Here is a 128,850-nt window from a genome sequence, read left to right as displayed (position 1 = left end):
ATGAGTTCGGCTTCCTTCAGTACGCCGACTCCACGTGAGTGTCCCCTGGGGACCCCTGCTGCCCTCCCCCCAGCCCAGGCCGGTGACCTGCGGGTGACATCCGGTGGTGGTGCAGGGTCACACAGCTGCTGGAGCGCCTCAACCGCGTGGTAGAGGAAGGCAACCTATTTGACCCGGCGAGGCCCAGCCTGGGCTCGGAGCTCGAGGCGCTGCGCCAGCACCTGGAGGCCCTCAGCGCGGGCGCGGACACCTGGGAGAGCCGCTTGAGCAGACCTTCAGGTGTGCCTCAGGCAGGTGGGGCAGTACCGGTGCTGGGGGGCTGTGCCCGAGCTCTAGCGTCAGCTGGGTTCGTGCCCTGACTTGGTCACTTCCTGCCATGGGCCTGTGTCTGTGCCTCAGGCCCCGCCCTCTGACCCATTGCCCTGAGTTCCCAGGGCACAAGTGCTCTGGGTGTGGCCCAACCAATGGCCCCAGGGGCTGAGCTGTGGTGTCCTGGGCACAGCTCTGAGTCTGTCTCGGGTGCTTCGGCCCCGGGCAGGGCTGGCCTTCAGCCCTGTCTTTCTGCCTGTCCAGTATCCTCCTTCTCTCTGGACTCGGTGGCCAGGGACCCGAGGGAGCTCTGGCATTTCCTGACGCAGAACCTGTCGCTGCCTAACAGCACAGCCCAGGCTTTCCTGGTTGCCCAGGTGGACCTGCCCGAGGTGAGACGGGGCGGGCATCAGCCACGAGTGTGTGTCTGCCCTTGCAGCAGCTCCCAGCCCTGGCCACGCTACTCTGCCCTCCCCTGGTTTCAGGAGTGGGGGTGGGGGCATGCAGGGCTCTAGAGCCATCAGCCTGACCATGGCCCCCTCACACTCCAGGTCTATCGTCTGGTTTTTGGCCCTTTACCTGCCCTGGCTGTGGGGTCAGGCCTCCCCAGGAATCAGAAGCCCTGGAGCCACAAGGGTAGCAACCCGCTATTCCAGATGGAGGTGAGGGGGACTTGCAGTGGGGTGGGAGACGTGCTGCCTGCTCCTGGGTGGGTGTTTCTGCCTGGGTGGGTGAAGAAAGGGATCCCCTTGGAGGTGAGGGAGGGTCCCTGGGAGTCTGTGGCTGGCATGGGGAGGGAGCAGGCAGGATGGTGATGTGTGTCCATTCTTACACCCTACCCGCCGATGCACAGCCTGGGTGGTTTCAGGCCTGGCACAGTGGCTGGGGAAGGGAAGGCCTGAGGTCACCTCAGGCCAGGCCCCTGGTTTTCTCTCCATCGGGGCTCCTTCTCAGCTGTCCCCTGCCCCTGCCCCCAGGAGCTGCTGTTGGCCCCCACCCTCCTGGAGAAGCTCACGTGCTCGCCTGGCTCCAGGGAGCTAGGCCGGATCCTCACTGTGCCCCAGGGTCAGCAGATAGCGCTGCAGGGCTACCGGGACACTGTCTGCAGTGGGCAGGCTGCAGCGCGTGCCCGGCGCTTTTCTGAGCTGGCTGCAGAGCTCCGGAACCAGCTGGATGTGCCCAAGATCGCCCAGCAGGTTAGGCCCTGCCTGCCAGCTGGCCCTCGGATCAGCTGCCTGGGCTGGAGGAGGTGCTGGGGCTCCTTGGCATCACAGGGGACTCCTGGGCCCAGGCTCTGCATGGGGGTGCCTTGTGCCCCTGCCCTGCTCCATGCCTTGGTCCCAGTCTGTGTCACCCAGCCCCCAGCTGGGGCTCCCCTCACCCGCAGGCTGTTCCCTTCCTCTCAGCCTGTGTCCCCTGCTGCTGTCCTCCCTGTTCTGCCCCCGACCTCAGCACCCAGCTGCAGATCAGCCCCAGATCCTGGTCCCTTCCCTGAGCCTGCGTTTCCCCACTGGCCCCATTTCTCCTCAGCTGGACCTGGATGCCCCCAACGGCTCCGCCTCCCAGCAGCAGCCACCACCCCCACGGCGGCTGCAGGCGCTGCTGGAGGACCTGCTGGATGCCCAGAAGGTTCTGCAGGACGTGGACGTCCTCTCGGCCCTGGCCCTGCTGCTGCCTCAGGGTGCCTGCACTGGCCGGACTCCAGGGCCCCCAGGCGGCGGCCCTGGCGGGGCGGCCAATGGCACCGGGGCTGGGGCGGGCGTGGGCCCCAACACCACCGCGGAGGAGGGTGCCCCATCCGCTGCAGCCCCGGCCTCCGGGGACACTCTGCAGGGCCAGTGCTCTGCCTTCGTGCAGCTCTGGGCGGGCCTGCAGCCCATCCTGTGTGGCAACAACCGGTAGGTGGTTGGCAGAGGGGTGGGTGAGGAAGACAGGTAGGGGCCGGGCCTGACCCCGAGGCTTGGCGCGGATGCCCCCTCCCTGGTGCTGCTGCACGGCCTGCTCCGCGTCAATCACCCGCGCGCACTCGGAAGCCCCGCCCCCACCCTGAGGTCTCGTCTGCCCACCCCAGCACCATCGAGCCTGAGGCGCTGCGGAGGGGCAACATGAGCTCCCTGGGCTTCACGAGCAAGGAGCAGCGCAACCTGGGCCTCCTTGTGCACCTGATGACCAGCAACCCCAAGATCCTATACGCGCCAGCTGGCTCCGAAGCAGATCGTGTCATCCTCAAGGTGCACCAGTCTACTGCTGCCTTGAGTGCTCGGGCTGCACTTGTCCCCTGGGGCAGGAGCTGGAGGAGCTGGGCAGAGGGTTCTGCAGGCCAGGGACCCCCGAGCAGAGGTGGTGCGGGTGTCGGTAGAATTGGCATGGGAGGAGTGCAGCCCTGGCCCTCCAGCTCCAACTTGGCTCTGGGTGGGGGGGACCTGTGGGGGGGCTCAAGGTACAGGGGCATTTGGGGGCTGCCCTGGGGATGCACTGGACGGCTGGTGCCGGGCAGGGTCCTGATCTGGCTGGGCATGGTCAGGGTTGGGCAGCGCTGGTGAGGATGGAGGGGGGGCCACACGCAGAAACCATCTAGAGCAGCAACCAGTGGGTGACATTTGGGCAGGGTAGCCAAGTGGTTTGGGGCCTGCTGAGGGCAAGATGTCTGTGGCCATCCCAGGGTAGAGGTCCTGTTGGAACAAGCAGAAACTAGGGCTGGAAGTGGCCCAGGAAGGGGAGGGGCCGTGGAGGGGATCCTAGAATGAGCACAGGGAAGATGAGGGACAGGTGTCAGGGCTGCTCAAGGGACGCTTGGAGGCATCCCACGAAGGAGCAGGGAAGGCACAGCTGGTGAGGTGGGGGGAACCAGAGGCCATGCTGCCCAGAGAGCCAGGGCACAGGGAATTCTGGGGGAGGCGCTGAAGAGAGGCCTGGAGGGGGAGGGCTTGGAGTTTCCCCGTGGCAGTCTGGCCAGAGCAAGACTGGTTGTTGTTGGGGCCTGGCTGGTAGCTGGATGCAGCCATGGGGGCAGGCAAGGAGTGAGAACCTCCTCGATGACTGGGGTCTTTCCTTGAGCCCCTTGCTCTGTCCTCACCCTCTGCAGGCCAATGAGACCTTTGCCCTTGTTGGCAATGTGACTCACTACGCCCAGCTCTGGCTCAACATCTCGGCAGAGATCCGCAGCTACCTGGAGCAGGGCAGGCTGCAGCAGCACCTGCGCTGGCTGCAGCAGGTGCCGAGGGGGCTGGGCTGGCGGGGGTGGCAGGGAGCCCTCTCTGTCCTGGGGGTGGCTGGCCCAGGCCACCCTCTGAGCTGGCCTCCCACCCCCAGTATGTGACAGAGCTGCGGCTGCACCCCGAAGCTCTGAGCCTGTCACCAGAGGAGCTGCCGCCTGCCCTGCGCCAGGACAACTTCTCTCTGCCCAACGGCTCGGTCCTCCTGCAGCAGCTGGACACCATCGACAATGCGGCCTGCGGCTGGATCCAGTTCATGTCCAAGGTGGGTGGGCGAGCCCGGAGGGGCTTCTCAGGTTCCCAGGGTCAGCTCTAATGACCCCCCCCCTCCCCCAGGTGAGTGTGGACATCTTCAAGGGTTTTCCCGACGAGGAAAGCATTGTCAACTACACCCTGAACCAGGCCTACCAGGACAACGTCACCGTGTTTGCCAGTGAGCCGGGGCCCCTGGGCAGCTCCCCAGCCCTGCTCCTTCGCCTCTCCCCTCCCCCAGTCCCTGCGTGACCGCACCCTTTTTCCGGCCACTCCTCGATCCCGCCCTCACCCCGCCCCTTCCCCGGCCCCGCCCCTCACCCCGCCCCTTCCCCGGCCCCGCCCCTCCTGTGCCAGGCGTGATCTTCCAGACCCGCAAGGACGGCTCCCTGCCGCCTCACGTGCACTACAAGATCCGCCAGAATTCCAGCTTCACCGAGAAAACCAACGAGATCCGCCGGGCCTACTGGCGGCCGGGGCCCAACACCGGCGGCCGCTTCTACTTCCTGTATGGCTTCGTCTGGATCCAGGGTGAGGGCCGGCCCTGGGGCCGCGGGGGGCGGGGCGTGGCCGCCGCTGACCGCTGCCCCCCATCGCAGATATGATGGAGCGCGCCATCATCGACACCTTCGTGGGCCACGACGTGGTGGAGCCGGGCAACTACGTGCAGATGTTCCCGTATCCCTGCTACACGCGGGACGAGTGAGTGGGGGCGGCCAAGGGCAGGGCGCCATAGGCAGGCAGCGAGCCCCATCCTCACGCCCCTCCCCTCCCTCTCCCCAGCTTTCTGTTCGTCATCGAGCACATGATGCCGCTCTGCATGGTGATTTCCTGGGTCTACTCTGTAGCCATGACCATCCAGCACATTGTGGCAGAGAAGGAGCACCGGCTGAAGGAGGTGGGGGGTTGGAGCAGAGGAGGGAGGGGGGATGGAGGGGGGAGATGGAGGAGGGGGAAAGGAGAGAGATGGGGAGATGGAAGGGGGAAGGGATGGAGGAAGGAGCGAGAGATGGAGGAGTAGAGGAGGGGGAAGGATGGAGGTGGGGGAAAGGGGGGATAGAGTTACAAATGTTAGAGGTGGGGGAGGAATGGAGGTGGGGGGCAACTTCCCTCCCTGGCCCTGGGCTGGTGGGGCTGGGCAGGGTGTTCCTTCCTGAGGACGCTGTCTCAAGGCCCCATGCCCACTGCCTGCCCACTGCCTGCCCACTGCCCACAGGTGATGAAGACCATGGGCCTGAACAACGCGGTGCACTGGGTGGCCTGGTTCATCACGGGCTTTGTGCAGCTCTCCATCTCGGTGACGGCGCTCACTGCCATCCTCAAGTACGGCCAGGTCCTCATGCACAGCCATGTGCTCATCATCTGGCTCTTCCTGGCCGTCTACGCTGTGGCCACCATCATGTTCTGGTGAGTGCTGTGTGGCTGGCAGCAGGCTGGAGGATGGGCTTCACGCATGGGGCCGAGATTCAGGTGTGGCTGATGGCCCGTGGCCCTGCCTGCCCCCAGCTTCCTGGTGTCTGTGCTGTACTCCAAGGCCAAGCTGGCCTCGGCCTGCGGTGGCATCATCTACTTCCTGAGCTATGTGCCCTACATGTACGTGGCAATCCGCGAGGAGGTGGCCCACGATAAGATCACCGCCTTCGAGAAGTGCATCGCGGTGAGGGTCATGGTGGTGGGGGTTGAGGTGGAGTCCAGCCTCCTCTCCCCCCTGACACTGCTGTCTCCTCAGTCCCTGATGTCCACGACGGCCTTTGGCCTGGGCTCCAAGTACTTCGCCCTGTACGAGGTAGCGGGCGTGGGCATTCAGTGGCACACGTTCAGCCAGTCACCCGTGGAAGGGGACGACTTCAACCTGCTCCTGGCTGTCACCATGCTGATGGTTGACGCAGCCGTCTATGGTGTGCTCACATGGTACATTGAGGCGGTGCACCCAGGTACCGAGTCCTTGGAGGGAGAGGGGGAGGAGGCTGTCTCTAGGGGGAGGGGCACATGGGCGCTGGGTCAGCCTCCCCTTCGACCCCACAGGCATGTACGGGCTGCCGCGGCCCTGGTACTTCCCGCTGCAGAAGTCCTACTGGCTGGGCAGCGGGCGGGCGGAGGCATGGGAGTGGAGCTGGCCGTGGGCTCGCGCCCCCCGCCTCAGCGTCATGGAAGAGGACCAGGCCTGCGCCATGGAGAGCCGGCGCTTGGGTGAGGCAGGCGCCAGGGTGGTGGCTGGGGCAGTTGCTGCGTCTCAGGGGCCTGGGGTGGCCCCGGCGCTGACCCTTGGCCCTGGTGCAGAGGAGACTCGGGGCATGGAAGAGGAGCCCACCCACCTGCCGTTGGTGGTCTGCGTGGACAAGCTCACCAAGGTCTACAAGAATGACAAGAAGCTGGCCTTGAACAAGCTGAGCCTGAACCTCTACGAGAACCAGGTGGTGTCCTTCCTGGGCCACAACGGGGCCGGCAAGACCACCACCATGTGAGTGTCAGGGTGGAGGGACCCACCCAGAGTTCCTGACTGCACGGGCGGTCGGGAGGACTCCCTGCAGGAGGTGGGGGCCCTGACCCTGCCGACCCGCCCAGGTCCATCCTCACTGGCCTGTTCCCGCCGACATCGGGCTCGGCCACCATCTACGGGCACGACATCCGCACGGAGATGGACGAGATCCGGAAGAACCTGGGCATGTGCCCTCAGCACAACGTGCTCTTCGACCGCCTCACTGTGGAGGAGCACCTCTGGTTCTACTCCAGGCTCAAGAGCATGGCCCAGGAGGAGATACGCAAGGAGATGGACAAGTGGGTGGGGCTCGGGCGGGACCAGAGGCTGCAGCCGAGGCCCCAGCTTCCCACAGGCCTGGTTCTAGGCCCTGCTGTACCCCCTCAGGATGATCGAAGACCTGGAGCTCTCCAACAAGAGGCACTCGCTGGTGCAGACACTGTCTGGTGGCATGAAGCGCAAGCTGTCCGTGGCCATCGCCTTCGTGGGCGGCTCCCGTGCCATCATCCTGGATGAGCCCACAGCCGGCGTGGACCCTTATGCGCGCCGCGCCATCTGGGACCTCATCCTGAAGTACAAGCCAGGTGAGCAGGCCGCAAGGTGGGTGTGTGCGGCCCCTGCCTGGCCCCGCCCAGCTGCCCCCTGACCCCAGCCTCGGCCTGCCGCAGGGCGCACCATCCTCCTGTCCACCCACCACATGGACGAGGCCGACTTGCTTGGGGACCGCATCGCCATCATCTCCCACGGGAAGCTCAAGTGCTGCGGCTCCCCACTCTTTCTCAAGGGTGCCTACGGGGACGGCTACCGCCTCACACTGGTCAAGCAGCCTGCCGAACCCGGGGACCCCCAAGGTCTGTGCTGAGGCGGCCTGCCCCCAGACCCCTTCCTCACACCCATGAGGGTGAGGGCCTGAGCTCTCACCGTGGCCCCAGGAGGCCCAGGATGCTGGCTGGGCCTGGCTCCCCCTCTCCCCCAGCCCCTGAGTGAAGCCCTCCCTGCTCCTCTTCCCTCCTAGAGCTGGGTCTGACAGCCAGCCCCCCAGGTCGGGCCCAGCTGAGCAGCTGCTCCGAGCCTCAGGTTTCCCAATTCATCCGCAAACACGTGGCCTCCTGCCTGCTGGTCTCCGACACAAGCACCGAGCTCTCCTACATCCTGCCCAGCGAGGCGGCCAAGAAGGGGGCGTTTGAGCGCCTCTTTCAGGTGTGAGGGTGGGGCTGAGCTGGTGGAGGAGGTGGGACCAGAGGAGGGGGTGGGGCTCCGGGGAGGGCCAGTGCAGGAGGTGGAGGCCGCAGGGGAGGCGGGGTTGGTTAGGGGGCGGGGTCAGTGGAGGGATGTGGGGTTTGAGGGGAGGTGGGGCTGGTGGAGGAGACAGGGCTGGGGTAGGCTTCAGGGGCGGGGCTCATGGCAGAGGCAGAGCTGCAGAGGAGGTGTGTTCAGCAGAAGAGGTGGGGTTGGAGGGAGGCGGGGCTGGGGCAGTGCTCAGGGGCGGGGCCGGGGAGGCGGGCCCGTGGGGTGGGGCGGGGCTGCATAGGAGGCAGGCACGACCTGCCCTGCGGCCCATGCTGGGGTGGGCCTCACCCGGCTCTCTCTAGCACCTAGAGCGTAGTCTGGATGAACTGCACCTGAGCAGTTTTGGGCTGATGGACTCGACACTGGAGGAGGTGTTCCTTAAGGTGTCAGAGGAGGACCAGTCTCTGGAGAATAGTGAGGCAGGTGAGGTCCGGGAGCTGCGGATCAGCCCTGCCCTTCTCAACCTTCCCCACTCCACCAGGCCTGAACTTGGGTCTGGGGCTGCTCACTCTTCCCCTGTCTCTGGGCACCAAGGGTCTTAGGTGGCAACAAGGAGCCAGGACCTCCCAGAGTCAGTCTGGGGCTAGGGTCCTGGGTGGGTGGGTGAGTGTGGGGGTGGGGTCCCAGGCAGGCCTGCCGGGGGCAGGCAGCCCTGAGCCCCTCTCCCGCCTTCCCTGGCCCCTTTGCCAGTGCAGATGTGAAAGAGTCCAGGAAAGATGTGCTGCCTGGGGCTGAGGACTCGATGCCCGGGGAGGCTCACGCCAGCAACCTGGCCCAGAGTGCAGAGCTGGCCCAGTCACAGGCATCGCTGCAGTCCGCGTCCTCGGTGGGCTCTACCCGCGGTGACGAGGGAGCCGGCTACACCGATGTGTACGGCAACTACCGTCCCCTCTTCGACAACTTGCAGGACCCTGACAATGTCAGCTTGCAAGGTGGGGGGCAGCTGGGTGGTGTCGGGAGTGTCCTGGAGGGTGGTGTGGGGTCACCTGCTCAGCCCCTACCTCCCTGTGCAGAGGCCGAAGCGGAGGCCCTCACACGGGTCGGCCAGGGCAGCCGCAAGCTGGAGGGCTGGTGGCTGAAGGTGCGCCAGTTCCACGGGCTCTTGGTGAAGCGCTTCCACTGCGCCCGACGCAACTCCAAGGCGCTGTCCTCTCAGATCCTGCTCCCCGCCTTCTTTGTCTGCGTGGCTATGACTGTGGCTCTCTCTGTCCCAGAGATCGGTACGGCTGCCTGGCCTGGCTTCGGGGCGTGACTCTGTCCTGCTCCTGAGCCACCTGGGGGGCCCACACTTGCTCCGGGCCTGGGCACTGCACCTGAGCCTGGCAGGCACACCCTGGGCTTCATGCCTTCCTTGGGTCCAGACCCCAAGCTTGGGCCCTCTGGGTACGGGAGAGAGGGAACCCAGGCCCGGGGGTTGCTGGCAGGCACAACCTGCTCAGGCTTGCCCGTGCACCCTGCCAGGTGACCTGCCCCCACTGGTGCTGTCACCCTCCCAGTACCACAACTATACCCAGCCCCGCGGCAACTTCATCCCCTATGCCAACGAGGAGCGCCAGGAGGACCGGTGAGGCCGCCAGACAGACAGCCATCGGGGATGGGGGCCAGTGTGAGAGCTGGGAGGGGTGGGCACCGTCCCCCAACCTGGACTCATTCTGGGGTTTCCCAGGTTGCGGCTGTCCCCTGATGCCAGCCCCCAGCAGCTGGTGAGCACGTTCCGGCTGCCGTCGGGTGTGGGCGCCACCTGTGTGCTGAAGTCTCCAGCCAACGGCTCCCTGGGGCCCACACTGAACCTGAGCAGTGGCGAGTCGCGCCTGCTGGCCGCACGGTTCTTCGACAGCATGTGCCTGGAGTCCTTCACGCAGGGGCTGCCACTGTCCAACTTCGTGCCGCCCCCACCCTCGCCCGCCCCTTCTGACTCCCCTGTGTCCTTGGATGAGGACTTGCTGCAGGCCTGGAACGCCTCCCTGCCACCCACCTCCGGGCCAGGTACTGGCTCGTGGGGCTGCGCGGGGCCTGGGGCAGTGTGGGCTGGGCTGACTGCCTGCTGTGCCCGCAGAGAACTGGACGTCCGCACCCTCCCTGCCACACCTGGTGCGGGAGCCTGTCCGCTGCACCTGCTCTGGGCAGGGCACTGGCTTCTCCTGCCCTGGTGGTGTGGGCGGGCGCCCACCCCAGATGCGAGTGGTCACGGGCGACATCCTCACAGACATCACCGGCCACAACGTCTCTGAGTACCTACTCTTTACTTCTGACCGCTTCCGGCTGCACCGGTGAGCCAGGTGGGAGGGGCGCACTGGCCATGGACAAGGAGCAGACACCCTGCACCCGCCTGACCTCACCACTCCTTGACTTGCTGCCCAGGTATGGGGCCATCACCTTTGGCAACGTCCAGAAGTCCATCCCAGCCTCGTTTGGCGCCCGGGCCCCAGCCATGGTGCGGAAGATTGCGGTGCGCCGAGCAGCCCAGGTGAGCACCACTCGGCCCCGGGCCCTGCAGTGTCCGGCCCTCGCCCGCGGTCTGCAGGGACCCACCGGGCTTTGGGGTCTCTCTGTGCCCCCGTCAGGTTTTCTACAACAACAAGGGTTACCACAGCATGCCCACCTACCTCAACAGCCTCAACAACGCCATTCTGCGTGCCAATCTACCCAAGAGCAAGGGCACCCCTGCGGCCTATGGTGAGCTGGGGCGGCTGGGGTGGGCCGGGCTGCGTGCAGAGCAGGCCCTTGAGGCTGCTCTCTGCTGTGCTGCAGGCATCACCGTCACCAACCACCCCATGAACAAGACGAGTGCCAGTCTCTCTCTGGATTACCTGTACGTGCAGGGGGTGGGTGGGGGTGGGGCACCGCTGCGGGACTGCGTGCGGGCAGGGCTGAGGGCCACCTTGCCCCCAGGCTGCAGGGCACAGATGTAGTCATCGCCATCTTCATCATCGTGGCCATGTCCTTCGTGCCGGCCAGCTTCGTGGTCTTTCTGGTGGCCGAGAAGTCCACCAAGGCCAAGCACCTGCAGTTCGTCAGCGGCTGCAATCCTGTCGTCTACTGGCTGGCCAACTACGTGTGGGACATGGTGTGCCCCCGGAGCCCTGGCCGTCCCATCCCCTGTCCCCTGCCGGGCCCCCCAGTGCTGCCCCCGGGCCCCTCACCCCTGCCTGCCCCCAAGCTTCTCCCCCAGCCCCCCAGCCTCTCACCTGCTGCCCCTGCTCCGGTAGCTCAACTACCTGGTTCCAGCCACCTGCTGCGTCATCATCCTGTTCGTGTTTGACTTGCCGGCCTACACGTCGCCCACCAACTTCCCTGCCGTGCTGTCCCTCTTCCTGCTCTACGGGTAAGGGGGAGCGGGTGAGGGGGGTGGGCGTGGGGCAGGCTGGGGCCACCAGTGACCACCGCCCGCCCGCTGCCCACAGCTGGTCCATCACCCCCATCATGTACCCGGCCTCCTTCTGGTTCGAGGTGCCCAGCTCGGCCTATGTGTTTCTCATTGTCATCAACCTCTTCATCGGCATCACGGCCACTGTGGCCACCTTCCTGCTGCAGCTCTTTGAGCATGACAAGGTGGGCCAGGTGGGGGGCGACCAGGTGGTGGGCAGCGGGACGGTGGGGCTGAGACTGTGCCGTGACCCCCCGGGGCCCTCCAGGACCTGAAGGTTGTCAACAGTTACCTGAAAAGCTGCTTCCTCATCTTCCCCAACTACAACCTGGGCCACGGGCTCATGGAGATGGCCTACAACGAGTACATCAACGAGTACTACGCCAAGATCGGTGAGGCCGGGTGGGTGGAGTGGGGAGAGCCAGCGCCCCTGAACAGGGGGGCCGAGGGAGACCAGGGAGCTCCGGGCATGGGCGTGGCCCTCAACCAGCTGCCCCACAGGCCAGTTCGACAAGATGAAGTCCCCGTTCGAGTGGGACATTGTCACCAGGGGGTTGGTGGCCATGACAGTTGAGGGCTTCGTGGGCTTCCTCCTCACCATCATGTGTCAGTATAACTTCCTGCGGCAGCCACAGTGAGTGGGGGCGTCCTGGACGGACGGTGCAGGGCGGGGGCCCGGCACTGCCCACCTGCCTACCGTGGCCGTGGTGAGTGGGGGAGCACGGGACAGTGCTGGGTGATCCAGCCGGGCACTGCCCACCCTGCCCCCCAGGCGCATGCCAGTGTCGACAAAGCCCGTGGAGGATGACGTGGACGTGGCCAGCGAGCGGCAGCGGGTGCTGCGGGGGGATGCTGACAACGACATGGTCAAAATCGAGAACCTGACCAAGGTGGGGCCCGGCCCTGGTGGGGCGGGGCCCAGGTGGACACGCCCCGCCGAGCCAGCTGCCCCCTTACCTCTGCCAGGTGTACAAGTCGCGGAAGATCGGCCGCATCCTGGCAGTGGACCGCCTGTGTCTGGGTGTGCGTCCTGGCGAGTGCTTCGGCCTCCTGGGCGTCAACGGCGCGGGCAAGACCAGCACCTTCAAGATGCTGACGGGCGACGAGAGCACAACAGGGGGCGAGGCCTTCGTCAATGGGCACAGGTGCCGGCGCAGGTGCAGGTGGGCGGGTGCTCGGGGCCGGCGGCCGCGGCAACGGGGCTGACGGCTCTGTGTCCCCAGCGTGCTCAAGGAGCTGCTCCAGGTGCAGCAGAGCCTCGGGTACTGCCCGCAGTTCGACGCCCTGTTTGACGAGCTCACGGCCCGGGAGCACCTGCAGCTGTACACGCGGCTCCGGGGTGTCCCCTGGAAGGACGAGGCCCGGGTGAGGGTTGCCCCCGGGGGAGGGGGCTGGTGTGGAGGGTGGGCCCCTGACATCCGCCCTCGCTCCCAGGTGGTGACGTGGGCCCTGGAGAAGCTGGAGCTGACCAAGTACGCTGACAAGCCGGCTGGCACGTACAGCGGAGGCAACAAGCGCAAACTGTCCACAGCCATCGCCCTCATCGGGTACCCCGCCTTCATCTTCCTGGTGAGCTGGGGTGGGATGGGGTCCGCTACCCCGCCTTCATCTTCCTGGTGAGCCTGGAAGAGAGGGTGGGGCCAGCTGGGGGGAAAGGGGCACAGCAGCTGAGCCTGGCACCACCCCCAGGATGAGCCCACCACAGGCATGGACCCCAAGGCCCGGCGCTTCCTCTGGAACCTCATTCTGGACCTCATCAAGACGGGGCGCTCGGTGGTGCTGACGTCTCACAGGTGCACACTCCCCCGGCCTTCTCCTCCCCAGCGCCCCCAGTGCCCCCCTCTGTCTGTGCCAGCCAGCGTGTCTCTGCCCGCAGCATGGAGGAATGCGAGGCTCTGTGCACGCGGCTGGCCATCATGGTGAACGGGCGCCTGCGCTGCCTGGGCAGCATCCAGCACCTGAAGAACCGGTGAGCAGCGGTGCTGCGTGGGGGTGGGCTGTGGGGGCTGCGGCGGGGGGAGGCCGGCCCCCCTGCGGCCGGTGCTTGGGCCATGGGCCTGTCCCGCAGGTTCGGGGACGGCTACATGATCACAGTGAGGACCAAGAGTGGCCAGAACGTGAAGGACGTGGTGCGGTTCTTCAACAGGAACTTCCCCGAGGCTGTGCTCAAGGTGGGGGGGCCCCTGGGGCTCTGGCGCAGTGGGGGGGCGCCACTGCCCGAGCGGCCTCTGACCCCTGTGCCCCACAGGAGCGGCACCACACGAAGGTGCAGTACCAGCTCAAGTCGGAGCACATCTCGCTGGCACAGGTGTTCAGCAAGATGGAGCAGGTGGCGGGCGTGCTGGGCATCCAGGACTACTCGGTCAGCCAGACCACCCTGGACAACGTGAGTGCCGGGCGCGGGTCTGCCGGTTCCGCTGGGCCGGCCCCACCCACCCACCTGCCCACGCCCACCAGGTGTTCGTGAACTTTGCCAAGAAGCAGAGCGACAACCTGGAGCAGCAGGAGACAGAGCCACCCTCGGCCTTGCAGTCCCCCCTGGGTCGCCTACTCAGCCTGCTCCGGCCCCGGCCCACCCCCACCGAGCTGCGGGCACTCGTGGCCGATGAGCCCGAGGACCTGGACACGGAGGACGAGGGCCTCATTAGCTTCGAGGAGGAGCGGGTGAGCGGAGTCTGGCGGGTCAGGCAGCCGGGCAGGCCTCAGGGCTCAGGCTCTGGATGTTGGAGGGGCTGGAGGGGAGTGGCCCCGGGGCCCCTGCTGTCCCGAGCTCCAGGGGACAGAGGGACCCACCTGATGCTCAGGAACAGAATGGACATGGGAGGCCTGGGCACAGACAGAGGGGACAGCCCCACCCCGGACCCCACAACACTGAGCAGAGGTGTAGGGAGCAGAGCCTGGGGACAGCAGCCACCAGACTAGCAGAGGGGCCATGTGGGGTGCCCACCACTGAGAAAGCTCAGGTCTGGGGAGGGGAGTGAGCCAGCGGCGGGCCCAGTTCTGGGGGGAGGGTGTCAGACGTCCCAAACCAGGCCTGTCTGCTGTCCACCAGGCCCAGCTCTCCTTCAACACAGACACGCTCTGCTGACCACAGGAGCTGGATGGATGACGGACCTTAGGAACGGAAGTCAGGCGGTGGCCGAGGTCCCACCCTATGCCCCCAGTGCCCACCTGCCAGGCCCTGGAGCAGGAGGTCCAGGACCAAGGGCCTCAGGCTCTGCCTGCTCTCGGCCACTGTGCCGCCCTCCCCGCATTGTGCCAAAGGCTGGCCCGGCCCTGGGCTGTGCTCGCCCTCACCCTGCTCTGCCTTAACGCCTGGGGGTCTGGCCGGCCCCTGGCCTCCACCCCTGCCCAGCTCTGTCCACCACCCCAGGGGCCACTGGGGTGACCCAGGCTGCCAGGTTCTGCCCAACCTGCCCCCAGCCGGCCTGGCCCCTGAACCGGCTCGTCTCTTACAGCCAAATTTGGGTGGCGGCAGCTGCTGGCCTGGGGCTGAGGGTGGGTGTGGGTGAGGTCCCACCCAAAGCACCTATTTATTTTATTAGGAAGAGGCTCTCTCACCCTGCTTTTCTGCAGGAAGGCCACCATCGAGGTCCGGGGAGGGGGCTGCCATCGGGTGGCGGCCTGGGTGGCAGGAATGGAGAAGCCAGCCCCACCGGCCAGGCCAGGGGTCGGACCCCCTTCCCTCCCCCTCCAGCTGCCATCGCTCTTCCGCCCAGCTTGGCCCCCTGCCCGCCCACCCAGGAGCTGGACCTGTGCGTAGTGCACAGGTGTTTGTTTTAAATAAATAAACATGAAAGCCCGTGCGAACCTGCATGTGTGGGGCTTGGTGTGGGACGAAGATGGGCATGCTCGATGCCACGGCTACAGCCCCTGCCGCACAGGCGCCAGGTCAGCCCAGAGAAGGGGTGGGCTCCCCCCACTCGACTCTCTTCAGAACAGAGTCAGGGAGATGCCGCTGGGGAGGACCTGCAGGCAGGGGTTTGGGACAGAAGAGTCCCACACAGGGACGAGGACGAGGCCAGCAGCCCCTGGGACCTTGGGCCACAGCTGCCCCGCAGGGACAGTGGAGGGAGGGGTCAGGCCACCCTCAGGCGCCTGCTTCAGGGCTGCTGTGTGGACGTGGTGGGGATGGCAGGGGGAGCTACAGACAGCCCGAGCAGTCGAGCAGCCCGGTAAAGGCTGGTGACCCTGAATTTGTTCTCATGTCTTCAGAAACATTTTAAAGATACGTTAGATATTTCAAACCATGCCGGTGGAAAGAGCACAGATAGCGTGTGTGTGTGTGTGTCAGAGGTCATCCTGCAGGCAGTCGCTCCCACCTGTGCTCAGACGCAAGCAGGAACTCGGAGTGACTGTTACTGACACAGTGTTGGCACCTTGCTGGCTTCTCCCTCCCGCTTCAGCCCGCTTCGGCTGACCTGCTAGGGCCCCTGTAACACAGCGCACGAACCAGGGGCTGAAACAGCAGATGTTCACTCTCGCAGTCCCGAGGCCAAGGTGTGGGCAGGCTGGTTCCTCCTGGTGGTTTTCTGGCTATCTTCATTTTTTTGTGGGGGGCAGGGCTAAGGGTTAGGTTTATTTATTTTTTTGTGGAGGTGCTGGTAATAGAACCCAGGACCTCGGACATGTTAAGCACGTGCTCTACCACTGAGCTGTACCCTCCCCTGGGCCATCTTGGGAGCCCTTGGCTTGAACGACTGCCACGCCCATCTCTGCCTCCACTCGGTGTGTCCGTGTCCAAATCTCCCTTTTATAAGAACATGGGTATATTGGCTTAGGGCCCCTCTTAATGTTCTCATCTTAACTTGATTACCTCTGTAAAGACCCCATCTCCAAATATGGTCACACTCTGAGGTGTTGGGGGCTGGGGGCTAGGACTTCAACATATGAATTGGGTTGGGAGAGGGGACACAGTTCAGCCCATAACACCACTGACCCTCAGGCTAACCAGACCCACCTCCTCCATCCTCTGCTGTGGACACGCCAGGACTGTCCCACACCCAGGGGGATGGTGAACCTGTTTATTGGTCCCTCATGTACTTATGGGGACGTCGAGGTGATGGCTGCTGATTACCTGGTGATGCTCACCCCCAGGAATGTGCTTCCCAGAATATGTCCAGAATATGGTTGCTGTATTTCTGGCTGTTGTGACCACAAACTGTCTTGTTCTGCTTTGTCCCTGAAGTAAGTGCAGTGAAACACTTGTGTATTCTGTGGGTGTGTTTTATTTCCTTTCTTCGGAACCACCTGCTCACGTGTCCATTTCGCCATTTTCCTTACGACTTGTAAGGGGGTTTTAGACACAGGACATCTGAAGAATGGGCGCAGGTAAGGAGGGGAGGCATCGTGTGTGCCAGGGCAGCAGGAAGCAGCTGGGGTGACCCCCCCCCCCCGGTTGTGGAGTAGCAGCCCCCTGGTGCTGGAACAGAGGCAGGTGGCAGGGAGGTCCAGGCCCCAGAGGCGAGCCGGGCGCTGAGCTCTGTAGTATGTCGAGCTCAGCCCCAGGCTGGAAGGGTAGCTTGAGCCAGGAGCCCTGACCAGTGCTGGGTTCCAGGAGAGGCGGCCAGAGGAGACCTGGGCTTGGAGAGGAAGGCTCCTGCAGGTTCCATGTGCTGCCGCCAGGCGGCGCTGGGCCTCTGCGGCCCAGGGCCTCGCTGTCCCTCCCTGAGGCCCCTCCCACCGAAGCTGAGCCCTGGTGTGGGAAGCTGGGAGTGTGGCCCCTGCAGGGACTGGCAGGGGCACACCTGTGGGGCACCAACTCCCCCAGCCACCCCTGCGCTTTTCCTTCTAGTCCAGGGCGACTGGGGGGTGGCTGGCAGTCTCTCTGGGTCAGAAGACTGTAGCTTCTAACCACCTCTCCCAACCCCCTTGGGGTTCTTCCTTCAAAGGTTGAGAGCAGAGAGAAGCCAGCCCCGAGCCCACGAGGGAGGGGCGGGGGGTGGGGCCGTCTGGGTAAAGATGCCTGAGCCGGCCCGTCCTCCGCGGGCAGCTTGGAACGTGGCCCCGTCCCGCGGGAGTGGCGCTCTGTCCGAGCTCAGGAGGTGGGAGGGGGAGTCCCTTCCAAGCGGCTTGTCACTTGTGATGCCCTGGAGGGCGATGGGGAAACAGGCTGCGGCCAGGCTGTTCACTTCTCCTGCCCACTCCTTGGCTTTCTGGGCTGGGCGCCCTAACAGACAGCAGGGTGTCCACTGCCAGGAGGGCTGCTAGGCTCGTGGCAGGGGTGGTCCTGATCCAAGGCTGCCCCCTGTCCCAGGCGGGCAGCCCGCTCTCCCTGACTAGCAGCCCACTGCTCTCATCCTCCACCCCTGCCCCCCTCATCCCCACAACACAGGGGCCCTCAGGTCCAGCTCCCAGCACTCAGCTCCCCTCATGGTCACACCCTTATGTTCCCGCCGCCTAGGTGTCTCCACAGGGCGGGGCCCTGGGCTGGGGAGGGTGGGGCTCTCAGGGAACCTTAAAGAGCTCCCCAGGTCCCCGCCCAGGCCTTGCTGCTGCAGTCCCCACCATGGCTGAGACGGCCAAGCTCCAGCTGTTTGTCAAGGTGCCGGGCTGGCTGGGCTGGGGGAGGGCTGGGGAAAGGGGTTCTCTGCGGGCAGGCTGAGGCGCGGGTGGGTCTCTGGGACAGCGTCTGCACTAATTCCACTGCGGTGGGCTCAGGGTGTCCCACCGAGGCTGCTTAATGTGGGGGCAGCAAAGGGGGGGGAAGGGTTGGGGGTGGCTCCAGCCCAATTTCCTCTTGACTCCTGGGCCCTGCCCAGCCCTCCTGGAGAAAAAAAAACCCTTAGTAGGGATATGCCAAGCAGGGAGCCAGTGGCCCAGGCCCAGGTGAGGCTGGGGTTGAGGCACAGAAGGGACCTGGGCCAGGCAGCCTCACTGAGGCCCAGATCTGTGGATCTCGGTGTGGCGGATGCCAGAGCCTGGCCTCCTCCCACCCTCAGGGCCCAGGGCAGCAGGGTGCCCAGTCTGGCAGAATGAATCACTCAAAAAACAACTCACTCGGCCCACCCCACCCTGCCACCAGCCTGCAGGGCCTGGTGCCCAGGGGCCCAGCCTCTGTAGATAAGGGTCAAGGGGCCAGGCCCCAGAACCAGAGTCCTGCTCCACACCCCTCACCCCTGTGCCCTCACCCAGTCTTTGGGCCCTCAGCATCTCTGCACCCTCCCTACCTCCCAGGGACCAAGTCAAGGGCCCTCAGTGGCCACTTGTTGAGGCTGTGCTGGATTGAGCTGGGGCCCTGGCACCGTGACAGCCTCTTGGCAGTTAGAGGCCAGGTCCCACCCAGCCTGGTGGCAGGATTCCAGGGTCTGCTCCCTCCCAGACGCCCCTCTACTCCACCCCTCCAGGCGAGCGAGGACGGCGAAAGCGTGGGACACTGCCCTTCTTGTCAGAGGCTTTTCATGATCCTGCTTCTCAAGGGCGTGCCCTTCACCCTCACCACCGTGGACACCCGCAGGTAAGCCTGCCCAGGACCCTCCCTGGCCTCTGCCCTTCCCGGGCCAGCCACTTCCCTCCCTGCCTTGTGCCCACAGGTCCCCAGATGTGCTAAAGGACTTCGCCCCTGGCTCGCAGCTGCCCATCCTGCTCTATGACGGTGACGCCAAAACGGACACGCTGCAGATCGAGGAGTTTCTGGAGGAGACGCTAGGCCCACCTGAGTGAGGACCCGGACCAGTGGGAGGGACAAAGATGGGGCCCTCAGGAAGGACACTTCCAGGACAGAGCCCAGGAAGGACACAGTGGGCCTGCAGCGGGCGGCCAAGGCCTGACCCGAATCCCTTCCACCTGCAGATTCCCCAGCCTGGCGCCCAGATACCGGGAGTCCATCGCGGCGGGCAACGACGTCTTTCACAAATTCTCCGCCTACATCAAGAACCCAGTGCCCGCCCAGGACGATGGTGAGGAGGGCCCGGAGGCGTGGCGAGGGTGAGGGGAGTGGCCCCCGGCCGGGTCCTCACCGTGCCGCCGCCCCCCCCGCCGCCCCCAGCCCTGTACCAGCAGCTGCTGCGCGCCCTCGCCAAGCTGGACAGCTACCTGCGCGCGCCCCTGGAGCACGAACTGGTGCGGGAGCCAAAGCTGCGCGAGTCGCGCCGCCGCTTCCTAGATGGCGATCAGCTCACGCTGGCCGACTGCGGCCTGCTGCCCAAGCTGCACGTCGTCAACGTGAGCACCGGGCCGGGAGGGGCGGGGTGGGCCAGGACAGACCCTGGAGGAGACCCTGACCGCGCCCTGCGCCCGTAGACGGTGTGCGCGCACTTCCGCCAGGCGCCCATCCCGGATGAGCTGCGCGGGCTCCGCCGCTACCTGGACAGCGCCCTGCAGGAGAAGGAGTTCAAGTACACGTGTCCGCACAGCGCAGAGATCTTGGCGGCTTACCGGCCCGCCGTGCGCCCTCGCTAGCGTCCCCGCCTCCCCCGCCACCCCGCCCACTCGTCTGCTGCCCCATAAAGGCATCTCTGCCTCAGTGAGTGTGTCCGCACATCCGAAGGACCGGGACCTCCCGATTTCTGCCACCTCTAAGCTCCCACTGTGAGTCTCAGCTCCAGAGGACAGCCCGGAAGGATTGGCGGAGAGCTGGGTGGGCGGGGCCATCCCCCTACTCGTCAGGGATGGTGGGACTGGACTGGGCTCCCAAACCAGTCAGGCCAGGGCAGGGTGGAAGGATGGCCGAGGAAGGTGGAGAGCAGAGCCTGATCTGGGCAACTCAGGGCTCCAGGCCAGAGGACAGGCAGGCCCACATTCCTCTGCTCAGCCCAGGTGGCATGCAGGCCACTCCCATCTCCTGCAAGATCTACTGTGTTCCTCCTGGGGGTCTGCATCACTGAGGCGTAGGCCCCTGTGCCCGGTGGGGTGGGAAGAGTTCCACCCTGGCAGAACCCTGGCCCCGCCTTGCACAGCCCTGTCAGCTCCTGGGCTGGCCAGGCAGGACAGCTGGGCAGGGCAGGAGAGCTCAGGCAACTCCACCTGGGAGCTCGAAGTCTGATGCATCTGTTTACCTTCTGCGGCCTAGTGCCCAGCTCACAGGCGGGGGGGGGGGGGGTCCTTGCGCCCTCTCCTGGAGCCAGCCCCCAGGAGCCAGAGCATGGCCATGACTTCTGCCAGAGGAAGAAGTTTATTTGGTGGAAAAGGGGCTCGAGGGCAGCAGGACGGGCAGGTGCAGGTGGCAGGGCCTTCGAGGCCGCCCCTCCCCTCACAGGCAGGGTCAAACTTCGTGCTGCATCTTCAGGGGTCAGCGAAGTCTACACCACCAGCTGGTTTCTTACTGAGAGAGAAGAGGGGATGACACTAGAGGGTTGTGGAGGGACGGGCAGGGTCTGGGGCTGGACTCGGCACAGGAGGGAGGGGGGAGTGGGTGGGCACCTCTTGAAGCCGGGGTTGATGAGAGACTCTCCTGGACACCGCCTCTTGACCCCAGGTCCAGGGCCACTTCTCTGAGGATCCGGGTCTGGGGGGAAACACGATGGGGGGGAGCACCTAAGCCCAGCAGAATCCCAGAGCCACAACCCCTTTTCCATATAGGCAGATCCTTCCTCTGGAGCTTGAGGCTTGTTCTGGGGAAACTGAGTCACAGAGGAATGAGCACAGTGCCACCCCAAGTCATAGGTGACAGGCCTCACCTGGTAAGAAGAGCTGAGGCCCCGCTGGCCGGGAGCTCTTCCTGGGGCTGGTGGCTGTCTCCCGCGCAGCAGCTGCGGGAAAAGCCGGAATGGAGGCACGGGCAGGTGGACCCCAGTGAGGGTGTGAGATGCCCACCCTCCATCCTACCTGCCAGCCGCCGCTCCAGGCTGCACACACGCTCTGCCAGGCCCAGTGTCAGTGCCTGCAACCTGGAGGCTGCCTCTGGGCCCGGCACCTTGGAGAGGTCAAAGCCCAGCACGGAGGGTCCCCCTGACAGGGTCAGGGATGCTCCGTCCTCCTGCAGGGTGAGAGCCACAGCTTGCTGCTCACAGGCCGCCCTGGGAAAGGAGGGTGGCTGAGTGCTGTGGCCACATTCACTCGCTCCCCACCCACCCCTCCTCCCTTCTGAGGGGCTCACCTGAACCGCGAGGTGATGTCTTCAGCTGCACTCAGGCCAAAACGGGCTTTCTACAGGACACAGGGACTGGTCACCAGATGCCTGAGACCCTAGAACCACTGGGAGCACCCCAAACCTGCCCCACCCAGATGTGCCCGGGACCAATCTTAGGACCACAGCTACAGAGCCGTGGGAAGGGTGCCCAGACCCTTCCAGGGAATCCCAGACCGCCGCCTTTGATCCCACAGGTGGTCCGCCCTGCAGGTGTCGGGTGCTGGGGGCTGCCTGCCGCCCAGGAGTCCCGTTACCCACCAGGGCCGCCAGGCTGTCCGGCGTGAAGCAGGTGCTCCAAAGCTCCGCGGCGTCTGTCACACTGGTGGAGGCGGGGGGAACTGTCAGGCGGGACCGCCTGCAGAGCTGCCCGCGCCGCTCACAGGCCTACGGTCCCCTCTACTCACTAGAAGTTGAAGGCCCCGTGGTCCCCGGCCCCGCTTCCTTCCCCCTCGCAGTAGCACACGTAGCGCGGGGGCCCAGGGCCGGGCGGCAGCGTGCAGAGCGGCGGCGACAGCGGCGGCGGCGACACCATGACACTTCGCCGGCCGGAGGGATCCGATGCACACGACTCCGGGCCTAGGGCGCCTGCGCAGGCGGATGCCTTCCGGAGCGGGGGCGGGGCCTGCGCCAGTGGGCGGACTTGGGAGGGAGGTGGGACAGAGCTGAGAGGCTCCCACGGGGCCTGCGCGGGGCGGGGCTAGCTGGGCCTCCTCATGGGGCGGGGCCTGCGCTAGTGGGGCGGGGCCTGGCGCGGGGCGGGGCTCCGGGGCTGGCCGGTCCCGAGCTGTGTCCCCGCGTGACAAGGGCTGCGCAGCGCAGTCCGGGCGTCTGAGCCCCACGCCCACTTGGTGGCCTCTTCGGGCCGTACCCTGCTGCATGCCCGCTGTCCCCGCTGAGTGCCCGGTTCCCCTAACCGCTCAGGTCTCAGCCTGCTTTGACCCCCGTGCGGTCCCAGCGGCTTCCCCCGGCCTCTGCAACCAGCTTCCTAACATCAACTGTAACAAGTCAAAGTACAAAAGGGAATGAATTACGGTAACCGGTTTAAAAGGCTTCTGCCACTCGTGCATTCATCCCACAATGTTCACCCAGCACGTCGTCTCTGCCTCGTGTTGTCCCAGGCCTTGAGCTCACCGTGATCAGCAGACAAGGTCTCTGATCTCCTGAGGCTTGTGAGAGCTTATGGGATGGACAAATGAACAAGCGAAACATGAAATTCTCGGGTAGTGCCAAGTGCCGTTTGAGCTGTGACCTGGAAGAAGAGAGGAACGGAGCACACCAGGAGAGGGTGTACGGGGTGGGGGGCAGTCACTACAGAAGCGCCACAGCGGACACAGAACAGTTATGCTCAGGGCTTTGCAGAAGGCCAGGGTGACCACACTGTGGCCATAAAGAGGCGGCAGGTGGGTTTGTAAGCTAAGCTAATGTATTTCAAGTATGCCTGCAGCCCAGCCTGCCTAATCTCCTACTTTCTCCTATTTCACAACCCTCAGTTCTCCTCTCAGCCCCAGGAGGCTCCTGCCCCCAGGACCTTTGCATATGCTGTTGTCTCTGCCTGGCACGCCCTTTCTCCAGACTCACTCACTTCCTTCAGACCTTTATTCAAAAATCACCTTCTCAAGGAAGTCTTTGCTATTGCCTTATATATGATTTCAACGCCCTGATCAGCATCTCAGGTCCCCTCTCCTCTTCTTTTTATTTGTTTTCCAACTTGTCACTGTATAAAGTACACTCTCATTTACATGTGACAGCAGCCTCTAAGATGGCCCCCAAACATGTCTGCCTCCTGTGTTTACACCTTTGTGTATCCCTCCCCCGAGCATGGGCCGGATTGAATAACTGGCTTCTAGGCAATAGAATATGGCAGAAGTGATGGGCTGTCACCTCGTTCTTTCTCTGGGATTGCTCGCCATGACATGCAGTGGCCCCGTGGAGACATCCATGTGATGCTGGACCGAGGCCTGGCCACCACATCCATGTGATGCGGGACTGAGGCCTGGCCACCAGATCCATGTGATATGGGACCAAGGCCTGGCCATCACCACTGAGGGAGCTAGAGCACTGCCTCCCTTGCAGCTGAGCCTTCTGATGAGAATGCAGCTCCAGGCAGTAGCTTGACTGCAGCCTCATGAGAGATCTTCTGCCAGAGGGCCCAGAGCACCCAGGACCAGACGCCTGGCCTTCACAAATTGGGAACAATACACGCTTCTCTTTTTAAGCCATTGACTTTCGGGGTAATTTGTTTTTCAGCAATAGGTGACTAATACATCTAAATAAACATTTATCCTGTTTATTGCCCATTTCTCCCATGAGGTTCTCAAAGACAGGGCTTTCTTTCTGTTTTATTTGCCATTGTATCCTAGTGTTTAAATAGTGCCTGGCACATAGAGATATGCAATAAATATCATGAAAGAATGAGTGCAGAGTGGGGAGCCGTTGGAGGGTTTAAGCAGCAGTAGGGTAGGGAGCGGCACTTCTGATTTATGTGCACAAAGCCCATGTTGAGTGCCGTGAGGAGAGGGGACCAAGGGCTCCAGGGGTGGAGGGGAGGGGGTCAGGGAGAATAGTAGGGGGGAGGGGGGAGGGGTCACAGATGACACCTGCATATAGGGAGAGTGGAAATGCCCTCCCTGAGATAACTGGGCTGAAGCAGGATTGGAGAGGACATGGGGGACTCTCCGTCATGTGAGCTCCTGATGTGGCTGTATGTCTGATGGCGCTGTTGTGTACACAGACTCTAATCTAGAGGAAGGGTCAAGTCCAGAGATGTCAGTGTGGAGTCACCAGCAGCCTTCAGCACGTGCTCAGGACCTGGGAGATTGTTTCTAGGTAAAATGCGGTAGGCTGCGTAATGACCCCTAAAGATGTCAGTCCCAATCCCTGGAACTTGTGAATGTTACCTTGTATGTGTTGACCTAAAACAGTAACATACCCAATTATTTTGCCAGCAAAATGTTCATTGGGGAACAGCAAAGAATTGCAATTCAGGACATGATCTATGGCGAACCACAGGAAATCTGGAAAACAAAGAAGAAACTCTTTTATAGAGGGGAAAGGGGAGTTGGGAAGGGCTGATCTAAACAAAGAGTCCGTTGGAGGAAACTGGGAGTTGGAGGTGTAGTGGCTTTTCACTGGCTGAGCTGTGATGGTCTCTCATTGGCTGGGCTGTTGCCGGGCAGGGAGAACACCTCCCTTCCTCCTGCTGGGTAGTAAGTAGGAACCTTCTTCCTGTTGAGTCTGAAACTGAGGCTGAGCAGTAGATGTGAGGGCTCCCCTTTCTGGCCTCCTGACTCCATTTTAAATGGGGTTTCCGTCTCTTAATTTTCACGTTCCCCCTGCTTTGCTCAAGATCTTACTCTGCAAGCATTGCTGATCAGCAGTCATGTCTTTCCTGGGTTCAGTGACTTTTTCTCTCTCTATGCCAGGAAAGACCTTTCCTGGGTGTCGTGTCCCACGTGGAAGGGAAAGTGCGTGGGCTGGAAACCTACTGAGGTCACGTTGGAGTAACAAGGAGTAGGAGGGAGATCTCGCAGGGATTTCCCGTCTGAAGTCTGTGTCTTAGAACAGCAAGAGCACACTTACAGCTGAAAGAATGAAAAAGCACTTTGGGAAGATACAGTTGATGAAAAAAATTTCACATACTGAATTACGGGGAAGTCATTCTGAATGATGTATGATTTGACTTGAGCTTTGTGCTAACTGGAACAGCCTGTCTATGTCAAACATAGATTGTGTATCTGCTTTAACCAAAAGAGGAGAAAGGAGAAGGAAGCATCACCAGGTTGTTTAGAATGTCTACTTCGAAGACAGGGATAAATATCCTTCCCCTGACCCAAGACGCCAATGTCCTTCGCAGGTGAGAATCCTTTCCCAGATACCAGGGTCCTGCTGCCTCGCTGTGCATGTGCTGATCTGTCTGTTCGGAGACTGTGGAGACATGTGCCCCTCTCACGTCTGATGTTTACTCGTTGTTCTGACAAGATATAAAACTGTGGTTCGGGTATCCAGGGTGCAGCCAGGCGATCACTGTGGAAGTGGTTTCGGACAGTTCCGACATCACTGAGAACTTGAATTTTCCGAACTATGTGAGAGTCAAGGACACCACCAGCCATTCTCAGAATGGTATCTGCCAGCATCTGTCACCAGTTACCATATGGTCTCAAGGTCTCTCCCTGAAACTATGCATTTTGGGCCCCAACCAATTCTTGCTTAATAAGCACCCTTACTTCTTGCCAGCTCTGATTTTAATTCTTGACAAACAACTTCTATAACTCCGCAGTTTTTACCTGTGTAAGCCTCCCTCACTTTGTAGCCCAGTGAACACAGTTCAAGTGCTTCTTGCATCTGTGTCTTCTGGGGTGCAGTCCTCAGTTTAGTGCATAGAGAACTCTTTTCTATTCCAGTTGTCAATGGAAATAATCAATAACCAATCAGAGCTGACTAAGAGGGAGGATTGGAAAAAAGAAAAGAGACAGTTTAGGGGGAAAAAAGAGACAGAGAGAGCTTGGGAGGAGCATTTACAGTTCCTTGGAGCCCCGTCCGTGGGGGTTAGGAGGACATCGGAAGGGCTGCTTAGAGGGCTGAAGGGACCTGGAGTGCTTAAGCTTGGGACAGTCTCTTTTCCAGCGTCCTGGTTCTTTGCAATAACAGTGGTGGGATCAGACGAGGGCCGATCGGAGGGACTTTGGCCTTTACTCTCAGTGAGATGGGGTCCACTGGGTCAGCTGTGAGCAGAGGAGGGCAGCAGCTGACCTTGCACACATATCCCTGGGCTGCAGGGTGGAGAACGGGCTGAGGGCTGCCCCCGTGTGGCCGGAGCAGGGAGTGCAGGACAAGATGATCCTGGGCTGATCTGCAGGTGCCAAGGGGTTGACCCTTCCTGGGTCCACAGGGGCTCTGGGGGTCCAACAGACCCTCCCTCGGAATGAAGGGTGTCCGTGAGGTCATGAAGTGTAAACTGCGTCTCCTCATTCTGGATCTTTCCCCGGGGACCTGGGAGGGAACTGTCAGTGGGGGATGTTGGGGGCTGGGAGCCTGCCGGAGAAACTGCCTGTGCAGGTCTCCCCTCTCTCTGCCTTGAATCTCCTCTGTTGCCACCGTGGCACTTTCCACCCCTTCTTCTCTCGGTCCACGTGGAAGCCAAATGACAACCAGTGAATCAGTGACTGATAGGTCTGTCCTCAGTAGATCAGCTGATTTATCACCAGCCTCTCTCTGCAGACGCTGGTCTAGGTGGAAGGATAGGAGGGGTGTCAGCCCAGACTGGTGTCAGGCTGCGGGCAGGGGCAGACCGGCCTGGTCCCCGCCCCGGTGGCGTCCACGGGAGGCCGGAGCTCGCAGGTGGGCTGGGCAGCAGAGGCAGCGGCGGGCCCCAGGCGTTGGGTGCAGGCGTGGAAGGGCTGTCCGGGGCTCCTGGGCTGTGGGGGCTCTTCACTCAGAAGGGCCCAGATCGTGTCTGGCAGGACAGGGCTGTATTTTAATGGAAAACGTCTAAGCAGCTGAAGAGCAGAAATGCTAGCGTCACAAGCCATCACCCAGAAGGAGCGGCGGTCGGCGGTCAGCGTTCCGACGCGCTTTCGCCTGGTGTTGCATCTTTCTGAACTAGTCACGTTACAGACGCCATTTTACCCTCCAGCGCTTCAGGGCTTTGGGAAAGGGCAGCGGTATTTCCCTCACAGACGTGCCGGCAGGACAGAGCTCCGCCTTGCAGGAGGGAGTCAGAAAGAAGGGGTTCTGGAAGGCCACCTGCAGACGCAAGTGGCCCAGACACCCATCAGGTTGGGGTTTGGGGGGACCCGCGAGGCAGAGAGGTCTGTCCCCCACTGGAGCCCAGCTGCGCACTTGGCGTCGGTCCGGCACCGCGCGCTCTCCCATGGCTGCGCAGAGGTCTGTGCCGCGGAGCAAGGACAGCAACTGGAGTCCCAGGGCCGGGGTCTGCAGGGGACCCAGGGAAGCCCCTGCCGGGCCCTTGTCCAGCAGCCCGAGAAGCCTGTCTCCCACAGAGCCGGGCCTAAGGCCTGCCTGGCCCCGGGACCCAGTCGTGGAAGCACTGCCCTTGGGGGTTGGGATTGGGGCCAGAGACCTGCACTGTCCCTCTTGGGGAGGGCTGGTCCCAGGCCCGGGGGGTGTAGGCCCTGGGGCACCTCTGCCCCAGTCCACTTGGCTCCTCTGCCCCCCCCCCCATTCCTGCCCTTACTCCCAAGCAACACACAGCTTTGGCTTTTAGAGGTATTGTTTATTGTGCTGGAAGGGTGGGGGTGGAGAGGAGTTTATTGTGAGGAGGGTCGGTACACGGAGCAGCTGACATCATGGCCTCCTCCCTGCTCACACTCCATGGCTGCAGCCCTCACTGGAAACTGAGTGGCACCTGTTGGGGTGGGCAGCATCCTCTCACTTCCTCCTGCCCTCCCCGGGCCCAGCCTCAGGGGCCCCACTCTGTCCCTCCCCACCGCTGCTCCTGTCCCAGCTTGATTCTATAGGACAATCCCCACCCCTGCCCCCAAGACCCCCATAGCGCAGCCCTCTGGGCAGGAGGGGCCTCCCTGGGTCAGCAGGGCGCCAGGCACCGTGGTCTTAGGAGGGGTGTCCAGGCAGCCCCCGGGAACTCACCTAGAAGGCGCCCGCACACTGGTCTGTGGAGAAGAGTGGGGCCTGAGGAACCACCTGGAGGAGGCCCCGGGCCCTCCCCTGAATAGCTACACCCTCTTCCTGTGACCCCCTGTGGGGGCACCGCCCACCCCCCACCCCAGGCCCAGACAGTCCAGGGCTGCCCCAGGACTCCTGTGCTGAGTCTGGGCTCAGTGCAGTGAGCCCTGGGCCTGGCCCTTCCAGGCTGGGTCTGGGGTCTTCCTCCGCCTGCAGCCCTGAGCCGCTTAGGGATCTCGCTCACCTGACTTGGGCAGCAGGGCACCCTGGCTCGGGTTCAGGCCCACTTGGGGTGCCAGCTGCTGCATCTTCTGGGCACCTTCAGGAAACAGCTCTGGGGCCCGGGCTGAGGGCAGGGAGGGCCAGTGAGCAGAGGGGACAGGGCGGGGGGAGGGGGAGGGAGGGAGGGGCGAGGAGGAGGGACTGGGTGGGAAAGGGTCCCAAGGAGGCACCGGAGATGGTGGTTCCACCTGCCAGAGTCAGAACTTGCTGGGAAGTACACATTGGTGACACTCCAGACCAGCCCTCACACGTGGCCCCTGGAGGAGAGGCCTGTGCCTGGTGGAGGTGTGGGGGGTGTCAGGGCTGCTCCCCCGGGGCCACCCACCGTAGAGTTGCAGCCAGACGTTCCTAGCGCCCCCCTTCTGCGTCTCCAAGTACAACACAGCAAAGTGCTCGTAGTCGGTGGACACCACCCGGACGTCAGCCTGCGCCATGGCTGAGGGGGGAGGGCCTGCTGAGCTGGCTGCCCAGGATGCTGGCCCAGCTGCCAGGAAGACCCCCAGGCCGCCTCCCCAGCGGCCAGCCCTGCCTGCTGTGCACCCCGGCCCCTGTGCTGCCCCGCCTCACCCGCGTTGCTGAACTGCCCGTCCACGGCACCCCTGGTCAAGGTCTCCTCCGTCTTCTGGCACCCGCCATCTGGCCTGGGAGGGAGGACCCCCAGCAGCCTGAGCAGGAGCCCCTGAGGATGCTGCCTGACCATGGTGCAGACGGCTGCCACTTAGGTGCTGCCAACCAGCTCGTGTGGGGGCTGGTGTCCCGCCTGCACCGGGGTCCCCTTGTCCCCCCATCCACACTTGGCACTCACAGGTGCTTTGTGGCTTTCCTCCCGGTGAGGGGCACGGCCAGAGGATGTGGCGTCTAAGAGGTCTCCCGGTCTCCCCTCCACACACACACACACACACACACACACACACACTCAGGCACAAGGACACCGTTCCTCCACGCCCAGGCCTCAGGCAGAGCGTCCACCTCAGACGGGCCCCCTTGGGGAGCAGGCCAGCTGCTGCGGCTGTTTCAACGGCCCCTGCCCCCTGGCGCCGGTTGGGGCCTGGCTTGAGGCCTTGATGTGTCCAGGACACCTCTGGTTCCTGCTGGCTCCCAGCTGGCCTCACACTGGCCGCGTCTAAGGCCCCGTGTGAAGTGAGGCTCGTGGGTCACTTACGTGGGGTACCCAAACTTGAGGTGCAGGTCGCCGTTGGCCAAGGGGGTCACCAAGGCCACAGGCATCTTCATGTTATCCTTGGAGTCAAGGAAGCCCTGGTCGTCGGACACCGCCCCAACCACGTACCAGGTGCCCTGGAACTGCAGGGGGGTTACGGGGGGAGCTGAGGGCAGCCCCTGTGCCACCTCAACCCTGACCCGGAAACGAGGAACAGCTACCACGCACCCGGTTTGCGGCCTGAGGAGTGGCAGGCACGACCCTGGGGCCTGCAGTCCTACCCAGCACACCCCCGCCTGAAGTTGGATGAGCAGATGGATGGGGGCTCTCTCCCTGTCCCCCAGACTTGAGTCAAGCTCGGATCAGAGAAGGTATGGGGAGGGCGAGGCCGCCAGGCCCTTCGGACCGGTGATGCTGGGCACACCTGGCTGGCATCGAAGCTGGCCTGGATGGGGACCTGGGCCCGGCTGGGGGACACCCCGTGCAGGGTGAGGGCCAAGCCCACCAACAGTGTCTGCAGCGCCATGGCTCTCCGAGACTGCGCGGGCGCCGGGCAGGGCAGGAGTTGGTGTTGTCTCTCCCACTGCACTTTTATGCCCCCAAGGTGCCCTGAGGCGCTGGCCTGCTGGCCTGGGACAGAGCCCACTGCGATAGGCTCCTGGCCAGATTACACCCGCAGCGCCTGGCCCGGCTCCCTCCACCCGGCTCCACCCATCCCGTGTTTCCTCCTAGGGAGGGGCCACCAGATGCCCCAAAGCAAGGGGAGGTAAGTTCTGGCCAGATTGGCCCCCAGCCCTCAGCTCAGGCAGGACCTCAGGCCCCTTCCTCCAGGAAGCCTTCCCAGAAACTCTCCGTCACCTTTGAGCCTCACAACCCCTGGTGCATCTGCAGGGCCTGGCTGAGGTCAGCCTGGCTGGGGGCCTGGTGGACGGGCTGCAGGGAGCACTGCACATTGTGAGCCAGGAGGGCCCAGGACAGGGGCCTGAGAACGGCCACTCCATCCGGGAGTCTGGGGGATTGTAGGAGGTCAAGGGCAGGGCTGGGGGGGGAGACCGCGCCCCGGGGCACTGGGTCAGCTTTGGTGCCAGAGGCCTGGCGAGAGGGCAGGGCTGCGTGCTCTTGAAGCCCAGGTCAGAGGCTTGGGGCTCTCAGAGAGCCTGAGGGGAGGTGAGGGTGGCCTGTCTCCAGCCTGTCCGAGTCTGGGGGTCACGGGCACTCCAGCTACCTCCCCCACGCCCTTACCCCTGCCAGTCTGAGTGCACTAGTCCCGCACCTTCAAACACTCCCCGAGGCCTCCCCCCTCTCCTGGCTGGGGGCAGGGGGCAGGCTGTGGGCCCTGCCTAGGGTTAGCTGCTGACCAGGCGCCAGCTCCAAGCCAGCCCAGCCGGAGCTGCAGCTTGAGGGGGCGGGGCTGGATGGCCCCGCTGAGATCAGAGCCCCAGGAGGGGTGGGGTGGGGATGGACACGACCTCAGCTGTCCTGGCTGCTGACCCAGCCCCACTCCTCCACCCCACCGGGAGCAAAGCTAGCGGGCCCCTGCCCGCCCCTCGTGGGTGTCAGCTAGAACCAGCCTCCCAGGTGAAGGGAGACCCAGGCCCAAAGCAAGAGGGGGTGCTCGGCTCCCCTGGGAGTTGGCCAGAGCCAGCTGGGAGTAAGGGCTGAAGGACAGACAGGCGGGAGCCAGGCCACTGAGTTGCTTCTAGAGTTTATTCTCAGAGCTGGGATGAAGCCCGAGGGGCAGAGGCAGCGGCGGAAGGAGCCGGGGTAGGGTCTCGGGGTGTTGGAGGGAAGAGCCATCAGGGCAGGGCGGCCAGGTGCCGAGGCTGAGGTCACCTGCCAAGAGAGCAGGACCTGTCGGTGGGACACCTCTCCCGGCCCCAGGGTCCCCAGACTCCTTCCGGTGTCAGGCCACAGGGGCTCCCCACCATGTCTCTGGGTGAAGGGCACCAGCCTCTGACCTCCCCTCCATCTTCCCCACCCCTTTCCTGTCCCAGCCACCAGCTCCTTCCACCCCCAGGGACCTCCCTGAACCCCAGTGGAGCCTCCTCCTCCTTGGACCAGCCCCCATCTGCCTGGGACCACCCTCTCCTGGCAGGTGGGTGGTTGTTGGTGGGTGAATGCTGAATGACTGAGTGAGTGAATAGGAGGCACCACTGGGTGAAGCCAGTCTGCACGATCACACTCACCTATGCATGCTCCCCCATGCACTTGTCTGCCAAGAAAGGAGCCGGGGGTTGGTGGTCAGTGCCCCAGGCCAGGGCCACTTTCTGCCAGGGCTGCCTGCCTCCCAGCCCCCGCAGCCCTGGTTGACTCCCACTCCGTCACGTTCCCACCCCGTCCTAGGCCTTGCTTCTCCAAAGAAGGAGTGGGTTCTGTCCCACCTGGGCCAGAGCAGGCTGCCTGCCCCAGGGAGGCTGTGGGCACTGAGGCCCAGTGTGGTTGGTGTCTCTGTGTGCCCTGGGCACCCCACTCCGCAGGCTCTGTTCCTTGTGCCTGCCCCCCACCAGGCTGGGGGCCTGCGTGTCCTGGAGGATGAGCCAGGGCTGGCACACAGTGGGAGCCTGGTAAACCCAGGGAGGGGGGGTTTCCTGGAGGAGTATCTTTCTGGGCCCGGCCCAGGGGCTGCAGGCAAAGGTCACGCGGTGAGGACAGAATGCCCCCACTCTGGAGGCCGTGTACCGGTCAGTGGGCGGTCTGGCCGGACGAACCTCACCCTTCAGCCTCCCTTGAATCAGGAGACCGTCTGTCTGTCTCCAATCTGACCTTAATCCCCTCCCTGTCAGATTAGGGCCCCCTTACCAGCCTTCGGAAGGAAGACAATGCTGTCCTCTGTGAAGCCCTGGGCCTTGGCGAAGGTGCTGAATTTCTCCTTTACCTGGGCACTCGGGGCCTGGGTGCGGCCTAGGGCGGGAGGAGAAGCCGCTGGCCTCCATCTGGGGAGATCTTGGCTCTGCCCCCGCCCTGCGGCTTGGGGAGCCCCCAGATGCCCCTCTCTGATGGGGTCTCAGTCCACACCGTGGGCCTGGCATGGGGGCACATACTGTAGAGGGTAGCCATGCGGAAGTCCTGGGCCAGGCCTTTAACACCCTCAGTGTAGAGCAGCGCATACACGTCATAATCGGTCTCCACCACCGACACCTCGTGGTTGCTGCCCCAGTCTGCGAACCCAAGAAACAACCCCGGTCAGCCAGGGACCCTGCCCCAAAGCTCCGCTGGCCTGCTGTGTGCTCCTCCTTCTGTCTGTCTAGCTGCCTTTCCGTCCACTCACCGGGGCAGGCGCCCACCCACTGCTTCCTGCCTGCACAGCTCTTCAGCTCTGTGGGGTCCAGTGACTCCAAACCAGAAGTCCTGGGGTGCCAACAAACATGCAGGCTCAGGAAATCAGGAGTTCATGGTACAGCCACAAGGCCCGCAGCCGAACGGGGAAGAGGAGAGGTTCTCTCCCAGTGAGTGAGGAGGGCCCGGCTGGGGTCCCGGGGCAGGGAACAGTGGGAGGTGTGAGGGGACCTGCGTGTACTTCGCCTGGCCAGCAGAGGTGGGGCCGCAGACCTCTGGGGACAGTCCATCATGGAGCAGAGAGGGGCCTGGCAGGAACAGCCTGGGGCAGATCCAGACCCGGCCAACCCCGGTGGGGCAGCCATCATCCTATCCCATGCACTTTTGGGTAGGGGGTTTGCCCAGAGTCCCCAGCCAGCAAGTGTCACTCCTGGCTGGACCCTGGGGTCCGGGAGGGGCCCTACTCACGGGGACTGACGTAGCTGTAGCAGCCTGGGGGGTCTGCAGGACGCAGCAGCAGAGTCCGGGTCTCACACTGGTCTTTTCTGTGGGCAGATCACCCTTGGGGTCATGGGTCAGTGTTCAGGGGGTGGGTGGGGAGCCCTTGGCCCCAGAAGCCCTACCGCCCACCTGAGGAAGGTAGACGTGAGGTTGAGGCCACCGTCTGCCGCCCGGACCACCACAGACTTGCACATGGACAGCATCGCCTTCTTTTCCAGGAACCAGCTCGCGTTGGAGGCGAGGCCCGCGGTGAACCATCGTCCCAGGAACTGCGGCGAACAACCCCATCCGGGTCTGCCAGGACCCTCTGGGACCCATGGGGGTGGGCGCCCCTTCCCTCCAACTCGGGTCTCCAGCCCGGCCCCGCCCCCGCCTCCCGGCCCCGCCCCCGCCCCCCCCCCCCCGCCAGTCCCGCCTCGCCTGCGGGTGGAGCTGGCGGCTGGGGCGCCGAGGCCGTCCGGAGGGGTCGGAGCTGGGTGCGGGGCTGAAGATTGGCTCGGAAGTGCTCCCGCGCAGCCCGCCCCCCCACCCCCTGAGCGTGAGTGCGCCGCCCGGCTGTGTGTGTGTGTGTGTACACACGCACGTGCACACGCTCTCGTGTTTCTGTGGCCACCCCGTGCTCCCGTCTGCGCGCTCGTGCACGGAGGTGACTCCTAGGACCCCAGTGGGCGTTGTGAGCTCAGTGGGCTAACCGCGTTGGGTCAGGGATGACCTGCACGCAGTGTCCCGCGTGTCTGCGTGTGCCAAGTGGACACAGGTGCTTCCCTGCCAGTTGGGGATACCGGGCTCTGATATCTTGGTTGGCGAATTGCCCCAGGGAGGTGCCTCTCGCCATCAGCCTCCTCCTGTCTGCCCAGCCCTCCTTCTGTTCAGCTCCCCTCTTCCCCTGGAGACAACTGGGCTCCAGAGAGCATCCCGTCCCACAGGGCACTGTCTCACCTTGGGGACCAGGCAAAGAGCCCCTCACCTTCTCCTCTTGGAAGTTGGGCTGCAGGGAGACCTGGGCATGGGTAGGGATCTGCAGGGCCCCCAGGACCCCCAGCAGGACCAGCCCCGTCCACAGAGTGCTCTGAGTGGCCATTCTCCCCGAGCTGAGCAGGAGTGCAGGCAGAGTGAGGGAGACGACCGGAGAAGCAGAAGCCACCGGGGAGACCCCTATTTATGGGCTGGGCTTGGCCTCCACCCAAGGCACAAGGACAGCCCACTGGAAGCTCGTGATGCTGGGGGAGGACAGGGCAGCTGAGCCCAGCCGCAGCCTCGCCCCCCACCGGGCTGCTTATGTAAGATGTACTGATCAGGCAGGCCTGGGCCCTGCCACGCAGGGCTGAGTGAGGGGCGGGCAGGCAGAGGCCCCTGTGTGGCTAGTCCCTTCTCCAGTCCCAGAAAGACCCACCCCAGGAGCCCCGATGGGGACAGGGGCAAGTGCCTGGGCGAGGCCTTGCCTCTGGGGCCTCTGGTCACTTCCCTCCAGGTCTGGAAGCCCCCTTCTCACAAGCCTGACCATTGTCCCGTCTCCAAGCCTGGTGACCCTGAGAGGGGACTCAGGGCCCCATTTGCACTGTATGAGTTTGGTTCTGAAAGGCCCAGCAGGCCCCGGGGGATGTCGGGAAACTTGGACCAAGGTAAAGAAGTCAAATCTGCTCCCAAGATGGAGCCCAAGGGCCAGGTTGCCACACAGCCAGCTGTCAGGGCTCTGGCTGGGGCCTCGAGCAAGGCCATTCCTCCCGCGGAGCATCCTCAGTGGCACCGGTCTGCCCTTGAGTCTGGCCTGGCAGCACCCTGAGGGACTCAGCCTGCCCTAGTGCCTGGGGCGCTGAGGCTGGTGCCTCCCCCAGCAGAGGGCTTGAGAAACCTGCCCACCTTGCAGGGCGCTCCGCCTCCCTCCGGAGGCCTCCCTGGGTTGGCAGGCTGTCTCTGAGGTCCTGGGCTTGGTTCAAGTCTGGCAAGTCACCCATCCCTCTGGTCCTGCCCAAGGCCTCCCCAGACCAGCCAGGGCCTCAGCACAGGACAGTGGGGTCATCAGCTCTGAGCAACAGTGGGTGGGGCTGGGGGAGATGAGGCCATGGTGCAGACACAAAGGGGATGCAGCTGTGGCCAGTGGGGAGGCGGGGGCTGGTCAGCCCCACACACAGGCCCAGCCCATCGCAGGGTGCAGGCTCCCATCCCAGTGCCTGGCACCTTCTGCCCGGAAGCTGGATCCTTGGCAGCTCTGGCCTCTGGCTTTGGAATGGCCCCAAGGCTGTCCGGAAAGGATCAAAGGGGAGGCGTGGGGTCAGGTCAGCTCCCTGAATGGGGCCAACGTGGGCACTGCCACCCACCTAGTGGGGGCAGGATGGTGGGCACCAGGCCCACAGGGGTGCTGGTGAAGTTGGGTTGCCCTCATCTCAGCCCCCATGGGCTTCCTGGCCCTGGCTGGACCCCTGCTGTGGGGCTGCGGCCTCCACCCCCGGCTGGGCTGTGAGGCCGGCAGATGCTGCCCTTTGTCCCCCACCACGGCCAAGGCACGGGGACGCACGGACTCGCACTGCTTTGGGAGGCTCCCCGGGGCTCCATCAGCACGGCGAGGGGAGCAGTGCCATGCAGAGCGCCGCCTGCTTTCTCACTGCTGCTGGGGCTGGTGGGGGTCCGTTGGAGTCCCAGGCAGAGGCCAGGATGAGCCGGATGGCCGAGAAAGCCAGGGCACCTGAGAGGGGCTGGGGTGGGGTGGGCATAAGGAATGCAGTGGTACCGGGGCGGGGACAGAGGTAGGCCTGAGACCCTCTCCGCTCTGCCCTGGCTGTCCCCCTCCCAGCCCTCCGTGGCACCTGGACGGCTGTGGACGCAGCCAGCCCAGGCCTTCTGTGGGCCCGTGAGCACGTGAGCCGCGGAGACGGTTGCTCAGCGGTCGGTCCAGGCCGAGGCCGCAGCCCACCTGGAGCCCTGGGCCAGGCCTGAGGGCGAGGACAGGCATCGGCTGGGAGGGCAGGGGCAGGAGGGCATCGTGGGCCCGGGGATGCAAGGAGTTGCCTGGTTCCTTGGAGGTCATGGGTGCCTCCCCTGCTTCTGGCCTGGCAGGTCGGAGGCTCGGGCTTGATCTCACCCTTGGCAGGCAGTGACAGGTCCCAGTCTCCATGCAGTGTCCCCCAGAGGTGGTTGGCCCTCCAGGGCCGAGGCTTTCCCAGCCCCTGGTGGCGTCTCGCTGACCCGTGGCTGACGGTGTGTCCGCTGGCCTCGAATGGGGGACTCACAGGGACCTCGTGGACCTCACTTACTTGCTGTTTGTCCATCAGCTCCTTGCACCCTGTGGGAAGCGGTTCTGAGTTGATGGCCAGGGGTAGCCGCACTGGACCCCACCCCACCCTACCCCCTCAGGCCCTGTCTCCCACCCTCCAGAAGGGCCGGAAAGCCCAGGGCTCACCCCATCCATGGAGACGCTGGGGAGATTGGCTGGTGGCTCGCCAACCAGCAGATTTGAAGTGGAAGGGTGGTGCCCTCGGTCACCTAGAAGCTGTTAAGACAGAATGGTCTGGAAAATCACCGAAGGCCTCATCCTCCTTCCCTGCCCCCCTCCCCAGGCTCCTGAATGGGTCCAACCTCCGGGGCTGGCCTGAGGCAGCCAGGTGGAGAGCAGAGAGCAGAGAGCGGGGTCCAAAGTGGGGGCCGGGGCCCCCTTCTCTGAAAACACCCCGAAGCCAAGACTGGTTCCTGTGGGCCCAGAGGAGTCTCCTGATTTGGGAAGCTTGCTCGCCCCTGTGAACTGACCGTGTCAGGCTGGCCCGAGAGTCTGCAGCATCTCCTGGTCCCCCTGGGCCCAGGGCCCTTGGTCCCTGGCCTAAGCTGCCTGTGGTGGGCACTCCTGCCTTTCACTTGGGCCCAGAGGTGACCCCGGGGGGTGGGGGCCACAGCTCTGAGCAGAGTGGGCGCCTAGCTGGTGAGGTACTGGATCCTGTGGGGCTGGGCAGGGGGCCCTTGGCCACAGGCTGTGTCCTGGCACCCCGGGGGTCCCAGCTGGGTCACCCGCTGCTCCCCGCTCCCCAGGCTGGTAGCCGGCCTCTGGGGCCCGTGTGTGAGGACGGGTCTGGCTCTGTTGGTCCTAGAGCCCAGGCCAGGCCAGGAGAGTGCCCAGGCCTCCCTTAGTGAGGACAAACGTCAGAGAGGACGCTGGGCTCCCCGCCTGGGCCTGGCACCCCGGTGCTCTGGAAGCCACCCCCAGTCTGCCCCACAGCCCCTGTCCACCCCATGTGGTGTCTGGCGGTCACGCTGGCTTCTCCTGGCACCAAGCGTTATTTCTGGTGGGGGAGGGTTGTGGGAACAGATGTGGCCTCGGGGGACAGGACACAAGGAAGGCCCTGACAGGCTGTGAGGATGGGGTCAGCCAGGGGCCAGGCTGGGCTCCGGAGGGGCGAGGCCACCATCTCAGGAGAGGGGCTGACCTGGGCCATCTGAGAGTCGGGGAGGCCAGGCAGACGGCGGGTGGGGGGAGCTGGAGTGCGAGAAGGAAGGGGAGACAGTCCCTAGAGGAGGGGGGAGAGCGAGAGGCTGTAGCAGGGCAAGGAAGGGGCCGGACCTCAGACTGCCTCCCGCCACCTTGGTGGGTCCCTGCATGGGCCCTGGGACGCCCTCAGCTCCCCAGCCTCACTCCGCCCCCCCAGGCCTCAGGGTCGCACTGTGAGGATGGAGTGCTGGGCAGCAGGGACAGGGCCTGTCTGCACCACCACTGCCCCAGCCCAGGCTCCTCGGGACGCACCCCCCACCTCCCGCCCCCGGCCCCCAGACTCACCGCAGGCCCGGGCGACTGGGCACCGTGGGTGTGCAGTGCGAGTGCTTGTGGCGTGTGTGCACCCGAGTGCACATGTGCGTGTGAGTGGGGGGGTGTGGCACACGCTTGTGTGTGGGCTCTGCACGTCTGTGTGTGTGAGCGTCTGTACGTGTTTTGTGCACATGCCTGCCAGCTGGTGTGCCTGTGGTTACGCACATGCAGAGGGCTGGAGGCAGGGAACGCAGGGCTAAGGGAGAAACGCCCCTGGAGTGAGGCGTGGGTGGCCCGGGGCAGGCGGACCCAGGTGGGAGAGGGTATGCCCAAGTGAGGGGCCCAGAGTTTCGGGCAGAGACGGAGAGGCCCCTGGGTCGGGGGCAGAGGGGGCTGTGGAGAGTCCCGGCTCTGGCCGGCAGCCCTGTTTCAGGTCCTTGGTGCCCAGAGTCAGGGCCTTCTCTCACCTGCTTGGGCTCCTCTGAGGCCCTGAACCTGATTTTGTGTTTGTAATTTTAATGTCTCACCTCACGAGTTGTCCCTCCCCAGCCCTCCAGCACAAGTCCCACGGGCCTGTCCCCTCCCTCAGTCACACAGATGGGCCCCTACGAGTTCTCTCTGTCCTCAAGGGTGACCCTCCCCTACCCCGGCCTCCCCCATCTGACAAGCTGTCCCCCCTCGGTCCCCTATTCCACGCCACTAGCCCAAGCCTGCCCTCAGGTCCCCCTGCCTAGCTGCCGAGACAACCAGCTCCTGGGAGGTCCCCTGGCCTGGCCTCCTGTCACTCATGTGCCCCTGCACCCACTGGTGGAGCAGTCTGCACCCCACGCCGGACACCAGGGCCTCCTGCTGGTTGGGAGCTCCCAGCTGGGTCTGGGGGGTCATGGCCCATGTCTGGGGGCCGTCACAGCAGGCACCGGAGCCAAAGGCCCATGTGCCCAGCTGGGCTGCTGCCATGAAACCTGCCCCCACCTGCCCTGGTCTGGCGGGCACAGACCCGCTGGGAGATGGCTGAGCTGCCCTCTGGTCCCAGGGCACATGGGTGGCAGTGGAAAGGGAGGGCAAGGAGGGACAGGGAGGACAGAGGCTGTCTGTGCCCGGCTGGCCGAACACTGACCCTGTTCTGCAGCCCCAGCCCCGCTCCTAGGCCCGGGCAGCCGCAGGCCAGTGTCTTCTCTCCTGCCCCCACCCCAGCACCTCTGCGGGCAACAGAGGCCCCCACCCTCTACTCTCCTAGTCCTGACATGGGTGCCCCTGGGTGAGGCTGGACCAGCTGGGGAGTTCCCCAGAGAGACCTTGGCCTGGCCGCTGTCTCTTGGCTGCACAGTTCTTAGGGGCCTGGGGGGGACATGGGAGTTTCTGGGTTCAGGGCTTGGTGGCCTGGACCCTGGGAGGAGGCAAAGCTCCCACACCCACAGAGACCCTCCCCATGATGCACAGAACGAGCTCTGAGCATGGGACCCGCCAGAGAGGTGACGGGCAGGTGGGGAGGGTGCAGGCTGGAGGGTCCGGCACCTCCCTTTGGCTGGGGCCTGTCTTCTCCCAGGTCGGCACGGTCCGAAGCGCCCCCATCCTGCCCAGGGCTCAGCCTGTGTTGGCAGAACCAGAACTTCTCACAGGTGCGTGGAGCAGCTGCGGCCCCCCCCACCCCCGGGCAGGGGCTGGGGGCTCGGCCTGCCCGCCCCCGGCAAGTGCCTGGCTCACAGCGGGCGTGGCTTCGGAGGCCCCCTTTCCCCACTGTCTCCTCCTCCTGAGGGTCCCCTCAAATGGCTCGGGCTTCCCACAGGCTCCCAAGTGCAGGGGTGCTTCCCCCACAGCCGGGGTGCTGGCCGACTTCACATGACCTCTTGTCTGGGTTAAGGGCACCCAGGGAGCAGCAGCCCCTCATTTCTGGTGTGTCTGGGAGGCCGTCCCTGGGAGACCCTGGCATGTGGCGTGGGTGGCCTGGTCCCGCCCCTCGACGGCCCGAATAGAACAGAAAGGCGGCGGTGGCAGCATGAGGTCCCTCTGCGGGGCCTGCGCCGCTCCCCACCCCGCCCCGCCCTAGGACACCGGTGCTCCTGGTTCTTGGACTTTCCAACCCAGATGGGCCCCGATCTGGCCCCAGACTCCCAGGCCGTGGATTTGGGTTGAAGCGCACCGCCCGGCGGCCCTGCGTGTCCGGCTGGCGGGCTGCGGACGGCGGGGCTTTGTGGCCTGCACAGCGCGCCAGCCGAGCCCCAGGGTGGACTGCAGACAGCTCACCGTTGTCCCTACACGCAGCCTAGTGACCCTGTTTCTCTCTGACGTGAAAGTCCAGAGGCGGCGGCCAGGGCCCATGTGGCGCTTCACGGCTCACGGATCCTCCTACTGGCTGTGTCACCACCGTGTGCGGCCTCTGCCCCACGTGGCTGGCTCGGGGCTGTCCCTGGCAGCACCGAGGCCAGGGGCGAGGGGAGCCCCTCTCTCAGAAGCCATCTGCAAAAGTGCAAATGTCACTGCGAGTCTCTTGTCCAGACTTAGCCTTGCGGCCGCTGCCAACCACCCAGAAGGCTGGGAATCGGGGCCTGAGTTCCGAGTGGCCGTGTTGCCGGCTGACACGAGGCCCCGCTGTCCACCGGAAAGGGAGAAACTCGCCCGCCGCCCAGACACAACGGCCACAGGCCCCACTGGGCGCCGCACAGGTCCGCGTCCACTCCGGCTGCGGCCTGTCCTCTGGTTCCGGATGACCTTCTTACGGTCCCGAGCCCTGAAGCTGGAGACACAGGCCATCTCCTCCCGACGGCTGCCGACATTCCAGCCTGAACACCGCATGTGTGAGAGGAGTGCACGTGAGCAGAGCCTCACCGGGGACGGGCAGGGATGATGGGGGCCCACGAGGGGCCAGGACTCCTCTCTGGGAGGAAGGGAAGGGCCCAGTCTGACAGCCTCTGGTCCTGGAGCCTGGAGATGACTCCTTGTCCACCATCTTCTGTGGCCAGCCTCCCCATGTCACCCACAGTCCAGCCACCAAGCGGGCCCAGAGGCCAAGCAGGAGCCAGGATGACCCTCCCTCACCTTCCACATGAGGGTCAGCTCCCTCTCGGCCAGAGCTCTGTGGCTCCCAGGTATCAGACCTTCCAAGGGCGCATCCTGGCCCCCGGCAATTGGTGCTGGAGATCTTGGCCATGCTGGGAGATCTGCAGACCCTTCCCCTGCCCAGTGGCCAGCGGGGCCCCCACACTGGGCAGAGATAGGGGTGGGTTAGTGGCAGGCCACCGTGGCGGACACCTGGAAAGGGGGCCCAGCAAAGGACTGCCTCGGTGGCACACAGGTGAGATACTTGGCGGGCCCCCCGGGTTAGAGAGGGAGGTCTCGAGAAAGGGTCAGGGCGCTGGGGTCCAGGAGGGGAGGAGCTGCAGGGGGCTGGGGCTGCCTTGGCCCGGCAGGGGCAGAATGGAGAAAGCGGGCCGAGTGGGGTCCTCGGGGTGGTTGTAAGCCCAGGCATGGAGCCAGGAAAGGGCGGAGGTCACAGATGGTGGCCGAACTGGGGGAGGAAAGGGCGGCTGGAGGCCTGTGCCTGGGGTCCCAGGGCCTTAGAGGCTGCAGAGAGGAGAGACGAGGGCGACTGCGCGCCTGGGACTTCGCCTGGCCGTGGGGGAGGGAGCCTGAGGTCCTTGCTCAGCTCTAAATGGGGCGGGACCGGAGGATGGCGCCGGGGCAGGTCAGGAGGGGAGGGGCTGAGAAGTGAGCGGGAGTTCTGGGGCTGAGTTCACAAGGCCAAGGCCCAGGCTCAGGGCTCCGTCCAGCTCGGCCGCAGCTGGTGACACGGCCCCAAGGTCCTCTGGGCATCAGGCAGGGCTGAGCTGGGTGGGGCCGTGGACCAGGGTCCCTGCTGGATTCGGGAAGGTGGTGTGAGGGCTGCAGGCAGCTGTCCTACGGAGGCTCCGCCAGACAGTGCAGCGGGTGGAGCACCAGATCCCCTTCCCCTGGGCAGAGGTGGACGCATCCCATGCTGCGGGGACAGCTGTCTGGTGGCTCACAAGTCAGGGTCTGCGAGGCAGCCTCAGCCGCCTCCTCCTTGGCCGGGTGTGGGGACCAGTTGAACACGGACCACCGTCGCCAAGCAAGGGTGATGGCAGCTTCACGTGCTTCGCTGAGCCCTAACAGAGGGAGGCCCTCATCTTGGCTCAGACCCAGGCTGCAGGGTTTGGGGGCTGGTCCTTCCTTCCCTTCTCCCAGGCTCGGAACCAAGTCCTGGTCAGTCCGCATCCCCGACCCGGGGATGGCCCATGAGCCCCCTTCCTGGGGACACACACAAGCACGCGCACACACACCTGCACACCTGCGCACATGCTTGCACACGCCCTCATGCTTGGGCTCACGACCACTCTGTTCCTCGCTCAGGGCTACCTGAGTCTGCAATGGGTCTGGGGGCCAGACGGGGCTTCCTGTGTGTGTCTCCTCCACCCTGCACTCGAGGCTGTCTCCCCACCACTAGATTGTCACACATCAGGTGCCTGTGGGTGGGTGGCGTGGCTCCTCCTGCCGCCAGGCAGGGAGATGTGGGAGTGGGGTGTCCCCTCTTCCCTGTGCCCCTTCCCACCCCCAGGAATAAACAGGCCTGACGGGGTCGGGGGTGCCAGCATCCTGATCTGCAAAACCAGCACTGGACGGTGAGAAGGGGCCACACACTGCGCACGCCCCGCACCAGCCCCCAGGGCTTTGTCACAGCTGTCTCCAGATGGCTCTAGGAGGGCCTCTCGGGCACCCCTGGTTGGGTCTGGGCGGGGGCAGCTCCAGGTACTGGGGCACCGTGCCCACTCCACCCTGACGAGGAGGGCCCAGGACGTGTGAATGACACTCTCCAGGGTCCTGTTCCCACGGTTTTGTGGGACTTGGGGGCACCCAGGGCTCTGGCGCCCCAGAGCCCCTGAGGGCTTTCTGGGAGGTGAGACCTGGAGCAGGTCTCAGAGACGTGGGGAAGATTGGGGTTGGGGTACTTAGACCAGGCGTGTCGGACCTGCCGGGGCGGGGTCGCTGCCAGGGCAGCCCCAGCCGTCCGCTGGCCTCCCGGCCCAGGTCCAGGGCAGCTGTGCCGTCCAGCCTGGCCCTCCCCTGGGCTCAGAGCCGGGCATCTGGCTGGAGTGCTGTCACTTCAGGGGATATCTGCAGTCCAGGGTCCCTGAGTCCCGGCAGCTGATAAAACTGGAAAAACCCAGTTCCCAGTCCATCTGCACAAACCCAAGAAATAAAATCACTTCCTTCAAAACAAAGTAGCTTTCCGCTGGAGCGCTCGCTCCCCGGTGCAGCCTGCGCGCCCCGCCCTGCTCTGCGGGGAGAGCTTTCTGAAGAGACAGTGTGTCTCAGAACAGAGACGTGCGTGTGTGTGCATGTGTGCGTGCGTGTCCGTGCGCTTGAACACAGTGGAGACTGTGTTTCAGGGTCCCCCTCCCACCCCAAAAGCCTGGGAGCTGTACTTGCTCACCAGGGAAGGGGGGGTGGGCGGTCAGACCCTCCCCGTGGTCCTGCAGTCCCCAGGCCTCTTGTTCCCTGGGCTGCTCCACGGTGACTAGACCCCACAACCCTCCCTCCCTGAGCCCCTCCCCTCGAGCCCACTCCCGTGTCCTCTCTGCCTGGAGGACACCAGAGGTGGTCCCAGGATGGTCGCCCGGGGGGAGCCCCTCCTGGTGCCCTTTCCTCACTGTCAGCCGTGGGTGGCAGGTGATGCCAGACACCCTGACATCCAGCCCTAGGACAGTGCGGGCTGAGCTGTGGCCACTGGGCACCTCGGCCTCCCACGCCTTCTCCAGCAAGCCCACCAGCCAGGGAAGACTGGCCGTGATGGCCCTAGGGTGCGCGGGGGCTGGTCAGAAAGGCTCTGCCTGCTGGACTGGCGGTGGGCCTCTTCACCTGCTGCGACCTGTCCCTCCCTCCTAAGAACCGGTCAGCTTACCTGGGGCAGGGGGAGCCTGGCCTGTCAGCCGCCTCACTGCTGGGGCCCCACCCTCCCACCTGCCTCCCTGGCCAGGTCAGAGGGCCTGAAGAGGTGAGCAGCTGGGTAGGGGCCCCCTTGTCAGGCTCAGATTGGCCCTGAAGGCCTCACCCGGCCCCGTCCCTGGGAACCTGCCCCATGGCCCCTGGGGGGTGCCCTGCCCCCTCACCAAGCCCCCTCCACACACAAGCCTCGCCCCCTCTCTCTTCCCAGCAGAGAGTCCCTGGAGGCTGGGAGGACAGATCTCGCAGGCCTCCCCATGCCCCAGGTGAACACAGGGACTTCCCCCACCCTGTCACTCTGGACGGGGGTGGCCCCGGGCTGCACGTGGGGTCCCCAACCGTGTGGCACCATCCTCCGCAGGGTCCCTGTGTCACCACGGTGTGTGTGTGTATGCTGGGGGCCCGTGGGGGACTCCTGAGCAATCAGCCCACCAGGCCCTTTCTGACCAGCCCCCACGCACCCCAGGGCCGTCATGGCCAGTCTTCCCTGGCTGGTGGGCTTGCTGGAGAAGGCTTGGGAGGCCGAGGTGCCCGGTGGCCGCAGCTCAGCCCGCACTGTCCCGGGGCTGGATGCCAGGGTGTCCGGCATCACCCTCTGAGCGGCCTGCAGGGAAAAGGTGCTTCCCCAGGGGCCAGAGTGGGCGAGGCCTCAGGACCCAGAGGAGGGCAGAGGCCAAGGTGGGGGTGGGAGGGGCTCCAGCCCAGCTCTGCACCCACAGGTCCGGCCCCCCTGGCCAACCACGTGGTACCCCCAGCCCACCTGCCCCCTCCCTTCCTTTCCCAGAAAACAAGCAGAGTCAGCTCTGGAAGCCCCCAGGGGGCTGGGCCTGGGCCCAGCAGGCCCAGATGGTGGTGGAAGATCTCAGGCCAGGATAAAGAGACTCGATCCGGCTGCCCACAGGGCCTGAGGCCATGGCTCAGGGCCCACAGTGGGGGACAGCCACATGGCTCCAGCCAGCAGCCCTCCCGGGTCCCAGTGCCACCCTCACAGGCCAACATTTCAGGACAAGCCCTGCCTGGTCTGCCCTCCACATTGTCCCCGCACAGCCCCCATCCCTGCGGGGCCTGAGACAGGATGGAAGGGGCCAGGGTTTCCCACAAGGCCCCTGTCCCCGCCACCCAGGCCCCCCACACCGACCTTGTGCTTAGGCCTGGCTGCCTGGTCACCGGGTGGGGAGGGCGACATGTGGGAGGAGTGGAGCTGGGTGCCTGCCTCCTGGCCCCTTTCTGACACTCGCCCACCGAGTCTGATGGGCAGGCTGCGTTGGGTGGGTCCACGTCACCATCGTGGCCCACAGGATGCCACCACGTCCTGGCATTCTGCACAGAAAGGAAGTACACAGGGTGGGTTCCTGCCTTGGACAGCCCTGTCCTCATGTGCGCCCAGTCCCTGGAACCGTGGACTGGCTTCCTGAGGATCAATGACGGTGACAGCAGGGGCAGCGCCCAGAAGGAGCGCTTCTGTCTCAGAGGATGCAGGGACGCTCTCAACCCCGGAACATGCACATGCTTGTGAACACGCATGTGGTGCCCACTCCCCCAGCGCCAGCTGGGGGACAGAACCAGGGGTGCGGGGGCCTTTCTCACTAACACATCCCGTGGGCTACTTTCTGTCCCGACAACGTTCAGCTCGGCCCCCACCAGGGGACACAGGAACTGAATTAGAGAATGTGGCAGCCCCCAGCAGGCCATCTGGGGCTGTCATGCCCCCAACTGACAAGCAGAAAAGGGGATTCTCCTACTGGCTGAAGTACCGGTCCCAACCGGGAAGGAAACCAGGTGTCTGCGCAGTGGCTGCAGGGGGCTCCCCGGAGGGCCACGCGGGCCTCCCACGCCTACGGGACCACAGCCCCCAAACGGAAGGCCTCTGGGAGGCTCAGGCACCTGGGAGTTAAGACGTGGGTCGGTCCACGGGGAAAACCCCGGCGGGCCGGCCAGGCAGGAAGAACGGAGTGAGCCGCGGAGAGAGGAGGGCCGGCTCTCACCACGCGGCGGGGCAGCCCGCGCCTTCTCCCTGCCCGCGCCGGCTCCTGGGCCGCGCCAGCGTCTGCGGGCTCCCCTTCCTTCTTCCCACGCCTGCTGCGTGCACGTGCCGCTGAGATGAACATCACAGCTTTGTATTTTGGAAGCGGAACCTTCAGCAGGACTGCGGCTGGCTGTGAGAAGGGAGTGGCCCGGCGACCGCGGGGTGGGGCGGGGACGGCGCTGCGCCCGTGCCGGGAGAAGGGCGCGCCCCTCCCTCGCCTGTAGGAGGGACCCCCCGTTGGGGGGAGTCGCCGTTTCCCCATCCTGTCGGGCAGTTCGCGTGCGCGGGGAAGGGAGCGAGCGCGAGGGCGTTGTGCCGCCGAAGGGGCAGGCGCACCTGGCATCGCGTTAGATCTCCCGGCCCAGATCTGCCCTCTGCTGCCCTTCGTGTTCGGGAGCCACACCCTGCGGACGGATCTTCTCTGCTGCCCGGCAGGATGTTGGTCAATGTGGGGGCTGGAGGCGCACGGTGGGAGGAGGGGGCTTCGTGGCGTGCTCCCGCGTGCCCTCCTCCCCTCCTGGTCCTGCCCCGCTCAGCGGGGACGCCTGGCGGGCGCGTCCCACAGACGGCTGTCCTGTGGCCCCAGTGGGCACCCCGGGCACCTCCCAACGCACCTACGGGGTGGGGGGCCCACCCCGGCAGGTGCAGCGACGGTGGGCTTCCGTCTCCCATCCTCCGCCAACTTCTCTGCCCTCTTGTGCCGGCTTATTACGTGTTTTGCTTTGTTTCAGAACTTTCCCAGTTTGTCTAAATATCCCACTTGAGGGTGTCAGTGTGTCCCCACGAGCGTCTGGCCTCCGCTTCAGTCGCCTTAGGCTTCCGTCTGGGCCGGTGGCTGCTTGAACCCCTCCCTCCCCTCCCCCTCCCCTCCCCTCCCTCCTTTCCGGGGTTCTTCCCTTAACCTTTGGTGGTTCGCCCACCCAGCTCCTCCTTCCCTGGGGGTTGAGGGTGGCGCTGGATGTGGCCTCCCTCTAACCGCACCCTGTCTTGCCGGAGACCAGCCCCCAGCCTGCAGCTTTTCAGGGGCTCCCAACTGCCCCACACCTCCAGCCCCTGGAAACCACTGACCCACTTTCGGTCTCTAAATTTGCCTCCTCTGGACATTTCATATAAATGGAGTCTCACAACGGGCGGCCTTTGGTGTCTGGCTTCTTTCCCTCAAGAGTGTCATCGAGTGTCAGAATTTCCTTCCTGCTTCTGGCTGAGTAACGTCATGGTGTGGTGTTGGCCCACACCCTCTGGAGTTCCGATGAAATTCGTACATGGAGGGCAGGGAAAGATGGAAGAAAGGTGGACACTCCAGATCGGCTGGGGTCACCAGCACCGGACCATCCCTACAAGGCTGTCCTGGGCGGCACAGCTGGCAGCTCTCTGCATCCATCACGGAGTCCTAGCTCACATGCAGGCCCTGCAGACCCAGCTGTGGGCTCCGTCCAGGTGGCCCGACCACACGGTGCCATCTCAGGGCTATCCTTGAGATGGCTCTGCGGTGGCCAGAGACCACGTCCCCTCTCTCTCCAAGCTCCCACGGTCCTGCAGCTGCCCTCCCACCACTGCGGCCTCTGGCTGCTCTGGCCTGTCCCCACCACGCACAGCCAAGCCCCAGCCAGCTCAGATGCAGACGTGGGGCCACAAAGGGTCCCAGATCTCTAGGGCCCTCTCTCCCTCATGGGGGCTGCTCTCCCTGAAATGGTCCCCCAGGGCCCCGGGAGGTCTCTCTTGCCAGGGCAGTCACTGTCCATCCAGATGCAGCTCTGTCCTCCCCTCCGTCTCACCGCCCTCAGGGATCCGGGAGATGCAGAAGAAAACGCAACTGCACTGCCCCAGCAACGTCACGGCTGCTACTCAGGCTGGGCCTGCGCGTCCACCCCGCCCAGGCCGGCTGCGTCAGCGCCCCGCTGTGGGGGGTGCCGCCTGGGACGCTCGCCCACCTAGGCCCCTGCCTGTCACACAGCTGCCACACGTCCTGACCGCAGGGGTGGGTTACTGAGAGAAGTGAGGGGCCGAGCCCGCCTGGGGGTTGCGGGTCTTCTGGCCTCTGAAGGTTCAGGTGCTGGTGAGTGTGTCCAGGGCTGGCTGGACCCACCTGTGTCTTTGGCCCCAGGCCCCCGCCATTTTGACTTTCAGGGTTTCTGCTCATGGAAAAGGCGGAAGGTGGGGTTTCAGGTGATGCTGACCCAGCCTGGGGACAGGCTGGTAACCACACCACCCAGAGCGTGAGGGGGACCGTCCGGCCAGGCTCAGAGAGAGGCTGCAGTGGGATGGGCCGAGGTGGGTGTCCCGGGCAGCCGGCCAGCAGGACAGCTGTGACAGCCCTCAGGCCAGCAGGGATGGGGGTAGGGGCGGCTATACTGACCCTGCAGGGCTACGCCTTGACTTTGGCCAAAGTCGGGGCCATCTGGACCTGCTGGGCTGGGGGCCACCAATCACCCCACACCCTCTCTGGGAAAGGCCCTGCTCTTGGAGGACAGGGCCAGGCAGGAGGGCAGGGGGTCAGGGACATCCTACAGGGCTCCCAGGGCTACCTGCCAGGGAAGGGTGGGGACCCGTCCCCTCTGCCCACAGGCCTGAGTCGTCGAGTCAGGCGCTGTACTTCCAACTTTTAAAGGAGGCACCTCTGTCCTCCATGGTGACACACATGGCAGCCGAAGCCCCTTGAAGTGGGTCTGTGGTTCCTCCCTCCCTCTGCTGGGGGGAACCAGCAGCCCTGTGGCCCAGGTGTCTCACTCTGCTTGTGCCTGCGTCTAGGGAGCCGGCCACCACCCGAGGGTGCACCCCAGGTTCAAGAGGAGGCGGCTCCCGCCTGCACACAGGGAGCCTCACCCTGGAGCTGAGTCCGTGTTTCCTGCCAGGCTGAGCAGGAACCACAGGCCTGGCGCTCTGGGGAGGCCAGGGGTCCAGTGACCCTGCCAAGTGGTCAGCACTCCTGAACCTGTTTCCCCATCTGTGCAGGGAACTGAAGACCCTCTCCTGCAGGTCTGTGCAGGATTAAGGGGGAGAATGTGGCCTGTGAGGTCCCACTCACGTGGTTGGGGCAGGGCGGGGCCCGTCCTCTTCTCTGCTTGGTCCTGCATCCAGACCCCACCCCAAGCTGCTGTCCCCTGCCTGGCCCAGGCCCCGGGCTGGTGAGGGCTCGGACCTGACTCTCAGGATGAGCTCTGCCCACAGGCATACCATGGGTCAGTGAGGGAAGGACCAGGGAGCGACCGAGGCGGGAACGAGACCATGGCCTTGGAAAGCCCTGGGCTACGACCCAGCTGCCGGCCCCCGCAGCAGAGCGGCCAATCCCTGGCTCGTGTAGGCAGGAAGGACCCCTAACCACACGCTCCTTAGCTCAAGACACCTTCACCCCTACCTCCACCCTTCCGTCCCCCCACACCCACCCGTCCATTCTACCGCGCATCCCCTGCAGTCATCCACGGGTCGGTGTCCACAGCCTCCTCTGTGACAGGCGCCACTCGGAGTGTGAGACGGGGCAACGGCCACGCACGCCTGCGCCTCGGCAGCCTGTGCCCTGGGGGCTCGGACACGCCAGCTCCTGGCCTGATGGCGGCAGGGGCCGCGCCTGGCGCCCCTCGGGTCTGTCGCTGGGGTGATTCCGTTGGGGCCGGGGGGCCAGCTTCCCGTTCCAGGATCTGCCTGGTTTCTGGCCCAACCTGCCCCGTGGAAGTGCCTGCGGAACCAGGCTCCACCGCCAAGGGGACACGGGGAGGTCTGTCTTCTGAGGGTTTTAAACAGCCCCTGCCCCAGACACCTCTGGAGGGTAGATTCCTGGAGGTGAAGGTCAGGCACCGAGCAGGGGTCTCCCTGGAGGTCCTCTGCCCTCTGGTGAGGCCATTTCCACGGGGGCTCTGGGTGCTCCCTGCTCCTCCCTGGGGTCTGGGAGGCTCAGGAGGGGAGGGCGGGTAGGCTGCAGTCCGTGCGTGCTGGGACGCAGTGTCCCGGCTTGTAGCTCTCTGCTCCTGAAGCGCCCTTACAGCCGGGGGGGTGGGGGTCAGACGTGAGCCACTTGTCCCCACATCCCCACTGGCAGGAAGCCCCTCCCCCCTCCCCAGGCTGGGGCACCTACGTGGGGTCCTCCCTGTGTGCCGGGGCCCCAGGGTCTGCGGAGTCACCCAGCAGGGGGTCGGGGAGGGTGAGGGGTTGCTCTGGGCACGACCTGGTGCAGCTCTGCACGACATGCAAAGACACCCGCTCGCACGTGCAGCCCCGGCAGGCGTGAGGCCAGCACTGGCGGGCTGGGGACGGGCATGGGTGCCCAGGGGCAGTCCAGGCCCATGGAGCTGAGGGTCCCCACCTGTGCCGCTTGCCCACCCCATGATTACTGTTGTTCACACTCCTGGATCCCAACCCGGCATGTTTATTTCACACTGGACAGTGAGGCAGCGCCTGGCTGGGGGAGGAAGCACCTCATCCTTCAACAGGCATCTGGGTGGAGTGACCAGTCTGCGGGGGGAGACAGAGCCTCAGGACGGAGGGGTGGGGTTGGAGGGAGAGAGGGGGCGGAGCCAGAAGGGAGACTGAGACACACACACACACACACACACAGAGGAAGAGGAGGAGGGGCAGGAGGGAGGGAGGAAGGGAGCCTGCAGTCCCGTCAGGGGAAGGGGAAGGGTGGGGCTGAGGGACATGCACCCCAGGGCGCTGTCCTGCCCCCAGCCTGGGCTCCTCAGGAAGCGCCCCACCACCACCTCGGGTCCCCAGACTCACTGCAGCCCTGGGCACCATGGGTGTGCGGTGCGCATGCTTGGGAGCCTGTGTGCGCTGGAGTGCCTCTCTCCCTGTGCACACGCATGTGTGCATGGCATATGCTCGTGTGTAGGCTCTGCACGTCTGTGTGTGTGCGTCTGTACGTGTTTTGTGCACATGCCTGTCAGTGGATGTGCCTGTTCTTGTGCACGTGCAAAGGGCCAGAGGCAGGAAACAGTGGGAAATGCTCCTGGAGTGAGGAGGGGGTGGCCTAGGTTGGGGCCTGGGTGGTGGGGGGAAGACCAAGGAGTCATGCAGCCTAGTTCAGGCTCAGGCTGAACACTTGGGGGTGCCGGGACCCCACATGTGACCTCGAGTGCAGGTTGTGGCCCCCCCCACCACAGGGCCACCGCAGGGCTTCGGGGGCCCAGGGGCAGACGCCCACTCTCAGTCCAGGCCCCCAGCGCAGCCCGGGAGCCGGCTACCTGTCAAGTCTGGGAAGACGATGTTGTTATCCGAGAGGCCCTGCGCTCTGACCAGGCAGACGAATTTGTCCAGCACCTCAGTCTGTATGGCCCACATCCTGCCTGGGGCCCAAGGAACAAAGCGTGGCCTTCAGCCACTAGGGTGGGTAGTGAGTGGCGGGTGGCCCCTGCCCTGAGGCGCCCCCCTCCTTCCCCCTCCTTCTCCACCGTGGCTGCAGGGCGAGGGGCTCACACAGCAGGTAGATCCTGAGGATCCCCTGGTCACTGGACTGTCTCCTGGAGAGCACGAGGGCAAACGTGGTGTAGTCAGTGTCGTACACCTGGACCTCCTCTGGGTCTCCCCCGGGCACTGGGGGTGTCAGGGCCACAGAGTCAGGGTCCTCCCACCAGCACCCCCAGGCTGTCCTCCCCTCTGCCCACCGCCTCACCTCCGCTGTTGTCCACCGAGAACTTCCCAGGCTGGGTCTCCGAAATCAGTACATAAGACCAGGTCACACAGCGACGGCCCCTGTCGGGGTGGGGGAGAGGCAGAGGAGGAAGGTTCCAGAGCCTGGCTGGGCCACCAGTGTCGTCGCCTTTCACAGGGGCTGCCCAGGCGGGCTCACCAGGGGAGCCCCTGGTTTTGAGCCCTGAGCAGAGCAGGGCCTGGCCGGCTGGGGACTTTGCCTCTCCCTGGAGGGGTGTCTCCGTCCTGGTCTGTCAGGTGTCTGGACCGCCCCCTCCTGGAAGAGTTGGGGGCGAGCTCTCCCCTGTGCAGCCTCAGTCCAGCCCCCCCACCCTGTGGACCACTCCCCAGCCTGGAGCAGGACCTGAAGTGTGCTCGGAGGAGAACCTGACTTCTGGGCAGCAAGGGGCCCTGAAGGAGAGCTGGGGGCCAGCACCCCAGCCAGCAGCCCTGGGCTTTGGGCAAGGTGGGGCGAGCGAGAGGGCGGAGCTGGGCCTGGCCTCCCTCCCTCCCTCTCCTCAGTCCCCAGTGAAGGGCCAGGTGCATGCACTTGCCTGAGAAGCAACTGGGCCACATCGCCTGGCCTGCCGGTGGGGGAGCGCTGGGGCTGCCCACAAGGCTTCCGAGGCTGCTTCTGCCCCGGGTCCCTCTCTCCCCACCTAATCAGCCTCCGAGACGCCCAGGCGGGGGTCCACCGCGGCTGAGCCCACACAAGGCTCTGAGGGCCGGAGGCGGGCCAGCGCAGGGGCTGGGTGCTGTCCCTCAGAGGCTGCACTGAGTCCCACTCTTGGCCTCAGGAGCTGCCCCTGGCGGACAGACCACCTTGCTTAGGCTTCTGGTTTCACACTACTTGGAACCAAACAGCCCTAAGCAAAGGGGTCTCTGGCAAGTGAGCAAGCAAGGCCACGGAGCCTGCAGGAGGGGCTGCCAGGAGAGGGGCCCTCGCAGCAACAGCCCCCCCCAGGAGGGCTGCACCGCCCTCCAGGGGCTCCCAGAGCTGTCCATCACGGCTCCCCACTTCCCCTCAATGGGGCGTCCAGGCCAGCCCACCAGAGCGCCTGCCACCCCAGACGGTCCTGGAGCAGCACACGGCTCAAGAAGAGCCAATCAGACACCACCAGCAGGCCGGCTTGGGTGTTCCCTCTTTTCTGGAATTGGGACCCTGAGAAGGACAGCAGTGTCAGCCACTGTCTTACCCCTGTGAGGTGAGAACCTGCTCGAACAGAAATCTAGGGCAGGCCAAGCTAAGAGAAGGAGAAAGAGGGGGTGATGGGGCCTGGATCACAGCTTTGAGCTGTTGGATCCAGCTGTACCTGAAATCCATTAGCCCACGGGCTCTTCTGAGTCTGTAATCTAGTAAGTGCCTGCCCTCGTTTGTGTACACCCCCAGAGCTGGACTGGGTCATTAGCAGCCCATGCTGGAAGTCACATTAGGAAGAAGGCCTGGGGAGAATGTGGCCCAGACCCAGGGTGGGCCCGAGTCACAGAGCCATTGGCTTCTAGGGGCACAGGCCCAGCGCCCTCACTCACCGGATCATGGCATACGACACTTCAAGGCGGCTGTCTTCACGCAGCTCGAACGTTGCTGTGAAAGGGCTCAGCAGGGACCTGTCCACAGTCCTGTGGGTGCTGCCTGCCAGGCCGAGGACGAACCACAGCCCCTGGAACTGCAGGAGGCTGGGGGTGGTGGAGTCCAGGAGCCCCCAGGGCCCCTCCCCAGACAACGGCTCCGGCTGGGCCCAGCCCGCTCCCACAGGCAGGACGCCTTGGGTCTGGCAGGGGGTGGTGATCCTGGCCCATGGCTGGCTGCTCTGAGCCTCAGGTTCCCATGTGTGCAGAGGGACTGAGATGTCCCCACCTCACAGGGACTGGCAGGGATTACAGAGGGAGTGGCGGGCCCTGGAAGGTCTCTCTAGGGTCCCCTTCTGTTGGAGGTCAGGGTAGGGGTGCCGAGAGCAGGAGTGGCTAGGCTGGACTCCCCTGGCAGGCATGGTCCTCCTCTCTCCCTGCACTTGGACCTCGGCCAGCTGCACCCCCCTCCCGACCAGCTCCTGACCTGAGCTGCTTGGAAGCTCCGCAGAACTGAGCTGCTGAGTGCCTGGTCCGCGGTCAGGCCCCTCAGGTCTCTCAGCAGGGCCAGCAGCACCCACAGGGCACACCAGGGCCCCATCCCAGCCAGGACAGAGGCAAGAAAAGTGGCCGTCGGTGCTGCTGGCTCAGACTCACCTCTTTATGTGCCTGCCTGGCAGGCGCCCCTCCCTGGAGGCGGGCCCCCTTCACCCTCTGCCTCAGGGCAGGCAGGAGAGGTGGGCGCAGAGGGCCTGGGAGTGGGCTAGGCAGGGGCGGGGCCCACCTCAGATCCAGCCCACCAAAGGTGGGGGCCTCTGGGTCTCAGCCTCGGGAGGGGGTCCAGCAGCCCCCAGGGAGGCCCCTGAGCCTTGCACTCTGATTTCTGAGACCCCCCCCAGCTCTGCACCCCATTGGCCCCCTTCCTGGGGGTCTGAGGCTGGCAGTGGCTCCCCCACCCAGCCCTACCTCCCCTGCACCCCTGCGACTGTGCATGCAGAACATGATGCTCCCGCCCCAACAGGAAGCACGACCTATCCCAGTCCCCAGGGGTCAGGGCCGCGGCGTTCTTGCAATAGGAACACGGTGCAGAGCCTGGACCTGCCAGCCCCTACGCTGTTCTGCACACCTCCAAAACCAAGTTGGAAGAACTGGGCCAGGGGTTCCGCAGTCATGACATGGGGAGAGCAAGGGCCAGGGAAGCCCAGCCTAGAGGGGGTGGGCACCCACACGCTGGTCCTGGGGGCTGGAGGGCAGTCGGGGAGGAGGGGGGCATGCTCTGGGCATGTGGCCCACCCCAGCCACCCTGGAGGGAAGAGCACAGCCTGCCCTCCCTCAGGCCGCCGGGTGTGTGCGTGGGCCCCACAACAGCGGGAAGGGCCTACACCTGACCAGGGAGTGTGTCCTGGGCCACCTCCCCCCGCCCTGGGCCTGGGGCGGCTTGTCCTGAGCAGGGGCTCGTCCGGCCCGGGTGGGGGTCTGGGGAGCCAATCCCCATTCCTTGAACTCCCTGGGGGAGAAGCTGCAAACGTCTGGGTGGTTCTCCATGACCTTCCACAAAGACCCCTTAGCCTCGGGCAGAAGCTGGGGCAGCAGCTCCCTCCCAGACCTCAGAGTGCCTGGCCTCCACCTCCCCCCTGCAGGCACCAACCCCACCCCAGTGATCCCCGCCTGACCCTAAACCCTTCCAAGGACCCACTGAAACCAGCCCTCTGTGCCGGGACACCCGGGCTGGGGTGCACCAGCCTGGCTGGAGGCTGCTGCCTCCCCGACACCGTCTTGTCCACAGGGTGCTCTGGGGAAGTTTGGAGCGCAGTGTGTCAGCATGGGACAGCGGCCCCTCCCCAAGTACCCCCACCCTGCCAGGGCCCCATGACGACCTGGCCTTCCCTGGTCAGCACGGGCCTTGGCACAAAGTGCCTGCAGCAGTGGAGGCCAGGGACGCCCTCGGTTGGACAACAGGTGCCCTAGGCCTGGGCTCCCCACCCCGGCCCCCTGCTCCCTCCCCTGCTCCACCAGCTCCAGTGCTTCCACCCTGGTGTGGGCCCAGCAGAGTAGGACCGCAGATGAAAAGTCAGCTTCCATAGATTTTTAAAGACATTTTTTCTTCTAAAGTATTAAAAACCACCTATTATAATTAAAAGGCAAAAATCAATTATTACATTTTTCCATAAAAACGACTCACCTAGAGCTACAACTGTTTCACTTAGTTTTTGAAAACTCATCTAGAGCTCATTAGACGTTTACGTGCAAATAAAACGCATCATGACGGTAGCACTCCGTACCTGCCGCCCCCCACCCGGGTAAGGAGCCGACTGGGAGGCCTGGGAGGGCAGGCGGGGCTGCTCTGTGGCCACGCGGCCCTGCTGGACAGACCCTGCTTCCCCAGAAGCCCCGAGAGCGGGGATCTGACGAGCCTCGCCCACGGCCCGAACCCACCCACACCGCAGAACAGAGGCCTCGTTTCTGCCCGGGAGGCACGGGGCCAGGCGTGCGGGGGGCTCTCTGGGGCACCGTCAGCTCTCAGCCCGGACCGTGTGACGCAGGTGCCCTGTGGCCTCCAGCTCTGCTCTGTGGGGTCCCTGCCTTCCCTGCTTCCCAGAGCCCGATCTCTCTGCCCTTCTGGGAGTCCAGTGCTGAGGGACACTGGGTGGGCACAGCCCAGTAGGGTGTCAGGAGCGGTCCCTACTCACTGTGGGCTCCTTCCAGGCTGGACTGGGTCAGTGAATGAGGAGGCGGGTGGGCAGGCAGGGGGGACCAGGGGCCTCTGACCCTGCTCTCCAGGGACCAGGCAGTGGTCCCCTCTGCTCTGTTATCATCACCTGGGGTGGCCTGGTCCTCCCCCTAGCCCAGGGGGGAAGCTGCTGGAGGGGACAAAATGGGGGCTGGGGTGGGGGTCCAGCCCTGGTGCCCCCTCAGCCTCACCGGAGGTCCGAGTGGCCAGGCCTGGACTTCAGGCCCCCAGGACCTGCCCATCCGTATGCCCAGGACCTGGCATGCAGTGGGCACTTCAGGAACACTAGGGTCCCCAGACGGGGTGGCCTGGGGCCGTTTCCCAGACCAAGCTTTGGCCCAGCCAGTTATCAGCTCCCTGACCCTCCGGCCCTATTCTGGCCCCAGCCTGGGGGGGGGGGGCCGCCATTTGCCCTCCCCCTCCCCCAAGTTCTCTGGAGGGAGGCTGGCGTGGGGAGGGGTGTGCACACAGTGCTCCTGCAAGCAGTGTGCCAGGCATGGTCACCCGCAGTGCCCCAGGGGACACTGCGGGTTGGCCAACTGGCAGCCACCATGTGGGCCTGGTTCTCGGTTCAGGCCTGGGCGGGCAGGGGCGGGGGAGGCTGGCGGGGGAGAGAAAGCCAGCCTCCCCCTGGGGACGGTGGTGGGGTCCTTGGACCTGTCAGGTCACAGGCCCAGCACCCTCCCGAGGGATTGGAGGTCCGCGGACGCCCTCAGCTGCTCAACCCGGGGCGGTGCGTCTGGACGGGCTCTCACCAGCAGGGGCCAGGATGCCAGAGCACTTCCCTCCCCCAGTCTCCGGCAGCTGTCCCTGCCTGTGGGAGCCCCTGGGGGGACTCTGGAGGGAGGGGTACAGTTGGCCCCAGCGTGATCTGTTCCGTGCTCCCGGGCAGGGGCCGCTGACTCTCAGCCTTCAGGTGTTTGCAGTGGTAGATCTGATCCTCTGGCCTTTTCTCTACCCTAGGGGGACCCTTGGCCAGGGACAGGCAAATTGGCTGGGACCTTGGTGTGTGGAAGGGCCACCCAGTTTGCCTGGGGGAGTGTCCCTGTCCCCAAGCCCACACCTCCTCTTGACAGTCTGGAGTCACTTGGAGGGACCCCTCCAGGCCGCCTTTGGCAGGTGAGGACCCCTTCCCTCATTTCCAGCCCCTGCCTGCCTCTCCCTGGGCCTCGGAGCTCCATCATTCCAGAAAAGTCTCTACAGATCAGAGGTCATCTTGTGGTCCCTCCTGGCTGATGACCTAGGACAGATGCTGGCTGTGGGCTCCTGAGGGGCACTCAGTCTGTCCAGGAGTCCCTCCCCTGTGCACCCAGAGCCCCTGCGCTCACCCCAATTGTGGCAGGTGAGAAAGGCAGGCCTGCTTCCTCAGGTTGGGGTACAGACCCCCCACCTCTCCTGCCTGCCCTCATGATCTCCCTTAGGGGCACCCGGCTGCCCAATGCCAGGAATGGACTCAGCGCGGGGCAGGGGTCAGTCCTGCTCCCAGGCCAGTCCCATGCTGTCTGGCCCTGCCAGCCCCTGAGGCGGCTGTGAGGGGCAGCTCAGCCTCCCACCCTCCTGCCAGCTCGCCCCAGACCCAGGCACCGAGTCCAGGAACTGGGAGGGGGGGTCTCCCTGCCTGCCCCCTTGAAATCGCCTGCCCCTCCCTAGCGGCCCATCCTGCCTCAGGCCACAGGGCTCCTGCCTCCCAGGAGGGAGGAGCTCAGGGGTCAGCAGGAGGCCAGGAGGACCTCTGTGGGGGGCCACACATCCTTCTAGAAAAGGCCAGAGTGTCTGGACAGGGGTGCACTCAGGTCTGGGCCAGCTCAGGGCAGCCCAGAGAGGCCAGCAGAGCAGGGGTGTTCAGAGTCAGGGAGCAGAGAAGGGCAGGGGCGGCCATAGTGAGGGGCCGACGGAGGAGGGGACACCAGGGTTGGGGGGGCAGGGTCGATGGAAGAGGGGACACCGGGGCCCAGCAGGGCAGGGCACCAGACACTCTAGGCTCTACCCTGCCTACCTCCCCGGAGGGCTCCTGTCCAGGAGAATGAGCCGCTGCCCCTCCTGGGCCACCTGGGAAGCAGCCCCACGTGTCCAAGAGATGACTGGGTGAGCAGCGGCCCCGGCGGGGTCCAGCACAGTAAGAAGTCAGGGCCCAAGGCTAATGGTGTTTAATGAAGGCAGCGCCCTGAGCTCCTGGCAGGGGCGAGGGGCAGCTTTGGGGGCAGATGGGAGAGTCCCCCGCTCAGAGAGGGGGGCAGTGGGTGCCCCCACCTCCAGAATCTTGGCTCTCTCTCGGGGCGTGGCTGCTGCCCGGTCTCACCTCCTCACTTCTGCAGCAGAGACGAGACTCAGCTAGTGAGGGAGCCGCAGGGTGCCCACCCCTCACCTCGCCACCCAGCCGGCGCCGCCCACTCACCGTCCAGGATGTGGAACTGGTCAGCAGCCTCACAGAAACCTGGGGGCCGGGGCAGGGGTCAGAAGTGGCAGAGGCGAGACACGAGGGGGCAAGGCAGACCACCGGGGGCCCGGGACACTCACCGTACTTGGGGAAGAACAGGATGTGGTCCTCGGTCAGGTTGGTTCCCTGGACCCGCTGCTCAAACACACTCAGGACCGAATCCCTTACGGGGAGCGAGCGGGCTGCGGAACACAGGGCTCCTGGCACCTGCTGGCTGGTGGGAGCAGGGCCCTCTGGGAGCTGGGCTGTGTGCCTGGGGCTGTGACCCCCGCCCCTCCCGGTCCCCTCTCTGTCCCCATCTCAGGCAGGGGAAGTCGGAGGAGGGGCCGTGTGTCCAGCTGGGCTTGCCCAGTTCCACCTGGGCGGCCCTGGGTGTGTGTAGACCCGGTTCCTGCGTGGACGTACCGTACAGCTTCACCGACAGCTGCCGCGCCCGTTCCAGGTACAGGATGGCGAAGGACCCGTAGTCCGTCTCCCCGACGACCACGTCCACTGCCCCTCGGGCCCCTCGGGCTAGGCGGAGCCGGGTCAGCCACGTCAGCCCCTTCCCCAGCCCCGCACCCTCATCCCCAGCTGGTCTTGCCTCCTCACCTTGGAGCAGAAAGCGACCTGGGAGCCCCGTGTCTCCGTAGAGCTGACGCACCTGCCAGCAAATCCCATCCCTGGGAGAGGTGGGGGTTGGGAGGAGGCACGGCAGGCTTGGGGTCCCCAAACTGGGCAGGACCTCTTGGGACACTGGTCCAGACCACAATGGGGGCAGGGCTAGGGGCTGAGGTGGGGCAAGGGACTGAGACGGGAGTCAGGGGCTGGGTGGGGTCAGGGTCCGTGCCGGGACTCACAGCTTTCGGAAGGTGCTGACGGCCATGGCTGCACCCTGAGGAGCCACGTGCAGTGTGGTGGCCTCAGCCCGGTGGCCCTGCTCCTGCAGAAAACGACACGAGGAGGCCACGGCCACAAGGAGCCACGTCCCTGCAAACTGGAGGACAGGCCATGTGAGAGCAGGTGGGGATGGGGGCTGCAAAGCTCCTACCCTCCACCTCCTCCCAACTCTACCTGCTGAGCATTGAAGTTGGCCTTGGGCTGAATGGTGCTGATGGAGGAAGGGGGCCTAGGGGGTCTCTGAGCCCTCTGGCCCAGGGAGCTGGTGGCCAGGAGCAGAGTCAAGAGGGTTGCAGTCCTGGCGGCCAGCATGGCGACGGCAGCAACAGTGACAGGACTGGGGGAGGCTCAGGGCAGGATGGTCAAGTCCCAGGTCAGAGTCCACTGTCTGGGTCCACCCACCAGCCCAGCCCAGGAAGTCTATGACTGCCTTCCCCCTCCCCAAACCCTGCCCTGGGCCAGGGTGCCCCCCAGCCTCCTCATGAACTCAGCCTCACCCTTGACCCAGCACCTCCCGGCAGGGCCCTGATGCCACGTCCTGTGTACAAAGTCCGAGCTGTCCTCTGGCTCTGCTTCCACAAGTCCCACCTGACTTCCACTGTGGCTGGAGCTCATCCCTTTGCACGGTTATTCCCCTTCAACTGCGAACAGTCCCTTGAGGTAGGAACTGGTCTTATCCTCATAGCGAAGAACCCGAGTTCTTCAAGCCATTTGCTCAGAGCGCAACACTGGGAACTGCCCGAGCCGGGTCTTGAGCCGCGTCTAACCCTAACCCTAACCCTAACCCTAACCCTAACCCTAACCCTAACCGAGCTCATGAGCCTCGCCCACAAGCCCCGCCCACGGGCCCGGGCGCCGGCCGCCGCCTCTCCCGGCTGCCAGGGGCGCTGTTCCGGGTGAGACCGAGCACGCACAGGCGCACTAAGAAGCGCCGCCTGGGTCGCGGGGCCCGAAGCGCAGGCGCAGTAATAGCCGACTCGGGCTGCCGGGCTCGGACCTCCGCAGCGATCGATGCCTCGGGGCTCGTGGCGTTGGCCTGGCGGCCTCCATCATAGAGACGCGGCGGCCGGAGCGGCGGCCGGGGGCGGAAGCGGGTCCGCGGGCCGAGCCCGGGCGCCGGGGCGGGGGCAGCGGAGCGGGGCGGAGGCGGCCGCGGTGAGTGGGCCCGGCCTGGGGAGCGTCGTCACGGGCTGTGTTCGGACCCCAGCACCCCGGCCCCGGGAAGCGTCGTCACCCGGCCCGATCCCCGGCCCGGCCGGCCCAGCCCCTCGGCCTTCGACCCCAGCCGCGCCCTCGACTAATGAATGAGTCGCAGAGGCAGTCGGCGCCGGGACAGGGGGAGCCGAGCCGAGGCCCCGCCCCCGGCAGCCCCTCGGAAAGAGGGTGGGAGGGGGCGCTGGGCGGTCCCGCTCCAGCCCCGCCCCCAGCTCTCCTGGCAGTGGCCGCGCTGGCCCCCTGCCTGCCTGGCTGGGCTCTCCTAGGCCACAGGGCCGACCAGGACCGGCTGGTGTCCCTGGTGGCTTCTAGAGCGGGCGGGCTGGCCCTCCTCCTGCCAGCCCCAAGTCTCTTCTCGGAAGGACCTCTGTCCCATGCTGACAGCTCCGAAGCCTGGGACAGCAAGGTCAGAGTGACAGGGTGCGCGGGGGGTCACTGACCCTTCGTTTCTTGACCTCGGAGCGGTCACCAGCCCTGGCTGCCAGATGTCTCCCTAGGACCCTGTTGGGGGAGGTCAGTGGGCCTCACTCAGAAAGCCTGTCCCCGTGGGGGAAGGGTCTTTTGGGGTGAGGGTGGGTCTGGGGTCCCCAGTGTTCTGCCGCATGCTCCACCTCAGGCCAGAGGAGGTCTGGGAGTTCTGAGAGGTGTCTGCTGCCTATTCCAGGGAACCACTGGGCCTTGCAGGGGCGCTCAGGAGTGTGGGGCCCGAGGAGCACGGCTGTCCAGGGGGCCTTGGTGAAGCTCTTGGACCCTTGGCCAGACGGGTAGAGCCAGCTGGTCCGCCGCACATGCTCAGTCCAGTGGAATTCCCAGCAGGGCAGTTGGTGGGGTGGGAGGAGCCCCCCTGGGAGGCCTCAGCTCACCCCTGGCCCCTGCATCTTTCTGTGGGTCTGGAGGCCAGTGTCCTCTCTGGTCTGACTGGTGGCTAAGGGGACCGTGCATGCGTTTCAGGGCTGCCTGGGCAGAATGTCACGATGGACGAGGGGGGCACACCCCTGCTCCCCGACAGCCTCGTTTACCAGATCTTCCTGAGCTTGGGCCCAGCTGACGTGCTGGCCGCTGGTCTGGTGTGCCGCCAATGGCAGGCCGTGTCCCGGGACGAGTTCTTGTGGAGGGAGCAGTTCTACCGCTACTACCAGGTGGCCCGCGACGTGCCCCGACACCCAGGTCAGCACTTGCACTCGGCCCCGAAGCCCATTGGTCCTCACGCTGGTCTGGGATAGCCAGACCGGGCTTCCAAGCCAGGGCCTGGTAGGGAGGCTGAGGGGCAGGGCTGGGCCCCTCGCTGTCAAGGCATCAGGGTGACACCCCCCTCCCACAGCGGCCACGTCCTGGTACGAGGAGTTCCGGCGGCTCTACGACACGGTGCCGTGCGTGGAGGTGCAGACTCTCAGGGAGCACACTGACCAGGTCCTGCACCTCAGCTTCTCCCACTCGGGCTACCAATTCGCTTCCTGCTCCAAGGACTGTACCGTGAAGGTGAGGGCAGCCCGACCCGGTGGGGAGAGAGGCCAGGCCAGGGGTGACAGCCAGGAACAAGAAGCCGCTGCCCGATGGCGGTTTCTGGGCACCGGCTTGGCTGAGCCGGCCAGGAGAGGGGCCCAGGTGCCCCCTGACTCGGCCCCTCCTCGCAGATCTGGAACAACGACCTGACCATCTCGCTGCTGCACAGCGCAGACATGCGGCCCTACAACTGGAGCTACACCCAGTTCTCCCAGTTCAACCAGGACGACTCGCTGCTGCTGGTATCGGGGGTGTTCCTAGGGCCCCACAACTCCTCCTCTGGCGAGATCGCAGTCATCAGCCTAGGTGAGAGGGGGCCTGGGGGGGGCGGCCCTCGGGGGAGGCCCCGCCCCTCCAGGCCCCACCCTCTCCCGTCTCTGCTCCTCCCACCCCGGCCACGCCCTGGTCCCACCCCCCCGCGCAGACAACCCTGCCGCATCTAGCCGCTCCCGCCAGACACCTTCGCCCTGCTGTCTCGCGTGCGCAACAAGCCCTACGACGTGTTCGGCTGTTGGCTCACCGACACCAGCTTGATCTCGGGCAACCTGCACCGCATTGGGGACATCACGTCCTGCTCGGTGCTCTGGCTCAACAACGCCTTCCAGGTGCGCATGGGCGGGCCCTTCGGTCGCTACAGCCCCCACCCACCCATCCCCTACATAGCCCATTCCCACCCCTGCGCTCCCCACTCCAGGACGTGGAGTCTGAGAACGTGAACGTGGTGAAGCGGCTCTTCAAGATCCAGAACCTCAATGCCAGCACCATCCGCACCGTTATGGTGGCCGACTGCAGCCGCTTCGACAGCCCTGACCTCCTGCTGGACGCCGGCGCCCCTGACAATGCCCCGGGCCGCGTCTTCGACCTGGGCAGTGACGGTGAAGAGGAGGAGGCCAGCCCGGGCCCAGCCGGCGCCAAGGGCTTGAGGCGCCTCCTGGACGGCCTCCTGGAGGGCCGGGCACAGCCCCAGCTGTCGGAGCGCATGCTGGAGACCAAGGTGGCGGAGCTGCTGGCCCAGGGCCGCACCAAGCCCCCCGAGCCCAGCACAGCCGACGCCAGAAACAAACTGCTCATCTTCACCACTGGCTGCCTCACCTACTCGCCGCACCAGATCGGTGAGGGGCCCCAGGGTGAGGCTGCCCTGGGCAGGGGTGCTGGCAGTTTATGGGCGGAGGCCCAGCCCTGGTTCAGCCTCCTGGGTCCGGGGCCCACAGGGCAGGCAGCGCCCCCAGGCACCCAGGTTCTGCCTGGGCTGAGGGCTGCCCTCCCGGCTGTCCTGCAGGCATCAAGCAGATCCTGCCGCACCAGATGACCACGGCGGGACCTGTGCTGGGTGAGGGGCGGGGCTCCGACGCCTTCTTCGATGCGCTGGACCACGTCATTGACGTGCACGGACACATCATCGGCATGGGCCTGTCGCCTGACAACAGGTGGGCCCCCAGCAGAGTCCCGGGCGGGGTGTCCAGGGGTGCGTACTGAGCGGCATGCCCCTCGCAGGTACCTGTATGTGAACAGCCGTGCCTGGCCCAGCGGCTCGGTGGTGGCTGACCCCATGCAGCCGCCGCCCATTGCGGAGGAGATCGACCTGCTGGTGTTCGACCTCAAGACCATGCGGGAGGTGAAGCGGGCCTTGCGTGCCCACCGCGCCTACACACCCAACGACGAGTGCTTCTTCATCTTCCTGGACGTCAGCAGGGACTTCGTGGCCAGGTCCGGGCGGGGCGGGGCGGGGGAGGGGTGGGCCCCGAGGTGCCTGGCGGGGCTCATCCCAGGCTGTCCTGCAGTGGGGCGGAGGACCGGCACGGCTACATCTGGGACCGCCACTACAACATCTGCCTGGCCAAGCTGCGGCACCAGGACGTGGTCAACTCGGTGGTCTTCAGCCCCCAGGAGCAGGAGCTCCTGCTGACAGCCAGCGACGATGCCACCATCAAGGCCTGGCGCTCACCACGCGCTGTACGTGTCCATCAGGCCCGGCGCCCCCGCCCACGCCCCTTCTTCTCCTGGTTTGCCAGCCAGCGGCGCTGAGGGGCACTGGGACCCACCAAGGACACGACAGAGGCCCGTGGCCCTTTGCCGGGCTCTGGGCTGCTGCCCCAAACACACTGGGTGGCAGAGAAACTTGCAGCAGTAATGCCTTAGGAAGGGGGGTCTAGCAGGGCCGCAGGGAGGGGACGGCCCGGCCCCGCCACGCTCGCACATGCACACCCCCTCCCACAGCTGTGATGCTCGTACTGGGCAGCCAGGTGTCTCCTGGCTGGCTTGGGGCGTACAAGACACTGGGGGCCTCTTGCCCTTCACCCACTCTCTTCCCCTGGGCCTGGGCCTGGGCCCTGGGCCGGTCAGTATGACATGTTCCAGTATGACATGTCCAGCCACCCTGCAGGGCCCTGCTGGTGTCTGCTGGGCCGAATGTGGCCCAGGCAGCCCAGGCTCCCTCCTCTGGGAACTGTCCAGCAAGCAGGGTCGAGGTGCAGGGCAGGCTACAGTGGGCCCAGGGGACATGCATGTCACTGGTCACGTATTCAGGGTCTGAATAAACAGTTGGCAATAGCACATGGCCGTCCAGTCTCTGTGCAGGGAGGGCCCGTGGGCTCTCATCCTGCCTGCTAGACAGGAGGCGGGATGCCCGAGGCCGCACTGGAGCTGCCCTGAACTGGCCAGCGTGACTCGAGTGTGTTCCTGGCTGCTGCTCCCACGGCCTCTGAGGAGAAGAGGCCCCGAGTGCAGAGGCCCCTGAGCACGTCCGCCACACCGTGCACACCCTGCCAGCAAGGGGACACAAAGGGACACTCAACCTGGCAAGTCTAGGCAACAAGCAGCGGGCTGGGAGGGGCCAGGTGGGGGAAGCAGGAGGGGCTGTGTCCACCCGGTGGGGACAGGAGGGCAAAGTGCCCAGAAGAGCCAGCCACCAGCACAGGCCACACACCGAGGCTGGAGCCCCAGGCCCCTGGGTTTGTCTTAGAACCAGCAGATAGGTGAGAACAGGGAAAGGGGGAAGCTGGAGCGCTCTGCCCAGGACACGCCTGGAACCATGGACAGGAGCCAGCAAGCCCCCAGGTGCAGCCGTGCTCCGGAGGAGCTGCAAGGTAGCACGATTTCTGGGAGAGACTTAAGATGTGTCTATAAAGCCAACAAGGAAACCTACAGAAGTCTCTAAAACAAAATCAGGGGAACAGGAATCAAGAACACGCAGAAGCTGAAAAATTAAGAAGGAACCAACGGAGAACATGTAGAGTGATCAAAATTAGCTCCGTGCAGGGGGAGAGGGCTGGCCAGGCCTGCCTCATGTGACAACGGGGAAGCGGAAGGGAGGAAGAAGCAGATACGCTGTCGGGGGGGCAGGCAGATGTGTGGACGCGGGCCTGAGCGTGTGAAGACGGACCCCAGAACACGTGTGCCGAGGTCTGACCGAGGAGGGGAACCACATGCTCAGTGCGGATGTGAGCCTGCGTCCCAGCACGGAGACCGAGGAGCCTCAGAGCTCGGAGCGGGGGCTCGGGGTGCAGGTGAGGTGGAGCAGACACGGGGCCCCGTGCCTCCCGCGGTGTAGCCGAAGGGCAGAGGCGAAGGGCACTGCAGCAGGTGGGTCAGGAGTGGCAGCAGAGGCGGCACCTCCTGCAGGCACTCACCCCCTCACCCCGGTACCTGGCCGAGCCCAGCGCAGCCATCAGCATGGAAGTCAGCAGCCGGGAGCAGCCTCGTGAAGCTGAGCGAGTGAGGAAGGGTCCCGGCTTTGTTCTGCCCCCTTTTTCTTTGGTGCCAGGTGATCCCCTGGGGCCGCGGGGACGCACAGGAGCCTTGCTTGCTGTGCGGGACTGCTGCGAGTCCAAGAGCCCCTGTCCCTTTGCTCTCTGCTCTCCTGCTGCATGGACCCAGGTGTGACCGGACCAAGGACGGGCGCAACACAGAGGAGGGTAGTAAGAGCCAGGCCTCGGGCTGAGGCCCAGACGCAGTGCCGGCACCCAGACCAGAGGCAGCAGCCTGGGAAACAGCCCACAAAGTGGTCCTGAGCGCCCAGGATTCCCCTCGGGCTGCAGGTCAGACCCCAGGCTCTGAGAGCCTCTGCAGAGCAGCACCGGAGTCCCAGCTGGGAACTGGGCCATGCACACGCAGGGCACAGCTCTGGGGCCTGGGCTGACACTCGGTCCGGCCCACAGATGGCAGTGGACGTGGGCCTGAGCCTAACCAGACCCAGGGCCTGTGAAGCAAAGGCATCAATCTTCTCCACAGGATTTCAACCAGACCCAGATCTGATGAAGTCACACTCAGAGCTGCAGAATATACCCCACAGGTACTTACTAGCATGCAAAGAACTGAAAAGTCCAGCTCCAGAGAAAGGACGCTGAGCAGTGCCGAGGGCCGCCAGGTTGTCTGAGACTCTGGCAGCCGTTACACACTGCTGGAACAGGCACTCGCACACACTCTGCAATGGATTTTAAGATGTAAACATCTCAGCAAAGAAACAAAATTAAAATAACCGAAACTTAAAACTCACTAATTGACTCAGTAGCAGAACGGAGACATCAGAGGAGTCAGTGAACTTGACTAAAGACAGAACAACTGAAATTCTCCAACCAGTACCAAGAGAAAAACGGATATCTAAAGAAAAATCAGTGCTGCAAGGACCTGTGGGACGAAAGTCAAGTTCTAACGTTTGTGTCACTGGAGCCTGAGAGGAGAGGAGGAAGAGCTTTGAAGAAATAATGGCTGAGAACTTCTCCAAATACAGCGAAAGACATAAACCTACAGGTTTAAGAAGCCGAGCAAACCTAACACAGGACAAACCCAAAGACACCCACAGCCAGACACGTCACGCCAAACTGCTGAACGCTGAGACGAAGAGTCACGAAGCAGTGAGACATCACACCTAGGCCCAGGGGAGCAGCGGTGTGGGCGCCCGCAGGCTTCTCAGCAGCAGCCACGGAGGCCACAGGAAGCGGCACAAGACGTTTTAAACGCCGGGGAACAGGACAGGCTGTCGGCCCAGAATTCTGTATTCAGTGAAAACCACCTGCTTTAGTAGAACTGCCAGTGCTGGCTCTTCTGACAGGAAGGAAATGGTGTCAGGAGGAAACGCAGAACGTCGCCATGAGGGAACCGCGGCACAGACGGTTAATGGACTCCGTCCTTTGGATGTGTCTGCGGCTGAGGGGAAGTCGGCTACGACATCGTCTGGTGACGCTGACAGCACGCACAGCGACATGGGGGGGCAAGAAGGGGTCCAGGGGTGGAAGGTCTCTACGTCCCAGTTAAGAGAAGAATACTCGTTCCAAGTCAACTGTCAAAAACGGAGGATGTCGTGACCCTTAGGACAACCACTAAAACTGCAGAGTCAGAGGCACAACAGATACACTAAACTTGAACACTAAAAACATTCAAAAAATTCTACAACATTATAGGCAGGAAACGGAGGAACAAAACCAGAGATGGAACCAACAGAAAACAAACACAAAGTGGTAAAATTACATCCAGCATATCAGTAGTTCTGTTATTGTCACAGTAAAGCAAAACAAAACAAAACAACCCCTGCAGTCCAACCATGCCATCGGAAGCTGACTCCAATGTAACACAGGTTGGTTACGAGTAAAGGGTGGGGACCCTTACGCCGCAAAAGCACCAGTAAGAACCAGCAGGACTGGCCATGTTGACGTCAAAGCACATTTCAGAAAGTTTCTCCCTGGGCAAAGAGGGGCACCGCGCGATGGCACAAGGGCACCCTCCCCAGGAAGAGAGAACCGGCCTCAATGTCTGTGCGCCTCGCTACGGGGCCTCAATCGCACGAGGCGGACGGCGTCAGAACCGAGAAGGAATGAGACGCGTCCACGGTGCAGGCGGAGACTAAGCGCTCCTCCCTCAGCGGGAGAGGAACCCAGCAGGCGGACAGGCCTCAGGATGCACAGGGACTGACACCCTCCGTGTTGGTGTGCTCGGCTGCCACAACGAAGCACCACTGACTGGGAGCTGAACACAGCAGGATTTCTCGTCTCATAGTTTGGAGGCCGGAAGTCCAAGGTGAGGGTGCTGACAGGGCCACACTTTCCAGGGCGAGACCCTTCCTTGTCTCTCCCCAGGCTCTGGTGGTTTGCTGGCAATCTTCGGTGCTCCTTGACTTGTCTCCACAGGGCCGTCCCCTCCCCGAGTCTCCTCACATCATCTTCTCTCAGGGCATGTCTGTGTCCACACTTCCCCCTTTTAGGACACCCCCTAATGACCTCATTTTAACTTGATGACCTCTGTAAGGACCCTGTTTCCAAATTAAGGTCATGTTCTGAGTAACTGTGAGGTAGGACTTCAACATATCCTTTTAGGGTGGGGGGCATACGGTTCCACCCACAACAGTTACCAACCAGCTGAATCTAACTGGCGCGTTCAGTACAGTCCGCCCGGCAACAGAATACACGTTCTTTTCAAGTTCACGTGGGGCATCCGCCACAGCCTGTGTCACAGAACAAGCCTCGGCAAACATGTCAACACTTCCAGACTCCTTCTATTTAAGACCAGCATGACCCCCAGACCAAAGCCAGGCAAAGGCTACAAAACAGAAATACAGACAAATACCCCTCACAGACAGAGCTGTGACGTGCTCCACAAGATGCTAGTAAACCAAATCAGCAATGTGCAAAATGAACACCACACCACACCCAAGCGGGGTCTACCCCAGGAATGCAAGGCTGGTTCAGTATTTGGAGCTCGATCAGTGCAGCCAGCTTATCAACGGCAGAAACAGCATAGGAGAAAAGCCACTTGGACATGTCACTTGATGCAGTAAACGCAGGTGGCAGAGCATCTGGACATGATAAAAACTCAGCAAACAAGGAGTAGAAGGAACTTGCTCAACCTGATAAATGCCACTGACGAAAAATCTATAGGTAGCATTGTACTCAGTGGTGGAAGAGGATGCCTTCCCCAAGCCCGCGAACACGGCGGGACCTCGGTCTCACCTGTTCAGGCTGGGAGGAGGGCTGGGCCCGAGGGACAAGGCAGATGAGAGGAATGAAAGGCACAGGGACTGGGAAAGAGGCATTGAAACTGCCCCTTTCACAGACAATCAGCTGAGGCATAAAATGCCCCAAACCCATACACACAAATCCAGCCAGCTTCCAGAAACAGTGCGTTTTCAACCAAGCAGGATATAAAAACAGCACACAGAAGTCAATTGTGTTTCTGAACAACAGGAACACGACTGGAAGCCAAAATTTAAAAATAACCCCTCTCTACAGTAGCTCGAAGAAGAAACGCTTCGGTCTAAACCTAACGAAACACGTGTAGGGCATGTGTGTCGAGTCCTACAAAGGGATGATTTACAAAAGAATCCAGAGATCTAAACGGAGACCAATTACGTTTCGGGACTGGAAGACTCAGCTTTGATGTCAATGTTTCCTAAATTCATCTACACAGTCAATGCAGTTCCAACCAAAATCCTAGCAAGTCTTCTCGTTACATAGATTCTGGTAAGATGATTCTAAAATTTATACCTATTGGCAAAGAAACAAAAACAGCTGGAACAATTCTGAAAGGCAAGAAGAAAGCTGGAGGGATCACACCAACTGAGTTGACCTGTAGCACATACTCCTCAAGACAGAGTGGTGCTGGAAAAGCAACAGGTGCACAGATTAATGGAACGACAGACCACACAAATGCGGCGACTGAGCACTTCTGTACAGATGCACGAAACAAGGCAAGAGGAAAGGGAGGCTACAGTGGAAGGTGTGGTCCTACAACAGGTACGCATCCACATGCAAGAAATGTGAACCCAGACTTACACCTCGCACCCCACACAAGGCCCAACTCAAAATGCAGCATGGATCGGAGCATAAATGTAAACAGCGCACGCTTCTGTGAGACACCCTGGAAACCCGTCGTAACCTGGTGGTAGGCAAAGAACTCTCAGGCGTGACACTAAAAGCATAATCTGTGTTAGGAAAAGCTGGTAAAACAGGACTTCATAAAAAAAGGCTTAAAAATGAGTAAGACACAGATACTTCACCAAAGATGTTCACCATCACTCGACGTCAAGGAAACGAGATCACAACCAGTGCAAACAAAACCCAGCGGCACCACGTGCTCACGGACGTGGGAGCAACTGGGACCAAGACTTGCTCTGGTGAGAGCGGGAGGGTGCAGCCGCTGCCTCAGCCAGCTCAAGCTGCGTAACAAAACGCCACAGACCTAGCGGCTTACAAACAGCAGACTTCTTCCTTGCAGTTCTGGAGGCTGAACTGAGAACTGAGGCTGCGAGTGGGAGCCGGCCTGGTAGGGTTGCAGACTAGGCACCAGGTCCCCGTGGGGAAGAAAGGGGCTTGTGGGGCCCCGCTTTGGGGGTACTCGCCCCATCCCGAGGCTCTGCCCTCACAATCTCATCACCTCCCGAAGGCCTCCCCTCCATCCGCCGTCGCCTTGGGGGTTAGGTTTCAGCACGTGAATCTGGAAGGGACGCAAACATTCAGACCACAGGTTCTCATGCCTTTAAACTACACTGACTGCACGAGCCAGCAGCCCGTGGGGAAGGCAAGCGAGCCCAGGCCCGGCGACAACAGAGCTGAGTCCCACAGCGGCTCTGATCGCACCTGCAGACGCCTGGGAAGCACTTGCTACCCTCCAGCAGCCGTGCAGACGGACTGCCTGTGGCCCATCCGCACCATGGGTTGCCACGCAGCCGAGGACCAGAATTCTAGTGACATCACGTCGGACCCCAGAGGCGTTCGGGTGAGCAGAAGCAGCCAGTCTCAGAGGTTTCACACTACGACTCCATCTGTACAACGTCCTTGGAAAGACAGAACTGCAGCGACGGAGAACAGGTTGTCACCATGGGGTCATAGGTGGGGGACCAAAGGGACAGCATCTAGACAGATGGTGGAGATGCCGTGTTCTGGTCAGGGCGGTGCTGTCGTCAGCCTACACGTGTTAAACCTCAGAGCTGCACCCCAAGAGCATCGTGAGCCAGTTCTACTCTGTGATAGTATTTAAAAGCCCTTAGGGAGAAAACACATTTTACTCGTAAGAAGGGTAACAAACTAGCAGCAGACGTTTCATCTGCAACAGGCCCAGGTGACACTGGACCCGCAGCTTCAAAGTGCTGGGGGAAAAAACCACCAACCCAGAATTCTAAGCCCAGATAATCAGTATCAGAAGCACGGGTGAAATAAAGACACCCACAGTCACAGGAAGGTGGTACCCTTTCTCCAGACGAGGAACACCACGGGCACAGGTCAGCTTAGCTCAAACGGCACACACGAAGCTATGACCTCTGCTGGGTGTTTTTAACTAATTATTTTGTGCAGTGAAGAGATGAGATGGAACCAAGATTCTAGCAACCACATGGGGAAGACAAGGGAGTAGGTAGGTGGTCCAATGAAGGCGTAAATGAAAGATTGTGCCCCGGGGGAGAGGCAGGGGGTGCCACCTCTCTGGGAGATAACGGGGTGGGTGCTCCTCCAGCAGTTTCCAGGGGAGGCACCGCTGTCCATACTAAGATCTGCACGCGACACCAGAGGGGGAACCACGCTCCAGTCCATTACCGTGTGTGGATGGAATGCGGTCCATCTGTACAACGGAGCATCGTTCAAGCTGCGGAACCTTGAAACCTTGATGCTCCGAGAAGTCAGATGTAAAAGGCAGGCTGGATGCATCCAGCTATGTGAACGTCTGGAGGTGAGCAGGGCCTGCTGCTCCCTGGGCTGGGCCAGGTGCCATACCAGGCCTGCTCCTGGTCGCCCAACTGAGCACCCCTTTTCCCTGGGTCACTGGTTTCCCTGCGGATATGTCTCCATGGCAGCTCCCAGTGAGGGGAGAGGGGTGGCCCCCGCAGATCCGGGTGGAGACTCTGCTCCCTCCTCCCGAACCCTGACCCTGCCCTCCTGCGCATCACGATGCCTCTGTGATGCCTCTGCGAGCCCCCTAGATGGAGGACCCCCCCACTGTCTGCAGTCCCCGAGCCTCCCTCCCGGGGCCGCCCTCCCCCCAGCCCCTCCGCGGGTGAGCACCTTGCTACTCCTCTCACTTCACTGCAGTTTCATTTTAAGGGTAAGGAAAAACACTCACTCATCTCCTTGGTCTAACCTGGACTGACCTAATGGAAAATACATGCATCTATACATATACATATATACGTATACACACGTGTGCACAAACACCATTACACAAATACATTTCCAATGTAAAAACCCAGAACGTTAAAAACAAAACTTTAAAACCATCAGAACAGTGTTTTTCAAGCCTGGGGAAGGTTAGGGTTTCTGGAACACGCGGTCGGCGGCAGCACTGTTGACAAAGGAGAGGGCCCAGCGCCGATGGTACGAGGCTCCCACCTCTGCACACACCTCCACACAGTTCAAGACACGCTCCAGGCCCAGGTCCCGGGAACAGTGGGGACTCCACCAGGAGACGCACGGGACCCGCCCCCACAGGGGTCCCGGGGGAGCAGGCAGCCTGCAGTGCTGGGAACACTCCTCCTCAGGGAGGTCTGCGCTGGGGTGGGGACATGGAGGGAGGTGACAAGCCGGATGCCAACACGCCAGGCTTTACAAAGTGGAGGGGGAGCTGCCTGCAGGGAACTCGGTGTACGAGACCCAGTCGGCTCACAGATACGCACGTCTTACGAGTGCCCGCCAAGACGTACAGAAACAAAAATTACAGCTCAGAACCCTGTGAGGACGGTGCCGTGGGCAGCTTAGGTGAGACAACGGAAAGGGGGTGAAAGGACTTCAACTTTCCTGCAACGTTTCTTTTTAATTAAAATACGTACATGATTCAAAATGTGCACAACTGTTAGTTCCGGGAGGTGGACACACGGAGCTTTTTCACCGTTCTCCGTGCGTTTCTACGCCTAACTCCTCAAAATAGAGAAGTGACTGACGTCGAGGGGAAGACCCCAGACTCTGGAGTCGCTCCCTCCTGGTCACCAGTGTGACCGGTGGGGACAGCTGCTGGCCAGCACCTGAGTGGAGCTGCACCCGCCCCACACCCCCAGCCAAGACCCAGCCCGGGCCCAGCAGAGCCTCTGAGCTCAGGGCGCTGCCTGCAAGTCAGGGGCTCCCTGTCCTGGAGCAGCAGCCCTCGTCAGGTCCCCAAATGCAGCTGAAGCCACTGGCCATTCTCCTAGGCCCAGGGGGTCCCTGCATGAAGGGACGGGCAGGCCAAAATGGGGGGCGCACACGTGGCCCTGCTGCAAAGACAGCCCCTAGGAGGGCCTGAGGGATGAAGAGCGCCCAGCGAACAGCTCCAGGAGAGAGAAGGCCGATTTCACCAAGGCCCGCGGGAGCGAGCGTGGAGCGTCTGGGAACCCACGTCACTGCTCAGGGAGCTGGGGAAACACAGCAGGGGTGTGGAGGGCAGGAAGCCAGGCGGCCCTGCCAGGGTCCCCACCGCCCAGGCCAGAGCCAACCAGACACCACTCACCACAGGGATTTCAGGGTTTTAGTGACGCCTTCTCCACGCCTGGTGGGGCTGAATGCGGCCCCGTGTGCTGCCGGGCCAAGGACTCGAGGCGCCCTCCCCCACGGTGGCCTGGCCTGGTTGGCAGCCAGGCCTGAGACTGTCCCTCTCTCCACAGGCCCCTCACTGTGGCCGGGGGGCTGCCCACCTCCCTCCGCTCACCGGCCCTGGCAGCCCCTGCGGCACCCCGAGCGCACTGAGCGCCCGCACTGACCGCCTGCCGGAGGCGCACGCAGGCCCTCGGCCCGCCTCCCGCAGCCCGGGGCTGGGCCCTCTCCTGGGAGGCAGCCCCTTCCCAGGAGGACATGAACTCGGCGGGCGCCCGCCCGCCCGCAGCGAGGCGCGGGCCCAGTGCACTGGCCCCTTCCTGAGCCATGGCCCCGAGCAGGGGAAGTGGCTACAGCCCCGTCAGGTCCACGATGGCCTTGATGAAGATGGCGTCGTCACGCACGTAGGAGCTCTTGGCCTCCATCTTGGAGATGGGGCAGAAGAGCGGGCAGCCGCTGGCGATGTTCATGTCACTGACCGGCCTCTGGAAAGAGGACGAGGTCACGTCGGGCCTGAAGGCATCGATCACGTGCTCCCGGTTGTTCTGGTCGAGCAGCATCAGAGTCACCTGGGAGGACAGCACCAGTGAGCCCCAGCCGGCCCGCGCAGGGAAGCCCCTCGGCTGCTGCGTGCTGGGACCACGGCGTCAGCCCCTGTCCGGCAACCTGCACCTGTTCTGGTGCTTTCTGTGCGCTGACGCCAGGGACCCGAGCTGACACCCAGCACCACAGCCCTGCGTTCACCTGTGCTTTTTCTTAACAACACCCGACTGATGATGTTCTCTCACCAACGGGCTCACACAGCCGCCCCCCAACCACCCCCTGGGCAGCACTCCTCAGGGAGAGGCGGGGCTCGGCTCGTGCTCTGCAATGTCACAGCGTCCGGCTGCCCTGGTCCCTGGAGCACCAGCCCCCACCCCAGTGGCTCCGCTTTCCAAGGGATACGGCTGCGCCCTCAGGTAACGGCTCCCTCCTTTAAAACAGTCTCTAGGGGTCACTTCTGACTGCTGGTCCTGACGGCTGTGAGGCCAGTAGCCGGCCTGGCGGTGTGGCCGGAGAAACGGGGCCGCCCTAGCCCTCCACCGTGGTGACTCCAGAGCCTGAGTGCCTGCCCCACACCTGCCACCCTGAGGGCCTCCCAGGTGCCCCCAGCCTCGCGCACCTTCTGGTTGAAGGGCCACCGCAGGAGAGCGTCGTTGGGGCCCTTCATCAGCACGAAGAAGAGAGACAGGTGCGTCCCGCGCCCCGTGCCGTCCCCGTTCAGGTAGGCGCGCAAGCACATCTTGTAGCCGTACCTGCTCGTGTAGAAGGCTGCGGGGGAGGCACCGGTGAGCCCTGCCTGCAGGCTTGGCCTGCCCGCCACCGCCCCGGGCACACACTGGAAGGGGCCTTTTCCCTCCAGGTGTGCAAAGTTGGTTGCTAGTGAAAACAAGTTTCTTTCGGAAAGAAAAGTCACGATCAGCAGCAGCACTTTAAAACCCCTGCCTATTTGCCACACTGGCCGTGCTGTCAGCTGCGAGCCAGAGCTGCAGGGCCGCCAGGATGGCAGGTCAGCACCACCGGCTGGGGCTCTGGGCAAAGGGGCCGTGTCGGCCCAGGCCCAGCCCAGACACACCGGACATCCAACAGGGTGCGGAGAGAAGCAACTGCCAAACACCGTGACAGCTGCCTCTTAAGTAACAAGACACGACCCCGCGGGCAGGCGGCCTACAGACCGCATTTCTGACTGCTTTCCGGCGGCACCTCCGCAGCCCACCTCCCCTCAGGGCCCTGCAGCCCAAGTTCGCACCCGAGATGCGCCAGGCAGGCCAGGCCAGGCAGCCTCTGCCAAAGCAGAGGCCCCTGCCCACCCGGACCCTCCCTTCCTGCCCCATCAAGTCACACAGGAGGAGCGCCTGCACCCACTCAGCCAGACTTGGGACATGCGACTCCAACAGCAGGTTCACTAGAATGAAGGGCACGTGTGCACAGCCCACCGACCGCGGGGTCCACCACCGGGGAGGCGTGAGCAGGGAAGACAACGGCCAGACGGCCGCCGTGCACACAGTGAGGGCCTCACTGGGGGCGCCGGGGGAGGGACTGGCAGGAAGGCAGGGGCCCCCTCTGCAGAAGTGCCCTGAGAAAACCCCCCGAGCGCCCCCGACAGTCAGGGACGAGAGAGGCTGAGAAACGGCAGCACGTGAGCCTCGCCCAGCTGTCCTCCTCCTGGTCCCCATCACTCCGCCTGTGGCCCCACAGCCGGGGGGCGCTGAGGGGAGGCCGGCTCGCTGGGAGGGCCCGGCCTGGGGGACTTGTCACCCCTCACCCTCTCAGAGGCGCAGCTGCTCCTGGCCTCAGCAGGAGGCAGACTCTAGCCTGGGGGACACGGTGTCCGGGGCACCCAGCGTAGGGGGACAAGTTCCAGAATGGCACCTGGGGAGAAGATAGCAGGCGTGCGGCCCGCCACAGCTTCCTGGCGCTTCCTGGCGAAGTCAGAGATCTTCCAGATGAACACTCCATCGAAGGTGGATGCCTCCATCTCGTGGACCTTCTGCTCCAGGTCGGCCATCGCCAGGTCCTTCAGGCCAATGCTCCTCTCGAGCTGCTGCACCTGCAGCACCAGGGCCGTGAGGACATGCCTGCTGGGCAACGGGCCAGACAGGGCCTCCACGGAGACCACCTCCTGTCTCGCAGGACTGTGGGTGCGCCCACCTCCCCCCAAGTCTGCCAAAGGAAGGGAGGGCCTCTCCCAGCGCCCCAGCCTTCCCCTGGTTCAGTTTCTCTCAGATCAGCTCCACACCCACAAGACCCTCAACCTCACAAGGAAACTCGCTCACAGGACCCACACAAAGCCCGAGGCACATCCCCACCGCTACATCTGCCCCCAGGTTGGAGAAGAGGCTCCACTGGCAGCCTGTCTAGGCCCGAGTCGGGTCCCTCAGGAAACGGGGCTCAGAGAGGGGCTCCGCTCAGACACAAGAGGCACAGCAGAGCACGGAGAGCGTGCTGGAAACCCAGGCGCTGCTCTGAAGCCCCGAGCCCAGGCACCTGCCTGACGGGGCCCGGGCACCGCAGGCAAGCGCCCCCCGCCCCTGGGCACCAACCTTGTTACTCAGGGCTTCGATCCGGTCCTGGTCCAGCCGGTGCTGCCGACCACAGGCCTCAGCGGTCACGGCCACCCTCTCCACCTCCCGGTTCAGCACGCAGACGATGTTCTCAAAGGTAGCCGTCTTACGCTCCAGGGCCTCGCACCTCTGCAGTAGCTCTGCGGCCGCGGAGAGCCCCATCCCCGGGCCCAGCGTGATGGCGTCCCAGCCACCCTGCTCGCCCTGGCCGAGGAGGGGGCGGCCGTTTCCGGGGCGGGGCCCGGCCTCCAGGAGGGCGCCCAGCAGCATGGACAGGTGCTCGCGGAGATGCTGCGCCTCATGCTCCTGCTGCTGTTCGCCCTCCACCTGGGGAGGCAGGAAGGAGAGGCTCGCGACACTGTGCTGCGTTCAGCCCTGACCCAGGGACCCCTGAGGGGTCGTGGCCCTCAGCAGGCACCAAGCACCCAGAAAGCGAGGAGGATACGGGGAGTGACTTCTCCAGCACGTCTACCTGCCAGCATCTCGCGTGTCCCTGAACTCAATCGTGTTTGGAAAGCAAACCTCCCGACACTGCAGGTTGACAGGGAGGAACGTGCCATTACAAAAGCTGCCCACGGCTGGGGGCAAGGGGGAGGGGGTGAAACGCATCTTCCTCAAACAGTCCTTGTTGTACAGATCTGACTTGGCAGCCCAGTCTCTTCTAAGCCTCCACAACAAGTCTGAAAAAGTCAGAGAGTCTCAGAAAATCTGAAGGAAGAAAGTAAGGAACCTCAAGAGGCAAAGTGCTCAGAGCATCTGGGACCACCTGGGACCACTGGACGCTGACGTGGAAGGTAGGTCAACAAGGTCCATGACCTGCCCTCCGTGGGACCGGACACGTGACCAGCACCGCAATGCCCAGAAGCAGGAGGTCAAACACTGACCAAGGGAAAGGAGGGGCACTGGCCATATTCACCATCCGCAGAGAAAACAAAGCAAGACACTGTAGCCAAGTGTCAGGTCACCAAGTGACAACACCGCCAGGACTGCTGGCACTGGAAACGCCACTGGGGTATTGCTGGGGCAGAGGCCATGTGCCAGTCTTTCTGGGCAGCCCTCGGGGGCGATGAACAGTCCAGGGAAGGAGGGCAAGGGCCAGGTGGACAGGCGGCTGCCTGGTGAGCATGCACTCGGGAGGCGGGTCAAGGCCCTGGGAAGGTCAGTGCCCTGGAGGACGACCAGGCTGGGGACCGGCAGAGGAGCGAGGACAGAGACAGCCGGGACACACCACGCAGGAAGGCCACGCAGGCCAGAGGTGAGGCAGTGGGCCAGGAGGGTCTGGGACCTGTCTGCAGGCAGACTGAACGTGACATGGGACACACAGGGGAAGGGTCCAGAACGACCAATGGGCTTCTGGCTGGAGCAGCTGGGTGAGCTAAGGGGCTCTCTTGAGGGAGGTGGGAGGACTGGGCAGAGGAGGGCATCACTAGACCTCAGGGAGGCGCACGGTGTGCTGGGCGTCCTCTGCAGCTGAGGTGGCCAAGCCAGGCACCAGAGACCACCTGGACCACCTGGAGGATGAGTGGACAGAACCCACCCGAGGGCCAGGCTGGGGGTGGAGTGAAGACTGTGTCCAGGAGGATGCGGTCATGTCTGCCAACCTCTGCTCAGGAACCGGGAGCTCCCAGGGGACCGACTCAGCGCCCACCCAGCCCCAAGAGCCCCACCAGAACCAGACTCACCATCTCGGGGCAGCCAACAGCGTGGAATCTGCACGGGACTCGGCATTTGCCACATGTCCTGACGTGGTCCTGAAACTAAAGGGCCTGATGTCAACCGCCATCACTTCTCTGTTCCAGTCACTCACCCCTCCTAAAACCCAACCACCTGTTCCCAAAGCAGCGGTGCACACGCACACGCTCACGCATGTAACATATATGCACGTGCTTGGGTGCGCGCGTGTGGTTCGAAGCGGGCTGACAGCCCGGGCATCTGCAGACTGAGAGCCTCACACATGCAGGCCATTTCAAATGCCCTTGGAGACCCTGTCCCGTGCCTGTCCCAGAGAGGAACCTGCGTCTCATCCCTCACAGGTGAGTTTGACACCTGGGGCCCTGGGGCTGCCAGCCTGGGCCTCCAACCAAGCCCGGCATGAGGAGCGGCGTGACGCGGGGGCAGACACCCACCACGGGCCTGCTGGCCCACGACACCAAGACCAACAGAGCAGAACACGAGACCAGATGGCAGCCAGCCACACGGACACTTGGTTCTGACCCGGTCACACCATGGCCAGTGCAGACAGACAGACACTGTCAGAAGTAGGGGGAAGCGGACGAGCAGCCACTGGCCTCTACCTGCCAAGGATGTCAAATGTGAGAAAATCAGACCTACACTCGCAGGAAAGACAGGCTCAACTCTGGGTCAAAATCCAGAAACAATGAAAAAAATCTTGAACCGTTCCCCATAACAAAACAGAAACGAAGCAAAAATACCACTCAGTAAAATACAAGGCTGAACCCCCGACACACACAGAGCTCCAAGCAGAGAGAAAAAAGAGGCCGGGAGCCATGCCAACAAGCAGGCAGGGGCACGAATGGGTCCCGGCAGGAGAGACGGATGAAATTTAGGCCAGAAAGCCCTCAGTCACAGGCACACCTTGAGAAACGCCCACGGAGCCCAGCCTGGACACCGGGCGCGCCCACGTGTGGGGGCCCGCGGTGGGTCGGGCACGGCGTCTCCCTGCCGACGCACGGGTCCCGGAGCCCCGAGCTCCACTCGGGCCGCGCGCCTCCCCAACTGCTCAGACGCGCCCTTTTCCTACTCTTCACCGTGGAGGGCTGTAACCATCTGACAACCTACCCGACAATTACTCTTTAAGGAGCAATCTTAAGAGCTCAAAACAAAAGGAAAGAAACGAGCTTCGTCGGATGCTGACAGCTGCCTCTCCTGAGAAAAGGCCGCTGGGCTGGGCTTCAAACAGGCTGCATGAGGAACATCCTCCCAGAGCGCCAAGGGCTGGAGGGACACCGGTCACCACGGAATGAACTCCTGGAGAGTCAAGAGTGACGCAGGGGCCATGCCCGTGAAGCTATCACCCAGCGGGACGCTAGATGCGCCCCACGCCACCACCACAGATGGACGTCCTGCAGCACCAATGGCTACACACACGCGCGCGCGCGCGCTAACAAACTTGGCAGGGACCAGACTCCAGCTCCCGGAGGCCAAGCATTTCAGGCGGGAGGCGGTGCCAGGCGAGGGGGTGGGGGCAGGAAGAGGCGAAGGGAACCCCGCCACCACCCCCTCTCCCCAGCTCGGCCACCTTTCACCCACGGGTGACTCCTATGACACCTCCCCCCAAACTGCTGGAGCCGTGGGCCATCCTGTAGGTGCCTCATCGGTCTGCAGGGACCACTCACTCTCTCACGCAAGATCTTCTTCTTGCCGCAGCCATCGCAGGTCAAGGGGAACTTGGGGCAGACCTGGTGGTGAGCCTGCAAGAGACACGTGGGTGTGTTGGAGCCCGAGGCGGCCGTGTGATGCGAGGGCCAGCGCCCATCCCCGGTGCTCTGAGACGGCTTGGCACCGGGGGGCTGCAGGTTGAGGGCATTCCCTCATCTGGCAGGGCCCTGGGACCTTGCCGCTCCACTCTCGCACAGCAGAGCCAGGCAGACGGGGAGCGCCGGCCTGGCCTGAGGAAGGAACCTCAGGAGGCACAGTGTCAGTGGTGGGGCACCTGAGCAGCCAAGGTCTCCAGGAGGGGCCTCATGAGGTGCGCAGGGCGGGCTCCCTGATGGGCTGGGCCCAGCTCTCTCCAGATCTGACGCTTCACGGGTGTAAAAGACACCTCGGGACCCAACTGGCCAAGTGCAGAATGACCCAGCTTCTTCAACAGATTAAAGAAAAGGAAAAAAAGACACCCACGGGGAACCACTGAAGATGGAGATCTGCAGACAGTGGGGGAGCAGTGGGTGTCTGGGTCCTGATGCACCAAGTCAACAGACAGATGCCAAAAACGTGGGCACCACGTGAGCCGCCACCTCAGGAAGCACATGAAATTCCAGGCGTGACAGTAACATGTGACAGCTCCACGGATGTACACCCCACCCACAATGCCTGAGAAACACACTCTGAAGAGTTTTCGGATGAAGCCTCACGTCTGGGGCTGGTTCTGTGTGAGCCGAGGGAGGCCCGAGGCAGCCAGGCACATGGCGAAGGCGGCATGAGAGAGAAAGCGTGATGTGGGTGACATGGCCTTGTGCCGCCACCCACTGCGCGACAGCTCCTCCAACACCGACAGCCTCGGAGAGTGGCTGGCCCTGCCCTCGGCCCAACCCAGCTCCCCTGGGGGCAGGCCGAGGCCCCTGGCCCTCACCCTCACGTCGGCCGAGCAGCAGGGCGCCCTGCAGTGCCTGCAGGTGAGGCTCCTCTCCGGACACTCGTGCTCCAGGTGCTGCTCCTTCTCGCCAAGACGGACCAGGCCCTTGCACGCTGGGCACTCGGTCAGCATGAATGGGCAGTGGCCCTCGTGGCAGCTCTGGCAACAAAAGGAGCAAGGCATTGACAGAGCGCACGCAGGACTCAGGCCACCGCTGAGCCTGCAAGGCCCCGGGTTCATCCTCAGTGCTGGATTGCGGGTCCCCAGTCAGCCACGTGCCGCCCCCACTCCAGTACCCCCGCTCTGGGTCAGGGATCAGGGCCACATCCACTTGGGTGCACCCCACCCACAGGACACACAGGGGACAGTGAAGGGGCCACCAGAGGGTGGGGACGAGCTGCAGAGGCGAGAGCAGAGGGAGCAGGTTCTAAGTGGACAGAGGGCAGAGGAGTGACACCGTGGGGGCCGCAGTGAGAAGCAGAAGGAAGCTAAGGAGCCTCGGGTCCCCACGCCAGGCTGAGAGTGCTGAGCCAGGGGGAGCCCAGCCCTCCTGGAGCTGAGGCGGGCAGGGCACACCTCAGGAGGCAGGGTCCCAAGCCTGGGGCTCTCTGGGACGGTCGGGCAAGGCCTGGGAGGGAGGAGCGCGAGGGTGCTGACTCCTCCCAGCCACGGGCTGATGCTCAGCTTGGGAGGCTTAGCTCGCGAGTCGGGGATACAGACCTAGATCCGAATGCAGCCACGTCCGTGGCTGCTGCTTCACTGCCCAGAGCTGGCAATGCACTGCTTCTGCGGCCCTGAGTGGCCAGTGCATGAGCGGGGAAGGTGGGAGGTGGCGGGCTAGGAGGTGAGAAAGGGTGGGGCTTGGATACGCAGGAGCCAAGGGCCAGGGAGCGAGGGGACCAAAGTTCTACAACCCTCCGGAAACAGAGGGCGCGGTGGAGAGCGAGGAACAGGAGACGAAGGTCTGTTTGTGGCCTGGCCCCCGGGACCCCACCAACACTCAGCCTGAGCACAGCCTCCCTGGAGCCCCGGGGCACCCACAATCTCCCAGCAGACAGGGCTCTGGCCTGGCCACACTGAGTACGTAACAGATACCAACGCGAACCAGAGAGGAGTCTCAAAAATGGCCATGGCTTGTGGAGCAAAAACTATACTTGGCTACATGGACCTGATTAAAGCATACGAAGGCGCTGGCGGGTGAGCGGCGGGCAGCTGAACAAAGACTGGAAAGTGAGGGGCGTGGGCCACCCCAACCACCCAGCCCGCACCGCTCACGTTCACCCTGCGCATCTGACACCCAGGACGCTCCAGTTGCCCCGGGTTTGGACATGGGGCAGGATGAGCCCCTCAGCTCCCACTCCCGCCAGGTCGCTTAGAGCAGAGACATCAGTATTTATTCAACCAGAGTTCAAACTAAACGCCTAAGCATTTTCACTCTGGTTCCCTGGGACGTGTGGGGGACCCAGCACCCGACTCTGCTCATCCTGCAGCTGCAATTCCCCATAACCTGGCCCTCCCTTCCTCCTTCCCTCCCAGCCGGCCAGGCCACCACCCCTGAAGCCCCAAAGCCCGGAAGAGAGGCCCGTCCCCCTGCTGCTCCTTCCACTGCAGCCTGGCTCCTCTCTCCCAGAAGAGCAGCCCTGGGGCTGCTATGACGACTGGGCAGCTTCTCCATAAACAACCTTTAACTGAACTGGAGTTTTTAATCACCGAGTTCTTAGAAACACTAGACATCACTGCAGAGGAAAAACTTATTCAAAGACTAAGCAGGATTTTCCCCATCTTTCCACACTTTCAACAGCTCGGCCCCAGCACCAGCCTTACCCAGCACCGCCCCAATTATGAGCAACCCAAAGGACGGACGTGCCGGCTCAGAGCTGAGAGTGGGGCCACCATCATGTCAAGGTGGCCACTCTCACCCCAGCCGGTAACCTTTACAGCCGGGAGAGGTTTATCAACACATCAGGGGCTGCGGCAGCCGGAGCAGTGCCGCCCCCACGTGACCAGAGCGCCCTCCCAGGGACTTTCCTGAGCTCAGGCGCAGCCAGGGACTTTCCAGCCTGCGTGCCTGCACCCCCCCACCAAGAACCACAGAGCCGCCACTAGCACCACCAGCCTGGAGGCGGCAGGAATGCTGGAGGAATCGGGGGGGGGGGTCACCCCACCCATCCCCAGGGGTCTTTCAGTCCCATTGACAGCCTGAGGGGCTCCCCACCCTCCCATGAGAGACCCTACCCCAGGTCCGCCCTCTGTTCAACGTCACCTGCCTGCCCCTGGGCAGCACGGTGGCCCCTGGGCCATCAAGGCCTCTGTCCACGGACTCAGACGCCCCGCTCCCAGGAAGGGAATGGAAAGGGCGCAGGAGCCCAGAGCTGCTCCGCTTCCAGGCCCCAGCGCCTATCAGAGGAAAGCACAGGTTCCCATCCAGCCCACAGAGGCTCCTCCCAGACACAGCCTCAGGTTCTCCAGCCAAAATGCAGCTGAGAGCCGAGGTGGTCAAGGGACGCTCAGTGCACACGGCTGGGAGCACAAAGGGAGACGCCTGCCAGGAACCCAGGACCCCAACTGCAGACCCACAGGCCCTCCCCTGGGGTCAGGACTCAGTCACAGGCCAGTGCCCACCCCACGGCAGGGAGCCTTCTCCGTGGCTGGGGCAGCTCTGGGCGTAGGAGAGCTGGGGTCCCACACAAACAGCCCTGCCAGCCTTGCCAACCGGGGCTGCACTGGACGGCAAGGAAGCCTCCGCACTGTAAGGGCCCCATTCCTCTGAACACAGGCCCCCAGCCCCGAGGGCCCCACTCCACTTCCTGTCTCCATGGGTTTGACTCCTCTACGACCCTCACAGGGGTGGACCCCACAGGACCGGTCCTTCTGTGTCAGGCCCCCTTCGCTCAGCATGACGTCCTCCAGGTCCGTCCTCACTGTAGCCTGTGAGCTCCTTCCTTTTCAAGACTGAATACGGTTCCACGGAGTGACCAGCCCACATCTCGTTCATCCAGTCCCCAGCTGGTGGGCACTCGGCTACTGGGAACAGTGCTGCTGGGGACACTTGTGCACAAGCACCTTGGAGATGTCACTTTTAAAGGGCACTTGTTCATCAGTAGAGCCAGCGGCCAGCCTCCCAAGCAGGCTCTGGCAACTCGCGGCCTCCATGCCCAAGGTCCAGCCGCCGGAAGCCAATCACACAGAAGTGCCCGGGTGCTGACACAGGGGCCAGGCAGCCTCGCCTGGCAGGGGGACCAGTCGCATGAGAACGCACGGCAGCCACTGCCTGTCGCTGGCCAGGGGCACCTTCCCGTGACCGCAGGACGGTGTGCAGGTCACTTCTGCACCTTCCAGTGTCAACACCATCCAAGAGAGGAAAGCCCTCGTCTGAAGACCACACAAAATCCTACCAGCGAGAAAGCTAGTTTCCCGAAGGCAAACGGCGCTCTCAGGGCCCACGCCAGGGCCCGGCCCGCGCTGCCCTCCCTGCCCCGACGCCACGCAGTGACTTGGAGTGGGGAGTACTGAGCCCCAGGCCACAGCGCCCAGCCCCACGGGGTCGGCTCCAGGGTCTAAGGGGACCTGCACCCTCTTCCACAACGTCAGATGGCTCTGGGGGGGGGGCAGCCCCAGGAGGCCGGTGGGCGCAGGGCGGCCCCTACCTCGTATTCTTTCAGGGTCCCCTTCCAGGTGCAGCCGTCGCTGGGACAGACGGCTGGCAGGCTCTCCACCTCCCTGCGGGCGGCATTGTCTGGGAAGGCCTGGGGGAGAGCGTCCCTGCAGGTCAGCCTCCTCCCTGTCCCCCGTCGCCCACCCTGCGCCCCACCCCACCAGCCATCGGGCTGGACTGGGTGGCCTCTCCACGCGACCTTGCGGAGCCCAGTCGCCCCAGCCACTTTGCTCCGTCAGCACTACTCAGGGAAAGGAGCGCTCTGCCCAGCCCACCGCCGCCGGCGCACTCGCCGGCGCACTCACCGAGCTGCTCTCCAGGATAGAGACGCCGTCCTCGTATATGCCCTCGTGCACGCAGGCAGCACAGTTCTGGGGCCCGGAGCTGGGGGGGGGCGGTCCCGCTGTGAGGCCCGGCCGAGCTACGGATCGGGGCTCATTGGCCGCCGGCAGACAGCGAGCACGGAGCTCTCCCTCCGTCTGGGTGCCCCGCGAAGGTGGAGGCCCAGGGCCGGGCCAGGGCCCGCCTCCCGGCCCTTCGGCTGCCACTCGCCAGGCGGGCCCTCTGGGGGACTTGGGGACTCACACGGCCAGCACAACGGGAGCAGGAGTCACAGGGCACCTCACACTGTCCATTCCCATGTTAAAAATGAGGAGGGGGGAGGGTACAGCTCAAGTGGTAGAGCAGGTGCTTAGCATGCATAAGGTCCTGGGTTCAATCCCCAGTACCTCCTCTAAGAATAAATAAACCTAATTACCTCCCTCCAACAAAAAATTTTTTTAACTAAAAACAAAATAAGGAGCAGGGAAACTGACCTTCACAAGATGCCTCATCACGCCCCACCCCCGGAGCAGGCCGTCCACACGGCCCCCATCTGCCCACCCACAGCGCCGCCTACCTCAGGATGCTGGTCAGGCAGCAGGAGCAGTAGCGGTGGCCGCACTGCGCCTGGAAGGGCCTGCGCAGGACGTTCTTGCAGGCCGAGCACAGGTACTTGTCCTCCAGCCTGGTCCCCAGGAGGGCCTTTGAGAAGCCGGGCTGCAGCAGGTCGAGGGAGCCGGGAGGGGTCACGCTGGCTGCAGCCATTAGCGCCGCGGCCCGCGAACCGCCAAGCCCTATGGGAGAGGACAGCGTGTCACCGCAGGGCCCGTGGGTGCTGGCTCCAGAGAGCCCTCCGGGAACCCTGCCTGGGTGGGGGTCTGGGCCATCAAGCCGACACTCTGCAGAGCTAGTCCAATCTACTGCTACAAGTCCAGGAAGCAAGGCACAGCCGGGGCGGCCTGCCTGCGTCGCCAAGCAGGCACCCACATGCCCACCGCAGCCCTGGGACCGGCGGGCTGCGCTCAAGGCCATCCAGCCCGGGCCTCTGTGCCCCGGCCAGCCTGCCGTGACCCGCAGACTCGGCACGAGCCTGCCCCTGACTGCGGTCACGGTCCGGGATCCCTGCACCTGTCTGTCCCAGAGGCCACTCAGTGAGCGACACACTGGCCTGGCAGGACCTTCCCTTTCCCACCTGGCAGCCCTGAGATCGGGGCGCAGCCTGCTTCCTGCCACTGCTCCTCACCCATCCCCGCAGCCAGTGTCCCTCTCACTTCAGAGCCACCCTCTGCCATCCACCAGGCCCTGGAAAGGCCCCAAGGCAAGGTAACTGGGCTGGGCGAGTAGGGGGAGCGGGTTCAGAGACTTGTTCATCACCCACAATCTTGAAAAGCAAAAGATGGGTATAGCTCAGCAGTAGAGCGCGTGCTTAGCACACACAAGGTCCTGGGTTCTACACCCAGCATCTCCATTAAAGATACACTGTGAAGACAAATAAGCCTGACCCTCCCCCCAAAAAAGTTAAAGAAACTGTACCCACTGACCCTGGAAAAAGGACGAGCGTCTAGCAGCCCCCAATGCAAAACAGTCACCTCAGAGATACTCTGGAGGGCACCCCGGGGCACCCCACACGTCTGCTCAGGGATCTGTGCATGCTCAAGCCAGGAAGGAATGAAGGGGACAGGGGTCTGTCTGCCTGGGCAGCGACGACACGCAGGAGGCCGTGTGTACTGTCCCAAGCGGCCCTGACCCCGGGACAGCGCAGACGGCGCACCAGCGCCCGGCTGCTTTGACAGCTGTGGTGCTGCCACGTACGAGGCCTGACTCCGAGGGCACCCACAACGTGCAGGGCGTTTGCACAACCCACAGCCTTGCGTCCAGCCGCCCCACAGAGGGGGCGTGTGCCCAGGTTGCCCGGGGCGGGCACACCTGTCTGCTCTCCCGCACTCTCCTCACACGTGCGCACACCTGGTCCCTGGGATGCATCCACCCCTTGGACAACTCGGGACTCCATCCCTGCAAGCCCGCAGGACGTGTGAGTGTGAGCACTACAAGGTGCCATCATTAAGACCTTTCGGTGGACGGTGTGAACAGAAAGTCCCGAGTGCTCAGTGACGCGCTCAGAGCGCCGGCCAGCGCGAGCTCCCGGCCAGGCTGTGCCCGGGAACTCTGGTCCCTGCAGGCGCTCCCGCCTGCGTGAGGGCCCCCTACGTTCCTGTCATCTTTTGTTCTGATCATCCTACTAAACTGACTTCATGAACCATGAAGTGGTTTAAAAACCACGGTTCTAAACTACATGAGAGAGAGGATTTTATTTTTAAGTATCACTAGCTTAAAAAAAAAGCCACCTCCTTTAAGTGAAAACTGTTATAAAATGTTAAATACGATGAAAACAAAGTGCAAAGGATTCTGACTGCAGCCCTGTTTACACGGGCAGGGCTAGAAGGCAAAATAAAAAATGAACCTCACACGGTGTGAGGATCAGGGAGACACTTGTCAGGCAGTTTCAAAAACTGTTCCCAGCAGATGTGTGGAGAGACGTTCGTGTCCCACCCTGACTTCCCGCCTGAAGGGGGCTGGCCAGGGAGAAGCACTTTTTGGCTGATGGACCACAGCTTCTGCCGCACACTGAGCGCATTTTATTAATCCATCGACATTTACTCCTGTTGGACGTAAAAGAACCACAAAAGTGATCTCCTTCTGGAGCGATGAAAAGCGGAAAGGCTCCCCCCCACACACAGCGGGGCTCTGCGGTGGGGCTGGAGGGCGGTCAGATGCTGACAGCCCGCCGGTGCCCCTGCCACACCCTGGGAGGTCTCAGTGTTTCAATCCTTGAACGTTTTATTCAAGTCACACTCATAAAAACACTTCAGCCCTAAAAATTGTGATGAAAAACATCAGAGACTCAAAAGCGTTGCTGCCCGCCGAAACTGTGGAAGACACAGCGAGCCTCTGGTCCTCTCTGAACTTCTGCAGGGCCCACACACATCCACCCCTGAGATGACACAGGGCTGTGGCTGTCCTTCGTACTCAGGGGAACAGACGGGGAGGGTCAGATGCTCTGAGCCTCCAGTCTGGAACCAAAACCCCCTACTGGCCCTTCCAAGCTTCAGTTTATTTTCTAAATTCTGACTCTCAGCTGAGATGGTAAAAAATACGAACTCCATCCATTCAGAGAGACTCACCTGGGCGTGTGAACAAGTGTTTCCACAGCCCGGCCCCGACCTCACACCTAATTCACTCCCCAAACATGCTCCAGACGTGAACGCACTAACTTTATACAACTTACATCTTGTCAAAATGGCATTTCTACCAAATACGAACGATGATTTGCCGAGTCAGTCTGATATGTGAAGCATGAGGACAGGCAAAGCAAGTCTAACACAGCGGAAGCCGGGGCAGCAGCTGCCCGGGGTGTGACGTGTGACACGGGACACACGTGGTCTTCTTCCTGGCTCCCGACACCGAGCACCTGAACCCCGGGGCTTCCCGAGGGGTGGGGACGGGAGCCCCTCTCACCGCCACCCCTGTCTCCAGTGGGGAGGAGAGACAGAGCGACTTAATCGCTGGTGATTTAATCAGTCGTGCCTTCATGGTGGGGACCCCACAAGCCCCTAAACGATGGGGCCTGCACAGCAGCACCTGGGGTGACCACGCTGAGGTGCTGGGAGGGTGGGGGCTGGAGGGCCATGGAGGTCGCGCCCTTCCCCACACCTGCCCCTGTGTCTCTTCATCTGGCTGTTACTCAGGACTCCTTTAAGTTCTGTGAGCCCTTCCAGCAAATTACTGAACCGCAGGAGGGGTCACGGAAGCCCTCAGCTTGTGGCCAGTTGGTCAGAAGCACGGGAGGTGCTGCCTCTGGCACCTCAAGCGGGTAGGGCAGTCTTGTGGGACCAAGTCCTCCACGTGAGGGGTCTGTGCTGACTCCGGTGGCCAGTACCAGAACTGAATTAAACTGGAGGACACCCAGCTGGTGTCCACCAAGAAATGGAGAATTGATTGGTGTGGAAAGACATTTGGAGTCAGAAACGTGAGTAGACAAACAGGAGTTTTCCACTGAGAAGGGTCAAAGTTGGTGAGGGACCTTCCAGGGTGCTGGGATGACCATGTGCGGAGACAGGAGGGCACCAGCCACACGCTCAGGACGCGCACGCCCTGCTGCACATACACCTCATTTTAACAAGAAAAAGATGGACTTTCTATTCCTGGAGAGTCAAAAAAGATGGTGAAATCCCTACGTATGGCAAACGGTACGTGTTTATCCAGAGTAACCCTGCCTCACAACGTTAACAACGGCAGGGCAACTTCAAACACAGGTTTTCACACAGAAGACCTGCCCCAGCGGGGGCTGGAGCTAGCTCCCACCTCCGCCCCCCAGGAGAGTGGGGGCGCCCAGCACCCCACTGCCACTCTGCCGTTTTCTTGGCTGCAGGCCCCCTTCACAAGCTGAGACCCCACCTGGGTGCAGGGCCGGAGGACCTGGGGGAAGGACCGTCCTTGCAGGAAATCATCGAGACCAAGGCTGAGCCAGAGGCCACCGGGCAGCGGGGCACCAGCGTCCTTGACATGGTGCGTGGGCATCGGTGACTAATTCTCAGAAGGGGAGGTGGCACTGTCACAACCCCCGCGTGCTGCCTGGCTGTGCATGGGCCCTGAGGCCTGGAGGCCCACTTGGGCACCGAACTCCTGCTTCGGCCCGCGCCGTCTGGAGCTCAGGTAAGGCCGGTGCGACAACGCGGGGCAGCACGCAGTCTGCTACCCAGTAACGCCGGCACCTGTTCCCGCCTGGCCGTCCCCTTCCTGACAGTGCCAGCGCCTGGTGCCTGGTTCCGGAAGCCATCAGCGTATTCAGCTTCTCTCATTAAAAGCTGGGCTAGCAACAGGGAGAAGGTAAGCGAGCACGAGGCCTCCGCCTCGCCTCGCGCCCACCGCGACCCAGTCAGGAAGCCCACCGGCTCTGCCCTCCACAAGCATCTGCAGCTTGATGCCGGGTCAGGTCGGGCCCCGGCCACTGCCACCGTGACCTGGCTCACCACAGGGGTCTGCTGAGGCCCCGCAATACATGACCAGGACCCAGGTTCCTCCCTCAGGCCTCAAGGCTTCCAGGCTGCTCTGCCATCCCCAGCTCCACCTGGGGTCCCCGCGCTGGGCAAGGCCTCCTGAGACAGCCCTCGCCAAGACGGAGCCATGCCAGCCCTCCTCCTGCGAGGGCACCCCCACCCCCGCTCTGCTTGGTACCAGGCACTGCAGGCCTGGGGGCAGGAGTGGGAGGGCGGGGAGGAGGGAGCCAGGCCTGGGCAGGGCTGCGGGAGTGCCCTCTGCTCCCTGGACTCCCGCGGTCCGCTGACTCCCACACCATCTGTCTGGCCCTTCTGCCCCGCCCCACTCCAAGCAGGGCGCCCGTCCTGGAACCGGCACCTGAGGCACCCCATCCCTCCGCCTCGTCCTCCCACCCCTGCTGCGTATTCGCCTCCCCAAATCACAGAAGTCCACAACACCTGCCCCAAATGCCATCTCCAACACCTGCGGGGACCTGAAGGGGCTCGGTCTCCACTCTGCTAAGCCTGCTCAGAGCTGGCACATCTCAGCCCAGACCCAGGGGGCAGCTTCTCCTGAGCGTGCCTCTGCCCCTACCCCCAAGGCTCAGCCCCTCGGTGGCACAGTGACATGCCCTCCCTCTGGACACACAGCCCAGGTGTTTGGGGAGGACAGGCTCAAGCACAGGACAGGCACAAGGCATGCACCCCATTCTTGGCATGGCCTGTGGGACCCGTGGGTCATTTTTCCGGGTTTTCTCCTCTGGACTTTCCTCCCCTGCTCCTGTGCGCTCACCATCCCTCCAGGAAACCCACCTGTCAGGCTGCGATCAGTCCCTGCTGGGGCACTGACCACGCTGGCGGGGTGAGGGCTGGCATCTTCCACTGCCAGGAAGAGGCCCAAACCTGACTCTCAAAGCAAAGTCAAGAGGCCTTTTCTTCCTGGACTGTGCTCTGGTCCGCAGGTTACAACCACTGCTGCAACAACCTGTTCCTTCAGGTCCCAGAGGAACGACATTCCTGTCTGTCTCCCCAGAGCGAGCAATCCAGTGAGGCACACACGTGACCTTCACTCTACCTGTCGCTCCGCACAGATGTTTCCAGGCCCCTGCCATTGGTCACGTGTGGAGCTGGGGAGACCGAGGTGGCATGACTCCCCATGCAGTCCATGGACCAGGGCCACACGGCACAACGCAGCCTCAGGTGGCAGAGATCTAGGACACAGGGTGACCTTGGAAGGGCATGTGGTGCACGCAACCCCGGTGTGTTAGGAGGCGCCCACAGGCTCTTTCAGGCAAAAGGACCAGAGGGCACAGAGGCCCAACTCCCAGCTCCTGCCTTTGGGAGCCGCAGCCTCAGCGGACTGGGCTACGCAGGAGGCAGAGGCCGAGGCGAGGGGACGGAGGTGGGGGGAGGCCAGGCTGAGGGCTGGAGGCAGAGAGGGCAGCTGCTCAATTGTGTGACGACACTGCTACTGAGTGCTCAGGGAGCTTCTGCTCCTTAGAAAAGACTTCAAAAAAGCGATTCTTACAATTTTTTTTTGTTTGAAATTCAAACAAAAGTGAACTTTGCGGTATGTAAATTAGACTGCAATAAAACTGTTGAAGGAAGAAAACCAAAACTCAAGCAGCAATTTCGGATTGGCTGGGACCTCCACCTAAAGCTAGGAACTGTGAGTCCTTAAACATCGCAGTCCTGGCCGATGACATGTGGCCCCTGAGTCACGCAGGGCCAGGCGTGGCCTGCGCGCCTCTGCTGTGGGCTGGGAGTCAGGCCTGGCACGCCCCCCTGCTCTGCTGGACTCGAGGCCGGGGGCAGCGTCTGCTGTCACAAGCGCAGCTGTCCCGGGTCTCCACTGTCCCGGCCCATCATGAGTCGCCGTGCCTCCAGAGAGCCTCTGGCCCCCCGACCGCAGAGTAGCCTTCTGAGTCGCCCCACTCCCGGCTCCATCCCTCCGGGCAGCTGCCAACTCTCCGGATCCCGGAGGCACGGGTGCTCCGACCAGTGTCCTCATCTTCCTCTCCGCATCCACCTCGGGGCTCCTGTCCAGCATCGAACAGGCACGCGGCTCCCACAGACATAGGGGCGGCGGCCCCAGCCCCGCTCGCAGGCTCCCCCGCGCGAAAAAGGCCGGACAGGCCCCCCGACGCCCACCCCACCGGCTCGGGGCCGCGGCCGGGAACTGCAGGGTGGGCGCGGGCGAGTCCCCGGGCGCAGAGGGACAACCGGCGAGCCCGAGGGCAGGCCGCCCGGGAGCCCGTCCAACCCCGAGCGGGTGGGGAGGCCCCCCGCGGCAGGAAGGCGTGGGGGCCGCGGGCTGCAGCCGAGGCTCCGTGCGGGCAGCGGGCGGCGGGCGGGGACCGCGCGGACCCCGGCCCGGGACGCCGTGGACGCCCCGGCCGTTCGCGAACTTTCCGGCGCCGGCCCCGCTCCGACTTTCAGTTTCCGGCTCCGAGAAATCCCCTCGGGCCCGCGGGCGGCGGCGGCGGCGGCCGTGCCCTCGCCCTGCATCCCGGCGCCGCGCGCCCCGCCGCCCCCGCCCCTCTACCCTGACCAGCAACCCCGACTCGCGATCCGACCCGACCGGACCCGACCCGACCCCAGCGTCCAGACTCACCAACGGTCCGCGCGCCCGGAACTACTCGCCCGCCCGCCGCCGCCGCCGCCGCCGCCGCTGCCGCCGGCCCGCCCCTGAACTCGCCTGACGGACTGACGCGCGGACCTACCAGGAGCGCGCAGGGAGCCGCAGCGGGCGCCGGTTGGCCAGACTTCTCCCCCGCCCCTGCCTCGGGCCCGCCCTCCTGACGGACTGACACAAAAGCCTACCAAGTGCGCGCAGAAAGCCATAGCGGGCGCCGACTGGTCAGATTTCTCCCCTGCCCCTCCCATCTCGAGCCCGCACTTCTAACGGACTGACACAAGAGCCTACCAGAAGCGCGCAGAAGCCGCAGCGAGCGCCGATTGGTCAGGGCTACCGCGGCGTGGGCACTTAAGTCACCCCTCCGGTTGTTTCCGAGCAAAGCGCGCCGGGAGTGGGGTAGCTTCCCGCCTGTAGAGTTCCCGGGTTTCCAGGCTTCTTGCAGCAAGACCCTGACTTCTCCTCGCTTCCGCGGGAGGGTCAGCCCCAGACCAAGGGCACTTTGCGCGGCGCCCGGCGCGGAGTTGGGCCCCCATGTGCGTTACATTCATGAGAAAAAGCACAGAGACGCTGCTCACCTAAAGGGTATGAAGGCGTGTGCGGTCTCCTTCCAGGTAGTGAAACGTTCTGGAACTGGAGAGTGGTGATGGTTGCCTGACGTTGCGAACGTACAAATGACACTGAATTACACGCTTTAAAATGGTTTAAATGGTGACTTTCATATCGTGAGAATTTTACCACCAAACGAAACTAAAAATGCGCAACGTATGGCACTTGGAAACACACGGAAACATCTAGAAACGAGGCGGTGGTCTTGGCCAGAAAAGCGGGGACAGCACCAGGAGGGCAGAGTGTTGACCCCACCACTGCTGCTAAGCATGTGATCAGAGAAGGGGCCGCTTCCTTATCTGCTAAAAGAGAGTCTGGACAAAATGGACACTCTACCGGTGAACATGGGCTTTCTGAATACCTGAGGACAGCGTCTCCTCTCATGCCAGCACCCAGCAATGTGGACGGCTCTCCTCATTTTGCAGAAAAGGAAACAGGCTCAGAGAGGCAAGATTCCTTGCCCAGGTCACATAGCACACTGGGCACCGGACCTCAGGGGGATCATCTGAAGCCACGCGAACGTTTCAGGGACCGAGGAACCCATACCAGGCAGGCTTTGAAGTCACACGTTTAAACCATCTGTACTTTGGCCAGCAGAGCTCACAGCACACTGCAAGATCATTCCTTGGTTTGGAGTCGGAATTCCCCCGTCCCAAACTCCCCCGGCCCTGGGATACAGCAGCGAGGCTACCCTGCGTCCAACACAGGTTCCATGAACTGAGGGATTGAGTTTGCCATGAGCAGCTGTGGAAAACCCCCTGCCTGGCCTCCGTCCCCACCTACAGGTTCCACGTGGTTTCCCTCCAGCCCCACGGCTAAGCGAGCTCTCAGGTGTAAGGAGTTTCTCCTCCCAGGGCCTGGGAGGCCAAGGCCATCCTGTGAACCCACCGGCATCCCAGAAGGAAATGGTTCTTGCTGCAGAGAGGGTCACCTGCAGCACTGCACCCCTCCTTCTTCAGGGCAAAAGCAAGAAGGCTTCGCCTGCCTTTTGCAGTGACTCCCTGGGGAGGGTCAGAACTCACTCACCCTTCCAGCATCAGGGACCGTGCGGGAGTGCTGGGCTCAGGGCCACCTCAGCCCCACTCTGCATCCAGAAGAGATTTCCTGGACGAAGACCTTGCTTCCTGGGAAGGCAGCTGCCTGCAGCCCTTAGCACTGACAGGCTAAGCCATTCCCCAAACACCTGCCCGTGCGTCCAGCATTAAAATGCTCCCACGAGTTCCAGACTGCCACTTACAGAGGATTTTCACGCATGCATTTTGTGTGTGAGTGTGTGAGAGAGAGATTCTGACAACAGGCCTGCAGAGTTGAGAACGGGACAGGGAGGCTCGGCAGGGAGGGGCTGCTGATTGAGAAGTGGCCAACCCACCCCGCCCGCCAGTGCGGGGGGGGGGGGGGGGGGTGTGACACCTCGGTCCTGGCAGGCTGGAAAGGGATGACTCATTCTGGTCGTCTGTGATTCAGGGGATTCCCACTCAGGTTCCTTCCTGCCAAAAAGAAAGCAAAACTCAGCCTGCTGAGGCAGCCGTGTGGGGAGGGGCTGAGGAGGTGGCGGGGACAGCCCCGGGCAGACCTGGAGAGACGGGCGCCCTCCTCCTGCTCCCTGAGGGCTGGGGTGTCAGGGGCAGAGGGCATGACATTTCAGGCCTGGTGCCTCTGTCCTGCACCTTGGTGCCCCCCGGAGAGAGGCGTGGGCCTGGCTGCTGGTCCCGGTGTGTGCTGCGGTGGACGCCGGCTGCCCATGGGCTCGTCCAGCCGAGAGAGAGGCCCCATCAGCTGCCCGTAGGTCTGCAGACACCCGGGGCGGGTGTTGCCCCAGGGCCCCTCTCCCAGGCCCCAGGCGGCCTTCCCCGCCCCCTTGGCTTTCCTTCCTCAGGTCATTGGCTCAGTCCAAGACACTTCTGAATGCTAGTGGCACCTCCACTCCCCACAGCGTGGCCAGTCCCCTGGACACCCTCACCTTGTGTCCTTTACTCACTCAGGCCTTTGGGAGAAGAGCACACAGGGCCAGGAGGCGGAAAGGCTGACGTGGACCCCGGCCATGGGATGCCCTGTTATGGTCAGTGCTGTCCCCAGAGCAGAGGCCGGCACTGGGCAGAGCCAGCCTCCCAGGACAATCTGCTTCCCATCCTAAGAATTCGTCCCTGCTTCTTTTCTCGTTTTTTAGACATTTGAAGGTCAAGCCTGGGCCACAGCTTCTGAAAGAACCCAGTTTCATTCTCACTGTAGTCACCTGATGGACCCATTTCCAGAAAGGCTGGCCTCAAGCCCTGCCCAGAATTCCCCTGCACCCACACCAGCCCCGTGGGGCTCCCCCGCTCCCCTCCTGGAAGTGCACAGCCAGCGCCGTCCCTCCCTCAGGGCAATCCCCAAGAAAAGGAGAAAGACACGGGTGGAGGCAGCAGCCAGCACTCCGGGACCAGGGCCCCTGCCCCCCAGCAATGTGAGCCCACCCTTGCCCAGGCCCTCACACAGACCGTAGACTGCACTGGGGAAGAGAGTCTGGTGGCGGCCAACATGTGCACACCGCGGCATTCTCTGCAAGCAAAGGTGGAAAAGGATGGTCTTCCCGTTCACTTGTGTTCTTGCAGACTTGGGAAGCACGCAGAAGAAAGTAATAAAAAAGTGTAGGGGGCAGGGAGTGGGGTGTGGTCCCTGTACCTCATCCCACAGGTTTTAAAACCACTGATTCAAAAACATTTGGTTTTCAGCTACAGAAGGACATTTCAGAAGCTCTGGAAAACACAGAAAAGTACCAAGAAGAGGGTAAAGGTCATCTCACATCTTGGTGAAAGGACAAGCTCTGCCAAGATTCCCCACTCAACACCCACCTCCCTTCCGCCAATCTCAGAAAACTGATGCCACCCCACACGCGGAGCCCAAGGCCTGAAGGACAGCATCGCAGGCAGCACTGCAGGTGCCTAAGCTGCCCTGGCCATCCCGGGCCTCTGATCGCGGGGCTGACCTGGCCCCAGGGTCTTTGCCCCAGTTTCTCACCCGGACCAGCTCCCTCCCTCCCCAGGCGCTGGGCACAGCCTGGATCCTCGGCAGATCTTAGGGCCTCGGGATAGAGACGGTCTCTCTCCTGTTAGCCCTGAGTTAAGTGGGCCCCTCCCCCACGCCCCGTGGTGGCCTGTGCACTTGTGTCCTCCTCCCGATGTGGGTCCCTGGAGGGCAGCAGCGGCGGGTCCGCGCGCGCCCTCTGCCGGCCGCACCCGGAACTGCAGCCCTGGCCCCCTGACTCCCTGCCGGACCGCCCGCCCAGACACCGCGCACCGGCTCCCCGTGGGCACCTCGCTCCACCGCCTCACTTCGAACCCGCAGACCATAAGATGGCCCTCCTCACACTCGGACCCAGCAAGTGAATCACTCGGCCGAAATCCAGGGCCCGTGTCCGGGAGGCCCGGGGTAGTCCTCCGAGGATCTCCCTGCACTCACCTCGCAGCAGGTAGGTAGTCCCCGCCACACTACTGCCACCTTCCTCAGTGGGGCTCCCACCTGTCCAGGACCCAGCATCCTTCAGCCCAACTGGAACCTGTGATCCTCGTTCTGCCACCTGCCAACCATCCTTCCTTGCTTCCCCAGACCCCTGGCCCATCCCTGGCAGCCCCACCCTCTCCAGCTGCACCCCACCCCCCACCCCCGCCGTTTGCAAAGGCCCTGTGCCTGGCTCAGTCTAGGTGGTTCTGCCTTCTGCACCTAAAGGAAGTCGCTGCCAGTGCGCTTGAGAAGTTGGCGGCCTCCTCCACTGGCCGGTCCAGCCCCTGGCCCTCCTGGACCACAACCGCCCTCTCCTGCCACCTACCTGGCCTTTCCAGTCCTCACTGATGACCAGAGGGTGCCAGATGGATTTTCTAAACCCCCTTCTCCGTGGACCAGGTGTACTCAGTGACAAGGACAGTGGCCTGGAGAGAAAAGCACGTTCTTGTGCTGAACTTCGTGTACGTAATCAGGAGAAGACAAAGTAAATACACCCAATAAACAGTGCAGGAAGGGGGAAGGTGGCGAAGCAAAACTTACGTTACGTTTGTGTACTTTTTCAAAAACAAGGGGAATACTTACCAACATACCCTTTTCCACAGTAATGAATACAACTATTGACCAGTTTCTGGCTTTGAGCCTTAATATCTACAAATCTGACAATGATTTTTGCCACAATTGATCTTTTTCTTGTCTCGTTCAGTAGAGAGTTCAGCCATATTTGTCCATCTATTGTCACTTGTAGTTGACCAAAGAATACTTTCTATTAACCTTAATAAACTGTTGGTAATTTTTTTCACTCAAAACCACAGGTGCACAAAGTTAGGAAGAACCTCCACTTCCCAGTACATCCAAGAGACTGTGATTCTGTCGGTGTCTTTGGTTGAAGCCAATCCTAGTGCCTCTGAGACATCTTGCCTGTGGAAAATTGTAAATTCAAGTGAAAAACTACAAGTAGCTGTAAAGAATAATGGAATTGAAGTAACTCGAGTGTAGTGGCCATGCTGACGTCTGCTTTGCTTTAAGTGCAGGAGCACAGAGTTCCACCAGGGTCTGAAGTACACGCTGCACTCAAATGTTAGGAACGTCCCCCTGAAACGTAGGGTGTAGCTGATTTCCACATGGGATACAAGGTGTGCGAAAGGCCTGCTATCCAGAGCATGCTGATGCCAGGGGCTGACAGGAGACATTTTGAGAAGGAGTATTTTATCACTGACAGCATTCAGGATCGCTAAATGAACCTTGGTTAACTGCATCATGTAAGGTCTACCCGTTGGGTCACAGAATGAGGATGATCATCATAGGTTAGCTGTCCTGGCTCTGTGCAAACCCAGAGGCCCAGGCTGGGCCGCAGGGAGGGGCCAAACCCTGTGTAAGGACAGCTGGACCCCAGATCCCCTACCAGCCCATATTGCCAGGCAACTTGTCCCTTCTCACTGCTATGGAAGGCAGGAGGTGATGGGTCCAAAGGACACAAGACTCAGTTCTTCCCCATGGCTGCCACCTAGCTAAGCAGGAAATGGTTGGCCAGATGTTGCTCTTTGGGACCCTCAGATGGCTCTGTCCCACCCTGATTGCCCCAAAGAAGAGCTCACCCTGGAACGGCCTACTCTGCACACAAGGCTCCCAGCTACAGGGAGGGGACAGTTCAAGTGGCAGAGTACATGCCTGGCACGCAGGAGGTCCTGGGTTCAATCCCCAGTACCTCCATTAAAGTAAGTAAAAGCCCAAATTACCTCCCCCACCAGCAGTAAAATTAAATTTTAAAAAATTAAAAAAGAAAACCAACAAACAAGGCCCCCAGCTCCCCCCAAGGACCACCCTCTTGGACAAGACAGCCAAGGGTCAGGACAGTTGAGTGAAAGAAGGAGACCAAAACTGATGACAGGAGGGGAAGGATGATGCAGGCGCTTGCAGAAAACATGACAAGAACTTAACTTGGTAACCTCAGAGGAACAGAGAAGGGAACACATGCAACAGGCCCTTGTGAAGCCCAGTGCCACAGAAGGGACATCCAGAATGTAGCAGGGAGCACTTACAAATCAAATATGTGATTCAGATTAAAGAAAAAAGTCAGTGAAAGGGTTGTAAGTTGAGGAAATCTCCCAAAAGTGGAGCAGAAATGAAAGGAGTTAACAATAGAAAAGATAAGGATAGTCATAGCCCCAGGAGGAATTCTAAGATCTTAGTTACAGGAATTCCAGAAAGTCAAAACAAACAACGAAGGGAGGAAGTTACTGAGGGAATAGCACCAGGAAGCTGAAAGGTGCTAGTATCCAAATTTCTGAGGTCTAGATCGTGGAGCACATGGCGGGGGGGGGGGGGGGGGGGGGGACACACCAAGGCCATCACCCTGAGGTCACAGAGAAAGGAGAGCAAACAGAAGAAACTAAAACCTCCTGAGGGGCGATGGGGAGGAGAAAGAGGGAGGGAGGGGGAGGGGAGGGAGGGACAGACAGAGAGGAGCAAGAGCACACAGCAGAGCGCATGTAAAGGACAAACAGCACGAGACAGGGGACCTCTCAACAGGAGCATGGAAACTAGAAGACAACGGGACACGCCACTGAAATTCTAAGAGAAAAGTGTTCATGTTCCAACCTGTAACTTGTTGCTCAAACTGCCAATCAATCAGACTGAGGATGGGGTAAAGATATTTTCAAAAAAACTCCTCCCATGCACTCGTGGTCTGGAAGCCCACCCTGACTTGGCTGGGGAGAACAGGCTGCAGAGGGTGAGGCCGGGGAAACACAGGGCTGGCCAGTCACCTGAGGGGTGGAGAGGAGATTTACACCTCTGACCGACAGTCAGGGGCCCAATCAACGGGGGTAAATAAAAAGGAAGCAGCAAACATGCAGCTAACCCCCCAAATTAGAGACACTAGTCAACACAAGGAAAACGTGATAAGGGAAAGGAAATAAGAGTCGAATCATAGTGTATTATGTGGATTTGCTGTGAACAATACTCATCAAAATCCTGACAAAGGATGTAGTCAACAACTTTTCAGCTATCAGTGACAAGTAGCATGTTGGTCTGTTGATCCAACATGACGTCGTTAGCTTCCACAGGGTGTTCACCCCTCCCTGTCCACTCCCTCTGTCCTGGTCAGTCCAGTTTACTGTCCATGCTCCCCCGAGCAAAGCCTCGACCCCATGTTCACAACCCCATCCTCCACACTGTGGCCAAAGGGCTCTTCCCAAAGGCAAACCTTAGTGGGTTACTCCTGCTCTCATCCCAAAAGGATTTCTTTTCAGAAAGTGTCTCTCTGGAGGTGTCAGACCTGTGACACCTTCCACATTGGAGATGGATCCCAGATATCACTTCCTGTGACACCTTCTTCAGTGGAGATGGAGCCTGGGTATGATATCTGAAATGAAAACTCTGTTTGGGTTTAATATCATATTGGAGATGGCAGAAACTAGGATGAGTAATCCTGAGGACAGAACCAAAGAAATTATCCAACTGAAAAACAGAGAGTAAAGACTGAAAAACAGAACTGTGAGAAGTAACAAGCAGAATTACATACGTACATTAGTTGGAGTTTCAGAAGAAGAAAATGAAGAGAATGGAGCAGCAAAATAAAAATGTTTGAATGCTAGTAAAAATTTTCCCAATTTGATGAAAAACATTCATATGTAGATCCAAGAAGCTCAGCAAACTCAAGCAGAATAAATACGTACACTTGGGTGCATAATCGGAAACCCCAACCCCTCAAAAAAGGAGAAAACCTTGAAAGCAGCCAGAGAACATGTCACATCACGTGCAGGGGACAATGATACAGGTGGATATGAAAGATGACTGATTTATCATTGGAAGCAATGGAAGTCAGAAGACAATGGGATGACATCTACAAAATATATCCTTCAAAAATAAGTGTGGCAGTTCCTCAAAAAGTTAAAAGTAGAATTTACATATGATACAACAGTTCCGCTCCTGGGAATATATCTAAATAATTGAAATTAAGGCCTTGAAGAGGTATATGTACATCCATGTTCACAGCAACACTATCCACAATAGCTAAACGTCGAAGCAATCCAAGTGTTCATCAGTGGATGAATGAGTAAGCAGAATGTGTTACGTACATGCAATGGAGTATTATTCAGCCTTGAAAAGGAAGGATGTTCTGACGTGGATGAGCCTTGAGGACATTATGCTGAGTGAAATAAGCCAGACACAAAAGGACAAATATTGTAGGGTTCCACTTACATGAGGTTTCTAGAATTAAGTCATAGAGACAGAATGGAGAATGATGGGTACCAAGGGCTAGGGGGAGGGGGGAATGAGTAGGCAGTGTTTCATGGGGACAGAGTTTCAGTTTTACAAGATGAAGAGTTCTGGAGATGGATGATGGTGATAGTTTCACAATACTACAAATGTATTTAATGCCTCTTTCCAGGCAGGCTCCTCCTTCACATTCTTTGGGGTCCATTGCAGTGACCACAGGCATTTTTGGGACCCCACCAAGACGAGCGTGAGTTGGGATGCATTTACTCGGGGCTTATCGGATATTTTTACTCTGTTCACAGTCTTGCTGGCCTGTCCTGGGGCAGATATGTCTTCTATGGCTACCAACTACCCACCTCACAACACCCGGAACTGGAAGTATGCAGGAGAGAAGGAGAAACAAGGTTTGTCCTATGAACCAGAAGGGAGACTGCAGAACTGTCAGCAGAGGACACCGGGATAGAATGTGTTATTAACTACGGAAACCTCAGCCAAAGTTGGAGTCTGAACAGGCCCGCAGGGGGCGTGCATGTCAATAAAGCCATCTCTGCCTACATTCCCCACAGGAAGGTGCCTCTAATTACTGTCCAGGAGGAGGAAGGAAACGTCCCTCTGCCCCAGGATGGCCCAGCTAATCACAGACCTCAGCGGCCCAACCAATGGGAAGCCTCCATACTCTGGGACCCCCAAACTCTCCAGTGGGCTCTTTGGTTGTCACAGCCCTTCCCAACTCCCCCTTTTCCCTATAATAAAGCAAGTTCTCACTCCTTGTTCTCTGGATTTGCCTTTTTTTTTTTTTCTGGGAGAATGCCTGGTTTATTTGGTTACATTCTTGGTTATGGCCTTTCATGCCTCTTTTTTTTTTAAACATTTTTTATTGATTTATAATCATTTTACAATGTTGTGTCAAATTCCAGTGTTCAGTGGATTTGCCTCTTATCTACCATCATTCTCATATCCTGAATTGCAATTCCTTTGCTGTTCCCAAATAAATTTGCTTTTGTTGATAAAATAACCGGTATTATATTATTAAAGTTGACAGTAACACACTAACGTTTGAGGCTTGCTAAGTGATGCCGGCACCTCTATGCCAATGAAGGAATCTGCAGGTACCATCACTCGTGTGGGGGCTTTATGTGTGTACACCCCCGTCACACTTCCATATGTGGAAGGTCTGTGAGCGGCCCTTATGTTTGGGCAACCTGTTGCCTTGCTGGCCGGAGAGCACAGGGCAGTGTGGCCCGCCATATTCACCGTCCCATTCTCCCCACATCACTGAACAGAAGCCTCATATGGATCCGTCCCATTAACCCTTTACAACTGCCTTGAGTGAGAACTTCTAGGAGGCATAAGCAGTTCTGGCTTTGCCTCCGTAGGGACAGCTTTCCCCCCACGGGTGGGAGTGAGCACCAGCGAACCAGGGATCAGGAGGCTGGGAGAGCCAGCTGACCCTGGAGCCCGCGCAGTTTCAGCTGGGCGACCGTCACTCCACACTCTGGCCACGGTGGTTTTGGGTAACCACGCAGCATGTGATCACCTGCTTGCTGAGAGGTGTCTGCAATCGTAAACTCGTCTTGCTGCAAGTGGTTAAATGCCTCTGGGGAGGCAGAGACTCAGTTACATACACTAAAGGGCAAGCACACTGGCCACAGCGAACACCACCCGACACCCTACTGCCTGTTCAACTGGACACCTTCATCTCTGGCTCCTGGCTTAGAACCACCTTGCAAACTGGGTTTATTATGTTGTATTAATTCTGGTCTGGTATTTGTCAAGTTTGTCAAACCTTTATAAGAATGACAGGCCTAATAAGATGATGCTAGCTCAGCACCTTGAGGTAATTTCCAGCGCTTACAGCCCTGACTAACCACGGACTTTTAACACAGGACACCTGAGAGCGCTCCCTACACCTTTGCTTGTTACTCAAGTGCAGGTGCGTGAGGTCTCTCACTTGTGTACTTTCCAAGTGCGCAGGGGAAGGTCCTTCCTGGCGCCGAGGGAGAAACCACTATCATGCAGAGATCCTGACTCTTAATCAGCGATGCTCTGATCAAAAGGGGAAAAAGTGGAATGAATGACAGAAACCTCAGCTAAAGTATGAGTCAGGACACTCCAAACATCAGGTGGGTAAAGGGCACTCGCGCATCACCAGGCACATCAATTACCCCGAACAGGAAGCGACCGCCGGTCTCCGCCTGTCTCCCACAGGAGGGCGCCTCTACTTACCAACCAGGAGGAAGAAGGAAGCTTCCCTCTTCTTCCCCCAGGACGGCCCAGCCCATCAGAGGTCTCAGTGGCCCTAACAGTGGGAAGCCTCCATACTTTGGACCCCCACCCCAACTCCTCCAATGGATTCTGGTTATCACAACCCTTCCCCACTCCCCCTTTGCCCTATAAAAGCAAGTTCCTCCTCCATGTTCCCCCGTTTTGACTGCGACTCCCCCATAGTTCATAGATCCTGAACTGGAATTTCTCCGCTATACCCAAATAAACTTGCTTTTGCTGCTAAGATAACAGGCTATTACATTATTAAAGTCAACACATTTTCAGAATTCCTGTGTTGTGGAGCGTAAACCTGTAGGAATGCCACAGTGAGCACATCTAGGTGAAACCTCAAGTATTACCCAAATCAACGTCAGCATTAACGATCAGATACACATCGGATCAAACACCTTGGAGAAACGTCTGAATTGTCTTTCTGTTGTTTCTATAATGCAATTCTGCAAAGTCACGATGTGGCATTCAATGAGAACACAGCCAAAAATGTCAGCAAAAGCACTAGAGATGCATCCATTGATTCATGGAAATATCCTCCTCCGAATTTTGAGATGTGGCATGTCAGTTTTCAAAAATTCATAATTTATTGACTTATTTTCTCATTAAATAAATTATAAAATAACTAAAATCTTAGTTATTTTAAATAACATTAACATTATATTATGTATACATAGTACATTATTTTATCATTATGTATATATTTTTTAAAATGTTATACAAGAATATTATTTTCTGTAAGCAATTTTGTTTTTATAATTTTATTTCCTTTGTCCTCCACATATTAACATGTGCTTCAGGCCCCACCAAACCTGCATCTACCCCTGCCCCCACCATCTTGGCATCACCTGAGCACAACTCCAGAGAAACAAAACTTTGAATTGCATGAGGGTGACAAAAAAAAAAAAAGCATGAAACAGAAACTAATTTCACCTACAGAAAAATCAACGCAGCCACCTTTTCTCTGCATCCAGTTTGTGCACCCACTTTGCCTGCGCGTGGCGTGGCGGGGCCGAGGGCTGGTGACCCCCATCTCCACAGGGGCGGCCCGGATGCCAGTGTGGGGCCCAGTCTCCCTCCCTCTCCCTGCGCCCCCTCCTCCCCGGGTCTTTCCCTTCTCCCCGGTGCACAGCACCCCCTACTCGAATTCCTCCTTCCCCTCCCAGTACCCCTCCCCAAGTCCTGAGCCCCCACTTCGTTAGGAGGGCCTTCCCGCGCTGCGCTGCCCCCACAACCGAGTTCCCCTGCTCCCACCCCCACGTCCTCTCACCTCTCCGCCAGCGGAATCCCCACCCCTTCGTGCCCCTCTTCGCCCCCTCAGTAACCTCGTCCCCCCAGGCCCCCCGCGCCCCTCAGTACCCTCGTCCCCCCAGGCCCCCCGTCCCCCCTTCGCCCCCTCAATACCCTCGTCCCCCCAGGCCCCCCGCGCCCCTCAGTACCCTCGTCCCCCCAGGCCCCCCGTCCCCCCTTCGCCCCCTCAATACCCTCGTCCCCCCAGGCCCCCCGCGCCCCTCAGTACCCTCGTCCCCCCAGGCCCCCCGTCCCCCCTTCGCCCCCTCAGTACCCTCGTCCCCCTCTTCGCCCCCTCAGTACCCTCGTCCCCTCAGGCCCCCGCCCCCCTCAGAACCCTCGTCCCCCCAGGCCCCCCATCCCCCCTTCGCCCCCTCAATACCCTCGTCCCCCCAGGCCCCCCGCGCCCCTCAGTACCCTCGTCCCCCCAGGCCCCCCGTCCCCCCTTCGCCCCAATACCCTCGTCCCCCCAGGCCCCCCGCGCCCCTCAGTACCCTCGTCCCCCCAGGCCCCCCGTCCCCCCTTCGCCCCAATACCCTCGTCCCCTCAGGCCCCCCGCCCCCCTCAGTACCCTCGTCCCCCCAGGCCCCCCGCGCCCCTCAGTACCCTCGTCCCCCTCTTCGCCCCCTCAGTACCCTCGTCCCCTCGTCCCCCCAGGCCCCCCGCCCCCCTCAGTACCCTCGTCCCCCCAGGCCCCCCGTCCCCCCTTCGCCCCAATACCCTCGTCCCCCCAGGCCCCCCGCCCCCCTCAGTACCCTCGTCCCCCCAGGCCCCCCGTCCCCCCTTCGCCCCCTCAGTACCCTCGTCCCCCTCTTCGCCCCCTCAGTACCTTCGTCCCCCCAGGCCCCCCCCCCCTCAGTACCCTCGTCCCCCCAGGCCCCCCGTCCCCCCTTCGCCCCCTCAGTACCCTCGTCCCCCCCAGGCCCCCCGTCCCCCTCAGCACCGCCCAGTACCCGGAATCCCCCGCCTGCACCCCAGCGCCCCTTCAGCGCCCCCTAGTGGCCGCGTGCCCTAGCCCCGACGTCTCCCGCCCCACGTCGCGCACCCGCGGCGTTCCCTCGGACGAGCCGAGCGTGGATTGGTCCGAGCCGCGGGAAGTGCCCGCCCCCGTACCGCCGGCCAATGGGCTGAGGGGGCGGGTCGGCTCTGACGCCGGAAGCGCCCGAGCTACGAGGGGACGTCGCGTCGCCGGGTCTCGAGCAGCTGCCTCGGAGCCGCCGGTCGGACCGCCCGCCCCGCCTGCCCCGCCTGCCCCGCCTGCCCGCCATGGCTGAGAGTGACTGGGACACGGTGACGGTGCTTCGCAAAAAGGGCCCCACAGCCGCCCAGGCCAAGTCCAAGCAGGTGCGGGTGCAGCGCGGGCCTCGGGACCCAGGAGCGGCAGGGCGGGCGGGGCTGACGCGGGGCCGGGGGCGGGGGCCGGGGACCGGAGTCGAGGACCGGGACGGGAGCGGAGAGGCGCCAGGGGCGGGGGCCGGGGCAGCGGTGGGAGACGGGGCCCGAGCTGGTGGCAGGGAGCGGGGCGGGGTGGGGGTGGAAGGGTCGAGGCGGTCTTCGGGCTAATGATACCAGGCAGGGTCCCGAGGCCCTTGAGGCCCTCGACCTCTTAGTGGGGACAGGGACATTGGGAAGGGAGGGGAAGCGGGGCGACTTTGGCAGGGGAGGACCTCGGGGCGGAGATCCGTGGTGGGGCCAGAGAAGGGATAGGACAGGGGCAGTGTTGGCCGGCACCCTGCCCCAGGGCCTTCTTACTCCCTTTGCGGGGTGCCTGGGAGTCCGATGTGGCACGCTGCTGGCTGTCGGGAGCCCTTGGCCTAGGCTGGGGTGGCCTAGAGACGCAGCAGGCAGGTGGACCTTGTGTTCCCATCTCGCAAGGGTAGCCAGCATGCACTGAGAGGTACTTGGGACAGAGGGTTCCCGGTCTGGCTAACCCATCCAAGGTTCATCTGTGAGTCAGTGTAAGGGGGTGAAGGGCAGTTCAGTCATGAGGGACCTCTGCTTGTTTCTTCTCTTAGGCCGCGTTGGGTCAGCCCTAGACACTTCTGAGCCATGACTAGCTTCAGCCCTGGTGACCAGCATTCATTGACCTGCCCTGGACTTAGCAGTTGGTCAAAACCAAATTCACTCTCCTTTTTTTTTCTTTCCCGAAGAAAATTTAATAGCCACAAGCTAGGAGTCGTGAACAGTTCTAGAAAGCACCTGTGAACATGTGATACTTAGAACAAAACATCCCACAGTAACTTTGCGGAGGTATCAGAAGCTTCAGGAAATGCGTTGCGTTAACATTCGGCAACTGTGGATGGAGGGGTATCACTGTCTTTGGTGATGTTTGGGGTGGGGCTTGCAGGTGTTGTGCGATGCGCCATCTTTTATTATGAGCCGGAATGACTGAGGAAGGCCCAACCAGGTCCTCACTCGATGTTCCTTCCTGTTTTTGCAGTGGAGTCTAGTAGAGATACAAATCTATTTCAAGTGTGGGTTTCTAAAAGGAATCTATTAGCACGTCTTTCTCAACAGCAGAGGTGAGCTCTTTGTTTCCCTTAGCAGCAGTTTATTGAGAGTTGCCTGGTTATTTGGTTGTACAGGGATTTATATAGCAAGCTTTGGTCTAAACCCAGTGTTGCTTGTCAGTCCTTGAAAAAGCCCCAGGTACCTCAGCGCTTAAGGGGATGAGCTCCGAGCCTGACTGCCTGGGCTCACAAAACATGAGGCATTAGCAGTGTGCTGACTGACTGACAGCAGCCTGGATTGGCATTTGCCAGGTACTACCAAAGCTAATTTTGACCAAAAAAATCTCCTAATTTCCTAGGCCATCTTAGCGGCTCAGAGACGAGGAGAAGATGTGGAGACGTCCAAGAAATGTAGGTACTCGTGTTTCCACTCGCAGAGCCGGGGATACCGCTGGGGCTCATATCTGCAGGTGCCTGCTTGGCGCCCCCAGGGGTGTCAGGACGGCCGCTGGCAGCTGAGGCCGCTGCAGAGCTGGGAGGTGTCTTGGATCTCATCGGAGCAGCTGTGGTTGGCATAGGTTGGGGGGACTTCCCGAGACTAGGAGGAAATTCTGGACTCCACATTCTTAGGTCTGTGAAGGTGCTGATACAGGGTGGCCTGGCTCAGCTTGTCTCCCTGGGTGCTCCCTGTCTGCAGTGGCTCAGCTCGTCACCCTGGGTATGGGCACCTGCTGGGCCTGGTTCCTCGTCTGCAGTGGCTCTTGATCGGGTTTGTTACAAACCCTCTCCTCTGGTCTTGCCTCATGCTGGTCCAGGGGCCGCTGGCCAGAACAAACAGCATTCGATCACCAAGAACACGGCCAAGTTGGATCGGGAGACGGAGGAGCTGCACCACGACCGGGTGACCCTGGAGGTGGGCAAGGTGATCCAGCAGGGCCGGCAGAGCAAGGGGCTGACCCAGAAAGACCTGGCGACGGTGAGCGTGCGGCCCCCTGACCCAGGATCAAGCAGGCGGGAGGACGGCCTTCAGAAGGCACCCGAGGCGCGAGCCCTGCTCCTCTGGGGACTTAGGGGGCTTCCGGGGGCCCTGAAGGCTCTGGGGAAGCCACGGGTGTTAGCTGTAACTTCCTCTTGCATGTGTCGTGGCTCTGAGACCCTGAGCCTCCGAGAGCTGCTGTCAGCGCAGGAACGCGGTGTCCAAGGCGTCCCACCTGGGTATGTCTGGGCCTCCCAGCATCTCTTTGAACTGAAATGTGCAAAGTACATGTTCTCTTTAGAAAATCAACGAGAAGCCGCAGGTCATCGCGGACTATGAGAGCGGCCGGGCCATCCCTAACAATCAGGTCCTGGGCAAGATCGAGAGAGCCATCGGTGAGTGCCCTGCCGGCCTTCGCTGGCCAGGCACGCTGACCTGGGTGGGGCTGGTGAGGACAGGCACAGGAAGGCCCCTGGGCCCCAGAATTCTCCAGAAACTTAAGAAAACTCTCACAAGTGAGTAGTGTCTGGGCTCTTTCCCCATTCTCTGCGCCGCAGGCTCGCACTCTCGGGTACTGGCCGCGGTCACATTTCGCTTCCCATGCCCCCAGGCTCCCCGAGCAAGGAGGCCTGGTTCTGGGAAAGGGTTTCCCCTCTCACCTCAAGGATGGGGAGGCACGTGCTCTTAAAAACTCAACGTGAAGAATAGGTGTGTGGGGGCTGAGGGCCCAGTGGGGGCAGAGTGGGGCGTGTTCCTCCCTGCCCCTCCTGCCCTGCCCCCACCCCCCCTCAAAGGAGGCAGGGAGCTGGCGCTCAGAGGTGGTGAGGGTGCCTGCTGCCGCCCCCGGGGCTGTGGCTGGGGTCCTCAAAACGCGAGTGGGCGCCGCGGCGCTCAGTGGGCTGCTGGTCTTTCAGGCCTCAAGCTCCGGGGGAAGGACGTCGGGAAGCCCATCGAGAAGGGGCCAAGGGCGAAATGAACACAAAGCCTCGAAGTCAGTGTGTCCGGCTGACCTCGCCTGGCTGGTTCCCTGACCGCCACCGCCGGCGCGGGTCTCTCCACGTGGCCAAGTGGAACGCAGGGCGTCAGCCCTGCCCGGGACCCCTCCCCAAACCTGCTGTCAGACTAACAAACAAAACTTTGCAAAGTGTTTGCTTCTCCTGGTTTTTTCCTCCCTGCCCCCGTCCCTCAAATGGGGTGCGGAGCGCCACCTTCCTCTCCCCCGTGTCTGCCCAGCTGCGTGTGGCTCCCGGGGAGCCCTGAGGGGGACCGCCTCACCGGGGGCGGGCGGCCTGGCCGTCTGGGAGAGGAGCTGTGTCTCCAGCCCGGCCCTTAGAGAAACGAATAAACGTTTGTCGCCCTTCCTGCTGGTGGCGCGTCGTGCTGTCCAGTCTCTTCTGTCGCACCTTTAGCACCCCCGCCTTTGGCCCACAGCGTGCCGAAGGGCTGATACCATGAGATGCCATGGCAGGTGGAGGGCCGAGGGGTGTGAAGGGCTCTGTGCGGGCTCTGGTCCTCGTCCCGTCTGCAGGGACTGTTAGTGGGCGAAGGTCAGCCTCTTGGCACCAGGCCCCTGTTCTCCCCTGCAGAACCCAGGGGCCGTAGTGCCAAGGTGGATCCCCCGGACTGGAGGGGGCACCTAGCCATGGGCCGCCACTCTCCCCCAGGACAGCCATTCCCCATAGAGCCTTCCAGACCCAGGCAGGGTGTGTCTGAAACTCCGGCACGGAAGGTCAGAGCCTGGGACCTTCTCTGGGTTAGAAAGACTCGGGGCTCCATTTTATTAGAGGCTGGCGTGTGGGTGGGGACCTTGAGGACACGTCTAGGGGGTCACCTTTGTCCTCAGGCCCTGGGAAGCCAGGAGGGCAGGAACCTCAGCTTTGCCTACCAGTGACCTGCTCAGGGGCATCATGGGGACACTTAGTGACCTCTGCTTTGAGACAGATTCTGGGGACAGCTTAAACCCTTACTGTGAGATGTTGGACATGGGGATCTTGATGATGGAAGGGTGAACATGGGAACCTCTGGGGCTCTGGACAGGGGAACACTTACTATGGGACAGTGGACACATCAGGGCACCTCCCCACCTTGGACTTGTTCATCAGCCCATCGCCTGCACCCGTGGGGGTTTCCCTCTGTCCTAAATCATGCAGAATCGCATAGTGAGGCAGGGGCTCGGATGGGCCCTGGGTCAGATTCCCACAAGGTTGGGCTGGGGCTTGCCTGGCCTGGGGCAGCGGCTTCTCAGGGTCCCACTGCATCGGCCTCCTAGTGTCTGTAGCCCCTGGCCCTGTATCACGCGGCCTGTTTCCTGTCAACTAAGTCACTGAGACACGCAGGAGGCGCCCCCATGCGCATCCTCTGGGGCAGGTTGGGTTGAGTCTGAGGATCCCCCCTTCCTGCTGATGGGCAGAGTAGGACACACAAACCTCGACCCTGCTGGCCAGCAGGGCATCCCTCGTGGGCCAGGGCGTTTATTGTTGGGGCAAGGACCAAACCCGGGTCTGTGGGGGCAGTCTGTGGAGGGTGATGGACGCAGGGGTCAGCGCGTCCTGAGGGAGGGGCAAGTGTTGGTCCTGGGGCCAGGGTCCTGGGGAGGTGAGGAACACAGGTGAGGAGCTGGGGTCTTCTCTGGGTGATCTACTGGTCATTGGTGACCGATGGTGGCAGGGTGACGTGGTCCTAGGAGGAGGGAGAGGAACTTCATGACTGCTGATGGGAGCGGCCCTGCACGTGGGCCGGCCCTGGTTGGGTGGGTGGGCCAGGAGGGGTCCATTCACTGCCCAGCCATCAAGCCAAGTGCAGGGCTCAGCGGACTCAGCTCCTACCGCGCTGAAGAGGATGTTGTCGAAGCCGGGGGCCACGGCCTCCGCCTTGCGCCTGGAGAGGCAGCGCCCCTTCCGCAGCCAGCGCCATCCCACGAGTCCAAGCAGTAGCAGGAGCATGAGGAGCAAGACGGTGCCGCCGACCACGGCTGGCACTGATGTGGCCACTGCCGTGTCCCCTGCGGGCCGCGGGCACGTGACCCGGAATTTGAGCCCTCCCTGTCAGCCCCACAGCCAAGGGCAAGCACAGCCGTCCCCATAGCCCCCGAGGGCTCCAGGTTCACCCGCTAGAGGGGGTGCCGCTCATGCCAAGAGATGGCTCCTGGCTGTGACTGGGCCCTGGCCAGCAGGCGGCTGCCGTCTGCAGACCTGGGGGATCGTAGCCCCAGGCTAACGCCCCCTTCCTCGCGAGGCGGCAGCCACCAGCGAGCGCTCCGTGAAGAGGCTGGCTGTGGTCTGTGGTCTCTGGCCTGCCCGGGCACCGCCTCCAGGGCCCAGCCCCACCCTGGAAGCGGGAGCGCGGAGTGAAGAGGCCGGGGAGGGGGCACCGCTAGCTGATGTGGCTCCTCAGGGACCAGGGACGAGGGACCACCCAGCCCCGGGGTAGGGCACAGCTGCTGAGGGAGGGGACACTGCAAGGTCCTGGTCTCCTGGGCCAAGAGCAGGGCTGCCAGCGGCCATGCAGGCCACAACCCTCCAGGCCGGGGGAGGCCAGACCCAGAGTGGGGCCGGCCCGCCTGCGCAGTGCTTACCCTGGCTGGGTGTAGGCAGCTGGCAGCGCTGCCCGGCCAGAAACTCGACGTCGTCCAGGGCAATGGGCCCCCGGGCTGGCTGGCCACCCAGGGTGGCTTCAAACACAATCTGACCAGGAGGGAGGAGTGGCTGTGTGGGCCTACAGAGGAGGATGGCCCCGCCCGGGCCCGCCGCAGGCACGTGGCTCTGGGCAGTCTGGCCTCACCTGGAACTCCTCGGCGCTGGCCACCTCCACCTGGCCTTCCAGCCACTGGTGCCGCTGGCGCCCACCAGTGCCCCACACGGCCAGCTGACCCCGGGCGCTGCTCAGCAGGACCCGCAGCTCGCCTTTGTCTGAGAGTGGGGCCAGGTTGCATCAGGCCCCTGACCTGACCTGGCCCCAGCCCTCCTACTGCCCAGGCACTGCTGGCCCGACTCACAGAAGTGCTCAGGAAAGCCCATGTGGTACCAGAAGCGGAGGCAGGAGGCCTGAGTGGCGGGCAGTGGCTGGCTGCGCAGCCAGGCCGCTCGGCCCCCAGGGCCCAGCACGCTGGTTTCAAAGAGAGCAAAGTGGCCTAGGAACAAGAGAGGGCAGGGTACCCAGCCGACCAGATGGAGCCAGCCCTTAGACCTTCGGCCTCTGATCCTGATGGGATCGGGGCCGGGCTGGCCTGGCTGGCCCGGGTTAGGGTGGGATGTGTGCCTCTGGATGTGTGTGGTTCCGGGGTCCCTTCCCAACTCAGACCCACCTGCCTCTGTGCCCAGGGTGTGGTCCACGGCGGGCTGGGGGTAGCGGGAGGGTGTGGCCCCACTGCTCCAGTCCCAGCTGTACCCACCCAGGCCGGGCCAGGGAAGATGGCTCCAGCCACACAGACCAGCCTCGAAGTCACAGGAAGCTGCAGGGGACCCGGGCAGTAAGGACTGTTGCCCCACTTCCCTCCGTCCCTGGGGCACCACCACTGCTGGGGTAGAGGTCAGACCAGGCGGCTGGGGGTTGGCATGGAGCTGGTGCCACCCAGGAGCCAAGCAGGTCACAGGGTCAGGCCACCCACGGGGCGCCCACCTGGCCGAGGGCAGGGCCCATCCTGAAGGAGCATGTCGTCCAGCGCGATGTAGGCGTGCTCCACGCCGGCGGCCACGGCCTCAAACACCACCTGGGCAGGCACAGGGCAGGGTGGGCTCACGCTTGGTCTAGACTGGACAGCCCTGGGGTGAGGAAGACCCCCACCACTCTCACCCTCCAGGCCTGCTCAGCCCGCACATCCACGCTGCCCAGACGCCAGGCAAACCCTCCATGACTGCTAATGCGGAGCACCTGACTCCTTCCAGCCGCGTCCACGTAAACCTGTAGAGTGCCTGCCGCCCGAGCAGCCAGACCAGGTCAGAGGTGGTGGGGGAGACTGGCTGCTCAGGGCCCTTCCCTGTGGGCTCCCAAGTGGCCGTGGCACAGGGACCTGTGGGGACCCTGTGGCCCTGCTCCCAGTAGCCCCTTACCTGGGTTACTGAGGCTCAGGTGGTACCAGAAGGTCAGGCAGGCTGGCCGGGCCAGGGGCCTGTGCTCCTCTGAGGTCAGGGAGGCCATGCGGCCGCGGGGCAGCGCCTGCGGGCTCATGTCCACCACCATGTAGTGCCCTGGGGGGGTGCCAAGGTCAGCCGGCCAGCCCTGCCCCTCCTCCCACCCCTCTGCCCACCTCCTCACCACCCCACCCCTGCCAGCACCCTGAGGTGTCTGTGTGGTGTGGTCAACACGGGGGCCACAGGCGGTAGGGCCCGTGGCATTGGTCTGGCGAATCCAGAGGCCCCAGCCCCCCGTGGAGAAGCCGCAGGCCGAGTCCTCGAAGGAGCAGTGCCTGGGGGCCCAGCAGGGCCCAGGCCGCACAGCCACGTCGTCCAGTGCCATGGTGCCGTGGTACCCGTCCCGAAGGCCCTCGAACAGCAGCTGGTGGGGGTGGAGGGGGTCAGCCAGCTGGGGCCTCGGCCTGTCCACCCCCGCCCGGCACCGGGCCTCACTTGGTATTTGACGCCAGAATCCTGCAGGTGGTGGAGGGTGGCCCAGGCCTCATGCCAGCGGTTGCCTTGGGTGCCGGACCGTGACCACAGGTGCAACTCTGCCTCCCCTTCTCGCCTCATCGCCAGGCGCAGTGTCCCTAGAGGGAAGGGGTGTTTGGAGGGGACCAGACCCCAACTCCTGGTTGCTTCTCACCCCTCCAGAGCTCCTGAGCAGTCAAGAGGCAGAACTCGGGACCCCCACGGGCCTCTACCGAGGCCCCGCCCAGCTCAGGCTCTCACCGATCTGGGGCCCGTAGAGGTGGTACCAGAAAGAGACACACTCCTGGGGGGCTGCAGGCACCTGGGGCTGGGTGAGGAGGTGGGCAGCGGTGCCCTGGGCTGGGGGGTCTGTGGGGTCTAGGAGCACGAAGTACCCTGCAGCAGGGACATAGGGGGAGCTGCAGAGAGGCTTGGCCCAGTGTGAGTGAGCCCTCTGCGCCTGAGTCTGGGGGTGCCCTCTGAGTTAGGAGAGCTGTCCCCCAAGTCTGGGCACCCCATCTTACCTTGGCCTGTGGTGTGGTCGTACCTAGGGCCACAGCTCTCAACCCGGCGCCAGTGGACGTCGGTGAAGTGGCCTGTGTACCAGGCGCACGTGTCCCGTTCAAAGTTACAGGAGACCTCTGGGGGTGGGGCAGCAGGGTCAGCATGCCCCGCCCCACCTCCGGGCCCCTCCTGATTCCCGAGAGGGTGGGAGAGACTTGCTCCTGGAGTGGGGGCTCTGAGGGGGATCCCTCAAAAGGGAGGGGGACTGGGCACAGAGGGAATGACCTGTGTCTTTCTCGGTGGCCACCGTGGGACTGCAGCCTATCAAGGTCACGTCGTCCACTGCGGCGCCCTGCTGGCCAGGGCTGTCCAAGTCCACCAGCCCGACAAACTCCAGCTTCGTGGAGGGGCATGAGGGATCGGGCTGTTATGTTAGGACTGCCTCTGTGTGCCCCCCCGCCCAGGCTGCCCTCCTCACCCTGAAGGGCCGGCGACGAGCCCCAAGCAGGACCTTGTCCACCTTCCAGCCCCCAGTGCCGCTGCCCGGGGCCTGCCACACCAGCTCGCGGCTGCTGCCCTCCACCACGACCAGCTCCAGGAAGCCTGGTGAGGGGTCACTGTGGGTCGGCCGCCCGCCCTCACCCGCCCCAGGGCTAGGCAGAGGGCCAGGAGAGACAGCGGTACCTTGGGGGTGACTCTGAAAATAGTAAGCCAAGTGGAGTTCACAGCGGGGGCCGGAGGGGCCCAGGGTGGGTGTGAGGACCCGGGCCTCCGCTGCCAGCTGCCCCCAGGCCATCTGCAAGGACAGGAAGTGTCCTGGGGAAGACAGAGCTGCTCAGGGCTGATTCCTTCCGGGGACCCCCAACTCAGAGAACTTCCCTAGTGAGGAGTCAGAATGGGGGACCCCCCTGGGGGTGCAGTTCGAAGGCAGGCTCTGGGCTGCCCGGGGCAGGAGACTCGGGCCTCACCAGCAGTAGCCCTGGCGGCACCGGTGCCAGGGACCCTGCTCTCCTGGGCCGGGAGACGTGCCCACTGCAGCCGCCCCACGCTGGCGTCCTCCCAGCCCCCGGCCGTGGGGGACTCGAAGTCCGTGGTGCCTGCAACACAGCAGCCGTTGGTGCTGACAGGCTTGGGCCCCGCCCCGCCCGCAGCGGGGCGGGGGGGGGGGGTCTGGAGGGAGGGAGGTCAGGGCTTCCCCGTCCCCACCCCACTTCCGCCCCTTACCACAGTCCTGCTCGTCCTCGCCCCCAAGGCACTGCTGCTGGAAGTCACACAGCTGCTCTGGGGGGACACACAGGTCCCCACAAAAGAGATATCCTGGCTCGCAGAAATTCCAGAGCTGCAGGCTGGACGGCTGCGGCCAGGGACCTGGGGCCCAGAGCCCAGGAGGTGGGCCAGACACCTCTGTGGGGGCAGAACAGGGGTTGGAGGGGCTTGGGGGTACTTCTCCTGAGGACAGAGGGCAGTCAAAAGGCTCACCTGGGACTGGTTTGCAGCCGGCAGACAGGATGAGGTCGTCCAGGCCTATGACTCCCCCCAGGCCCGTCTGCCCGGCCAGGAGGATCTGAGGGCAGAGGCGGCTCATGGGTGCCCCAGCTTCCCTCTATCATCCCGAGGTTTGCTCCCTCGAGCCCTCTCCCTGCGGCTTGCTTATCTCTGGATGCCCCCTGCCATCCCCACCCCAGCCCTCGACCTGCTCACACACACACAAGCCTGTCTTCCCGCTCGGACTCCCTGGGCCCCCTTCCCCTGCTCCCGGAGGGGGCCCTGGGCCTTCCCACCTCTCCCTCAGCGCCGCCCCCGCCAGCCTCACCCGAAAGGGGTGCTCGCTCTGGATGCCAACACGGTCTCGGACCCAGGCGGCCCCCAGCTCCCCGTGGTGCCTGCGCAGCAGGACGGGGGCCTGGGGGGCGCCGGGGCTCTGAGTCTGCAGGAACACCTGGAGGCAGCCGGCCTTGGATCCATGCAGATAGTAATAGAAGACGAGCTGGGAGGGGCGCAAATAGAGTTAGGGGAGACTCCCCAGGGCCTGGGCAGTCAGGACGGGCGGCCCTCCTTCCCCGACCCGTCTCACTGAGCAGTTGTCGGGGGCAGAAGCTTTGAGCTCAGGGCTGGAGAGAACGGCGGGGGCACTGGGCTCGGCCACGGAGACCAGGAAGGAGCCTAAGGAGAAAGCGGGCGTGGGCCGGGCTGGCCAGGTGGGTGCTGTGGCCAGCTGTGGCCAGGGTGGCGGCTGGCGTCCCTGGGGGACCTCACCCTGAGCACTGTTCCGGCTGTGGTCGCGGCGCGGCCAGGTGGGGCACTGGGAGCCGCCCATGCTGTGGTTCCGGGCCCAGCCCTCCAAGTGGTTCCACAGGCCTAGGCCGGTCTCAAAATCGGTGGCCGTGTGGTTGCCTAGTGGGGGTCGGGGCTCAGGCCGAAGATCAGGGCCTCCTCCCCAGGCCCCACCTTCCCCAGGTCTGTGCTGATGGCCCCCCGGTGCTGTGGCCCTGGCTCCAGATGGACACCAGCTACCTCGCCCCCCGGAAGGACCGTGCCAAGGGACAACCCCACTCCGGTGTTCTCTGAATGACCACAGCCCGCCAGCCCCGGCTCACTGCAGATGGCTGTGTCCTCATCGGAACGGTCCCCACAGTTGTCCTCCCCGTCGCACAGTTGGTGGGGCTCCACACAGGCCTTGTTCTGGCAATGGTAGTGCCCCAGGGGGCAGCGTGCCTCAGGGGCTAGGAGAGGGGAGGAGTAACTGTCACTGGGGAGCGAGGCCGGGGTGGCGCAGCCAGGGGAGTGGGTCAAGATCAAACGAGCAAGGAGCGAGCAGCCGAGGGACTCCTGCTAACCCACTGCCCCCCAGGTATGGGCCCATGGCAAAGGGGCCTTACTGGGCAGCCCACAGCGCCAGAAGGCCACGTCGTCCAAGGCCACAGTGCCCCTGTGCGTGGCATTTCGAGTGGCAGAGAAGGTGACCTGAAGAGTGAGGTCCTCGGGATGTAACTCAGAGCTCAGATGCTCCCCGCTGCCCCCGCCACCCAGACCATCCCCCATCTCACCCTGAAGTCACCCAGGATGCGGCCAGTGGCCACCACCAGCTCCTGCCAGCCTGGAACCCAGGGCCCTGAGCTCTGCCACAGGGTCAGCGTCTCGGTGCTGTGGGTCAGCTCCAGCCTCAGCTCAGCCACGTCTGCGTGGGCGGCGGGGGCAGTCCAGGGGCAGCTTAGGCCGCTGGTGCCTCCCCCTGCTCGTCCTGGGGGTGCCCTCCTGTCTCTGTAGCAGCTCCCCTTCCTCGGCTCGCCCCTCCCCTCGGGACACCCCCGGTCTCAAGGTCCTGGGCGCGCACCTCCAGCAGCTGTGTGGTACCAGAGCCTCAGCTCACAGGTGGGGGCTGCCTGGCGCAGGACCGGGGAGCGCAGGGATGCAGTGGACGCCTCTTTCCCGCGGTGTGTGCCGACAGCCATGTAGCAGCCTGGTCGGGCCCAGAGGTCAGAGGACAGGGCAGGAAGCAAAGAGAGGCGGGGGTGGCGCAGAGACCTGCCCGGGGCCTCACCCAGGTCAGTGCCGACAGTGTGGTCTGCGAGCGGCCCCGGCCCCTCCAGCGCGGCCCCCGCCCTGCCGCGGAGCCAGCTGTAGCCCGAGGTGCTGATGTCCCTCCAGCCACAGGAGTCCTGCTCAAAGCTGCAGGCGAAGGGGGCGTCCAGGGTGGGCAGGGCCCCGCAGTACCCTGGGAGGGCAGGAGGTCAGGCGGGCTGCCTGTGAGGGCTGGCCCCAGCTGCCCCCCGCCTGGCCCTGGCTCACCGCACTGGGCCTCGTCCAGGCAGCCCCTGCAGTCACACACGAAGTTGCACACAGCCTCCCGGGGGGGCCTGCAGCGGCTGGGGACCCACGCCCAGCCTGGGGACGCTGCTGCCAACAGAGAGGCAACCAGGTGGCCTGGGGCACAGTGGCCCCACACCCCAGTTTGCTCTGGATGGTTCCATGGCCCAGAAACCCCAGGCTCAGGCATATCAGGACACTGGTCACCTTCCTTTGGGGTCCAGGCCAGGGGCTCATGCAGGAAGGGGGCTGGGACCCAGAGAGAGCTGCCACCTGAGGGTCCCTGATGGGGGCAAGCCGAGGGCATCTGGCCCTGGCAAGGCTGACTGCATGTCAGGGCAGGGGTATATAGGCTCACGAGGGACCTGGGGAAGGGAACCGGGGCCCAGCCAGGAAGCGGAGGGGCTGTCGGCAGGGTGCCCCTGGCAAGCGGCCGCATCAGCTGGCAGCCCAGGCCCCCTCAGGCTCCATCCCGGTCAAGAGTGGCAGACTAGGGTCTGCTTTCAGGGCCCTCTCAGCGTGGAGCCTGGGTGGAAGTCGAGGCCAGCGAGAGCAGAACCTTTGCCCCTTCCCCAGCGGGGCAATCTCTAGGACTCCGAGGGCTCGCTGTGCTTCCCCAGAGGCAGGTCATCCAGGGCCTGCACCCTCCTTCCCTAACAGGCCCACTACTGGAGCCCCCAGACATTCCTGTTTCAGGAGCCAGGCCCCACTACTCACCCAGGAACAGAACCAGGGCAGGCAGGAGATGGCTGGGCAGAGGCATGGTCAGGCATCTGTGGATGCCGAGAGGCAGTGTGGATGCCGGCCAGCCTCGCAGGGACTTAGCCTGGTTATGGGCCTGAGGCCCCACAGGCCGACTGCTCTCACTGGAGAGCGAGGCTCAGCCCCTTTCCGTCCCTGCGGCCCCTGGCCCGGCCCCACCCTGTGCCCACGAGGGTGAACATCCAGCTGTAAACGCCTCCAGAGGGGGCCCCGGCCCAGGTAGGCTCCCACCTGCCTGGCTCCTTTAGGTCAAAGTTCAGGTCCTGGACATCGTGCCCACGGCTGCACAGCTCTGGTGGAGAGGCCCCACTTGAGGCAACACTGAGTGGCACAGGTGTCCTGACACCTCCTGGGAGTTCAACTCAGCCCTGCCCAGGCTGCCAGGAGGAACCCAGCTCATGCAAACCCCACACCTGGCCCCTGAGTTCCCTGCTTGGGGAGGGGGCGGCCCTAGCACCAGGGACATCCTCCTCCTCCGTAACTCACACAGTCCTGCTCACTCGCAAGTGATGACTGTTTATTCATCAGCAAGTGTCCTGAGCAGCGAGGGCCAGGCACTGCCAGGCACAGTATCCAGAGAAGCCCAGGGGCCCTGGGCCTTGTGGCATAGACCCCAGTGGAGGATTTAGAGCCAGGCTCTGTCCACAGTTTACCACCGTGTGGCCAAGCGAGCTCATCTCACCTGAGCCTCGGTTTCCTCATCTGTAAAATGTGGTCACAAGAGTGCCTGTCTGGGGAGGCCACTACAAAGCCCCTGGGAGCTCACAGGAGGCTGGCACAATGTGATCGCAGCCTCAGCAAGGGGCACCCACGCTCATGGTGAGCCACAGGGACAGCCGTGCCTGGTCCTACCCTCCCCACATGCCACCTCTACTCCTCACAGCCAAGAAAAGGGGAACAGGCTCTTGGGAGTTCCAGCTCCAAGTCTGCAGTCCTACCTGTTCATTCTGAGTGGGAGTCTGTGACTCCAGGGTAGGGGCCGCGGGACCTGATCTGGGAATCAAGAGGTCGTGCACCACTTCACTTGTGACCTCAGTGGGCAGACCACACGTGGATGCTGACATGAGGCAGCCAGGACGGTGGTGCTGGTGCCTGCGCTCCCCACACATTGGGATGGGCCCCCGCCTCACCGCCCCAAGGGACTCGGCCCTAGCTCCTTGCGTAAGGGCTCATCAGGCCTCCTCCCAGATGTCCTTGGGGAGAGCAGGTGCATGGAACAGCAATCAGGCCATAAACGGGGGCAGCAACCCGGGGGCCCCTTATCAGACCCCAAAGGGCTGAGTGTGCACTGCCCCTCCCTGGGCCCAGAGGTGGAGCCAGGTAAGGAGCAGCCAGGAGTGACCTGTGCCCCCAAGGCTGCCTCTGGCTCTCAACTACCCACCTACTCTCGTCAGGAGTTCAGAGGTAACCTAGGAACAGAAAAACCAAGACACACACCATCTGGGGACCAGCAGAGATGATGATGCTTTTAATGTTCCCTGGAGAGGTAATCCCGGGCACCAAGGCCTAGCCAGGGTGGCAAAATGCCAGGGGCTGCAGTCCAGCTCCTTGGAAGGGGCCTCGAGGGCAGAGTTCTGAGAGGGTCCTGGAGGCGGCAGGCCTCCGGTGGGCCTCAATAGCCGTCGTCGGCCCAGGTGACGTTGTAGTCGGGGTACTTGGCTTTGATCTTCTCAGTGGAGATGGAGTGCTGGGCGCGGCCATAACCCTGAGGGAGAAGGTGGCTCTTACAGCCCCATCCTGGCTCTGGGTACCCAGTCTGCAGGGACACCAGGAGCCAGCTCGGGAGGGGGCTGTGATCCCCCCAACCACCCCAGGGAGCTCTCTTGGGGAAATCAAGGAGAACAGATCTTGAGGGAGAGCCCTTTAGCCCGAGGTCCAGACCACTCTAGGGGCCAAGAAAGGCCATGTGAGTGCCCATGTATCTGCTGGTGGCTTGGGGAAGGGAGAGGGTGCGGCCTCTGAGTTTCACCCCAACACTGACTGCCTCACGGAACTGGAGGACGATAGCCCAACCAGGCCTTCTAGGGCAGGAACAGCACACAGCCTGCCATGGCTGGGAGGGGGCCAGGTAGTGGCCTCCCTTCCACCACACGTGTTCCCCGTGGCACGCCACACAGGAAATGGGGGAGCTACAGGCCCTGGATGGAGGGTTCTGCAGCTGAGAAGCGCCAGAGAACACCGAGCACCCCGGGTCAGGCAGCTCAGAGGGCCATGTCTCCAGACCAGGACTGGGCCCCTCGGCCCACCCGGGGGCTGCGGGCTCACCATGGAGTAGCCGTACACGTGGATCTTCTTGTCCTGGCTCTGGTGGGAGATGCGCCCGCCCCCCAGGCACTCGCAGTCGTAGCCCTTCTTCTGCATCTCGCCTGATACCTTGTCGTAGATGTCGGCTGGGATAGGGAGGGCGGCTCAGCACGCGCCGATGCTGAGGAGGTCTGGAGCCGGGCTCTGAGCAGCTCCCTCCCCAGGAGAGGAGCCCCTCTGGGACGGGAGGAAAGGGAGGAGGGGGTGCGCCAGGGCAGGGGCGCTGGGCCTAGGAGGGAGGGGTCGGGCCACAGCAGCCCCTCGCCTCCAGGACTCCGCCTCGCCGCGGCCAGCACGGGATGAGACGGGGTACAGGATCACCTCCCGTCACGCCCCTCAGCCCCGCCCACAGACGCAGGAGACCCCGCCCCCTGGCCCTCAGCCCCGCGCTCACCGTGGTACTCAGCCCACTTGTAGCCGCGCACGATCTCTTTGCTCTCCCCGGCCGGGACCCCGGAGGGCGACACTGCGTGGACTCGAATCAGGACGTACTTGAAGACGCCGTCCGAATCGATGTCCACGTCGGGGATCTGGGCGAGGTCCGTCGCCGCCATGTTCCCGGAGGGCGCCCGCCCCTGAGGCCTGTGGCCCTTCCCATCGCGACCCCGGGGTGCACGTCAGCGTGGAGGGCGGAGCCTCGAGGCTCTTGACCAATCCCGTGGGGACATGCTGCCCGGGCCCAGCGCCTCAGCCAATCGTGCCGCCAACGCGCAGCACGGACTGGCCAATCGCAATCCAGCTCTTTGCAGCCCAACACCACGCCGGCCCCATTTAAAGGAGAACGTGGCAGCAGGAGTAGGTGATGGTTCAATGTAACCGAGTTTAAGTTCCTTACCAGTGGGGTCGGGAGTGGATGACAGGCCCCTTTGGAGGGGGCTCGGCGGCCCGTGATGCCCGAGGGAACGCGCGCCGGCCCTGGTCCCCTCTACCGTTACCGAAGGCCTCCCTTCCCATACCCCCCACGCTGTCCCATGGCCTCCCTCCCGGGCCCCCGCGCTGTGTCCGAGTCCCTCGCTCTCCCCCGCAGCCCCGTGCTGTCCTATGACTTTCCTCCCTCCCCCTTCCCCCATTGTGTCCGAAGATCTCCCCTGTCTCTCCGCCATTATTCCATGGTCTCCCCCGTTTCCGAAGCACTGCATCCTGCATCCCACCCACTCTGCACAATGAACGAGGCAGCACTGGCTACATTCGAGTTCTATTTTCCTTGGTTCGAAAGCGCTCGCCCTCTGGAAGTAATCCCGGTCCAGGATCCTTCCTGGACCGCCGGCCCTCAGGCGCGGGGAGGAAGGCCGAGGCCCAGGGGCGAGGGGGCGCAGCGGCCAGGTTTGGGAGGCCGCGAAGGCCAGTGGGGCAAGCGGGGCACGTTGGCCTGTGCAAATGCGCGGAGCCGAGGCAGGCGCGCGGGCGTGTTGGGGAAGGGATGAGGGGAGATGGGCACGGGTGCAGTCGGGGGCGAGGACCGGGAAAGAAGGCAGGTGATTGGGGGGACGTCCGCAATTAAATTTAAATGGTGCCCCACTTGGCCCCGATGGGGGTTTGGGGGCTACAGGAGGGCCCTGGCGGGCGCCTGGCCTCACCCCCTCTGCAGGTCACTAACCATATTTGGAGCGCACCCCGGGGGAGGGCGGGATACGAGGGACACCGGAACTTGCGCTCCAGGGAACTGGAACCTGGCTGCAAGCCTCGCGTGTCCAGCCCTCACCACAGAGCGCGGCCAGGTGGCGCGGGCGCGCGCACGGGGGTGTTTATGCAATCATGCCCCCATCTCTCCGGATGGACCATCGCCCTGGCGGACTAGCTCGCTCCCTCGCCTGTTCCCATCTACACTTCCTCCTCCCGGTTCCAAACTGGGAACGCCCCTCCTCTTTTGTCCTCTCTACTCCAGAGAATAGAGGCTCTCCTGGACGGCTTCCTCAGCCCCTCCCGCTCATCCATCCTTCACCTGCTTCCTGTCTCCCTGTGAGGTTAGGGCCTGCGCTGCCGTTTGCTCGCCCAACCAGGTCTCAGCACTGGCCGGCGCCCCTACACATACCCTGTGCTTCCCCCGCCCAGGAACCCCTTCCTTCTGGCGGCGTGTCTTGTGCCTTGGCTGAAGACCCTCCCATGCCGAGTACCCCTTCACTGCCGCTAGCCCCAAACCCTGCAGCAGGGCGGGTAGCGCCGTCAATGTGCGTGCTCAAGGTCTGGCACAGCGGGGGCCGGGAGAAACAAACCGCGGTTACACGCCGGCCCGGCCCACCAGGCTGGAGCATGCTCGTGACGCGGACATACGGAGGCCAATCAGGGTGTCCTCTAGAGAGGAAAGGCCTCTGAGCAGGACGCATTCCAGACCACGGGAGGCGGGTGGGAGGCTGAGTTTAAAGGGACGGGATGAGGCTTTGGTCAACACGGGCTCCTGGACCAGGGCGAACCAGGGTTGGGAAAGTTCCAGGGAGGCCCTGTAGATGGACAGGGGACGGACGAACCGGATGTGTGCGGGGGGTCTGCAGTAGTGACCCCTCTGCGTGAAGGCGGGGCGGAGCGGTCCTCAGACCCACCCCACCTCCCAGCGGGAAGCACCAAGCGGCCGAGGACCGGCCTCTGGGGAGGCCCGAGGGCGAGCTTGGGGAGAAAGGAAAGCTTGGACGAGGCTTGGCGGGGTGCGGAATAATAGGCGAGGGCGAGGAGGGAAAGGCGGGGCCTGTGGAGAACGCAAAGGGGCGGGACATAGGCGGGGCCTGGGGGACTCAAGGCGTGGCAGAGGCAGGGTTCTGGATGGACTGGGTGGGGTTCGGTGGGTGGGCCCTAGGTGGACTGGGCGGGGCTCAGGTGGACTGGATGGGGTTCAGGGTGGGCTCTGGGTGGACTGGGCGGGGCCAGGACGCGCCCCCGGGTTCACATGATGTCATCCAACAGGTTGGCACTGGCCACCCAGTCAAGCGCGCGCGGCTCGGAGGCAGCCATGATCATGCACATGAAGGGGCGGCCGGTGCGACGGTCAGTGGGGTAGATAGTGGTGGGAGTGAAGCGCCGGTTGGCTTCGACGAATTCGCAGAGCTGCTCATAGACACGCGGAAACTCGTGGCGCAGGAAGACGCCGCGCAGCCGCAGCTCGCGCTGGATGTGGATGAAGGCTACCTCTCGTGCTCGCCGGCCCGCCTCGCCGTCCTGGTCCAGGCCCGCCGTGCCGGGCGGCGGCGTCAGGATCAGCGTCTCCATGTCGGGCTCGCGGCCCCGTGCTGGAGGCGGCCGCGTTGGGCTGCCGGCCGCCAGCGCCACTTTGGCGAACTTGCGTACCGTGGGTCCGGGACTGCGCGGGGCGGGCGCGGGCCGGGCAGGGGCGCCGGGTGGCGCAGCGCCAGGTCCCACGGCCACCGACACGCTAAGCAGGAAGCACTCGGCCGGCTCGTAGAGGCGCCCGGCGGCCGCCAGCTCGCGCGCATAGCTGCCCAGTGGCGCTGCGTGCGTGGCCAGCTCGCGCAGCGATAGGTAGGTGGGTGACAGAAGCAGCCCCTCGAGGCCGAAGCGCAGGAAGTTGTCTGCAGAGCCAGGGCTCGGGAAGCCCAGGAAGAGCACGCCGCGGCCCCGCGACAAGAAGCCAACACGCGCGATGCGCGAGAAGGCGCGGTGCACTGGGCCGCTGTCGCGGCAGAACTGCAGCACGTGGCGGCACACGCTGCCCACGCGTCCGTACACGCAGCGCGCCTTGTGCGCGTCCCAGTCCTCGCGGCGGCACAGGCGCGAGCAGTAGTACGTGTAGCAGCTGTGGCAGGACTTGAAGTAGAGGCAGGCGTTGAACATGGTTTCGGTGCGCCCGCAGCGCGCGTTGGAGCACGTCATCAGGTCGTCCTCGTCGGCGCTGGGCTCCGGGGACGCGTCGGCCGCCTGCCCCAGACCCGCGGGCTCCTCAGTGCTGCCGGCCGACGCAGGTGGCGAGCGTGGCGCCAGTCCAGGGACCCCAGGGCCCGCGGGCCGCGAGTCTAGCAGGCGGTGCAGCTGTCGGCTCAGGCCGTCAGCCGCGGGCTCGGGTGCTTGGCCGGCCGGGGGCCGCGAGTCGATAACCAGGTCAGTGATGAGCTCGTCCAGCTGTTCGAGGCTGCGCTGGCGGCCAGAGGTGGGGCCGTCGGGGGAGGCGGGCGGAGGCTGCCGCGGGCGGCTCCCGGGCAGCTCCCAGCTCCTGGCGGTCGGACGTTCGGCTGCGCGCAGGTCGTTGTCGGTGATGGTGATCTCCGGCGTGACGTACCAGTTTCGGCCCTGGCCCTCGCCTATTCGGCCCTTCTCCGACAGCGACGTCTCGGACAGCGACAGGGCTGCGTAGCGTCTGGGCGAGGTGGACAGGTTCACGACGACGGGCGGGCGCCGGCCTTCGGGTGATGCACCCCGCGGCTCCCGGGCCTCGCGCGCCAGCAGGTTCTCGTAGCTGCGGCCGCGGCCCAGGGGGTCTTCGCGGCGCGGCCCGGGCGCCAGGATGTTGTCCCAGGAGCGTGAGTAGTGGCGGCTGTCGGTGGCCAGCCGGGGTGGGCTGGTGCCGGTGCCGCCGTGCCACGAGGCGAGCAACGGGCCGGGGTCTGGGGGAGGCGCCACCTGCAGGGTGCGGTAAGGCCGCGGGCCCCAGTCGCCCCAGGCGGGGCTGCCGCGCGGGTGTGGGTAAGTTCTCGCCAGAGCATCTCGATTACGGTACCGCCCGAAGTCCTCTGTGTAAAAGGGGCGGGCGGTGGAGTGGGCCCGGGTCTCCTCCGGGGCATAACGGGGGCCGCAGGGTGGACCGTAGGCTCGGGGGGCCTCCCCGTAGTAGGAACGGGAGGGTGGTTCCTGGACCGGGAAGCTGCGAACGTCCCCCGCATAGTAGCCGCCCCCGCGTCTTGGACTGGGTCCTGGCGGCTCTTCGGACAGAAAGGGCCTGGGGTAGTAGCTGTCGAAAGAAGGTCCAGGGCTGGCCACGAAGCCACCAGGGTGGCCCTCGGGTTCCTCTGTGTAGAAGAACTGGGTGGGGCCCGGCGGGGTGGTGAAGGGCAGACTCCGGCGCTCCGAATAGTCCCGGGGCCCAGGAAGGGGCCCGTCGCAGTACAGCGCCCGGGGGTCGGCGCAGTAAGAGTCACTGGGAGTCGGGGTGCGAGACAGCGCCACGTGGCGAGGCCCAGGCACGGTGAGGCCGTGGAGCTGCGGCGCGGCGCGGGGCCAGGGCGCGGTCTCGGCGGGCGCGCAGGGCCGCGAGCCCCGGGCAGCGTGCTGCAGCACCGCGTCGTCGGGCTTGACGTCTAGGCGGCAGCGGACATGGGGGGCGGGCCCTGCGGGTGGCTCGGCCGGCGCGCAGCGGTTGGTGGCGGCGCAGAGGGGCGCCATGCGGCCGGGGCCGCCCCGCTGCGGCTGCAGCTTGATGGGGTGCAGCTCGTTGGCGAGTGCGCGCAGCGCGGGGTACGCGGGCTCCCGGTGGGGTGACGCCTCTGCTCGTGGTGCCCGCTGCGCCTCCCGGCCTCGGCGCGGCAGCACGGGCGGCGAGGCAGGCGCGGGCGCCAAGCCCGGCGGCGCGCGAGGTGCGCTTTTGGAGCGGGCGCGGCGCCGGGGTTCGCTGTCGCGGGACCGGGCTCGTGGTGCGGCAGGCTCCGGGGGTGGCGGCTCTGGGCGGGCCTCCATGGCCGCCCCGTCCAGCGCCTCCAGGAAATCGAAGCTGCGGCAATGGCGCTTGTTGAAAGGCACGGGCGCAGCAGGCCGAGCCATGGAACGCTCACATGGCGGGCGCCGCGACACGGGCCCTGGGGCCGCCACCTTGATGTCCTGGTACACGGTAGACACCAGCAGGTCCGGCGGGTCCGTGCGGGTCATCTTTAAAGAGGTCTCCAGGCTGCAGCTCACTCAGCCTTTTGGGGCTTTCGCCCTGGGGGAAGACGCGGGTCAGGGCAGCCCCTCTGCAGCCCAGGCCCCGCTAACCCCCAGCGCTGGCCCGGCTTACCTGGGGCACAGTGGGCAGGGCAGCCCTGGCGCCGGGCCCTGGCCGAGGCCGCAGGCGCTTGTTCCATGCCGGCGTCAGAAGCACCTGCAGGAGGAACCCAGCTGTCCAGCCACTCAGATCCTGCCCCCGTATCCAGACCATCCTTTCTGGGCCAGTTTCTGCTGGGATGAGGCAGGTGAGCCAGAAAGGGGATGTCACTGCAGTGGTTTCCGAGCTCCTGCACCCACTAGTGACCACTGGGCAGGTGTAGGTAGACATCTTTCTGGGAGGAAGAGTGGGAGTGTGGTCCCTGGACCACCACTGTGGTACCCACAGCTGGAATGACTGCTCATCTGGGACCTTTACAGATTTCTTTATAGGTGTTGGCTCCATAAAGCCTGTAGGTGACCGAAGCCCCCTCCAGGCACCCAGTGCAGAGTGAGCCCTCCCTCCAATGGTGCAGTCTGAGGGCAGCCCCAGGCTCTACCCTTATCAGCTCTGCTCAGTCACCCGAGCCTCCCCTCTACCTGCTGACCAGGCTGGGCGTGGAATCCTCTCCCACACTGTGTCAAGCCCCAGTCCTGAGGCCCCAGGGGGCCCTGAGGTGGCCCCATCAGGTCCAGACATGGCATCTAAGCTCACAGACTTGCCTGCCCTACTCTCAACTCTCCATGTGGCCCGGTCCAGAATGCATCCGAAGATCATACCTGGGCCCTCATGCCCCCCTTTCATTTGCAGAAACATTCTCTGACTCATCTTGGGGTGGTTGAAATCCACCAAGCTTTTTGGGGCTATCATGACAAACCCCAAGGAGAGACCCTCTCAGCTTTGCAGCCGGTGCACTACAGCCGGAAACCAGAACCCGGCTGTAGGACCACGTGGGGGCGTGTGAGCCGGAGCTCAAGGCTGCCCCTGGTTCCCTGAGCAGTGCATCAGGCCAGGAGTCTGCCAGCAGGGGAAGCAGGGCAGTGGGCGGGTAAAGCCCCCGCAGCCCACCCCTGATTCCCAGGAAGGCCCTCCCCACAGAAGCTCGGGAAGGCTCCATGGAAACCTGAGGTTCCACGCCCCCGCCTGCGGGCTGGGCTGGGATCCGCTCATCCCAGCCAGGCTCACATTCAGACTTGGACCACCAGCTTCTCTGTGATGCCAGGAGCCTGGAGAGGCTGGGGAGGGGGGCTCAGTCAGTGGAAGCAGGGTCCCCTGCCCCTCCCACCGTCTAGGGGAGCATGCTCCAGGGTGAGATGGGGAAAGTGGAGAGCTGGACCCTCAGCTGGCAGGACCTCTGGTCTGGATGATCCTCCGTGTCCCAGGTGTGCAAGGGGCTTCCTGCTGGCAGGGCTGCCCTGCCCAATCAGGGCCACCCTGGCCCAGTGTCTGTCCCCATTCCAGTTCCCAGCCTATCCCCTCAACTATTCCTGGTTCCCAGGACCATCACCCTCCCACCCACTTCCATCCTAAGCTCAAAGCCAGGCCGGAATTGGGGGCTGGATGACAGGGCTTGAGGCTCCGCCCCAGGGAGGTGACAGCCCGGCCTTGATGCTGCTGCGGTGAGGAGCTAGACTGGGCGACACCCCTTCCCGTGGGGATGGGATGGGAAGGTCCACCCGCGCCGGGGTCCTGGGCCTAATGAGCCCCGCGGGTGGCCTTCCCTGCCGCGCAGGCCGTCCCTGGCCCCGGCAGCTCCCGGGTGCGGACCTGCCCGCGTCCTCTCGGGGCAGCACCCGCATCCCTGCGGGTGCCCCACCCGCGAAGGATGCGATGGGCAACTGCCCCGGACCCCTTACCTGGACGGTAATCCCCACCGCGCCCGGTGGGCTGCTCAGGCCGGCGCGCGCTCCGCCGTCCCCCACTTCGCCGCGTCCCCGGCACCGGCAGAAGCTTCGAGGCAGCGGCGCGAGGCCGCCGGGCTGCTCGGTGCTGCCCCCGATGGCAGCCGGCAGGACTGCACTTAAAGGGGCCGCGCTGTGGGCCTGACCCGTGTGGCCCGCTGGCAGCAGGTTCGGGCTGTGCTGGGCGCTGGGTGACAGGCTCTTTTCACGCACAAGGTTCAGGCCTGGGTGTAACTAGGGGGACCTGTGTCCAGGGAGCACCCGACCTGTCCTACCAGCCCCCACCTCCAAGACAGCTGCTCCAGGGCAGCTGGCGGCCTGGCCAGCCTTGGAGCAGGACCCTGGAGGAGGACCAAGCCCCGGCTCGCGTTGCGGACCGCTCCCGGAATTCACGCCTGGGCTCAGCCCAGGCAGGAGCAGATGGGCTGCTTCCCGCCCTGCTGGCCTCTGTGCTTCAGTGTTGGAAGTGCCAAACACTCCCCAGGTAACGGGCCAGACGGGCCCGGCCTGCATGCCAGCAGCCACCTGTCCCTGGGATGCTCAGCTTCTCGCGAGCAAGGGCACGTTTCTGTGCTCCCTGCATCCAACGTCAGCCGGTCTGCACGTGGCTCACTCAAACTGCACAGCAACACCCTTCCTCCAGTCCCCTCCCAAACAAGGTGCTGAGCCAGGAGACACTAGCTGGGCAGGGAGGCTCCAAAGGGCGGGACCTGAGCACTGGAGGCCCATTAGATGAGCGGCCTGGTAAATTCATTTCAGGTCGGTCTGGTCGCCACACTGGGGGGGGGGGGGGGACAAGGA

General features: G+C 63.2%; 12 protein-coding genes and 2 long non-coding RNA genes across 29 annotated transcripts in view; 5 read left to right on the top strand and 9 right to left on the bottom strand.

Moving 5' to 3' along the window:
• Nucleotides 1–218, bottom strand: part of LOC140696204 (uncharacterized) — a 2,566-nt gene extending 2,348 nt beyond the window's left edge. The window contains exon 1 of the long non-coding RNA XR_012072377.1: nt 1–218. This exon is cut by the window's left edge and continues 53 nt beyond it. This is a non-coding gene — a long non-coding RNA (uncharacterized lncRNA).
• ABCA2 (ATP binding cassette subfamily A member 2) overlaps nt 1–14,722 on the top strand; it is a 19,863-nt gene extending 5,141 nt beyond the window's left edge. The window contains exons 3-48 of one of the 2 annotated variants that reach the window (XM_072960551.1): nt 1–34; nt 116–279; nt 574–701; nt 861–971; nt 1,287–1,505; nt 1,840–2,207; nt 2,381–2,540; nt 3,395–3,523; nt 3,622–3,789; nt 3,861–3,957; nt 4,134–4,307; nt 4,376–4,478; nt 4,560–4,674; nt 4,993–5,183; nt 5,283–5,433; nt 5,506–5,710; nt 5,802–5,966; nt 6,057–6,237; nt 6,342–6,554; nt 6,643–6,839; nt 6,924–7,106; nt 7,271–7,455; nt 7,848–7,968; nt 8,241–8,477; nt 8,559–8,765; nt 9,007–9,109; nt 9,212–9,531; nt 9,602–9,815; nt 9,907–10,012; nt 10,110–10,221; nt 10,297–10,357; nt 10,438–10,612; nt 10,755–10,870; nt 10,950–11,097; nt 11,181–11,304; nt 11,414–11,546; nt 11,685–11,802; nt 11,879–12,057; nt 12,136–12,277; nt 12,347–12,481; nt 12,602–12,705; nt 12,789–12,881; nt 12,981–13,083; nt 13,161–13,298; nt 13,370–13,576; nt 13,965–14,722. The exon at nt 1–34 is cut by the window's left edge and continues 78 nt beyond it. In XM_072960551.1, coding sequence (XP_072816652.1) covers nt 1–34; nt 116–279; nt 574–701; nt 861–971; nt 1,287–1,505; nt 1,840–2,207; nt 2,381–2,540; nt 3,395–3,523; nt 3,622–3,789; nt 3,861–3,957; nt 4,134–4,307; nt 4,376–4,478; nt 4,560–4,674; nt 4,993–5,183; nt 5,283–5,433; nt 5,506–5,710; nt 5,802–5,966; nt 6,057–6,237; nt 6,342–6,554; nt 6,643–6,839; nt 6,924–7,106; nt 7,271–7,455; nt 7,848–7,968; nt 8,241–8,477; nt 8,559–8,765; nt 9,007–9,109; nt 9,212–9,531; nt 9,602–9,815; nt 9,907–10,012; nt 10,110–10,221; nt 10,297–10,357; nt 10,438–10,612; nt 10,755–10,870; nt 10,950–11,097; nt 11,181–11,304; nt 11,414–11,546; nt 11,685–11,802; nt 11,879–12,057; nt 12,136–12,277; nt 12,347–12,481; nt 12,602–12,705; nt 12,789–12,881; nt 12,981–13,083; nt 13,161–13,298; nt 13,370–13,576; nt 13,965–14,000 — 7,073 coding nt within the window. In that variant the 3' untranslated portion in view covers nt 14,001–14,722. Of the gene's footprint in view, nt 35–115; nt 280–573; nt 702–860; nt 972–1,286; nt 1,506–1,839; nt 2,208–2,380; nt 2,541–3,394; nt 3,524–3,621; nt 3,790–3,860; nt 3,958–4,133; nt 4,308–4,375; nt 4,479–4,559; nt 4,675–4,992; nt 5,184–5,282; nt 5,434–5,505; nt 5,711–5,801; nt 5,967–6,056; nt 6,238–6,341; nt 6,555–6,642; nt 6,840–6,923; nt 7,107–7,270; nt 7,456–7,847; nt 7,969–8,240; nt 8,478–8,558; nt 8,766–9,006; nt 9,110–9,211; nt 9,532–9,601; nt 9,816–9,906; nt 10,013–10,109; nt 10,222–10,296; nt 10,358–10,437; nt 10,613–10,754; nt 10,871–10,949; nt 11,098–11,180; nt 11,305–11,413; nt 11,547–11,684; nt 11,803–11,878; nt 12,058–12,135; nt 12,482–12,601; nt 12,706–12,788; nt 12,882–12,980; nt 13,084–13,160; nt 13,299–13,369; nt 13,577–13,964 lie in introns of both variants that reach the window. The other variant, XM_072960550.1, reaches the window with a different exon arrangement.
• A 2,655-nt stretch (nt 14,723–17,377) lies between these two features.
• CLIC3 (chloride intracellular channel 3) lies at nt 17,378–19,371 on the top strand. 2 transcript variants are annotated; one of them, XM_072960553.1, is made up of 6 exons: nt 17,378–17,456; nt 18,259–18,368; nt 18,445–18,570; nt 18,704–18,810; nt 18,900–19,075; nt 19,178–19,371. In XM_072960553.1, exons 1-6 carry the CDS (start codon nt 17,421–17,423, stop codon nt 19,310–19,312), a joined length of 690 nt encoding a protein of 229 aa, XP_072816654.1. In that variant the 5' UTR covers nt 17,378–17,420; the 3' UTR covers nt 19,313–19,371. The 2 variants fall into 2 exon arrangements, with proteins under 2 accessions (XP_072816654.1, XP_072816653.1); XM_072960552.1 differs by having other exon boundaries at nt 17,379–17,456; nt 19,154–19,371.
• A 634-nt stretch (nt 19,372–20,005) lies between these two features.
• PAXX (PAXX non-homologous end joining factor) lies at nt 20,006–21,613 on the bottom strand. Its single transcript, XM_015251164.3, has 7 exons — nt 21,386–21,613; nt 21,240–21,300; nt 20,949–20,998; nt 20,678–20,868; nt 20,530–20,601; nt 20,273–20,357; nt 20,006–20,174 (listed from the first exon to the last, which is right to left on the bottom strand). Exons 1-7 carry the CDS (start codon nt 21,511–21,513, stop codon nt 20,135–20,137), a joined length of 627 nt encoding a protein of 208 aa, XP_015106650.2. The 5' UTR covers nt 21,514–21,613; the 3' UTR covers nt 20,006–20,134.
• Nucleotides 21,614–30,753: 9,140 nt separating this feature from the next.
• On the bottom strand, nt 30,754–34,080 carry PTGDS (prostaglandin D2 synthase). 2 transcript variants are annotated; one of them, XM_015251169.3, is made up of 7 exons: nt 33,809–34,077; nt 32,971–33,110; nt 32,809–32,885; nt 32,106–32,222; nt 31,864–31,965; nt 31,251–31,276; nt 30,754–30,897 (listed from the first exon to the last, which is right to left on the bottom strand). In XM_015251169.3, exons 1-6 carry the CDS (start codon nt 33,920–33,922, stop codon nt 31,251–31,253), a joined length of 576 nt encoding a protein of 191 aa, XP_015106655.2. In that variant the 5' UTR covers nt 33,923–34,077; the 3' UTR covers nt 30,754–30,897. The 2 variants fall into 2 exon arrangements, with proteins under 2 accessions (XP_015106655.2, XP_072815128.1); XM_072959027.1 differs by lacking the exon at nt 31,251–31,276 and having other exon boundaries at nt 33,809–34,080.
• A 15,815-nt stretch (nt 34,081–49,895) lies between these two features.
• On the bottom strand, nt 49,896–56,003 carry LCN12 (lipocalin 12). Its single transcript, XM_072960549.1, has 6 exons — nt 53,230–56,003; nt 52,704–52,840; nt 51,157–51,236; nt 50,961–51,077; nt 50,729–50,830; nt 49,896–49,997 (listed from the first exon to the last, which is right to left on the bottom strand). Exons 1-6 carry the CDS (start codon nt 53,341–53,343, stop codon nt 49,969–49,971), a joined length of 579 nt encoding a protein of 192 aa, XP_072816650.1. The 5' UTR covers nt 53,344–56,003; the 3' UTR covers nt 49,896–49,968.
• Nucleotides 56,004–57,604: 1,601 nt separating this feature from the next.
• On the bottom strand, nt 57,605–59,731 carry C8G (complement C8 gamma chain). Of its 4 annotated transcripts, none has more exons than XR_012072376.1 (8): nt 59,287–59,731; nt 58,964–59,136; nt 58,750–58,886; nt 58,502–58,572; nt 58,316–58,423; nt 57,991–58,124; nt 57,869–57,907; nt 57,605–57,782 (listed from the first exon to the last, which is right to left on the bottom strand). XR_012072376.1 is itself a non-coding variant. In XM_031676134.2 (8 exons), the coding sequence occupies exons 1-8, from the start codon at nt 59,402–59,404 to the stop codon at nt 57,769–57,771; spliced, it is 762 nt and encodes a 253-aa protein (XP_031531994.1). In that variant the 5' UTR covers nt 59,405–59,731; the 3' UTR covers nt 57,605–57,768. The 4 variants fall into 4 exon arrangements, 2 of the variants coding, with proteins under 2 accessions (XP_031531994.1, XP_072816649.1); XR_012072375.1 differs by having other exon boundaries at nt 57,991–58,120; XM_031676134.2 differs by having other exon boundaries at nt 57,991–58,092.
• Nucleotides 59,732–59,806: 75 nt separating this feature from the next.
• On the top strand, nt 59,807–64,060 carry FBXW5 (F-box and WD repeat domain containing 5). 4 transcript variants are annotated; one of them, XM_072960544.1, is made up of 9 exons: nt 59,807–59,944; nt 60,956–61,171; nt 61,326–61,483; nt 61,639–61,813; nt 61,964–62,112; nt 62,202–62,634; nt 62,787–62,934; nt 63,002–63,214; nt 63,289–64,060. In XM_072960544.1, exons 2-9 carry the CDS (start codon nt 60,979–60,981, stop codon nt 63,530–63,532), a joined length of 1,713 nt encoding a protein of 570 aa, XP_072816645.1. In that variant the 5' UTR covers nt 59,807–59,944; nt 60,956–60,978; the 3' UTR covers nt 63,533–64,060. The 4 variants fall into 4 exon arrangements, with proteins under 4 accessions (XP_072816645.1, XP_072816648.1, XP_072816647.1 ...); XM_072960547.1 differs by having other exon boundaries at nt 59,809–59,944; nt 62,202–62,619; XM_072960546.1 differs by lacking the exon at nt 59,807–59,944 and adding an exon at nt 60,059–60,410.
• Nucleotides 64,061–72,209: 8,149 nt separating this feature from the next.
• Nucleotides 72,210–92,332, bottom strand: TRAF2 (TNF receptor associated factor 2). 2 transcript variants are annotated; one of them, XR_012072372.1, is made up of 12 exons: nt 92,033–92,332; nt 84,960–85,176; nt 84,367–84,445; nt 84,054–84,152; nt 80,404–80,565; nt 79,448–79,522; nt 77,774–77,848; nt 76,071–76,418; nt 75,400–75,577; nt 74,150–74,298; nt 72,905–73,556; nt 72,210–72,809 (listed from the first exon to the last, which is right to left on the bottom strand). XR_012072372.1 is itself a non-coding variant. In XM_072960543.1 (11 exons), the coding sequence occupies exons 2-11, from the start codon at nt 85,145–85,147 to the stop codon at nt 73,338–73,340; spliced, it is 1,572 nt and encodes a 523-aa protein (XP_072816644.1). In that variant the 5' UTR covers nt 85,148–85,176; nt 92,033–92,332; the 3' UTR covers nt 72,210–73,337. The 2 variants fall into 2 exon arrangements, 1 of the variants encoding a protein (XP_072816644.1); XM_072960543.1 differs by having other exon boundaries at nt 72,210–73,556.
• A 2,503-nt stretch (nt 92,333–94,835) lies between these two features.
• Nucleotides 94,836–97,127, top strand: LOC116279723 (uncharacterized). 2 transcript variants are annotated; one of them, XR_012072373.1, is made up of 4 exons: nt 94,836–95,276; nt 95,374–96,110; nt 96,368–96,603; nt 96,955–97,127. It is a non-coding gene; the product is annotated as an uncharacterized lncRNA (long non-coding RNA). The 2 variants fall into 2 exon arrangements; XR_012072374.1 differs by lacking the exon at nt 96,368–96,603.
• A 7,953-nt stretch (nt 97,128–105,080) lies between these two features.
• EDF1 (endothelial differentiation related factor 1) lies at nt 105,081–108,500 on the top strand. The gene is made up of 5 exons (XM_072960542.1): nt 105,081–105,271; nt 106,737–106,788; nt 107,193–107,353; nt 107,655–107,748; nt 108,268–108,500. Exons 1-5 carry the CDS (start codon nt 105,194–105,196, stop codon nt 108,327–108,329), a joined length of 447 nt encoding a protein of 148 aa, XP_072816643.1. The 5' UTR covers nt 105,081–105,193; the 3' UTR covers nt 108,330–108,500.
• A 1,318-nt stretch (nt 108,501–109,818) lies between these two features.
• MAMDC4 (MAM domain containing 4) lies at nt 109,819–118,009 on the bottom strand. Its single transcript, XM_072959006.1, has 27 exons — nt 117,964–118,009; nt 117,229–117,336; nt 116,981–117,154; nt 116,774–116,899; nt 116,487–116,617; nt 116,319–116,403; nt 116,037–116,162; nt 115,696–115,833; nt 115,514–115,602; nt 115,253–115,426; nt 114,919–115,003; nt 114,664–114,843; nt 114,408–114,536; nt 114,124–114,255; nt 113,460–113,576; nt 113,197–113,331; nt 112,918–113,054; nt 112,627–112,846; nt 112,402–112,539; nt 112,145–112,263; nt 111,971–112,061; nt 111,657–111,803; nt 111,348–111,482; nt 111,134–111,261; nt 110,928–111,036; nt 110,179–110,354; nt 109,819–110,032 (listed from the first exon to the last, which is right to left on the bottom strand). Exons 1-27 carry the CDS (start codon nt 118,007–118,009, stop codon nt 109,991–109,993), a joined length of 3,417 nt encoding a protein of 1,138 aa, XP_072815107.1. The 3' UTR covers nt 109,819–109,990.
• A 1,440-nt stretch (nt 118,010–119,449) lies between these two features.
• On the bottom strand, nt 119,450–120,915 carry PHPT1 (phosphohistidine phosphatase 1). 2 transcript variants are annotated; one of them, XM_072960541.1, is made up of 3 exons: nt 120,707–120,915; nt 120,274–120,489; nt 119,450–119,713 (listed from the first exon to the last, which is right to left on the bottom strand). In XM_072960541.1, exons 1-3 carry the CDS (start codon nt 120,864–120,866, stop codon nt 119,679–119,681), a joined length of 411 nt encoding a protein of 136 aa, XP_072816642.1. In that variant the 5' UTR covers nt 120,867–120,915; the 3' UTR covers nt 119,450–119,678. The 2 variants fall into 2 exon arrangements, with proteins under 2 accessions (XP_072816642.1, XP_006218290.1); XM_006218228.4 differs by having other exon boundaries at nt 120,274–120,398.
• A 426-nt stretch (nt 120,916–121,341) lies between these two features.
• AJM1 (apical junction component 1 homolog) lies at nt 121,342–128,110 on the bottom strand. Of its 4 annotated transcripts, none has more exons than XM_072960538.1 (3): nt 128,005–128,110; nt 126,242–126,399; nt 121,342–126,166 (listed from the first exon to the last, which is right to left on the bottom strand). In XM_072960538.1, exon 3 carries the CDS (start codon nt 126,112–126,114, stop codon nt 123,187–123,189), a length of 2,928 nt encoding a protein of 975 aa, XP_072816639.1. In that variant the 5' UTR covers nt 126,115–126,166; nt 126,242–126,399; nt 128,005–128,110; the 3' UTR covers nt 121,342–123,186. The 4 variants fall into 4 exon arrangements, with proteins under 4 accessions (XP_072816639.1, XP_072816641.1, XP_072816638.1 ...); XM_072960540.1 differs by having other exon boundaries at nt 126,242–126,325; nt 128,005–128,103; XM_072960537.1 differs by having other exon boundaries at nt 126,242–126,402; nt 128,005–128,091.
• Nucleotides 128,111–128,850: the final 740 nt, after the last annotated feature.

The sequence above is a fragment of the Vicugna pacos genome, chromosome 4, assembly GCF_048564905.1.
Source record: "Vicugna pacos chromosome 4, VicPac4, whole genome shotgun sequence".
Lineage (NCBI taxonomy): Eukaryota > Metazoa > Chordata > Mammalia > Artiodactyla > Camelidae > Vicugna > Vicugna pacos.
Note: the sequence above shows the minus strand (reverse complement) of the source record. Positions and strands in the feature narration are given on the sequence as shown.

Excerpts from the sequence above, each read along its gene's own strand:
- PHPT1 (XM_072960541.1), bottom strand. The coding sequence starts at position 120,866 with ATGGCGGCGACGGACCTCGCCCAGATCCCCGACGTGGACATCGATTCG. Across the intron at positions 120,490-120,706 it reads CAAGTGGGCTGAGTACCACG|AGGGGCTCCTCTCCTGGGGA; the intron begins GTGAGCGCGGGG and ends CTCCCGTCCCAG. Across the intron at positions 119,714-120,273 it reads ACGTGTACGGCTACTCCATG|GGTTATGGCCGCGCCCAGCA; the intron begins GTGAGCCCGCAG and ends CTTCTCCCTCAG.
- FBXW5 (XM_072960544.1), top strand. The coding sequence starts at position 60,979 with ATGGACGAGGGGGGCACACCCCTGCTCCCCGACAGCCTCGTTTACCAG. Across the intron at positions 61,172-61,325 it reads CGACGTGCCCCGACACCCAG|CGGCCACGTCCTGGTACGAG; the intron begins GTCAGCACTTGC and ends CCCCTCCCACAG. Across the intron at positions 61,814-61,963 it reads GATCGCAGTCATCAGCCTAG|ACACCTTCGCCCTGCTGTCT; the intron begins GTGAGAGGGGGC and ends CGCTCCCGCCAG.
- PTGDS (XM_072959027.1), bottom strand. The coding sequence starts at position 33,922 with ATGGCCACTCAGAGCACTCTGTGGACGGGGCTGGTCCTGCTGGGGGTC. Across the intron at positions 32,223-32,808 it reads CTACAGCTACGTCAGTCCCC|ACTGGGGCAGCAACCACGAG; the intron begins GTGAGTAGGGCC and ends TTGGGTTCGCAG. Across the intron at positions 31,966-32,105 it reads CCGCATGGCTACCCTCTACA|GCCGCACCCAGGCCCCGAGT; the intron begins GTATGTGCCCCC and ends CTCCCGCCCTAG.
- EDF1 (XM_072960542.1), top strand. The coding sequence starts at position 105,194 with ATGGCTGAGAGTGACTGGGACACGGTGACGGTGCTTCGCAAAAAGGGC. Across the intron at positions 105,272-106,736 it reads CCCAGGCCAAGTCCAAGCAG|GCCATCTTAGCGGCTCAGAG; the intron begins GTGCGGGTGCAG and ends CTAATTTCCTAG. Across the intron at positions 107,354-107,654 it reads CCCAGAAAGACCTGGCGACG|AAAATCAACGAGAAGCCGCA; the intron begins GTGAGCGTGCGG and ends TGTTCTCTTTAG.
- CLIC3 (XM_072960552.1), top strand. The coding sequence starts at position 17,421 with ATGGCTGAGACGGCCAAGCTCCAGCTGTTTGTCAAG. Across the intron at positions 18,369-18,444 it reads ACCACCGTGGACACCCGCAG|GTCCCCAGATGTGCTAAAGG; the intron begins GTAAGCCTGCCC and ends TTGTGCCCACAG. Across the intron at positions 18,811-18,899 it reads AGTGCCCGCCCAGGACGATG|CCCTGTACCAGCAGCTGCTG; the intron begins GTGAGGAGGGCC and ends CGCCGCCCCCAG.
- MAMDC4 (XM_072959006.1), bottom strand. The coding sequence starts at position 118,009 with ATGCCTCTGCCCAGCCATCTCCTGCCTGCCCTGGTTCTGTTCCTGG. Across the intron at positions 116,404-116,486 it reads GCATCCTGGGTGACTTCAGG|GTCACCTTCTCTGCCACTCG; the intron begins GTGAGATGGGGG and ends CTCACTCTTCAG. Across the intron at positions 111,483-111,656 it reads CACCCTGGGCACAGAGGCAG|GCCACTTTGCTCTCTTTGAA; the intron begins GTGGGTCTGAGT and ends TCTTGTTCCTAG.
- PAXX (XM_015251164.3), bottom strand. The coding sequence starts at position 21,513 with ATGGTGTCGCCGCCGCCGCTGTCGCCGCCGCTCTGCACGCTGCCGCCC. Across the intron at positions 20,999-21,239 it reads CGGACAGCCTGGCGGCCCTG|AAAGCCCGTTTTGGCCTGAG; the intron begins GTGGGTAACGGG and ends TGTGTCCTGTAG. Across the intron at positions 20,175-20,272 it reads ATCAACCCCGGCTTCAAGAG|TAAGAAACCAGCTGGTGGTG; the intron begins GTGCCCACCCAC and ends CTTCTCTCTCAG.
- C8G (XM_031676134.2), bottom strand. The coding sequence starts at position 59,404 with ATGAGCTCCAGCCACAGTGGAAGTCAGGTGGGACTTGTGGAAGCAGAG. Across the intron at positions 59,137-59,286 it reads CGGGAGGTGCTGGGTCAAGG|CCTCCCCCAGTCCTGTCACT; the intron begins GTGAGGCTGAGT and ends TCCTGCCCTGAG. Across the intron at positions 58,093-58,315 it reads GCTGTCGGTGAAGCTGTACG|CCCGCTCGCTCCCCGTAAGG; the intron begins GTACGTCCACGC and ends TGTGTTCCGCAG.
- AJM1 (XM_072960538.1), bottom strand. The coding sequence starts at position 126,114 with ATGACCCGCACGGACCCGCCGGACCTGCTGGTGTCTACCGTGTACCAG.
- TRAF2 (XM_072960543.1), bottom strand. The coding sequence starts at position 85,147 with ATGGCTGCAGCCAGCGTGACCCCTCCCGGCTCCCTCGACCTGCTGCAG. Across the intron at positions 77,849-79,447 it reads AGAAGATCTTGCGTGAGAGA|TTTCAGGACCACGTCAGGAC; the intron begins GTGAGTGGTCCC and ends CAGGCCCTTTAG. Across the intron at positions 75,578-76,070 it reads TCGAAGCCCTGAGTAACAAG|GTGCAGCAGCTCGAGAGGAG; the intron begins GTTGGTGCCCAG and ends CTGGTGCTGCAG.
- LCN12 (XM_072960549.1), bottom strand. The coding sequence starts at position 53,343 with ATGGGGCCCTGGTGTGCCCTGTGGGTGCTGCTGGCCCTGCTGAGAGAC. Across the intron at positions 51,237-52,703 it reads GTGTCGTATGCCATGATCCG|GGGCCGTCGCTGTGTGACCT; the intron begins GTGAGTGAGGGC and ends CCACCCCGACAG. Across the intron at positions 49,998-50,728 it reads CGTCTTCCCAGACTTGACAG|ACTGGTCACTCCACCCAGAT; the intron begins GTAGCCGGCTCC and ends CTCCCCCCGCAG.